The following is a 126,636-nucleotide window of genomic DNA, read 5'->3' on the forward strand; positions in this document are numbered from 1 at the left end:
TCAAATATGCTGAGTTGATCAAAACTGGCCAAGCTGATAAAATGGAAGTATCTACGTCTGAAGAGTCGTAGCTTTTTATCATGCCTTCATATTCCAACAGCCGGCATTGATGTCAGACCATCAGCTTGCATCTACTGGTATTGATAAAGAGTCTTTGATAATATGTTGATTATTTTATTAAATAAAGCTATTTTTTCCCCTCAGAGATGTATGGATTTTGGGTCACCTTGTTGGGTTTGCCCTTCTGTATTCAATAAGTGACCCAGAATCTCTTGCACCTATTTATTTATTTTTGCCATTTTGGCAAGGTTATTGGCTAGATATTTTATCAGGGTCTACTTCCTTTGTGGCTCTGCCTTCTGAAAACGGAGTTAACTCTGTCTGGCATAACCGCCAGCAGCTCTGCAACACTTGTCAGCCCACCGGAGGGGCTGTGGGAAAGGGAAGGTGTGTTTTTTTCTTGGGACAACTTTGACACAGAAAAAAAAATCCAGTGCATTACCTTGCAGGCTACTGTCACCATTTGTCCTCTCTAGTTATGTGCTTTCATCCCCTCACCAGTCCTTTTCCACCTGCCTTTTGAAGCACTGAGGGATATTTTCTTCTACCATTTACTGCAGCTCCTCTCAGGCTGGGCAAGTCTCTCTTTCTACCCAGAGACTGTTTTTCCTTCGTCTGCTTGTCTGGTTTGGTGTGCATGCATCCAGCCAGTGAACAAGGGCGGTTTACTTTACAAAGAAACATGGGTTTATTTATTACAAACCATTTTAAATCCTTTATTTGACTTTTAAATTATTCTTAGCATTGAACTCTCATCTGCTTTGCAGATGGAATGCAGCCCTTACCAAAGAGTCTTTATTGTTTGGGATATCCCCAGCCCACAGTCAAACTGTTTTGATGTTCTTCTGACCACTTTCATTTTACGTTGTCCCTAAGGCTCAGCCAAGCTCCCGGATTTCCCACGCAGGCGGTAATGGCTATTCTGGAGGCCTTCTGAGCTGGCATTATATGGTCCAGTCTTCTGACTGATCTCCCAGGCTTTCTGAATCTGCCTGGGCACAACACATGAGGGTATGCTGTCCTTCTGCAGGGTCTCACCTGCAGGATGCGGTTGGTCCTCCTTACTCTTTGCTGAAACCTTCTAGGGGCTGGTTGGAAGTCGTGTACAATTTGAAAACTGTACCAGTGCTGTTAGTTGAAGTCTAGTGTTGCTACATCACTAGCTCTCATGTTAAAAACCAACTGCTGCCACTAATGAGGTCATCTATGGAGAGACCACATCACGCGCATCATCCCTTCCTTACCAAAGTGGACCCATGGAGAGAAGCCGAGGGGGGAACCTCTCTCTGCCTGTAAAATACTGTGATGTATCAGCATTACAAAGGTCACGTTTTTCTTAATGCCTACACGCAGCACCACAATCCTTCCCCCAAATTGGTCTCTTGATGTTTGTTTTGTGTTTTAAACAAATTTCTGGCAAAATTTCTGGTATGTCTCCGATATGTGTCTTTAAACTGATCCCCCTTCAAGTTCAGTTCTTCATAGGCACTAGCTGAAATGTAAAAATAATTGAAAATTTAACAGTTGGAGTTATTCAGTAATAAATAGGCTTCTTAAGTTAACTTTGGTTCAGACTTTGCAATGAAGACCTTTGCCCTTCTGTTTATAGGCACTGTCAATGCTGTCATCTGGGTTGGAGATCCTTTGTCCCTGTTTGTTCGTTGTTGGATAAACTAGACACACAGAAACAGCGAGACACACCTCCTGGATACACATGCTCAGTTTTCTTAGGATGATAACACGGCCACGATTTTACAAAGTCTATTCAAGTTACTGGTTTGCAGCAAAGCAGCATTTTTTGGCTCAGGACACGTTATATAGCTAAGACAGAAAGTGCTTAATCACACCTGTCCTCAGTTCTTTCAGCGATGCGCAAGTAGAGCCTGCCAGGCCCCAGCCTACTGCAACAAATAGCGTCCTCTTAAAAACAAGCAGTCCTCCTTTTTGGCCCCTTTGCTGTCTTTAAAGAGAGCAGTATCTGAAACTCAGGCTTTTTGGTGTCTTTCCCCCTTTGCACGCCTGTTCTGCGACTGTGAGCAGCTAGCTGGGTTTGCAGTGTGACGCCCCTGTGGCTTAGGGGGCTGCTGGCCAGGACTGGTTTGGTGGCTCTTGCCTCAGGCCTCACGCTGGCCAGAGCGCTGCGGCTGGTGGCAGGCGGCCATGCATCCTTCCCTCAGTGGCTTGCATTGTTTCAGTAAGGAACGGCTCTAGAGGGATGGAGCGCAGCTGTAAAAAGCCATGGGGGACAGCAGAGCGTGGCACAAAGGGCTGGTGCCAGGCAACCTGAAGAAGACTTTAAGGTGTCTCATGTACCTGTGTTGGTAAGCCATTTTCTTTCTGAATCCTTTTGGTTTTAGCATCAATGCTTTGGATGTATCACAGCAGAGAAGTTCCCCATTTTCATCTCTTGTTGTGTACTTTCTTTGGTGGTCTTTTTTTAGGTTTTTTGTTTTGTTTTTGTTTGTGGGTTGTTTTTTTTTTTTTAAATATCCTACCTTTAGTTTGATAGTTCAGAGAAGGTCTCTATATTCTACAGCATGAGACAGGAAGAAGTTCCTGATCAGTCTGTACCAGACATTACTTCATGTAAATTTTGTTTTGTCTCCCTTATTTTTCTCTGAAGATAGTAATCCCAATCTTTTCAATCTTTTATGAATTGCTGTGCCCTTGATCCTACTTGTTGCTCTTCTTCGAATCCTCTGAAGTTCCCAGTCTCTTTGAGATGGCTGGACCACAGCAGTCTGCTTGAGGTTGTACCACAGATCTATGCGAAGTTATTCTATTTCTTTCTTGTTCTTCATCTTATTTTATCTGCACACAGAGAGGATGGAGTTGTTGAGCTTTCTGCTGCACAACAGAAAACAAGCCTGGGTGGCACTTGGGGGCAAAGGCCAGGAAATCTATGTTATTTCCTAAAGCATTCCTTGTATATTTGTCCAAGCTGTTCCTAAAGACCTCTGGTGACTCCAGGCCCTATAGGCCATCCCAGCTGTTAGAAAGAGAGAAAAATACCTAACCTAAAGCTTCCTTGCTGCAATTTACATCTTATATACTGCCCACAGGCAGGGAAAGCAACTTTTTCCCCCTGTCTATGCAATGGCCTCTTACATATTTGAAGACTCTCATCGTGTTGCCCCTTTAGCGTTCCCCTTGGCAACAAGTGCATTCATTTAGGCCTCTTTGGTCATGTTTTCTAGATCTCTTACCATTCTTACTGTCCTTTCCAGCTGGGCCATGTCTTTCCTGAGCTTCATGCCCCAAACCAGACATAATACTTCTAGCTGAAATCTTAAAAACGCTGTGTAGACTGAATGGAAAAGATTCCTTTGTGTCTTACAAGGTATAAGCCAGATCATACATAACAGCATGATGTCACATCAGTTCATGGCCATTTTCTGAAATATTGCTGTCTTGTAGCTGAGTTGTAGATTCAGTGCAGGTCCTTCCCTCCGTCCTTACTGAGCTGAGCTCCATCTTTTCCAGCTTACTCCTAGACTATCAAGAGAAGGCTGAACCTGGACCCCAGCCATTCTTGCAGCCATCTCCAGCTTGGTGCAATTTGAAACTTTAGCAGTCTTCATCCTCTGGTTGAACCACTGAATAGTCTGGTACAAGTCCTGAGCAATTCCATTCAATGCATCCTTGTATTTTGAAAGAGAAATCAGTCACAACTACTTTCAAGAGGGAGTTAGTAATTAGCTCGCATTGGCCTTAGTCAAATTTCACCTAGTTCACTTCTCATTTTATGAGAGGCACGTGAGAAGATTACTTATCAACAGCTTTACCTCCTTGCCTTTCCCTGTCAAGAACCCCCCACCTGAAGTTGTAGCTTAGCCATTTTTCATTTGCATTTCAGTAGTTTGCTTTTCTCCTAAATGCGTAACTTCATGCAGATACAATGAACTTCCTTGGTGGCCATTACGTTGACCATTCATCTAGCAATTTTGAAGTCTCCTTTGGTCCCCTCTGGGGCTCAGTTAACATAATAAATTCATACTTATGTTTTCTGTTTATATCTATCATATTCCAGTTTAGCATTCACCTTTTCCCAATCTGAACTGTAACAAACAACTTGAAATGGATTTAGGATGGAAGGCTGAGGCCTTTGCTGTTAAGCTGATGCCCGGATGAAAAGTGACCACCTCACCCTCCTCCCTGCGTTCTGTCTCCTGCACAAATTCTGACATTGTAAACTGCCAAATATATTTTGGAAGACGAAGTAAACTTATGTTTTTCCTTATTCCTTACCTTACTGATACAACCAATAACTCTAAGAGGCTAGTGAGATCTGGTTTTAATTTACAAAGCCTTACTTGCCATGACATGATCTTTCCAATGTTTTGAAAGACCATTCCGACCAATTTGCAGGTAAAGATGTGTGGTTGTGCAGTTTTGCTGGCAGCCGAGTTTTTTCAGCTTCTGACAGTCATTGATAGCTCTGTATGATTTGGAGAATTGTTAATAGCCTGTCTGTTTCCAACGTTTCCTTATTATTCTGATGCAATTTTTGAGAGTACTACCAGCGGAGATCAGTAAAGGGAGGGCAACTCTATGTTCATTTTTTTAATGAGACTGCAAAACCCTAAACTCTTCCTTTTTTGCTGTGTTGAGCAATTAACTTACAAATTTCCAATTCCATCCTTCTAAGGCTTTTTTACTTCTTCACTTCAAGAATCTCTCCCCATTTGGTCTTCAAGGTCCATTTGTGCCCTTTACATTTTCCCTTTCTTCACTGCCAACTGAAATCTGAGATTTTCCTTCTTACTGGCTTTCACAGATTCAGATTTCTATACTCTGTTGGCTTTCCTATTGCCTCAAATAATGTATGGAAACGTTCCAGTTAGCATAACAGCTTGATCCTTGTCACCCTGGGAATGTACATCTTCTTGGGCTTCATTGGTTTCAGCAGTACCCATGTCATGTCTGAAAGGCTTATTTTTTAAATTTTTTTTAGTTTTCCTGTCTTAACTTTGAACTTCTGGTTAATAAGTATCAATCTCCCGTTGATACCACTGCATCACAGTCTGGTATCCCACCTGCTCTCCGAGTCTTTGAGTCTCGCCTGCCATCAGGTGAATGTTAGACTCACAAAGAGGCGTGAACCTGAATTTAGAATACAGTAGTTGCTTTGCACAAACTCTCAGTGCATGTTGGGTAGTGTGGTGCAGCCTACAACACTTTAATGTAAACTCAGAGTATTGACACAAAGTAGATATGAAGTAGCTGGTTACTCTGCACTGAGCAACCTCCCCACATGGACAAGCCTTTAGCTAATGGTTCAGCTAACGCTATCTTTTGAATTAGATCCCCTGTAATACTTCAAACTAAAGAACTCAGCTGCACTGGGACACTTTGGAAAGATTAAGATGAATTAAGTAAAGGTGTGACATTAAATTGCATTAGTTAAAGCCCACCAAATCCCTGTGTGGATGCTCTCGCTTTTACAGATAAAATATCCCTAACTTCCTTTACATTTAATTCAGAAAGACTTAATCCTAAAAAGTTCATGCTAGGGTTTAAAGCTCTCTTACTTTCCCATTTGCAGTTAATTCAACTTAAAAGTCTTAGGTAGACAGCCAATCTAAGTTAAGAGTAGATGGTTTTCTGCTTTGCTTATAACTTGTGTTTTAATGCAGAGAAATTGGTTCTCTAAATTTTGCCTCATTGTGTCATTTGACAATTTATGTTAGGCAGAGTACTACATTATCATCATTTTTGTTGCTTTTTCTGCCTAATAGGCATCTCAGCATGGGACATTAAACATCCTCTTTTCTTTTAATCTGGAGATTTATAATGCTAATTTTACAGGAATGCCATGTGGGACCAAGTCAAACATATTTCAGGTATCTGAATGTCTTGTGTCTACACAAAACCATCTTGACTGACACTGACTTGCTGTCTTTCTTTTTTTTGAGACAGGTATATCTCTCATCAAACCATTACTTTTAATTTTCTCTGGGATTTTTGTGATGTCTTCAGCTCAAGTCTTAAAGCACTTCAAGCTGCTTTATTATTGTAAAATAAATGAATGAGACAAATCAGGCGTGTTTGTGGCATTAGAAACTAATCTGATATGAAGACTTCTTTGGGACTCAGGTGGAAGCGGAACAGTGTTCTCCTCTAAATATATTTGAGATCAGAATAAGGAAAAGAGCCAGGTGACTTGCATGCACCCTCTCCTCCTGACCAATATTTTCCATAATTAATTATTTTTGTTTACAAGCAGCAGAGGCACAGGTATTTTGAGCCATACCACACCATCACAGGTCAGGACAAGCATACCGTACAACTATGTGACTGATAGCATTATGATTTATTCCTGATCTGCCAGCAATATGGGGCAAAGCAGACTCAATTGAGTCAGGCTTATGGGCGATCATGAATTGAAAGCCTGCTATTAAAAAAAAAACCAACAAAAACAATTAAAACACAAATTCAATCAGGGATGCTGAAATGAATAGGAGCAATTTCCAGTGAGTCGATGTTCAGACAATGGCCTCATTAAATTTTCTGCATCGAATATTTGTGCTAGTTAAAGCCTTGGTGAAATATTTGAATTGAAGAAATGGATGGAAGGAGATTTTCTAGCTTTCAACAGCAATCGCTTCCTGATTGCATCCACTGTCGAAATGTCAGGCATTTCTGAAGCATCATGCATTGTGTCACTGGCACGTACTAGCATTAACCAGGGCTACAGCTACCTTAGTGGTCCAAGGAAGGAGGGGACGGGAGAGAAATTGAAGAAGGCATTTAGTTTTCTTTCTGATTCAGGATCTGATAGCTCCATTTAATTCAACGGGATATTTGCATTTTTCAAGTTAGACTTGTGCTTGGCTCTGCTGCTGAACAGGGAATGAGACCTAAATCTGCGATGAGGACTAAGCAGTGTTCACCTCCACTTCTGTGGCGACAAGCCATTTACAATAAACCAGTTTATATCTATTTCTTGGTCTCCATCCTCGGTTTAGTCCTAATGATGACTGTTGCTTTATGCAGTTACGATTTGGTACTCATTTTTGTCAAAGGGTTTCCAGGCAAAATCACGTTATGCCCTGGTGAGACACACAGACACTAAAGATTAAACAAACTTTCACATTAAAAGAGTAACTCAAGTGGGTGGGGGAGAATGCTTCTGTTATCTCTGAAAGTCAAGCTACTCTCATCCTCCACCCGTTGTCTGATGATTCCACAAGCACAGAAAAGGCTGGTTTAGCATTGCTTGGGAAGATCAGTTGTGTATTTCCACACCCTAACACCCCATGCTTTCTCTTGGATTTATCTCTGGTTTGAACTTTCTTTTTGCAAATACCTTTTTTTGAGAACACAAGATTTTTCAGGTAGTGTTCTCCATATAGAAACTACTGACATGAACTCTTCACTGATAATTTTAAATTTGTTTCTTTTGAGACAGCATGGTTATAAAATACTCAGTAAAAATATTGTTGACATGCAGATTGCTGTTCACATTTCCTTCAGCCTGATCCTGTAACCACGTACTGACATAAAAACAGTTCAACAGTTTTTTTTCACTCGAGAAAAGCCAATTGCCTGTTTGAAGGAATGAGATTATTAACTGTGGGTTGTGACATCCACAGGGGGAAGGTGAGAAGACAGACATGTTGTATCCTTGTTTTACATGAGAAATGACAGAAAAGCAGCAAGGAAACTTCACCCCGGGCAGAGTCAGTAGGACAAGCCACATCACTGGACTTTTTGCATCACCCCAAAGGCACAGATAAAAGGTTATGCAGCTATATGGAATTGGGGGAAAAAAAGGATTAACCTGTCTGTGGGCTAAGTGACTGTGCAGTAGGGTCATGCTAACAATATTTTCAAACAAACAAAAAATACTTTTTGAAAAACTGGAAGGGATTAAAAAAGTTACAAGGATAAAGCAAGACCTAGAAAATAGAATTAAAAATTCTGATACATGATCCTTAAACCCAATAGCTAAAACTACGATCAGAAGCTCAGGCCAGATGAACTCAGGCAAATACGAAGGCATAACTGTAAGAGTTAGGCTAAGTTGCCATCTTGAAAACCTACCTATCTGGTGGACTTCTCTCTCAAACTCCCAAACTGGATCTTTCCGGATCAGCTGCTGGTTCGCTAGGATTCACTGGCTTGATGCATAAATGTCTCAATGAAATCCTCCAGTTTGTCATGCAGGAGGTCAAGTGAGACGGTTCTGCTTGTTCTACACAGTTACTTCTCAAGCCACTTCCTGTTTAAGACCTTTTAAAACACACATATATTCTCCAACGATTCCCAAAAGCCACTCTCTTTAATATACAGCTTACTTGTGCTTCCTATTTTTCTTGGTTTCTAGATTTATACAGAAAAAGGAAGGAAAAAAAAAAGGGGGAGGGAGGGAAAAAGTGCCTTTTACTTTCCATTGTTTAGCCCTCCTAAAAAAAGGAAACTGAAACGTACTGTGCTCCACGCTGCACACACATTGCCTTTTAGAGGGTTTCTCGTGGGTGGGCAACTTCTGGAATTCAGAAGGGAGAGGGAAGACTACATTAAAGACTATTAAATTTTCCCCTAGGGAAAAGCAGTTTGTCTGCTATTTACAGAGTGGCGTAAGAAAAAAAATATAGGTCAAAATGCAAGTGCTCCTTCAAGCTTAAGGTACCGGCTTTATATATTCTTTTTCTATTTTGTTTTGTCAAAACACTAACATTAATTAATAAACTCCACAGTATTAACTGTGTGTCAAACCACTAATAGGAACAACGTCAGTGCTATAGCTGTGTGACTTGGTGCAGAACTACCATCATTTGAAAACACAGGTGGCAAAGGGGCAAAGGTCCGAGGTCTGACGTGTCCTTTGACTACCCCTGCGTCAGTGTGGGGACACCTCCAGATGAACAAAAAGCACTGTCGGATTCTCACTGAACTTGACAATTTGTGGGTGCTCAGTTCCTCTTAAAACAATAGAAAACTCCACCCTAACGCAAACTGACATTTGAAAATTGGAGCATGTCTTGATTAAGGTCATAGAAGAACAGTAGGAGAGCGATGAACAGAACCCAAATATGCTGAGCCTTCTTTCTTTGCATTAAATACAAGACAGTTTTTCTCCTTCACATTACGCTGTTAATTGCCAAACAAAATTTTTTGAAAAGCAGGTTCCAATTGATGGGTCCTTGGAGAAAGACTTGTGCTCACCCTGCAGAAAGCTTTAATTCCTCAGTGTATTTTAAAATAAGGTTTTAGTGCTGAGCTTCCTGACTCAGACTTAATGAAATTCAAAAGATTTTTTTTTTGACAGGTAAAAATGAATAGAGTCACCAAATTAATTGTCTTTGAAGGAAAAAAAAAATCAAAACTGCATGAATGTACATCTTCCCTCGGTTTCTAAAACTCTATTTCTGGAAATTAAAAAGTTTCCCATTTTATTCAGCAAGCAGGTTAATGACACTTCTTATATTTATGTAAAATTGTTGATGACTGCATGAAATGCTGCCACATTTTATTAACTCCTTCCTCTGTTCATACAGATTGAGTACTCCACACAATTATTTTGAAATATATATATTGCATAAAGTCAGGGCAGACCTTCAAACTGGGTCCTAATGTCACGAATAGCTTCTTCCTAACACAATTTATTATACTGTAACTGGATGGCACACTCTATGACCTGCATAAGGCTGCAGAATCTTATTAATGCATCTTGTTAAAGGAACGAGAAACCCTACATAAAGCTGACTCACCAAGCAGATGCATCTTTCTTCTAACAGGACCTGAACAAAGGGCATAAGCCTTGTTGCAGAGACAGGGTGATCCTGTAGGACAACCTGGGAATAGCTAAGCTTGTAGCAAAACGCTCTGGGCTGCTGGTGATCGAATGACTCACAAAGCTAAGCCCAACAAAGCTGGTAAATTTTACCCAATAGAGTTTATGCAGATTTTGGCTTTAATCCAGCAGAGCACTTAAGCACATGCTTAATTATAAGCAAGTGACATCAAACAACTTAGTTAAGCACGTGTTTAAGTGTGTTGCTGGGCTGAAGACTTTATTTAGAGAAATGTGGAAAAGATGGTAACCCCTAAAAGAGATGACATTGAGAGATGCAAGACAGACCAAGACAGAGCCAAAGTTGTAAAGGCACCAGCAGTTTGGGTGGAGCGCTATTCCAAGGAACACGTGTGGCTTTAAGAAGATTTGGCCTCTAGCAATTCTCCAAATTGTTTACTGTATGGGGTCCTGGAGGACATCACGATGATGGAAACCACGGCGCAGAAAACTCATCTCGGGACTTTCTGAAGGACTTGGAGGCGCCGGGAGTCCCAGGGCCACCGCCTCTGCCAGCACACCGGTGGCCTGGGGCCTGCCGCGGCCTCCTGCACGGGGCCCGCACCCATCTGCTTCAGGCGGCCCCGGCCTCACCCGAGACAAACGGGCTGCGTCGGGAGAGGGGAACCGGGCTCAGTGCGGGACGCCGGGGTTTACTTCAGCCTCCTCCCTGGCACCGGCTGCGGCCCTGCCGGCCCCCCTCCTCAGAGAGCCCCGACTGGAAATGAAGCCGCTGGAATGGCACCGGGGAGAGCACCCCCAGCCCCTCCGACAGCGCCATCCCCTCGCCCGAGGCCTGGCCGCCCCGCGGGCCCTCCCCGCCCCACCTTCCCGCAGGGCCGGCGGCACAGGCAGCGCCCGGCGGGGCTTCCCACGGCCGCGCCGGCCTCCTGACCCGCGCATAACCCGGGCCGCCGGCACCGCCCGCCCCAGCCCCGGCCCCGGCTCCGGCCCCGGCCCCGGCCCCGGCCCCGGCGGGAGGCCCGGCCCGGCGCAGCCCGGCTCCCCTCTCCTCCTCCTCCTCCTCTTCTTCGCTTCGCCGCGCCGCCGGCCCGCCGCACCCGGGCGCCCGCCGGTCCTCCGGGCGTTTCCCATGCTGCACCGCGGCGCGGCGGCGCTCTGGCCGGGCTGTCGCTGTCACCGCCAGGAGGAGGCTGAGGGAAGGCGCCGCTCGCCCCGCCGGAGCAGGAAGAAGCCGCCGCCGCCGCCAACTTCCCCTCGGCCTCCCCTCCCCCGCCGCCGCCGCCGCTTCCCCTCCCCCGCGCCCCGCCGCCGCCCCGCCATGCCCGGGGCCGCGGCACGGGCACTCTGAGCCGCCGCCGCGCCCCGGCCCGGCCCGCCTTCTCCTCGCAGCTCTGCGGCCGGTAAGTGCCGGCGGGCAGGAGCGGGAGCTGGACGGGTCCGGCTGGGCCCGCCCGCTCGCCGCCGCGGCGCGAGGTGCGCGGAGTGGAGGGAGGGAGGGAGGAGGAGAGGCAAGGGAAGGGGGGGCCGCGGCTCGGCGCGGCCCGGCTCGGTGCGTCCCGCCCGCATGGGCCGCGCTTGGCCCCGCCGGCGGAGAGGCCGGCGAGCGGGGGATGAGGAGAGAGGCGGCGGGCGCCCTCCTTTCCCGCTCCCCGCCGCGCGGGGGGGCGCCGGGAGCTCCCTTCCGCTGCCCCCGGCCGGCGGCGGGGCTTCCCCGGCGGAGCCGGCCCCCCGCGCGGCGGGCCCGGAGCCGCGGGGCCGCTGCGGGGCCAAGCAGGCCTCGCCGGGGAGGTGGGGATGGGGCCGGCGCTGCCAGCGGGGCCGTCTGACAGACGGACAAAGAGCCGGGGGAGCAGCGGACGGACGGACGGACGGACAGGCGGGCTGGCAGCGTGTCCTCCCTCGGCCCCGTCCTCCCGGGCGGCCGTATCCTCCCGCTGCCCGCGTCTCCATTGTTCCTGGTGTAAGATAGGTGAAGTGTGCCGACTTGTGAAAATTTATTTCGTTTGATTTTATTTTTTGCATAACCTTCTCCGAGTCTCCTCTCAGCTGCTCGGAGGAAGCTTTTGCGAGGGACCTCTCTCCGGCGTTGGGAGCTGCTAACAAGTGCCAGGCTGGAAGCGGCTGGGAGGGCAGGGCGGACCAGTAGGAGTTGAGGAGAAATTAGTTGGGTTTTAAACACTTTCACTGTTCATCGTCTTTCCTCTCCCAGTTCCTGCCAAACCTCAGCTGGGATGGGTGCACCAATGTCTGTATTAAGCGGGCTCATGAAAAGGGAAGACATCTATGTTGCAAGCATAAATCATCTCTCTCTGATCACTTCGTAAACTGTTCAGAGCAGCTATGAGGGCTTTTGCACAATGATAAAAAAAAGAGATACGTGGAATCCAGTGGTCACAGCTTTAGTCTTGCTTTGAAAGTCTGCCTGGAGCATGACCTATCTCTCTGGCTGCATACATGTGACATTCTGGACCAAGAACTTTTAGATGGAAGAGATGTCTTATTTCTGATGAGCAGCATCTTTGCTGTTGGTACAAGACAAATGACAGAGGACTATGTTTTTTCTTTTGAATAGGATGTCAGTTGCTTTGTTTATTTGCTGTACTTACTCACAGATTTCAGTAATACTTAACGAGCTTGCTAGGAATAGATACCTGGGCCTTTTTGGAGTGCCGTTATTAGTTTTCATCCTTGTAAGTGGCACAACTTTTGCAGTTGTTCTCCATGAGTTTGGTGAAGCATGCCTTGTGAAGAAAAGAGGTGGAATAATAGTACTAACCTGCATCAGTTTTTGCAGATATTCTTATGCTGTACTCAAAATCAGACTAGCTGAAACAATGGTCCAATCTAGACTTAAAATCTATTCTGCTACGTAGAAACTTTACATACTTTCAGGCAGTGTTGGCTTTTCAGTGATCCACTTGCAGCGTTTGGGATTCGTGCATGTGCACAGTGACAGCTGTCATCTGCAGAAGCTTTGGCTGTGCTGGGCTGCTCACGAGGCCTGCTTTCCTGTGGATCTCATGGGATCTGCAGACTCCTGGTAAAGGGTACAGGCAGATTCATAGGAGAGGCAAACAAACCCTGCTCTTGTTGCAGTAATTAAGGAAATCTGTACAAAATTAATTTTTTAATTGCACAATATCCTGAAAACCGTTGTCATGGTCTTTCTTGATGAATACTCAGCTACATGTTCGTGTGTATTCAGTTTCCAGAAGTATTTTCTTTGTAGTTCTTTCTGGATGTCTGCATGCCCCTCTTCCCCAAATATGCATGTAGTTAGTTAGCAAGCTTGTGTAACTGAATAAAGCTAGAAGAGAGGAGGCTGACCTCTTGCATTTAGGCTCTGTCATGTGCACATGTGTTTGTTCTGTCTTCACTCCTCAGCTAAGGCCTGAGAGAACAGATGTATATGTAATCTATGTTTCTGTTGTTGTCCTTCTTGTCCATATGTGTTCAGTTTCTACTGTATTGCAAAAATATTTTATTTACGGAAAATCTCACATCAAATCGTAAGTAGGTAAGTAGCTACTCCAAGAACCACAATGGTTAAAAAAAATTGGAAGAAAAATTACTCAGGATGTGAAAAGTTATACAGCAGGCTAAGTCATTCACCTGAATGAACACATACTTGTCTAATATTATTATGTAGCTTCTCAAAATACTGTTTTCCCTCTCAGTTTAGTATATTTGTTTATTTGTATGAGGATTTAAAGCTCTGGGAGCATGCGTGTGTTCTAGAGACAGTTGGTGTTGTAAAACCACCGAGGTTGGAAGTTTTTACTTCCAGCTGAGAACTGGTGTGCACCAGTAATGTCAGAGTTGAACTACGAGAATACCAAGAATGTATTACTCTGGTGAAATATGGTGATGGTGCATCTAAAGGAGTCTAGATGGGCTCTTTGCACCACAGGTTTGATAATGTAAATTTGCAAATAGTGAAGTTCAGAGTATTGGTTGTTAGTGTATGGATTTAGGTAAAACATTTTAAAATTAACTAATGGGGAGGAAGGGTTTGTTGTATTCTAGTATTTTGGGGAAAGGCAGAGAGGGATTGTCTTTTATGTCTGCTGCTGCTAGAGATTTGTGATGTTTTTTGTGACTAGGACCCTTGTAGAGTCTAATCTGGCGAGGACTGCTCTGTGGGCTGTTGTCCCATCGTAAATGTTACAAGTGGAGACCTGTCTGTATGGAGCAGCTTGAGAGAGTGGGCCTTAATCTGTCAAAACCACTTAAAGTGTTTAGCATAATTTGGGATTAAGTTAGATTTAATTTTGGTTAAAAATACATTTTTCTGTGTGAAGTAAAAGTTAAATAAGACATAATAATGTTGGTATAACGTCTTCAATAAATAAACATGCTTCTGTTACCTTAAACATGAAACCGATGTGTCCAACTTTCTTGTCCAAACTTAATCATGTCTTGTATATTAAACTAATGGGACAAGGAATGAAAAGTAAATGCCATTGGAAATATTTTTTACTTTGAAGACACAAGTGGATCTAACAGAGAAATAGGCATGTTTTATTTCAAATAAGTAGTTTTTGTGCCTTTGCCTGACATTTCAGTGTTAGCTGCCTTTCAAACCAGCATCATTTATGATGAAATATATTCAAGCCTTCAGCTTGCAGTCTGATCTGCATAACTGAATGTTTAAAGACAAACAAAGTCCCGCAAAGTCTCCATGGATGTAAGTAGACACGGGTGTCTGCTTCTATCAGGTTGCAGGGCTTATGTGAAGGATCGGTACTGTGATTAACCTGCACTTTAATTTGTTTGCTTTTTTGATAGAAATACTTTTGGGAAAATAGTATTTCTTGGAGTACTGAGATACATCAAATTATTTTTTTTTCTTTTCTTTTTTTTCGCTTCTGTGTGTTGGAATCTATGCAGAAACCCTTGAAGTAGTGTTGAGTTTGTACGTTTAACTTAACTGTTTTTTGACAGCTGAGACATAGCTATTGACAGGCCATGTCAGCAAAACACAGCCGTTGGCTGTAATGTATAGCTATAGACCTAGCACAAACTTCTGACTGACAAAAGAAAATCCATTCAGGTTTTCATGAGATTTATTTTCATTTACGCAAATGCTGTTATTTACTTTATTTCAGTACTTTCCAGTGAAGTTAAAAACACAACTCCATCTGTTTAGCTCATTAGTACTCTACATGCATTTTAAATATACATTTTTTCATCATCTACATAGAACAGAATATTTTATACATCAGCAATAATGCCGTAAACTACACAAGTAACATAGATTTAACCTATTTAACTTACAAATTATCATACAAATTAAAATACAATGACATATGTGAGTATTCCAGTCTCATATGTGATTAAACTGTCTTCCCCTGACTCCATATAGAGATATCTTTCGTATAACGTTCAGCATGCTGGATAAAATATCTGGAAAAATCTGTAATATGTTCTCACAGAACTCGATTATAAGTGTGTCCTAAGGGGAAATTCGGTGTCTTTTAGAAAGACTATGGAAAGCACAACATGCAGAAGGGTTAGAATCTCCTGATAACTTCTTCCATACTGTCAGAATTTTATTTTGGGAGATAATCTGAGACTGATAACGCTTTTGCTCAGAAATAAATTTTAGTGTACTCTTATTATTAGTGTGTTAATGTATTCAGGGCTAGGATATCAAGATGTAACAGTGTGAATACTGCAGTATAGTTAATGTATTACTAATTTCTATTACTTCATGATTTAATTGCACTTTGGAAAACAGCAGGACATAGCACTTTAACGGGGTATGTATATTGGCCTGATCCTGCAGTTGATACACTCTACTGGCATATCAGTGTTACAACATCTGCATCTTGTCACAGCTTGTGAAGAAAACTTTAAGACAGTACTGTCTGATTCTTCCCTTCTGACTAGGATGACATTTTTATAAGCACAGAATTAAACAGTCTGATGATAAAATGAAATCTGTGTGGGAAGAAGTTCCAACCTGCAAACAGCAGTAGGCTATAATTTATGAACAGCCTATCAAATATAAACTGTATAGATCTCTTGCACTGGCAGAAAAAAACCCAAAACCAAACCAAAAATCAAGGTGCCTCTGAAATGTCTGTAAAAAATAATTTATTGATCTAACGCATGATATATGCATAAAACTGTTCTGGTATCTGTGTAAATGAGCTCAGATATGAAGCTGATAAACCTTCTGCTCTAAAATAGTTTCAAATGGCAGCTACATCTATAAGGTAAAAAGATGCCCATTCATAAAAATTTTGACAAGTATCTTAATATTTTCATAATCGTTTCCCATAAAGTCTGTATTAAGTTTTACCACTTACGTACTCCAAAAAGGTTATAAAAGACATCATTAGAAAGGTTTGCAATGCCAGCATCTTCATGACCAGGTCATGTTACCTTAGTGCAAGAGGTGAAGTGAGAAGTACTGATGCTGGGCAGATTTGACATAGCCATGTGTTCACTAGCAGTACTTAAGAAAGGGGAAACAAATGTCTTTTTACACTCTCTGAATTTTAACCGCTACACGATTACCCTGAAAATCTGTCAGATTTTTTTTTCTCTGTTGTTTGGATTAGATTTGAAATAAGAAATGGTGGTATGGTCCTAAAAAGTGTGCATGCGTATGTATACGTAAAACACTTGTAGTGTGTATTTATGGTGATGTCTGGCCTAAAGCTCTAGTCAGCAAGTATGAGAAATGTCCAGCATAAAGTGAAGTTTACTTTGCCAAACAATAAGGAGCATATCTTGTGGGTTCGCTGCCGGGGATGTAGCTGTGATCTGTAGTTTACTGGGAAGGGGCAAAGCAAGTAAGCAACTCCTAAATTCACCGGCTTTCTTAAGGCTTCCTTTGGTAGTGAAAACTATTTAGTCTTGCTCTCAACAAGTGAATCTGTAGTATTGCATTGCAAACATTCTTCAGTTTTGCAAAGGGAGGGGAGAGGGAGCAAAATGAGTATTAAAGCCAAGAAGTGAGTACATTTCGCGGGATCCATGGATGATTTTTTAGTCTGTGAGCATAATAAGTCAGTATTTCCAGATGCAGTGGATGACTTCAGAGTTTCTCAAGTAAGAGTACTCTGAAGCAAATTATCATCTGTGTTGCTGACCTCCTGAAGTATGATTCTACTCTGTTTTTTGACCACATACACAGTGGTTCCTAACATAGGTCACTGTTATATGTGAGTTTCTGTCAGATGAAATATATGTGAGATGGGTGACAATTGTCAGGCTTTTAAGTTGGGTCATTTATAACACTGAGCATTTCTAGATATAACAGTAACTATATAAAGAAATTTAAGAAATCTTCTCATTTTCTGTCCTTGGCATTTCTTTTAACAAAAAAGTTCTCCATGGAAGATGGGTAAACTCGACCAACTCTCTTTTTACTAGGGTAATCTTACTCTTCTTGCCTTGAAGAAAATTTTTTTAGTGACCATAGTAGATCAAGTGCAGAGGGGGGTGGTCAATCCTCAGGGTACCAAGATACAATACAATTATTTTAGACCACAATCACTTGCAGATTTTCTAGACGTGTCCATGGAATATTGGTTTTCAACTTAGTTTTGACCTTATAACCATTATTGGGGTAAAATCTAGTGTGAAGGTGCCCTGAATGAATATTACTTTAACAGTGTCAAACAAAAATGAATCATTCATATGGGAGAGACTGCCGTCATCCCTCAAGGAGGAACGCTTTATTAGGCTGCTGTTCTCAGGAGCTTCCTCTGTCACTGCTGAACCTGACAGTTATACTCTGTGATGAATTTTTGTCCAAGTCAGCAAAATGATGTGAAAGTTATGCGATTGGCTTCTGGGGATTGGGAAAGCTTGTGTTGTTACGGGGTGTAAGGAAGTAAGGGAAAGCTACTTGGCTTTAATGTTACTTTTTCCTGGTAGAGATTATGAAGTTGCCTTTTTAAATGACTAATAGAAAAGAATTTTTATGTATTTAAAATGTATTTTTTAATGTTCACCATTTATTTATACCTGACGTGAAATTAAGGGATTGGGAGGAGGAATAAAATAGAGTTTATAAAAAAGGAGCATCCAGAGGATGATTATCCAGTTGTCACAGTATATTGCTTAAATATGTAGAATTTGTAGACAAAACCAGTGGGCTTGTTGTCTTAATCTGGCAGTTAAAAGTAGATCATGCGAACCAGACATGTTCAGGCTTTTCTGGTGCCTGTTAGGAGTCTATACTCAGTGTTATATACGCTGTATTGGATCAAATATAAAGCAACTTTAAGTGTGAGTTTGCTGTTGCCTTTCTAGGAACGACGATGCAGAAGGACAAACTGACAGAAAACCTCATCTGTCAATTCTGTGCGTGACCTTGCAGTTTGTCTAGTGAGTCTTTGTGTTGTCCCCAGCTCACGTTCCTTATAGGTCACAGGACAGGCGTGGGGCTTTCCACAGTTGTGGTGGCGGTGAGAGTAAGGCTGCATATCCAGAAAGCATGGGATCTGATCTAGTTATGTGTTACGTGCCTAAAATTTGCTGCAACATTGGGCAACTTTTCATTTCCCATCTTTGGTTGGACACAAGTTCAGCAAAGCAGTCTCAGCTCCTGTGCTTGCATCTTGGGCACCTGAAATTGTTGCCCTGTTACCTGTGGGACACCTCTGTGCATTGAGGGAACCTGGGTGAGTGCAGATGCATCAGTGCGTTGAGGGTGAGGACTTGAGGCTCTTAACATGGTTGAATGAGAAAACAGTATCTGGAAAGCAGTCCATAAAGCACGGGACATGCTTTTCTTTTACTAGAACCTTCTAAGAATTTTTTCTTACTTTACAGGCTGGTTTCCTACTCACTTAGTAACATGAGTTGTATTGAATGTATTTCACTAAGACTTGGCTTCATCATTAAGTTATTTGACTCTGGGTTCTTAGAAATTTCTGTTTGGGATGGTAGCTCTTAATTGTTGGCCTGTGAGTTAAAGGCATCAAGAACCTTCAAGATTTTTGTTCCTAATAATTACAGGAGTTTTATAAACATGAATAATATCTTTTGATCAATCTGAATTTCTGTTTTAGTGTATTCTAGCACTTAATTAGTGAGAATTAGCTGCAGGGTACCAAAGTCATTGAGGTAGAATCCAATTTCCACAATCTTTTCATGCAAGAGGACACAATCCTGAGAAGTCAGGGTTTTTTTGTTTTGGGTTATTTTCAATGTTAGTTAATGGGCTAGGCTATCTATGTTATTACTACTCTTATAAAATGGCTTCTAGACGTCTCATGTTTTGGCTTGCCTTGATCTGAAAATGGGCTTAAGTGCTTTAAAATTGTTTGAGAAATGTAAAACTGTAATGAGGAGTAATCACCTTGGGGTATGTGATAGAAGTCATTGGGATTCCTCGTTTATACTGTTCTCAGAGTATCAAGGTGAAGAGTTACCTGGAAGTTCTTATTGAGGTTGTGGATAATCTTTTTAAGAGGATACGCTGGAGAAGCATGCTGGATGTTATAGTTACTTGATTTGACTTTTTTTTTTTTTTCCCTTTGGAGTGAGGATCAGCCAGATTAAAAGAGGCTGACTTACAATTCTGGAATTTTATGTAAGTGGGATAGGAATTGTTCTTAGTTGATTTAATCTGACCGTAAATGTTGGTTATCAGTAGGGAGGTGTTGCAACAACGTGGAAAACAAAATCCTAACTGTACAGAGGTGTACTCTTAAAAAACTCCTTTGTGGTGTTGGCAAATTTACCTGGTCTGTAATGTGCTTCTGTTCCAAGAGGGGCTTTTGAGAAAGTGACCTAGTTGGTCACTTCCATGAATTTAGTTTATATATGAAATCTGCCTGATTTCATACTGTCTTTAAATATTAACATGTCCATTTATGTGCTGGCTCTCCTGCTTCTTCTTGATGAAGGTGCTTGATACTGTTCTGATGCTGTTCTAACAGTGCTGGTTAGGCCACATCCCTGATTCCACTGATGAAAATTGCTCCTTGGTGCTCAGTTCATAACTGCCTGAATACTTTGAAGAACAATGATGTGGGGTTTTTTTGTTCACTGTCGGTCAGTGGTCTCCCTAATAGAGCATCGCAAGGTCCTCTGCTCCTTGTTTTTCATCATGCATTAAAGGAAAGAAAGGGCTACCGCCAGAACGTACTGTCCGAGATGCTGCTTCTAACGATACTTAAATCGTTGTCACTTCACTGTTTTTATATTCTGATACAGCTGCCATCTCTGAAGGGTCCAAACACCTTAAGGAAATGTCCTTTGCATTATGATTAGCAACTGTCACCTGTGATTCTTTTGCTTTCCTCAGGGGATTATTATATGGGTCTGTTTTTTTTCCATCAACTGCGTTATGTGTAAGTTCCCTTCTGTTTATCTTAGCAAAAATGAAGCAGATATTTATGTGCTTGAAGTAGTTTATTTTCTGTGTTTCATGTTTAGTTTTGTAATTTTTAGTTGCTAGGTGTGTTAGCCTTATGGAATAGGTCCCTGAAAGACCTTTATTTTTTTTGTGCCTAGGATAGACCTATGGCATTTGAGGAGTGGAGCAGTCAACAGAGATCTATGCCTTTAAGCTTTAGGAAGGATTCTTTCAGGTCTTCTGGCCCCGGCCACTGGTGGCTCTGAAAGATGGCCACTGACGGTAACACTATGGTGTTTGAAAAACAATATAGAAAGCATAGGATTTGCTTTGTCTGTCTGCAGTGAATCTTTTACTAAAGAGGTATTCATTCTATCCTGTTTTGGTCTAATTGCATTTTCTGAGGTTACTGTTGCATGTGTAGATGAAGGTGTGCTTGAAACACAGCTGAAATGAAATAAATATGCATTAAAAATGAAGTTACACTGGGCCGTGACACTGTCTCCTCAGCAGGTTTGCTGAGGAAATGTTCCTTGCCAGTATCACCATGTAAAAAGGTAGTCTACAGAAAGCCAACAATATTTTGCAGAATTTCTTTCTATATGTTATACAGAAAGTAATCTTACCCTGAATAAGTCTACCATAATGAAGTTAGGGGAAAAAATGTGTATTTAGTGCATGGCAATGTCCTAAAATTGAAATTGCAGCTTAGGAGAATGGTTCCTGTATTCTAAAATGCTTGCATTGCCCTCACAACCTGAGAGCTCGTGTTGAAATACTGCTTTTAAATACTGTAGTAAGATCTAGAAATATTGCCTGTGTTTTGTAATATCTGTTTTGTATTGTTGTTCATGTCTTCCTTACCTATGGTTTAGATTAGTGTTGGTATTTTCCTGAAAGTTTTCTTTATGCTGTCATGTATTTAAATGAGGGATGTCTTCCAGAATATCTGAGACCTCTTTTGCTGGTAACTTCAAGGTTTTTTGATCAAAACCTTCTTGATTATACTTCCATTAGCTTACCATAGAATCATAGAATGGTTTGGGTTGGAAGGGTCCTTAAAGACCATCTAGTTCCAAACCCCCTGCCGTGGGCAGGGACACCTTCCACTAGACCAGGTTGCTCCAAGCCCCATCCAACCTGGCCTTGAGCACTGCCAGGGAGGGGGCAGCCACAGCTTCTCTGGGCAACCTGTGCCAGTGCCTCACCTCCCTCACAGTGAAGAATTTCTTCCTAATATCTAATCTACATCTCCTCTCTTTCAGTTTGAAACCATTACCCCTCATCCTGTCAATACACTCCCTGATCAAGAGTCCCTCCCCACCTTTCCTGTAGGCCCCCTTCAGGTACTGGAAGGCCTGTATAAGGTCTCCCCAGAGCCTGCTCTTCTCCAAGCTGAACAATCCCAACTCCCTCAGCCTGTCCTCACAGGGGAGGTGCTCCAGCCCCCTGAGCATCGGCCTCCTCTGGACCCGCTTGAGCAGGTCCACGTCTGTCTTGTGCTGGGGCTCCCAGAGCTGGATGCAGCACTGCCGATGGGGTCTCACCACAGCAGAGGGGGAGAATCCCCTCCCTCGACCTGCTGGCCACCCGTCTTTTGATGCAGCCCGGGATGCGATTGGGTTTCTGGGCTGTGAGCACACACTGCTGGCTCATACTCAGGTTTTCATCCACCAGCACCCTTGAGTCCTTTGCAGGGCTGCTCTCAATCCACTCATCGCCCAGCCTGTATTTGGGCTTGGGATTGCCCCGACCCAGGTGTGGGACCTTGCACTTGGCCTTGTTGAACTTCATGAGGTTGGCCTGCGCCCACCTCTCAGGCCTGTCCAGGTCCCTCTGGATGGCCGCCCTTCCCTCCAGCGTGTCGACCGCACCACACAGCTTGGTGTCATCAGCAAACTTGCTGGGGGTGCACACAATCCCACTGCCCATGTCGCTGACAAAGATGTTAAACAGCACTAGCCCCAATACTGACCCTTGAGGAACACCAGTTGTCACTGGTCGATCCTCGAACATCGATCTGTTGACCATAACTCTTTGAGTGCGACGATCCAGTCAATTCCTGATCCACTGAGTGGTCCATCCGTCATATCCATGTTGTCCAATGTTATTTAGTCTCCATGGATGTATGAAGTAATTGGCCTGAATTTTTCTGTAATTACTATTTTTCTTTAATGTGTGTAGATGGAATTTTAGAAAACAATGAAGCTGAAGTAAAGATATTACAGGCAAGAAAAGCATGCTTTTAAAAGAACAGTTTTAGGTACAAGTCAAGCACACAAATATTAAAATTGCAGCCTTGGTCTTTACCTGTGCCACCTTAATTTCACCATACAATATCATATTGTAGTCTTTTCATGGTACATGAACACAATAATTCCCCCCCCAGAAGGCCCTACCTTTTTGAATGAACAGGATACCTCCTGCTTATTGAATAAGCAGCTGCTCTGTAATTTTCTTTCTTCTCATTGCGTAATGTGCATTCTCTTACTGTGCTCTGCTTAATCCTGCTCTGAAGGCAGAATGAATGTATTTCTTTGTGAAATTTCTGTAATGGTTATCAGTAGGCTTGTGAGGCCCTCGTAGATGGTTCCTAGTGCTCTCTTCGCACCTAAATCCTGGGTGGGTCATTGGCCCTGTTTTGGAGACAAGGAAGTGGAAATACGGGGCGGGGGATGAGTTGCCAAGATAACAGATTTGCCCAACAGCAGTGGCAGAGCTGAGAAAAGAAGCCAAGTCTCTTACAGCTCTGTTACAACATCATGGTGGTAACCAGTGTTTCTCTCTTCAGTCTTACTGTTGTGCTCACCTTTTCTTGATGACAGTTGTACGTCTGTGTGCCTCCATTCGTCTAGTGATTCTCCACCAAAGTGGCTACTCTGCGTTAGTTGGAAACTAGCAATTGTTGCGCTTTCTGATCAGTGATTCGGTCCCAAGAGAGGCCAGACCCCTCTCACCCACCTTCTCACAGTAGTTACCAAAGAAACTGATGTGGGCTTAACTTTTCCATGTTATGTGTGCCACCTTCTCCCCTCAGAGGCTGCGCTGGCCGCGCAAACAAGAGCGCTATAAACTGATTAGTTCATCCTTGTGACCTATATTGAATGTTGCTTATTATTACAAGTATTTCACTGTGCCTCAGGGAAAGGAAATGGATATTTCTTATAGCTGGAGAATTCATACCTAGGAGTAATATGAAAATTTGTGTTTGGTGTGGATGTCCATTGAGTTCTTTAAGAGCTTTTTTTAAAAAAAAATGAAAAAAATACAGCATTGCATTCATCTTTGTGTTTTCTAAGTATTGCTGTAATTCATTTAATTGCAGCCTTAAGTACTCAGCATTTAGGGTAAATCTGACCCAAATGTCTCAGAGTAAGCACCCAGAAAATGAGGAAAGTATAATTACTGATCACCTATTTTTATAAGAAGTTTGGTAGAAATGGCTTGTGTAGAGTTGTGTAGGATCTTTGGCAGGATCAAGGATAAGATCCTATTTTGCAGCTGCTTAAATGGTCATGATTTTCTTTTCCTACTTTGTGTGTCTCATTTAGACACGTTGGAGCCCTTTCAACAAATGGAGCAAGGGTATTATAAACCATGTTACTAGTTTCACCTATTTCTGTAGAGAAGTTCCATCCAGTGTGCTGAAGGAAATGATGCTTTCTAGAAAAAGTTAGATATACACAGACACGCACATATATATATGATCTTTTTATTTTTTAAAAAAAAAGTCACAGTGCCAATAGTCAGAGAGGTGAATTAAGATGAACCAAGGTACCGTAGTCATGATAGTCCCTGAAACTTCTGTATGTTTGCATGCAACTTCTGGTATTCTCCCAGCAGTTTCACTGTATAATATTTTAAGGATTTTTAACAAGCAATCTGGAAAGAAACACCAGAAATTCTGTTATACATACATATATACAGACCTTTATCGTTTGGGCCAGCGGGGTAACTGATGGCAACAGCAGGTTGTCATCTTCTGTAAAACAACGCTAGCGTAGTGCTAGTGATGAGAAGAGATGCTTCACAGATACTTGAGATAGTAGAGGAGTGGTGAGACCCAAGGAATTTAAGGCCTTGTCAAAAAGAAAAAAAAATTACAGTTTTTAAAAAGCAACATATTTTTCTTTCCCGTTTGTTTTCAAGGTGAAATTATATGAGCTGGACTGAGACAGAGGCTGTGTGTGCTGAACAGGGACGGGCCCACTCCTGCACCCTGTTTTTAGCTGCTTCTACACACTGTCTTTATGGTAAATTCAGTCAGTGAGTTAACCTGGCAGGAAATCAGTAACTGGGGAAAAAAAAAATAGCCAGGCTGATGGAGTGTATAAACCAGCATGTCTTTATATGAGTATCAAAGCAGGAAGAAAAGATAGGGTGGACTCTCACAGTTAGGAGGAGGGAGCAGGATTGCCCCTTTCACTGGCAGTTCGCTGTTAGGTTGGCTCAGCTTTGTCATGTAACTGCACTGTTACCAAAATCAAATGAAAAAACATTTGATACGTGATCTGAAATATTTTTACAAACATTCAGCTTGAGGTATGCATGTGATACATGAAATTTCACAAAATTTGAACCAGTTACACTGAAGTTATAAACTACTAAAAGTACTTAGAAGATGGTGGGTAGCCTTAGTTATGTGTAGTGCTTTCCTTACTGCATATAAATTTCATCAGAAGTCTCCAGAGTGAGCACTTTTCAGTGCCTGAATTTGATGGTGTAAGGGCAGAAATTCTGCATTGTTGTTTTGAAGTTAATTATGCAGCGGTAGAAATTCCCATTTAAATTCTGAAAATTAACTATTTTCTAGTAGTTTATAATTTATTGCCCCAAAATCAGTGGGCTTTTTTCCCAGGTAAAAAGTAACATTGCCTATGTTTTTTGGAATATTTAAAATATGTTTGCTACAGTGGTGACATCTCTGTGGATCTTGACATGTAACTGTGGCTTTGTTAATACAATATTGAAAGCTTTCCAATGTGCACATTTGATATTAGATTATGGTTATGCTGGTGATGATCTAATACTGATTTTAGGATAAGCAAGGTGGCAAAGATTTTCACGCATGGGTAATTTTATGCACGATAAGTAGATTTTCTGTGAGTAATCCTGTTGATTGTAATAGGACTATTCACAGCTCAGTATGAGTGTAAATCTTTGTGGGATCAGGCCCTGTACTGGCATGTGTTCAGCAACATGGAGCATTTAGAAATAACTGTGCAACAAGTCTTAAGAGTGTTTATATCATATGTTACATTTTAGACTGTGTTAATTTTATGATCTGTGAACCTTTTCACAATGATTTATGTTTGTTTACTTTCTTTTTGCAAGTCAACATATTTTAATTCATTCTTACAAACACATGTTAATTTCAGAATCTTTCTTTTAGCTATGTCTTATTTTACTGAGTAGGGAGAAGAGAATTTTATTTAATGTTCTTTATTTAGAACTATTAAGTAGGGTATTTTACTTTTCAGGTTTCTGCAGTATGTTAAAAATTGAACTTTTGATATTGTGAAAGCTAGCTGTGTTCCTTTTATATTGGACTATATCCATATTTTAATAGTGCGAATAAGTATAATTTTGGATGTGAAAATACTCAACACGTTTCATGGTCTGATAGGGTTTTAAGTGGATGTTAGGAACCTGTCAAGTTCTAATTTTTTCTTTCTTTTGGAGAGGATTGTGTTGATGGCAGTTTTATTCATGGTAATGCTTAAACATAAGTAGTTTTAAATATGCTATTAAGCCATGCTGCTGTCTCTTTCTTCATTAGCATTAGGAATTGCAGAATTATTTGTGGCTTTTATACTTCTTTTTAGGAAGAAAGCATTTGAGAATGTAGATACATGCTTTTTCCCTGTTCTAAATTTGGCATAGCTGTTAGGTATGTCTGTGTGGCAGCTGTAACGTGTTCATTTGTGTGTGTACATTGCATTTGTGGAGCAGTTTCACAATACGCTTTAATCTTATCAAACTGCTGACTGCTGCTGAAAGAAGTGGTCCTTTTTCCCTCCTTCCTGCTTCTTCACTTCTCCATCTCCCGTACACCCTGCCTGCATGGTCCCACTGATCCAAAGGAAACCTAATGGCTTTTCTGGTGGGTACATTTTTGTCCAACTCCCTTCTTAGTTGCACAATGCTGGGCTCAACCCAGTGAAGGCAGCAAGATGGTCTAACTGGGGGAGAGGTGCAGGGCGCTACCACTTTGGGCAGGTAGCCCATATAAGAGATTGTTTCTTGCAGCTGTATCATTAAGAGTTGGGTTGACTTTTTCCAAATAAGAAAACACACCAAATGCCTCACTGGTGTGGCCTTTTGGTTGTTTGTTTCCTTATCTGAATTTCATAAAGGATTTATTTTAATCTTCACTTTCTGACAGAAGAACATGAACTTCTCTTGGCACAGTAACAGTCTAGTGGGGTCTCAGTTGTAGTTGCTTTTTATAGGAGTTTGTCTACTTAGAAAGGTTTTATTAGCAGTGCCAGTAAAACTGCTCTGATTATATAATGATTGGCTTTTTAAATTTAGCTTAAACATTTCCAAAGTGAATTAGACTAAATAGGGAGGGAAAAAAAATCAATTCTGTACTAGAATAGGAATGTTCACGTAGGGAGTTTTTTAGATTTGTATATGTTATATTCATTTAAGTTTACAGTTTAGCACAAATCATTGTAGTATGACCATAGAGGTGAGCCCTAAGAAGCAAAAAATGCTTAGGGGTTTCCATAGATTGCTTTTCTTAAGGTTTATTGTATGAGCATTTTGCACTAGTAGCCTTTATACTTATTTGTTCTTTGGGCCCAGCATGCACTCGTTCTTCCAAAGGCTGTTGTGGAACCAAGGATATGGTAGGAATGTGCTCAGGTACATATTCTGTAGCTTCAGGAGTTTGTTCATGAGGAAGTTTGCCTTGTCTTACCTTAGATGAAAACACACTTGACAAAATGTGGAACTAAAATAACGTCATCGGGCAGCTTCCAGTGTAACGTTACCCTGAAACCTCTTAATACCTTGAATGGAGCTCAGTCTCAGCTTTTGTGAGGGGAATCTCAGAGGTAGATGGTTTTGTCAGAACGGTATCAAGCTGCTAAAGGCGTGTTAGAATTGCTGTTGTGCATCCTGGCTCTTGTGTTTGGGTTGTTGAATCTTAGAAAATATGGGCAAAGGGAGTTTATGGCTATGTGTGGAAGTAGTATTTCTATCTCAAGTCTTGTTAGAATCCTTCAGATGGAGCTAAGGTTTAACCTAGAAAAAGAATTACATTTTAACAAACTTTATTTCCTGTCTCCCTTAACCTTCCTTCATTCTATTTTGCCTTGGAAAAACAGGGAGAAGTTAATATAAGCAAGAAGTGGAATGGGATATGGATATAGAAAGTAGTGAATCTTGCTTTTTAATGCTTGAAAAAAAAGTAGAAGTCTTAAATCAACAAAGACTTTTACAGGAAATTGTTTACAAGTAGAAAAAGTCCATCTTACTTTAAAAAACAGAGCAAAACCATTAAATTAGTTTTATTCTACAAATAGATATCAAAATGCAGAATTTCATATTTTGTCTGTCTGTTATTAATCCTGCAGCATATTTTATTTTTTCATCTCCCAGAAATAATCTTTTAAATCCTAACTACAGAAAATCAACCTAGTTCTGCTTGTATGAATTTTAAAGTGAATCCAATCAGTATCTCTGGGTACTTGCTCATTAAATTAAATAATGCTTTACTATTTGCTTAGGAAAAGAAGGGAGAAGACAGACAGACAGACTCTTACCCATCATCAGTTGAGGTGGAGAAAAACAGCTGTACCATGTGTTGTACTCTGGTGGCTGACAAGTTTTGCCACTTTCCTTCAGGATCTCTGTTCAGCTTTGCTTCCTAGCAGCCATCATCTCAGCAGACTTAAAAATCCATTGTTTTCTTTTGGTTATATTTTAATTTTTGATTCTGAATTGGAAAGGTAATCATGCCTTTTTTTTTTTTTTCATATGTTTTTGTTTAAATGGCTGTTTCTTTAATTAGGAATATTGTCTTTACCACTTAGCTCTCTGACTTACCGCACCAGTAATCTTTGGAAAAACTGATGTCAGGGTTACTGAAATGAATAGTTTTGAAGTACTGCCGTAGGGTTTGGCGTCGCAGCAGTTTTTGAAATGAAGCAACATGGTTCACTGGCTGTGGATGTTCTGCAAGTAGCAGTGGAGCATTGTGTGAATAGAGAAGGTGCTGGGATGATCCCATGGGACCTTTTCTGTGCAGTCCCTCCCCCTCCCCTCTCTCCTCCCTCAAAATGTGTGCATACCTGGGAAGCTCTGCCTGTAGATGTCTCTTGTGAAATGCTTTACCTAGAGTAAAGGCTTGGAGAACCTCTGCCAAGCAAAATGAATACTTCAAAGGTTTTGTTGACAGCTCTTTTTCTGTCAGAGAAACGATATATTCAAAGAAAAATCATATGATTATTTGCTGAAGCTTAATAGAAGTTCTGAAATTCCATGGAAAACATCTCTGCAATAAGGATAATAATGTCTTATGCCAAGAAATGTGCTTGCGTGTTGTAGTATATGGTCGGTATTATTGTAGTTTCCCTCAATTTCAAAATCAGTTGACCTTTATTTCACAGATGCATCTTGCACTTAAAAAGTTCATTTAATCTTTGCAGACCTGGTAAAGTGAGCTTGTTTGAATGCTTTTAACTTACATTTTCTTTATCATACTGTCATTCCTCCAAGAACGCTTCTCCTCATCTTCAGTTTAAATGATAGGATTCCTTTTATGTGAGCCAGAAGCTGTCAGCTGACGAATTACATGTGTTTTACTGAATTGATTGCAATTGGGATAATTCTTGTTTGGATTAATAGCTTTGTGGTTCTTCATTTTAAAACAGTATCAGCGTGTCATATAACTTATATTGCATTTCATCACTTAGAATATGCAGCCTAACACTAGGAGTTGTCATTATGTTTGTATGAAAAGCCAGATGTTCGAAAGTTTGATTTAATAAGCGGTACAGTCACAGTACCAGCTTCTGATATGACTCAAGATCATGACTGGAAAACGACTTGAGTGCTTTCAGTTGCATGACTCTGCTAAGGCTACTATGCAGAAAGAAAAAGTTTCCATATCCTTGGCAATTGAGAGAACTAATGAGACCAATAAATACCAGTACACTGCTAGCCTGTCTTCTGGGCAGCTGCTGTATCTTGCCAGCTGTCCTAAGATTCTGCATGTCTTGAGTCTTCCTGCCTCTGTTGGTGAGAGTAGCAGGCTCTTCTGCGCTGTTAAGCAGTCAGTCTCTCTATCTGCATTTGCCTGCCTGCTTTCCTGCCAGGAAATAGCTTTAAATCCAGGATTGCCGCAATTCATACCTAATTTCAGAGTGATATGGCAGTATCCTCCATGTGGGACAACCTTCTGTGCTGTTTTTGTCAGTGGCTTGAGCAGACAGATCAGGGCCACCGTGTTCTCACACTTGATACTGTTTGTTCACCCTTGAATGTGTTTCAGCATCTTGAGTTCTTGTATTCTAGTACCTGTCCACGTCATTCCTCTAAAGAATCTGCAGTGAGCTTATGCTGTCATATTGCTGTAGTGTGGAACAAAAGCATAGTGAATGTCAATCTGTGCGAGATGCACCCTGAGTATGGATTAACTTGGGATAAAGGCTGAAATGAATAAATATATCTGCTTGATTTCCTTGGAGTCTGTCTTTCAAACTAGATATTTAAAATGCCCTACCTAAGAAACTAGTCTCAACCTTAGATCTTTTGCACCATCTCTTATCAAATAATGGCTCCATGGGAGACAGATTCTTATGAACTTCAGTTCCTTCTCACATTTCGTACTTGGCACAGGATATTCCACACCAATAAGAGGATAAATTCATCCTCATTTTCTTCTTTTAGGATATTGTTGCAAGATCTCTTTGGAAGATCTGCATTGGTGGAAAAAATACAGCCTTTGTGCTCTGCCAGGTTGTTTGCTTGTCTGTGTTATTGCTGAGAAACTATCAGTATGGTTTCCCTGTTACCTCCAAAAAATACTTCGTGAATTATATAATGTCTGCAGGTGTGGCATACGGGGCGTGCATTTTCCCTTGAAGACATGTGAAATCTCATTCTCTTAACTTGGGAGTAAACTTGCCACCTAGCACTACCTGAGCTCACTCAAGGGATTAAGGAATTGTTGTCTGTATTTGAAGACACATGCTGTGAAAATCAAGAGTCAGATTTCAAACTTCTTTACGTTGGAATTGCAGAAGAACAAGAAAGGACAAATTGCAAGTATAAGTGTTCTCAACAGAATTTTCCCCCATGTTCTTCTCCTGTCACAGGCTTTTTTGGTGCCTAGAGTGTGCCTTTTACGTAGGAAAGAAGAATATTAAACATTTTTATGGCATTGTCATGTATAAACAGATTTAGCTTGGTGACTCTGTCCTCCTGACTTCCAGCAGAGGAAGGCTTACTAAAAAAAAACCAAAGCCTAATTGACTGAAAAGCTTCTTTCTTTGGCATACCTGTTAAATATTTGAAAATCAGAGAGGCCATCCTGTCTGTCAGCTTCCTATGATATATTCAGAAATTCAGAACCTTCACGATAGAGAATAGGGACAAATATTCTTTCACTTCGGAGTTATAGGACCTGAGTTGCTGCCAGAAGGTGTTAATGGGCTTTTTTTTTTAATTTGTTGGGGTGTGTGGTGGGTTGGTTTGTGTCTTTGTTTAGTTGTTTTTTTATTAAATTGAGTGAATTTTACTTTCAGAAGGTTAAGAACTAATAGTCGTATTTGAAACAAAGTATAATGTAGGAGAACTTAAGAGATCTTTTTCAGTTGTTTCTGCTGGTGGCTTGCATTCCTACCAAGTACTCTAGGATCTCACCTGAAGAAAGACCACTATTTGTTTTGTAAACTCAGTGTTGTTTGGTATAAACAAATCTTCACAGATGTTTAAGATACATCAAGAATTTTTGAAAGATTTTCCTGGTGAAGAAAATTATTTGGAAAAGTGATCAAATGTATCAAACTGAAAACTGAAATTTAAACATTTCATGTACGTTTGTTTGATCCAGTCTTTTTGCGTGTTGGCAGGCTGTTAAACTGGCAGGGGGTTATTGTGGTGCAGTTCTGCAGGGTGGTGGCCTTGCCAATTCTAGGCAGAGAGATTTGGTTTCTTCAGTTATGAGTTGTCATCAAGAGCTGCAGGGAAAGAAGCGTAGCCTCTGACTCAAAACTTGAGTGGAGGTGGAGCCTTTCACCATACTGCACCCTTGGGGGGACAGAATTTGGAGCTGATGACTAGCAATATACCAACTTCACATCTATATCACAGTTCTGAATGCATCAAAATCAAAGGTGCTGATGCTGTTGTACTGCCCAAGATACCCGTCTTGTTGTGCTTTGGTTGGGCCTGCTGTGTGTTGTCCAAGTCTGCTCCCGTCCCTGTGTCTGCTGTAGCCTTCGTATAGCCTTTTCCCTCCTGCTGTGGGCAGATAGAGGGATGGAGGAAGAATGTCTGTCTGTCTGTCTGTCTGTCTATCTGAAGGAGCAGACCAGAGCAGTGTGGAATGGGTAGGAGTTATGGGCCTGGGGAACAGAGTGAAGGGGGCTGACCACTGTGGACATCCAGTATGCCAAGGAGAGTCATCTTAGGACTATCTTGCTTATATAACAATAAGTAGAATAAGAAGATGCTACCACTTCCAGCTTCCCAAAAGCCTGCTGCCCTGTGTTAAAAACCAATAATAGCATGACACTTGTTGGAATATCACGAATTTGTATCTTATCTCCGGACCATAAGTCAATGTAACGGTATTGCTATTCATGACTGGGATTCACATTTCCTGTCTAATGTCCTGCTTAGTGGGTGTGAAAGTGAATGCCTTTTTTATGAACAGATTTGATCTCTCTGTAGTCTTTATTTGACATACACCTTTAGCCAGAAAGTTGCGTTTTCATGGAACCATAGAATGATTTAGATTGGGAGGGACCTTTAAGGATCATCTAGTCCAACCCCCCAGCAGTGAGCAGGGACATCTTTACCTAGGTCAGGCTGCTCAGAGCCCCGTCCAACCTGACCTTGAATGTTTCTAGGCGTGGGGCATCTACCACTTCTCTGGGCAACCTGTGCCAGTGTTTCACCACCCTCGTCGTAAGAAAATTCTTCCTTACATCTAGTCTAAATCTACCCACTTTTTGTTTAAAACTATTACCCTTTGTTTTATCACAACAGGCCCTACTAAAAAGTTTGTCTCCATCTTATAAGTCTTATTTTAATACTTAAAAGGCTACAGTAACGTCTCCCCAGAGCCTTGTCTTCTCCAGGCTGAAGAGAACTCCAGCTCTTTCAGCCTTTTCTCATAGGAGAGGTGTTCCAATCCTCTGATCATTTTTGTGGCCCTCCTTTGGACATGTCCATGTCCTTCCTATGTTGGGGGCCCCAGAGCTGGACACAGTACTTCAAGTGGGGTCTCACCAGAGCAGAATAGAGGGGCAGAATCACCTCTTTCAACCTGCTGGCCACTCTTCTTTTGATGCAGCCCAGTTTTCTCTCACTTGTTGATATTAAGATGTTCCAGCAGCTACAGTATGCCCTGGGGTAGCAGCAGTGAAAGGGCACTTAAAGGACAAGGAAGTAGGGAGAACAGGACCAATATGAAAGAGGCGTTTGTAAAGGACGGTCAAAATGGACAAAGGGAACAGAGTAAAAAGGCCACAGAGGAAAAAACCCAGTTTTCTAAGGAGAAGGAAGAATTAGCTATCATTTAATTACCAGAATTTTGCCAGTAATCACAAGGCACTTTGATTTGAAACTTTTTATTTTAAAGTGTTTAATTGTCTATGCATGCATGTGTGTGGAAGGAGAATCTCTTCATGTTGAACCAAGATATCCAACTTTCCACTTTTATTTGGATATCGATTTTAGGAGTGCATGTGTGTATGTTGAGTACTGAGTTCTTATAAAATGTTTTTAAGTAAAAAATTTTGAGCAAGAGCACCAATTGTAGATGTTTACTATTAAAACTTTCTTTGTAGGTTATTGCACTTAAGAATGAACATTGAAGACAAGCTGGGAGGATTATTTCTTAAATGTGGTGGCATAGACCAAATGCAGTCATCCAGGGCTATGGTAGGGATGGGTGCAGTATCTGACCAGTCTGGAGTATCGGGAGAACGGCAAGAGGCAGTCCTTCAAGATCGGACTATGGCACACCAAGAAATTCTTGCAACAGATGAAGTGTTACAGGAAAGTGAACTTCGACAGCAAGAGATGATTTCACATGATGAACTCATGGTCCATGAGGAGACGGTAAAAAATGATGATGACATGGATACGCAAGATAGACTTCCTCAAGGGCTGCAGTATGCTGTTAATGTCCCTGTAAGCAATTTCTTTGTGAAATATTGGAGAAATTACTAGGAAGCCTGATCTGGTAGTCTAATCCTACTCTGGCAAGAATCTATTAATTGCTTGTTTGGATTTTTATTATCAAAATATTTATGAATGGATGCTATTTATGAAAATGTCATTTGCCTCTGGCTGTGGATAAATTTTGCCAATTAAGTATAATCTTTAAGTATCTGTTTTATAAATATTTTATAAGCAGGCTGTTACCATAGAATTAATGCGTTAAAATGTGCTCTTTTAAGTATACTTAATGTTTAAGGGTAACTACAAACCAGAATAAATAGCGTTATTAAAAGGTGCATACTGTTTATGCTGTTCATAGTACTGTTTAGTTTCTTTGGCTATAGGAAGCATCTTGTATGTTTTCAAAATATGTGGACGCTTAGCAATTGCATTCACACTGCAGGTTGGACTGTGACACTTCATACATGACCATAAATATGCCCCTCCTCGATCTCTAATAGAAGGTGTACCTCCGCTTTCCCAGAGAGAATATAGATGACTTCCTTTTGAAAACAGAACATCTGTCTGTAATGCAGCAGCACATCATCACTGTTACCCTTCAGACATAAAGGATCATTACCAGGACTTTAAAAGTAGATAGCCTTATACACGAAGAATAATCTTCAGAAAGGTAGCATTGTTAAAACACTACTCTGTTAGCTGTAGATCAGGTGGTTCAGGTGTTAGAAAAAATGTGAGAGTATCATGCTCTTTATTAGAGTTTACATCAGATCAAGAAATACTTTTTGGAAAAAAACTCCATTAGTACTGTTCTTTTTTTTTCTTAAAAAATACTTCTGTCTTAAATATTTGATAAACTATTCGTTAAATCTTGCATTGACATCAACATGGACTAAAGTAAGATAGGTATGAAAAACTGAATGGTTTTACAGATGGAAGTGATTTTAATATAAGAACTGATCTCAAAATCACCACAGGTCAGCAGGAAAAAAGACCTTGGGAGATGAATGAAAGGATACATCAAAATGTCACTGTAGAAATTAACTATGCCCTTTTTATTTAAGATACTTATTATTCCTTTCACTTAAATTTCTGAAAGAATGAAGCCAGAAGATAATTCCCTTAGAAGAGGTTTTCTGTTTCAGCAGTTTGTCATCTTCTAAAATTGAAAAATTGCTTTTCTGTAGTGAGAACCTTACCTGAAACTGGCACTTGGTATCTTAACAGATCAGTGTAAAGCAAGAAATTACCTTTACTGATGCATCTGAACAACAGAAACGAGACAAAAAACAAATACGAGAGCCAGTAGATTTGCAGAAAAAGAAGAAAAGAAAACAGCGTTCACCAGCAAAAGTAAGACATTGATTTGGCAAAACCAAGATTAAAAGAACCTGAAGATTTGGTTGACTATGACTAATTTCATTAGCATTTGAAGTAGTTAGGCTGGAAATTGTTTGTTTGCTCAGTAAAGATGCAGTTCTGAAGTTCACCAGAGACCCAAAACAAAACCTGATATAACAGTGTTTTTCTTTGAACTCTTTTTAGCAACATGAACCCTTGACATATTTTAACATCTGTCTCTCCAGGCAGTTCTCTCTCCAAATTTTTTTTTTTTTAAATTATGAGTCAGTAGCTTTGTAGACAATTTATAAATCATTACTCTGTATCTATCTAATAATAGTTGTGCTTTTCTGTGAGCCTGATAATTTTATATGCTTCATGCATAGTAGTGAAAAGTTTTTAAAAAGAAATCTAAAATGGTAGTTTTGAAAATTCTAAAAAGTTTACTAATATATATAAAATAATTTACTGGCAGGGAATATTCCTGTGGTCATAATCATCTTCATATATGTATTTATTTATATCAAAAGATTCTTACCATAGCTGCTGGTTTGTTACTTCAAAATTTGTTTTGTAGATCCATTCATGAAGAGTATGTATCCCTGTATGTCTGAAAACAATTTTCTTCTATTGAGACGCACTTCAGATAAAACCAAAATCATTTCACCTCATGAGGTAGCAGTGTTCTATCTAGTATTAATCTTCAGACTTAAAATAGACCGTATACAGGCTGCTCTGATAGGCAAAAATCAGTTATAAATTATCACACAGCAGCATTAAAATAAGCCTACTCTGAAGTCAACCCAGACTGTGTATACGTTGAAGGAAAGCTCACCCTAACACCAAGAAAAACTCCAGACCCTTCTTTTTGTTGGCCTGGGAGCGGGACCCCTCAGTCCTCCTCAAAGCACTGTCAAATTAGGTTGCACCTGTAGTATTCTTGGAAAGTTGAGCAATTGTTTCAGATTGGGTGTGGAAGCAAGTTCCAAATCCAGTGCATCAAGATACTTCTCCCTTTGATAGCAAAAGGAGAGCTAGGTTGAGTCCACAGATCACTTCCATGGAAACATGGCAAGGTCGAAGAGGCATGTGTCCCTCTTTCTACAGACATGTACTTGCATGCTTCCTTTTTATCTCCCAATCTGTCAGTGTTAGTCTTTCAAGATGACAAAAGATTGAAAAATGATCAGGAGAATTGTTAAACAGGTTCTTTTACGGTCTCTCGTCCCCTTTTTTCAAACTTGTCAGAGTAGAAAGGCAGAAAGAAGCTGAAGGGAAGGACTGGCATAGGTGAGAGCCTACTGCAGTTAAGGTAGTGTTCCCAGAGTAATGGGGTTGATCTTCCATCCAAACAGCAGCTGGGACTTTTACATATGGAAGTCAGTTAAATGAAACATTTTAAATTTTATTTTATGTTAACGTAGTCATCATATAAATAAAAAGCCATTAGCTTTTATGAATCCTGTCTACTTTTCCCTCTTCCATGCACACAAACACATGTGCACACACGTACACACACGCACGCACACACACACACATGCACAAGCTTTTTTGTTGCTTCTATCAGGAAAACTGCACTGACAAAGTTAACTTTCTTCATTTAAGACATGGTACAATGAATAGATGCAATAGAAGAGCCCAAGTTTAGGATAACCATGAAATTCAGCGTATTTTCTGCACAGTTATTTTAAAATTTCAATCTAATATATGAAAAGCATTTCATAACATGTGTTTAAATTTATTTTAAATAACCAGTCAGTGTTTCATTAGCTGTATGTTGTTACAGAACAGAATCTTTATATTTGTCTCTATCTGTGACTCACTGGAGCTGTAACATACCGATCTTAGAAACGTATGAATGTGCTTGTCCTTCAGAGTGAATGCACAAGAATTTGTTAGCTCAAGACTTTCACTCTTGCTGAGTTTTGATGCAGCAGAATTAAAAATTGTTTAAGTAGATCCTACAGTATTTGCTACTATTGCAGAGGTACTATTTCAGTTATTGACTCTCTTTCTCATCACTGTCATTATCATAAAACCTAAAACATCGTAGCTAATCAAATTGCAGATGTGTTTCCCCAGCAGACTTATTTTTTGTTAATAACAAGGGACTAAACTGTTTTATTTAAGGTTACTTAAGCTCTTCTTTATAGTTCTGTTTCCAGTTAAGTAAGACTTTTGGAAATGTAATTTGTTTACTGGTTTTCTTATTCTCTTGCCAGAGATAGTAGAAGTTTGGGGTTTGTTTTGTTTTGTTTTGTTTTTATTTTTAACAAATTAGAGAAAACCTGTGATGAGCTATATTGAATAAGATAGATATGGTGCAATTTTTTTAACTTAAGTTTTTTCGATTTTATGTGAAAATAGCGGCTTTGACGGCAGAGCAATTGAGTGTGGCAAGTTGAATTCATAAAGGAGATGCTTTAATATATCTATATTGAGTGAATGATACTTTATTGAGTGAAAAACCTGAAAGAGGAAAAGAATAAGACTATTTTCTTGGTTGTTTGGCTTTGAGGTTTTGGTTTTTAAAATACAATTTTGCCTCTGAGACTATTGGTGTTATGTAGATGTAGATAATTTGTGTGAGTATCCTGGATAAGTTTTAATGCCTTTTAGCAAACATTTACAGTTGTGATTTGAAAAAAGAATATAACTTTTAATTTTTACTTTAAAATATGATTATCCATGGTTGAGTGCCCAGAGGTGGTTGGGTTACTTTGTGTCCTTTGCAACAGACGGACAAAGCAAACAGTAGCATATAAAGGGACTCAGCTGTGAATAGGGGAGCTCTAAGCTGATTTTCTGTGAGCTGCTTTTGTCTCCGTCCTGTTGAAACATCTCTTAATACACAACGAGGCACAAGGTGGATTGGACTGCAATTGGAAATGTATACTAAAAGCCTAACACGTAGCTTTGTAGAAATTAGCATTGTTGTACCTGAAATATTTACATTTTCTGCATCGAAAAAATTAATGTTTTTTTTTTTTAATTTAGTTAATAAGACATCTTTAGAGGGTAGTGTGAGAACAAATTTTACTCTTTTTAAAATAGATCCTTACAATAAATGAGGATGGATCACTTGGTCTGAAAACCCACAAATCTCATGTTTGTGAGCATTGCAATGCTGCCTTTAGAACCAACTACCATTTACAGAGACATGTCTTCATTCATACAGGTACTGCTTGACTTCAAATTTGTCTTTTCTACTATATAAAGAGTTGTTTACTTATGTTAAAAATGTTTTCAGCTCTATGCGAATTTCAGTTTTAAGAGTGTAGCTAACTTGGCATCTAAGCTTAGAGATTCCATGCACCAAAGTGTCAAAAGAATACCGGGAAAAAAAAGTCAACATATGTTTAATAAACTGAAGACCTAACTGTTTACAAGGTTTCTTTTCTTTCTTTATCAGAAAGTAATGGGTTGACTTGTAGCCTAAGTGCCAAAATTGACCCCTTTGTAAAATGTGCTCCGGCTGCTTATTTGCCTGATGAGGTATCTCTCTGGTTCGGAGAAGTGAAAAAGGTACTTACCATTATAATAGCTTGCCAGTATCCTGAATGCAGTCTTATGCCAGCATCGTGATTGATCTTGTTCGTGAGGAAATTACAGCCATTTCAGATCATCTTCCGTACTAGTCTTAATGTGACTCTTAGGATCATGGAAAGAATTCTGCAGCTCATATACTTAGTAAGGCTAATGTTTTTTGGTATTAGAGTATTTTTGGAATTCGCTCAGATGCTGGTTTTTTAATAGACATTTTAATATTCCTCAAAAGTAGTTATCAGAAACAACAGTGTGTAGTTATTAACTTATGGATGTGGAATTATATTGTTCAAGGTGAAAAACCATTTCAGTGCAGTCAGTGCGACATGCGTTTCATACAGAAGTACCTGCTACAGAGGCATGAGAAGATTCATACTGGTGAGTATAGTGCCTTGAGTATCTTTACTGGCGTGCTTAAAAACTGTTTCCCCACTCAGGCAAGGTTTCCGGTACTAAGTATGCAGCCTAAAACCCTGTTGTAGTTTGTTTTAACTTAACAGATGTTACAAAACTTTTAAAAATAAATTAGTTTTGGGCTTTCAACTTGCTCCACTTTTCTTTGGCTGTAAAGTGAGTACAGACTCTAGTAAGCAAATCTGAAAGTAGTATTCTATAAATAACCCCAGAGCAACAAATCCTGAAGTTTGTGCGTTCATAAAAGTCAAGGGTTGTTAAGCAGTTCTGTCTTTTGTTGTGTCAAGTTAATGCAGACAACGGGGACTTCCAAATTACATTTCAGTAGATTTATTTATTAATTTGTTTGTTTGTTTATTTATTTATTTATCTATTTCGGAATTTGATGGAAAAGTGCCAGGACTAAAATGGCCAAAATGCCTAACCCCAAAGGTATTGGTATCAGCTTTACTTTTCACTTTTTTTTTTTTTTCCTGAAAGGTTTAATTCAGAGCTGTTCTAAAAATAAGAACCTTAGTTTAAAAATACACAATATAGGTCAAATAAGGCCCGAAGTTTTAAGCTAGAGAGTGTTAAAGTTTATTCATGTTTGGTTTTTTATCTTCTTGCACCGCACAAAACCACATTCTTTAACAGGTTTGGCTTCATTGGGTTTTTGGCATTTTGGTGCATGGCCTTTCAATCCCTCTTTAAATATTTTGTAATATGGTCCCTTTGGACTAGATGCCAATTTCTCAGCCTCTTTTTCAGAAAAGCAGAGCTGGTGAATGTGCACAGTGTTTCTTGGCTGTAGCATTTAAATGGATATGAAAGCTACTAACATGCAGTACAGTGTGTGCATGTGTTAGAGTGGAGAGGGAGAAAAAACTCTGCAAAATGAATTTTCAGAGCAGCGTACAGGGAGTTACATGCACAAATGCCCTGTTGTTTATGGGATTTTTGTATCCTAGGTTGCCATGAGTCCAGACTAAGTAGGTTTCCTTCAGCCAGTCAGCCACAGAAGAGTCCTCCATTCTTCTGTCCAGTGTCTTTGTTCTGCTCCTAGTCTTTCCTCTGGCTTTGAATTGGTGAACCATGCTGCCTCCACTTTGTGTAGATACTATTCTTGAAAAGAATGCTCATTCACTCTCTTCCATCTATCTGCCTACACCCCCACACCCCCCCAAAAAAGGCAAAAAATTAAGTTCAGTCTTCACGTTTTTCAGAAGGTTTTTTTTTAGGTTTTGTTTGCTTTTATTTTTTCTTTTTTAATGAGGATTATTCCCTGTACGTGGCTTTGAAAATGAGAGTCTGGGCAATATAGTTAATTAACACTTGACTGCAAAAATTTTATAAATGGATTTAATTATATTTTTAAATTTAGCTTCTAGCTCTACTGAGAATTCTGTCGATTGTAAGCTGTGGAGGGAGGGTGTGGTGGTGGGGTAGCAGGTTTTTTTTGCCAGCCCTTACATATACTAGCCTTTGTTTAGCAGAGAAAAAGGTGCCATTTTACAAAATTAACCATATTGTTATCTGACTTTTTTGGATAACTATGTTTTCCTCCTTTCCTCAGCATCCTGAGGAACTGTCCAACCATAGTTTGGTTGTTTCTCAGAAAATGGAAGATGGTGCTTGTGTTTAAATTGTTGAATTATGGGTGATTTCCTAGGTGACAACTAGTAGATGGTTAGGACAGAACATGTAAAACCCAGCTTCCAGGAGTGGAAAAAGCTTTTTTGAAGTCCATTTAGTTAGCAAGTATTTGACTAGTGCTTAATTTTTGGCTCGGCTCGGTTATAGTATAGCTAATTGGCATTCTACATACCTGTCTGTGCTTTCACTTCTGTCTGACAGTATTCACTACTGGGCCTTAGTTGTTTCTGTAGTGTTACTCTGTTGTTCAGGACTGCATAACTGAACCCATCCACTGCATAACTGAACCCATCCAGTAAAGCTGAATTTTCAGCTTCCTTCTCTCACCAGAAGGTGAGTAGTGGGTCTGTGGTTCACTTTGAAGGAAGTAAAGGAAGGCTCTCTCCGTATTATTCATACTCTTTTTAAGAAATATTCCTTATAAATTCAATACTATATTTTTTCTTTTTATTTTGCATTTTTATCTCTCTGAATGACCACTTTTAGCACCAGCTTTTGTGCAGTGTTCAAAATACTGATGAAGAACAGGATGTTGCTTACTGTTTTTAAAGATGTTTATAAAATTTTCCAGTTTATTTTAAGCCAGTCGAAGACAGTGGTAACACTTAGAAGCCCCATTTTATGCCTGTAACAAGCCCTGAATTTACAGGTGCTCCAGCTAGTTCCGGTGGGATTTAAATTCGGTTCTCTGAACCATTCCTTCAAGTGAAATGTTATGAGGGAGTTAGGAAGGAATCAATGAACAGCCTTATTCTGTGTAAATAATTAAATAGTTGCATCTAAAAGCAGACATTGCATTAATACAAAATTCGCTTACTAGAAATAATTGTGTATAGAGGAGAGCAGTAGTGCTAGAACCCTGCTGCTAAACGTGTCTCTAATGACACAGAAAATCGCCATTTCAGTTGTAAGAGAGGGAAAAGTCATTGGTACACAAATATTTTCATATTTTGGGTTTACTAGGCTCACAAGAGATGCTGAATGTTTGTTTTTCTTTTCAAATGTCTGCTTTCTTTTTGCTTAGAGATGTTTCTATACACCTTGCCCACTCCTGCATTCCTGTGTCCTAATTCTGTAACCCACCCTACTTTCCATTTTAAACACAAAAACTGAGATTACATTTTTAAAAAAATAAAGCAACATTGGGGCTAACAACTCAAGCGCCTCATTATTCAGTCATGCCGCTTTTTTTATTGCCACCTTTGGTATTCTATAATTTGTATTTTGCTTGGTTTTTAAGATGCCTGGGGGTTTATAATTGTTACAGCCTTTATACACATAGTATTTGTACTACACTTTATAAATAGTTCTATTGCTCAGTTTTAATAGATTTCTAATGTAGACACAAAACAGGCTGTTTTCGTAAATAATGCATATAATTATTGTGTTGTATTTTTAAATTCTGACTTTTTTTTTCCTACCTCTGATTCTTTCCCACTCACCAAGACGTTTCAGAAAAATACGTCCTGGATTCTCCCTACATTAGCAAAAGGTTGTTATTAATGATCTTCTGCATTTGCGACAGATCCTGTTTGAAAAGTACAACAAAATTGCAGAAGGCATCTGAAGTTTCAGGCTTCTGCTAGGAAGTAATTATTATAGGAAGCATATCTTCATATTCGTTTTTAATCTTTTTTTAACATTATCTTCCTTATGAAGATTAAAGCAAAAATTAAGTATGGTATCAGTTTCACAAAGTGTATCTTAATCTTACTTCCAGAGTGTCCTGGAATTCTACTGAGAAGTATAATTTTCTGTGTTGTGCTGAGTAATTCAAGGGCAGCGTCCCTAAACTTTTCTTCCTGTTGAGGCATGGCCAGCAGTGCCTTTGTATGTACTCTCAAAGTCTCAAAAATGGCTGCTGGTGGTAATACCTTACAACAAAAAACCTCAGAACCCCTGTTTGGCCCTATTTAAGGCTTGAAATGGGAATAGATAGCTGGGAGGGTCTTCTGCCAACAAGTAGCCAGCTTCAGTAGACAAATGTTGAGGAACTCTGTGACTGTTCTTTTACAGACACGGGTATAAGGCTGAAGGTAAGTGTATTCATGGAGTGTTCGGCATTTCCTAGGCAGCAGGATAGCTCCTTAGAGGGCTGTTCAAAGCTAGAACAAGACTGAGCTGTCTTGCTCCTCTGGCTTGGTTTGGCTTCTGTAAAGCTCAGGATAGTTTTCATCCCAAACAGCTGCTCCTTTCTCTAAAAAAAACTCTAAGGTAGCGTGAAACCAAACTTCCAGACAACATAAGGAGAGTTGTTTGAAGGGGTGATTTAAAGGAAACACAAAGTAGAATAGTGGAGCAAAGGGAAAGAAAACAGTAAGTAACAAGGATTAAGTAGTTGTCTTTGGGAAAAGAGGAGTTCCTGTGTATTAAACAAGAGCAATCAGACCTAAACATCTTGCCTCTTCTTTATAAGTGAAGACAAGGACTGGAATTTGATACAGAAAGTTTCAACAGGCTCGGTGCAAGTAAACCAGCATAGTAGTAAGGGTGCCTAGCGAATAAAGAGAACAGGAAGAATGAAAGTGGAGTTTGAAAGTTAAGAAATAGGCCAGAGAGGAGGATTTGCTTATAGACAGTGTGAGAGAGGATTATATGATAGGCATTACAATTTATAAAGGGTGCTGAAAAAAGCCCAAATTTGATGGTGATTATTAATAAGCAAGAAATGGTAAAAGTTAATCTCTGACTAAATGTGAAAGAAGAGTTAGGATGTTGAGGTTGTGAGCCTGTAGAAAAAGAACTGATAGAAGCTGAGAGATCTTAGGAGAGGAGATGGTTTGATTTAGGAAAGAACAAATTGGAATAATTTCATCCGAGAAAGGGATTGTCTGAGAAACCATATGGAGAGGTAAGAATTGATAATTAGAAATAGAGCATAGGCTTACAAAGAGAGAAGTTTAGAAATTGCTTGGAATTAAGAAGTTTGGAAGTCTGGGTATTAATGATCTAACTGGGAGCAAATGTGTGGGTGATAGAGATATTTTCCATTCTACTTTCTATACATACTGGCATCTTATTTTAAGGTACTGTATTTCCATTTGTAGAAGGATATGGATAAATAACTCTGTTCTAAATAGAAAATATACAGTTTAACAGCATTTTAAATAATAAAATAAAAATTATTAACGCTTTAATAAGTAATTATTAGTAATAATTTAGTAAAACTAGTTCATAAAACAATTTTTAAGAATAAAACTACCTCAGAAAACTAGAAATACACTGCATATTTCTGGAAACAAAATATAGATGGTTTATATCCCCAAAATCAGTGCAATACAGTATCCAGAACAAAGAGGATGTGGACAGATGCTGCCAAGACAATCCCTGATCTCTATGTCAGTTCAAAAGATGTCCTAGTAAATATTAAGAGGAGAGATTACTGTTGCTCAGGGTGAGTTCTATTAAATAATAGTGAACTTTGTAAAAGCAAAACTAACTTTTCAATGTTCTTGGAATTTTTAAGTTTTGCCAGAGGAACCTAGAAAATAAAAATGTCAGAGGGAAGATGTAAGGCAAAAGTTAAAAGAAATAGAAATAGAGTTACTCTGTGTTCAGAAAGAATCATTGCAGGGCTTCTTTGTGAGGGAAAATGAGGGGAGAACTGAAGATCAGTTCAGGGCAATGAATATGGTCTGAACAAATATTTCATGAAAGTAAAAAACAAAACCCAAAACCAAACAAAACAACCAAACAGAAAAACCTGTAAGCATGCAAATGCCAGTTCGGCTTCAGAGGTTTCTTGTTTTCAGCTTAATTTTTTAAATAAAATATTTAAAATTTTTTTTTTAATTGCGTTCCAACCCAAATAGTAGGTTTTTTTTCAGAGCAGTTGTTTCAATTCTGCATACAGATAAGGGGAAAAAAAAAAAGGAAAGTACAGAGCACCCTACAAAAGTGTTGAATCAAAAGCTTGGAAATGCGTAATTCTCTTCTAGAGGGAATAGGTTTGAGTTAATGACTTGGTGAGAGAATTGAGGTATTTTTATACAATCATCTGCCCTAAAAATTACGTAGCAGCAGTTCAGGAAGTCTGTCTTTGCAGTTTATTTGTTGGGTGTAAGACAGGTATCTGCACCTACATTAGAAAGAGAGGGTAAGAATTTAGTTTTAAAGGTGGTTGGGGTTTTTTTAGTGTAAAAGCTTCAAATAGTTTTGAGGCATCAGCTACTGAGTACTGAGAAAATAGTGATGGAGCAAGCCCGATGCTGTTTTTCAATAGCAAGAAACTAAATCCTCTTCTTTATTACTCCTAATAGAGAATGTAGTGTTTGACCTGGTACTTGTATGGAAGAACACTGATTGATTTATTTTTTTTAGATTAACATTGCTATGTGTTTTTTATCAGGTGAAAAGCCATTTCGTTGTGATGAATGTGGTATGAGGTTTATTCAGAAGTATCACATGGAAAGGCACAAAAGAACTCACAGTGGAGAGAAGCCTTACCAGTGTGAATATTGTTTGCAGGTAAGATGACTTAGTGACATCTTTCACAATTGAAAAACGAAACACCAGTCAATTCCCAAGTAGCACAGACAGGACTTTCCGCAGGTGTTGTAGTCACGTGCATACAAATGAGCCTGTAACGAATGTTTTTTCTGTTGGGGTGGGTGGTCTTGGTGCACGGGAGGAGCAGTCACAGCTACCTGTGCTTGATTTTGTTGATTGTATGCTGTTGTTTGACACTTTGTTAGAAATAGGCAGTGGATGAGTTGTCAAGTGAATTTGTTAGAATGGAAGGCTACTTTTCTTTCTGCAGATATATTTATTTTTTAATAATAGCAATAATAACGATAATAATAAATCTTTTGCAGTATTTCTCCAGGACTGATCGTGTGCTGAAACATAAACGCATGTGCCATGAGAACCGCGACAAGAAACCGAACAGAAGTGCCACCAAAGTTGGCTTTTTGCCATCAGAAGACGACTCTGGTTTCTCTGCACCTATGAAAGACAGCTCCTTGCCAAAGAAGAAAAGGCAGAAAACAGAGAAAACAAAATCTGGGGATAAGGAAAGTACAGATAAATCAGAACAGAAGAAGGACAAAAATGACTATTTGCCTTTGTACTCTTCTAGTACTAAAGTAAAAGATGAATACATGGTCGCGGAATACGCTGTTGAGATGCCGCATTCTTCGGTCAGTGGAACGCACTTAGAAGAAGCAAATTCTGGAGAAATACACCCACCTAAGCTCGTTCTCAAGAAAGTGAACAGCAAGAGGAGTCTGAAACAGCCACTTGAGCAAAGTCAAACCATTTCACCTTTATCTACATATGAAGACAGCAAGGTTTCAAAGTATGCCTTTGATCTTGTGGATAAGCAAAGTTTACTGGACTCTGAAGGTAATGCCGACATTGATCAAGTTGACACATTACAGGAAGGGCCCAGTAAACCTGTACACAGCAGCACTAATTATGATGATGCAATGCAGTTTTTAAAGAAAAAGAGGTATCTACAAGCAGCTAGTAATAACAGTAGAGAATATGCCTTGAATGTAAGTACCATAGCATCTCAACCTTCGGTAACGCAGGCAGCTGTGGCGAGCGTCATTGATGAAACCGCTACAGCCTCCATACTAGACACACAGGCACTGAATGTTGAAATTAAAGGTAACCATGACAAGAATGTCATTCCAGATGAGGTACTGCAAACTCTGTTAGATCATTATTCACACAAGGCTAATGGACAACACGAGATATCTTTCAGTGTGGCTGATACCGAGGTGACTTCCAGTATATCAATCAATTCTTCTGAAGTGTCTGAGGTCACCCAGTCTGAGACAGTTGGAACAAGCTCTCAAGCTTCCTCGTCAGATAAAGCTAGTATGTTACAAGAATATTCAAAGTTTTTACAACAAGCTTTGGACAGAACTAGCCAAAATGATGCCTATTTGAACAACCCGAGCCTTAATTTTGTGACTGATAACCAGACTCTTACAACCCAGCCAGCATTTCCTTCCATGGAGAAGGTCTACACGTCTATACCTGTCAATAGCTTTCGATCGGGAATGAACTCTCCATTAAGAACAACTCCAGACAAGTCTCATTTTGGACTAATAGTTGGTGATTCGCAGCACACTTTTCCCTTTTCAGGTGATGAGGCAAATCATTCTTCTTCCTCCTCTACACAGGACTTCTTGGATCAAGTAACTTCTCAGAAGAAAGCGGAGGCACAGCCTGTTCATCAAGCATATCAAATTAGCTCCTTTGAGCAGCCCTTTAGAGCTCAGTACCATGGGGCAAGAGCTGGAATATCATCTCAGTTTAGCACTGCCAATGGACAGGTGAACCTTCGGGGACCAGGGACAAGTGCTGATTTCCCAGAATTTCCCTTGGTGAATGTAAATGATAGCAGAGCTGGGATGACTTCTTCACCTGATGCCACAACGGGCCAGACTTTTGGCTGAGAAATCTTTGTAAATAATACTGGCACTTTAGAACACATTTGTCGAAAGGGGGTTGCTCTGTATAAGATGGGAGTTCTGTACAGCTTTCAAGAGCGCTATGTTAACAAAAGTAAGCTGATATTAGCAAGACCAATAACTGCTTCTCAGTTGGTTTTTTTGTTTGTTTGTTTGTTTTGGGTTTTTTTTGGTTACTCACCAGTCATTGAACTGCGTGATGTTGGTGCCCCTATCAAAGGCAGTTTATTATTCACTTGTTTGAATCCAGAAAATATTTTACCTTCTATGAAATTTAAAATAAACAAAATCCCCGGGTAAGAATTCCCCCCATGATTGTTTCTTTACTGGTTTCCTTGTATGCTTTGGGAGGACAGTTTATTGTCTGATACTATTCATATTGTCATTTCTAAGCTTGTCAGCATAGTCATTGCTCTTCAGCAGGGAATCAACGTGCGCTAAACACACAGAATAAACAGTAAGTTTCAAAGTCAAGCAAATATGGCTTTAAAAGATGGCATTTTCTAGTAAAATAATAATTCTTCCATCTCTCAAAAGTAATTTTAGACCATGTGCCCTTTATTTCTGCTTTGCATTCCCTTCAGTTGTGTTTGGAGGAAAAAATGTATTCTGATAGACTAACTCTACTATTTAAAAGTCTAATTAATTTAAAATACTTTAAACACTTTTTTAAGCAAAATGCCTAACTGCTAAAGCCTTTACTTCATTCCTGAAGTAACGTGTATTTCTTTGTACAGCTGAATCTAGATGTAACTTTTTAATGACTTTTTCATACACAGATATTAAGATTTTGAAGTTTTAGTTAAAATACTCTGTAGATGACATTCCCAATTGCATAATGCTTACACAAACTGTGTATTCCAAGATTTAAAAGCTTAATTGTACCTTACCCTACATACTCATAATGATTAACATAGAGCACTTAGTCAACTCGATAGGTTTTGATTTCTCAAAAAAGAAAACCATTTTTAGAATTTTTGGTTTGATATGGTTGCATCATTTTCACCTCATACAGCTCCAGAAATTCTTTTCAATATAGTTGAGACTGGGTATTCTTAGCCTCTGTAAAAACTGTTTTAATTCTCTGTCTAGAATTTTGACAATTCAGATCATTAAATTTATTGAAGTATCCCTGAAAGGTGAAGAAGTGGGCATTCAAATTCCCTATCTTTTTAGTGTTTGCTTAGTGAAAGTCATTACAATTTTACCAACCAAAACCGCTGAATAATGCTAGCAAACAGGATTTCTTTTTCCAGCATAGGCGAGTGATCAAAGTTTTCGTTGCATTTCACAGTATAAATAAACTACAGTTTATCCCTGTACCATGAATATGTTTTTTTGAATAGTACTTTGTCTTGAAGTATACAGTATGGTACGATAAGTAGTTCTGTGTGCATTTTTAAGGTGGTAAGATTTGAGTAGCATAACTATTGTGTAGTTTAAGTTAACAAGTTACAGATTTTTGAACTGTATGTTCATTCTATTGCACCTTCCCTAAAGGGACACTGTCTGGTAGTTTAAGGCAGTTTAAGCCTAATGTAGGCTGATTAACCAGGGAAAAACACACACACACACACACACACACACACACGTGTATATACATAGGTATGTCTGTATGTGGTGGCGTTTTTTTAAATAGTATTGCATACATCTTTTTGCAGCACTATTACTAGCTGGTGTCTCTCAGATGAAGCCAACAGCTAGGAGAATGCACCTCAAGGGACTAAAACATATCCTGTCTTTTAACATTAGGACTCGGGCAGGACATACAATAGTTCCCACCCCTTCCCAAAGCACTAGCAATATTTTTCTTAATTTTCATTAATAGGAAACTGATTCCACTCTGTCTTTTTTCCCCTATGGAAGCACTATTACAGCACTAACTTCACTCGCTACAGTTGAGGGAGAAAGTGCATTTGTTATCCATAGCTTGCTTCTTATATTGACAAATATAAGAAATACAATTTATGTAGACTTCTTACTTAATACTTTTGTATAAGGAAACAGGTTCTGTTTTAATTCGTTGACCCTGTGTATAATATAGGGAGGTGCTTCAGTGTGCTATGATTTACCAGTAATTTTGTCTGAATATTTGGCCCCGAATTAAGAAGAATGAGCATCAAGGGAGAACAGTAAACTCCTTCTGGATTATTAGTGATACATGTAAAGAAATTTCCCTGAAAGAACGTTTTAAAAATGGTTCGTGTCTTTCTGGTTTAATTCCTTTAAGGTCAGTTTGTTTTTTTGACTTTCCATTCTGTGTTGCACAGACTCAACACATATGGCCCCTGTATCCCAGGAAGCCCCCTCTTGTAATGCATGTTTCATTTTCAGTGTTTCATTTCCATGACATCCTAGATTGTGCTGCCTGAATAATACTGTGTTGGCATCTTTGTTCTGATGTCCTCTTGTTGCGAGTAGATGGCCATTACTAGTACTATTCGTTCAATACAACATGCGGCAAAAGCAAAAATGAATTAAAATAGAAAGGCTGCACTTCTCTGGCCCCATAGGGAGGTAAGAGGAATTAAGCCTCCTTCTCCCAAAGGAGATTGACTCAGCTTTATTTTAAAAAGTTACTGCCTTCATACTCTGCTGTGAGAAAGTGACTGAGGGGTAGGAGGGAGTAGCTCTCGCTCCATGCAGTCTTCACACTTTGGAATTGCCGCTGAGGGAACAAGCTATTGTACGGAGCGAAGGAACTTGCTCTCCCCTGGAGCCAAGTGGGAATCACCTGAGGAACCGTTACTCCTTATGTCACAGCTCACTCCCTAGCCTGCTGCTGAGCCACTACAGCTATACTCTGTGCCTTAGGACAGGTTGTGAAGTCCCTGTCTAGCCCACAGGGACTGTCTCATAGGGTTCTTCCACGTGTACAGCAGTTGATCCACTGATGCTCGAAGCTTTCTGTATTGGAGGAGTTAACCAAAAATACTGCTATGGTTTCCTGAGTACATGGCCTTTTATTCTGGAATGTCTATGTAGTTCTGGGAGGTTTAACGATGTAAAAAGCTATTGCTTGTTTAATAATTACATTATTTAATAACATTTTCCACTGCTCATGTTTTGCTGCTTTTAATCTGCTACAGAGGCACACTCTTCATTTTGATCTGCTCACTCTCCATGTTTGTTAGTTTTCTCTGTGTGTCTGGGGAGAAGTGACTTCGGCTTTCTGTTCTGTTCTTGTACTGATGTTGTTCAGTCAGCCAGTGTGAGGCTGGGGTCAGCATTTCTATTCCACAGAGCTAACAACAGACGTTGTTACTTAAAGGTCATGCAAGCACTGAATGTGTGTGTCTGTGTGTGTGTGTGTAAGGTGGAATTTTTTGGGGATATCTCCTAGTGGTAGAGCAATGATGACTTTAAAAAAAAGGAAATTGATGACATTTATTACCAAACTATATGTATACAGTATGTGTGTGTATATGTATATACACACACATATTAATAGGCCGTATTTTGGTCCTAAATTACTTGACAGTGTCCCTTTTAGCATGAATCCTTTGATATGTTTTACCATTAATATTACAGACAATGAAGGAATCAGCTTGTAATGATATACTAATAGGCACTTACATTTTCTTCATTTGATTTGAGAATGAATTAATCATAAATTACAAGGTTTGGGGAGAAGGATTAACCATGTGTATTACTGTACGGTGGTTTACAAGTAACAACATAAACAATTTAAATTGGATGATAAAAGGACTATGTTTATGATCTTGTGTCTCCTAGTGTTGTCTTTAGGAAAGTTGTGTTTCAGGAAGGAAATAGGACAAGAAAGTATTCATGTGGAATAACACTTGTATTATTTTTATATTGTACTTGTCAATTTTTTGGATGACGGGAGCTTTTCATTGTTAATTGAGAAGTACAGTAAAATCTTGCTAATTCGCTGACCGCTAATCAGAGCATCCGGTAGGTTTATACATCCCTGATGGTCTCTCTCCCACCTCTCTGCAATGGTCTAAAAAGTACTGTAGCGAGGTCTCATTAGTAATGCTGTACTACTTCACCCGAGTATACTGCAGAATCTATATGAGTATACTGGGAGGTACAAGACATATTGAAAACTAAATTACAATTGTCAAAATAAATGAACAAAGTACATTTTGTGATGTGACCTCCTTGCTTTTATTGCCTGCTTCTTCACTATTTTCAAAATTGTCATTTGTAAAGGGTTTCTAAGGCATTGCTGCGAATTATTGGGGTTCTACTGTAACTTTCAGAGTTTATTCTAAAGTATTCATGTTCTCTTATGAAAACTTTCCGCTTGGACAGATACGTTATATTCCATGCTTGTTCAGAATATTTTTATAGTATTTGTATCATATGTAGTAACTATTTGAAATGAACCAGAATATTTGGATGAATCCACTCTGAATTTTGCAGCATTGGATTACTTCATTGTATGTATATTTGCTAACTAAATTTTCTTGGCTTTGAGAGCTTTTGATTTTTATTCTTCTTCCTTTGCTTGTTTTAATACCATTACGAATTGCAGGGAAAATCCTAATACTCCTGGGAATCCATTTGGAAATTTTAACAGGCAGAAATATGCTTATGCAGTCGGTACCAGTACACATGTGAACTTTCAGATTACATGGTTGGTACTGAAGCAAATGAGTAATGTTACAGTTTCCTAGTGGTAAATGTTTTACTAAAATGAAGCCTTGTAACTTTGAAAGTTCATTCAACTTACGGTAATGCATGTTTATGTTAGGCATGTAATGCATTTAGCTGAAACTCACTTTGAAAAGGACGAGTACTAAGAAAGTATTACTGCTAATGAAAAGAGTCGCCTTTAAGTTAAAATTTAAACTTCGGTTCGGTTTCTAAATTGCTTTGTGTCAGGGAAATAAATTTATAGTCGCTTTTGCTCTACTCGGCATATAAAACCTTACGTTTCCTTTTTAAAATTACATCTCTTGGTAGGAAACACAAACTGAGGCAAGCAAACATTTCTAAGAGTTGTTTCTTGCTTTCCTTAATCCAATGGATGGAAAGGTAATATTGTGTAAACAACATTATTTTATTTTTTTATGCAATATCATGCTGTAAATATGATTTATCAAATAAGGATGTACCTATGATTGAATCTTTGATTCTACACAGCTAGAGTTTATATATAAATATAAATGTGTCTTGACAATCAAGGACTTATGTCAGTCTTCCTTTATGATGTTTCTTATTGTTATGCATTCCATTTGTTTGACTTGAGTATTTGTATTGTCTGTAAAGTATGTAATGTTTTTATAGCTTGTTTAAAAAACAAACAGAACAGCCTGTAAATACCTATGAACTGATCACAGTACCGCTCTGTTAGAAGGCATACGATGATGTACTGTTTGTAAGCAATAATACATGACAGTGCTAACTTGACAAGTAGCATAAGGATAAGTTCCAAAAATACCTTTGGGAGTTAATAGCCTTGTTTGAGTTAATGAATATTCTTAACCATTTTTTTTATAAATAAACTCAAATGTCCTCCTGCTGGAGTATATAACATTGTTTACACAGCACAATTTCAGTCACAGAGGGGACAGTCTTTAGACCTATGGCTTCATCCGTAGACACTTTGAGTAAGAAATGAGAACGGCTTGGCTGCACTTCTGCAAGATGAGGAAGACTGCAAAAGTTGAATAGCTGTGTCTCTAAAGGATGAGAGATACTATTCTGCTTCTGTGCTGATTCCTGACAATTTCTCTACTTAAATTTGGAGTCTTTAAGTCCTGATATTGAACTGATGAGACTTGGGCCTCCACTAGAAAGGAGTAGTTCTCTTCTTATTTCATATGCAGATAAACAGTGAACTTGCAAGTCACCTCTTCATTTGAGTTGCGTGTTTTTCAAATTATGAGCTATGAGATGATGAGATGGGTTTATCCGATAAATAAATTAAATGTCAAACTTATAGTTTGAATTGAATAGGTATTAGACTGTACAGAGCAGCATAACCATTTGAACAGTCATCACTGCTTTAGAACCCCCCGCCCCCAATTTATAAATGTATATGACCTACATTTTATAGAAAAAAAAAAAATGTTTTTAAATGCTAGTCATTTATATAATATGTGCTTTGAAGGATTTGCTAGTCCACTTCTGTCACTTTTAGTACACTGGTATCTTTTATATGTAATGTATGCTTTTTATTATTATTATTATTATTATTGTAGTAAAGCATTTCAGTAGGAGGAATTTTGCAACAGTATGAGGGGTTGGAATTTTCATTGTCAGAAATGAATTATACTGGACTTTGTCTGTGTAGTCTTGTCTTTCTTTTAATGCTGTCTGGAAGGGAACTTGGTATTCAATAAAGCAAGTGACCTCCTTTTATTTTGAAGGCATACTATGTAGTGCTGAATTGGTTCTGGAAATATGGTGAATTTGAAGACAGAGAAATTAGTACAAAATCTAGTGTACAGAAGAAATTGTGTTACGAAAAAAACTGGTGAGATATATAGTGGAACACTGTTACAGTGCATTTCTGATATAGTGTTATTTTCCTGAAGTCCATAGGCCTTCTTTGTATTTCAATTAATTAAAAAAAAAATCCATATAGATAAATTTAGGATAATAGGTTTATTTCAATAATTATACAGTATTTCTTTATCCTACAACATCAATTCCGTCCCTTTATTATCAGACAAAAGACCGTAACCTGAATTCCATCAGTAAAAGTATGTATATAGGTGAGAAATGGTTTTGTAGGAACCTGGAAAGTATGAATTTGTATATTCCTTATGTTTCTGACAGAAATCAGTACGTGAGTCTTTCTTTATTCCTGTGAAATGAGGAATTTCCTGATACCAAGAGTGTATGTGTGCGCGCGCGCGTGTGTGTGTGTGTGTGTACGTGAAAGATGTTTGGGTCTCATGGCAAAAATGATACAAGTATCAAAGGATTTCATGTAGTTCAACACGTAACTTACATTTAATATGTAAAAGAAACGTTTAAATTTCATAACTCAAAAAAGACAAAAATAGTTTTGCAGGAAACAAAACTATTTGGATAGCAGGCTTGACCAAATGGATTTTTTTGGTTAAACTTGATATATTTTAAATGATTCTATTTCTGCCTTTATTTCTGCCCTAAAAGCGACTTAAAATATTTTGGGAGTTACTCTTCCTGTTCATTTGACTGTGAGTGTAATTTATATCATGGTTTACAAAATGTGGCATGAAGGATTGGATTGTTTTATCTGTATAATACAATGAAAGATTGCTTTTTTTTTTTTTTTTTACATAATCATGGTAAATGGTATTGTATTCTTAGGATTGATTTATTCATTAAGTGACTTAATGAGTTTCATCACTTTGACATTATTGTTTTCTTATGGTTAACTTAGTCTTTTTGGGTTTATAATACCCTTCTCTGTATTGTGATACTAAGGGAAGTTATGTTTTTGCTTTATTTTTAATTAAACTAATAGTTTGATAATTTATATTTGCAAATGATGCATTTTAAATGTGGTCACTTGCTGTTTGAAAAATAAAAATATAGAATACTGTTTTATGAATAGACTTAGCAGTATTTTTCATGTTAGATAATTTCAGACGAAATCTACTTTCTCAATGAGATAGAAGAAGGCATGTAAAGATACGTATCGTTGTGCAAGAACTGAAGTGGATGCTTTCAACAATTAAATGAAACGTTTAAATATTGATTTGAGACATACAAAACTTATTTGGGTTTTCTTCCCCTTTGGATCACCTTCTTGTCTCCTTTGATGATAGAAGACAGAATATCTGACCTTAATTTTAACCCTGGTTGTCTTGGAAGATTGCACTGGAATCACTTTGGTAGAAACACCTAGAATTAGACCAGCTTTCCGTTTGTGATTTTTTTTTTTTTTTTTTTTTTTTGCACTACTGGGAATTTATTCAGTGCCAGCAGCTCTTCATGTAAATAAGAATCAGGACTTTGTTTTAGTCTCAGTTGTAAGAAAGGTGAACTTGATTACTCAAGTTTTCAAGTCTGTTGGATAACAGCATGCCATGTGTGCGCTACATCGTTTTGTAGCATGTGTAGTATACAGAGTATTTGGTACATAGATCTTTCTATGCTTGAAGCAAATATTTTAAAAATATTGAAGATCATAGCATTTATGCACTTAAAAAACCCAGAAATGTGCCCCGTAGCATTAATTACTGAGAATTGAGTTTTTCTCACCTTTATTTATTCATGTGTTAAAGGCATTGTTTTCCCTGGATCTTTTGGTAGGGTCCTTTCTGATAAAGACTTGATTTTTGTGAAATGCGTGGCTCTGTTGCATTTACTTCATGTAAGAACAAGTTTTGTATGAGACAATGTTAAAAGTTGCACAATATCTTGTAGAGGGAAAAAGTCGCAAAGTTCTGTGTTAAGCCTTGAGCGGTGATGAGAGGAGCGCCGCAGAAGGAGCTGGGTGGCTCTAGGATGTCGGTGGCTCCCCACCTGGTGGGTACAGCCCCGGTCCCGGAGCCCGCAGAGTCACTGCCTGGGCCTTCCCCACCAGCCACCTCGAGGAACCCGCTCTGGGCAGCGGTGCCTGCACCAGAGGAGCTTTTCGTCTGGCCGTAGCCTAAACCCCTTCCCAGGATGTTTAACCCAGTTGAGTGAATTCGCATGGTGGCAGAGAAAGGGCTTTGCTCTGGTGCCTTACCTGGGGACAGCAGCCCTGGCAGGGATGGCCACGCACAGCCGCGAGGCGCCAACGGGTTAAATCGGCACAGCCACCTCTGAAACTGGCCTTGGGAAGGCTGCCCTTGCGCAGCCCCTCTTAGCTGCGCGAGGCCGTAGGCATCGCTGTCTCGTAGTGCCTTTACACACTCCTGAAGTGTGGAGTGATGCAGCAACACCACTTGGTACGACTTTGTCTCGACGGGCATGTTTTGGTGGTGTTTTTTAAAATAGCCTATCAAGAACTTAACGTGGTATGTCAACATCCAGCCAGTATAGAAACTACTTTTAACGGTTTCATGTTTAATAGTTTTAAATTGTGGGTGCACTGTGCAATATGCCTAAGTAGCGGCTGTGTACTCAGTCACCCTGCTTGTCTTTACCTTTGTTATATTCACTTCCATTAGTTATACTGATTTTTATTTGGTTTAATAATGCAGTGGAAATAAGTCAAAACTGCTAAGTTTCTGCTTATTGACTTTCATGATAAAAATTGTCAAATAGTAAAGTGATACTGAAAAGAAGACATTTTTCAATATTTTGATGTTAAAAAGAATTGCCAGGACCTACATTTTGTGTTGAGTGAGAAAAACAATCCATTGAATTAGTTTGCCTTTTTTCTAGAAGGAAAGATTTTCTGTTAAAATTATTAAAAATCATATGTTAATTTGTTTATTTAGATGGCTGAAAAAAAAAAAAAAAATCTCTCCCTGAAATGAATAGTTTTCTTGCACTGCACAGGAGAAACTGTTTTGTAACTCCAGGATAGGCAGTGGTTTATCAAAGCAGAGAGATTTGGAGGTGGGCTGGTTTAGGGAGGCAGTCTGGAGGAGTGTCCAATCTCTTGGTTATCTTCTGTGTTGCACTTGCCAAATCAACAGGAGATAGCTCCCTATAGAATATTGTTTGCTTTTTTGTCTGCTTTAGTTGTCAAGCTACGGAGTTTAAAGAAGCGAGCTTTCCACTGGCGCAGGGGTTAAAACGGAGCCCACGTGTGCTGTCCTTCGGAAGCCAGCAGCCCTGCCCTGGTCACTCAGGTAAGTTGCCTCCTCCGCAGCGTCCTGCCCCTTTCACGTCAGGGCGGGTCTTCAGGTCCGTATCCCGCTGCAGCATCTGCTCTGGCTTTTGAATTGCAAAGGCAGTCGAATGCGTACACGTGTGAGTCACTGGCAGAAATGAAATACGACGATTTGGTGAGGTTCTGTCTTAAAATGGGTGCACACATGTATCTCTTGCAGTCCAGCCAACTACATCCCTTCTGCCAGTGTCTGCCGCCATGCACACCGTGCCCAGTTCCTCCCTCCGTTATTTGTGCAAACTTCTGGGTATTTGCTGGCTGTACAAGTAACTGCTGTTTTTCCCACTGGGAGGCCCTCTCCCTGGGCAGCTCCTCCTGTCTCACGCAGGAGAGCCGAGGGTGTTGCTGCGTGGTGGTTGTGCGCTGCTGCCTGCGGGTAGCAAAGCCGCCTGGCTTTTCTTGGGCCAGCGGCTGCACCTTTCGGGCCTCTCGGCTAGAAATGTGGGTGCCTCGTCCCGAACCGAGCTTTGTGCTGATGATCTTTTGACCTGGGTCAGTGCATTGGCAGTAGCTTGTTACGTAGCTGCCTTCCTCTAGAGGAGGTATTAACCTTCTCAGCTGCACGGCCTGAGCGAGCTGGCCCAGCTATGGGAGTGCAAGCTGTGCCACTGAGCACAGGTTAGTTTTCGCTTTTGTTTCCATAGAAGTTTTTTTCTCAGGATCAGATGTGATCATTAGTGCCATTTCAGAGAGGAAGAAGTAAAAGAGCTTTTGTAACTGCTGTTAGATCAAAAGCACTAGCCTGGCCTAAGTGAAACCAAGAGGATTCTTTTATTTTAGCAGTGTGATTTATAAAAAAAAATATTTCTGTGTTGTAATATGAATAATGATTGTTCAAAATGTCTAATTTTTATACTCTGAAAGCTCTTTAGGAGCAGCACGTCCTTTATCGGTCTTTTTTGTCACAAGATAAACTGAGTCATGAGAGATGATAAAGCAACGACTCCGAGCACTGGGAATATGTTCCGGGGTATTGCAAGGTCATCTTGACCATGCAGTGATGTCTAAGGACAAAGCGGAGGATGTCATCAGAAGCTCAAAGGATGACTTGTTTGTTTTCTCTCAAGTCCTGTGTTTTCTTCCATTTGTCTTGCCAGTTCCTGAAATCATCTTTGTTATAAAGCTAATTATGGACAGATCAGAACAGCCTAAGAGAGTTACAGCTTGGAAAGACCGATAAGCAAGTGCAAGGATACCAATATGCCAAAGTGATCTTTTCCCCCAAAACAGGGCTCAGAAAGGAGGATTTTCTTAAAGATGGCATTTGTTAGTTTAAAGGAAAGTAAGCAGGATGATCAGTCCCCCAGTCAAACGCGTAGCTGGAGTGGTGGGTGTTGCAGCTACTTGAAAATAAGCCGTAGGGACAGCGTGAGTCCGCACGTTGGGTATGGCAACGCGCTTTGGCAGGGTCGGCTCTCACAGAGTCATTCTTCTTGCCTGAAACTCCATTTTAAGGAATTGAAACAAGAACGTTGTTTGTGGTGATGCTCAGGTGCTCTGTCGATAGCTGCTGTTAACACGCACTGAACAAAATTGGGTACAAATGCATTTTAAAGGCAAAGTATTTTACAGTTTACAACTGGGGGGGAACTGGAATCGAAAAAGGCTGCCTCTTCATTTAGTCCAGGAACATACTCTACGTGTAACAGCCCGTTTTACTGTTGGTCTGGGGTTTGTCTGTAGGTCGTTAAGTGATGTGATTAGCTAAATCGTGTGGTTTATTCACAGTTCCTGCTCTGTGTGTGTGCATGGAAATCGGCTTGCACGTTGCTGTGTTAGGAAGGATGGGTGTGTCTGGCAACTGAAGAGGATGGTGATGAAGTATGTGGTAATTAGCATCCACTCTACTAAAAATCAGTCCTTTCTGCATTTCATGGGATGGCTCAGACCTGTGGATGTTTCAAATTCACATCATCTCTTACTGACCAACCTCTGCGCTGCTACTTTCCCTGTTTCTGGGGGCCACGTTTGTATCTTTGACATCTCTGTATTTTTCCCTTACCTGTTTTATCCCACATAACCTTTTGTTACCTCCTTCACTCTCTTAAATCCATCTCCAGACTCCATTCCCTGGAGCAGTTTCCACCAAGTGACACCATACAGACTGTGGAAAATCTTCTCAAATCTTCAGGATGTCTGATACTTGGGTCTGCCAGGCTTCGGATGATCCATCTGACAGAGCTGAGGACCTACGTAACTCGAGGGGAAGGATTCCTCTTGGTCTTTGAAACTCGCAGCATTCATTGCTAGCCCTGAAAGCACCCGAGAATTGGACTTTGATAAAACTATTTTAACTTTTAGTTGCATTTTTTCGCCCCTTTTCCTCCCAGTAGAGCTAAGGTACTCAGCATAAGGAGAGAGATTTTTAATTAGGACTTTTAAAAAACTTTCTCAAATGGTTTGTGATGGTTTTACTGGAAGGGGGTGTAGACCTCGGAGTGATGCAGAGGGAAGGCTCGCATGAACATGCTGGTAGCTGAGCCAGCTGTGAGTCACACAGCCATCCCGAGCGTGCGCTGGGGGAATTTATACCATTCCACATCATCACGTATTTGGTATGAGTAATCTAATTGAGAGCTGCTTCACTTTTATTTGGGTTACCTCCTTATTTTCAAAGCCTGTTCTTTAAAGAAGGCGAACCGCTTTGCACATGGCTGCCTGCGCTGGGTCTGGCTGAGAGGGAGTTAACTTTCCCCATAGCAGCGATCAAGGTGCTGTGCTTTGTACCGGTAGCTGGAAGGGTGTTGAGAACACACCCGTGTTCTGGCTATGGCTGAGCAGTGCTCGCACAGCATCAAGGCTGTCTCTCCAGCGTTTCCCCAGTAGGCTGGAGGTGGGCAAGATCTTGGGAGGGGACAGAGCCAGGACAGCTCTAACCAAAGGGATGTTCTGTACCATACGATGTCTGCTCAGCAATATAAGCAGGTGAAAAGAGGAGGAAGGGGGAACATGCGTTTTTACGTTTGTCTTCCGGAGCATCTGCTACGCGTACTGACGCCCTGCTTCCCGGGAGGTGGCTGGACATCGCCTGCTGATGGGAAGTAGAGAGTAAAATCTTTTGTTTTCCTTTGCTTTTGCACACAACGTTTGCTTTTGCTTTATTAAACTGCCCTTGTCTTGATCCACGTGCCTGGTATATTTTCTCTGCCCTGTCCAGCTGAGGAGGGGAGTGATGGAGCGGCTTTGGTGGGCACCTGGCGTCCAGCCGAGGTCAACCCACCACACTGCCACTTGTCAGTTGCCCTTGGAGAAGTGACAGTGTACGTCAGTCTACGGTTTTGCTCCTGTGCTGAGGAAGGAAGAGCAGCGTGCTCCTCGGGAACGCGTGCAGCCCCGCCAAAGGACTGCTGCCGGCTGGATTCTCTTGCCAAGGAGGAAAATGTTGGAAGTTGCCATGACTTAAATAGGAGCAGACGGAGACCGAGTGCTCCTGAAAGTACTTTTGAACAGCAGTGCTTGGTGGTTGCAGTGTGTCAATGTGGCCCTTGAAAATACCTTTTGCGGGATTTCTGCAGTTGTCATTTCCAGCAGGGAGGCAGGATTTCCTGAAGGAGTGGTCAGCAGCAGGGGGTGGCAGTGGCAACTGCCCCAAGGAACTTGCTTGGCGTGCACATGCGTATGTAGGGGCAGACGTACCCACAGGCAAGCCACAGGAGACTCGGTCCTTAGTGAATTAGTGATTCTTGACCAATTCTGCAACAAATCGAAGATACTTACTTCAGATTTTGCACTGACACTCAAGAGAATCTGGCTGAACCTGTTCCCTGGTAGTTGCAAAGAGCGTCCTCTTTGAAGGGAGCCAGAGGAGAACTTCTGAAATATTCCAGTGAATGGGATATCTTGGGGAGAAATCTGCTGATTTCCTCAGTTAGGCTTCATCCTCCTTTGAGAAGAGTGGTCTGTCTTCTCTGAACTCTCGCTTTCCTTTTCTGCCACTGGCTTGTCCTTGCTGTTTCTGTCAAAGAGTAAAGGCTTGTTTACACTTTGCCTCTGCAAGACCCTCTGGAAAATCAAAGCAGATTCCCTAGATTACATGGATGTCTTGTATGGATACAAGGACAAGAGGAAATGACCTCAAGTTGCACCAGAGGAGGTTTAGATTGGACATTAGGGAAAATTTCTTTTTACTGAAAGAGTGGTCAAGCACTGGAACAGGCTGCCGAGGGAAGTGGTGCAGTCACCATCCTTGGAGGTGTTTAAAAAAACGTGTAGGTGTGTCACTTGGGGACATGGTTTAGTGGGCACGGTGGGGTTGGGTTGATGGTTGGACTTGATGATCTTAGAGGTCTTTTCCAACCTGATGATTCTATGATACTTTATTGAAAATTAAAATGGCCCTAATTCATTTTGGCTTACTTCATTTAGGAAGCAAACGAACTCCGTGAATGCTGTTCAGGCTCTAAGGAAGGGTGTCTGGCTTTAGATTTGATCCTGTGTACACTGAGACTTTCCAAAATTCGTGCCTTTAAGTCAGACGGAGCTTTGCCTAGGCAGGGTCGCAGGGGTTCTTGGCAGCCCTGAACAGGGAAGTTGCGCTGAGGTGAGTTTGTCCTGAAACCCGGTTGCAACCAACCGCTCCCATGCGGAACCGGAGTCCCGTTGCCGCGCGGTTGGCAGCTTTCCCTCCGGCTGGAACCCAGCAGCTGTGAAGTTCACTGTCTTTTTTTAAATTATCATTATTACCTTTTGGTCAGACTCCTGAGAATTTCAGCCTTAGGGCAAGTCAGCACCTCAACCCGACTTGGTTCGGTTTCCGACGTCCCGCGGGGCGCGGGCCGCTGCCGGTCGCTTGGTCACCGCGGCGCCCCGGCCCCCCCCCCCCCTCCCAGGCCCGCGGCGCGGAGCGGGGCCCGCGCAGGTGGGCAGCGCCCGGAGCTCCGGCCCGGCCCGGCCCGGCCCGGCCCGGCGGGGGGGCAGCGCGGCCCGGCAGACGTGGCAGCCGCCCGGGGCCGGCCCCCCGCGGGAGGCGGCGCCGCGGGAGAGCGGCCGGGGGCGGTGGCCGGCGGGAGGGCCCGGGCGGCGGCAGGTGAGTGGGGCCGGGGCGGCGGGGGCACCCGCGGCGCCCCCCCGTGACGGAGCCGGCCGGTGGGGGCCAAGGCTGAGCGGCGGGGGCCGGCCGGGGCGCGGGGGGCACCGCGCTGGGCTTCGCGGCGTGTGCCTGGCGCGCCGCTCCTCCGGTGGGGCGCTGCGGTAGCTCGGGGCGGGGGGGGAAGGTGCAAAATAAAAGCGAGGGAGGAAAACGAGCATTAAAAAAAGGCAAAAGGAAAAAAAGAAAGGCAAATGAAAATGAAAAAGAAACAAAAAAATGCAAAAAAAAAAAAAAAGAAGGGAAAGCAAGAAAAGCAGGGGAAAAAAGAACAAAAAAAAAAGCATTAAAAAAGGCAAAAGAAAGGCAAATAAAAATTAAAGAGAAGCAAAAAAAAATGCAAAAAGAAAAGCGAAAACAGCAGGGGAAAAAAAGAAAAAAAAAAAGGACAGAAGAAAAGCAAAAAAAAAACAAGGCGAAAAAATAGCCAAGAAAAAAAAAAAGGGGAAAGCAAAAAAAAGAGAGGGAAAAAAAAGGCAAAACCAAACAAGACAAAACAAAGGCAAAAAGCCCGGGGGAAAAAAAAAGGATAGGAAAAAAAAGGAAAAAGGGAAAGCAAAAAAAGGAGGGGAGGGGGAAGGAAAGGAAAACCAAACAAGACAAAAGAAAAGCAAACAAAAAAAAAAAAAGGGAAAGCAAAATAAAAAGGAGAAAAGAAAGGCAAAGCAAAACAAGCAAGCTAAAAGAAAAGCAAAAAAAAAAAAACCTTCAAAAGAAAAAAAAAAAAGGAAAAAGGGAAAGCAAAAAATAGGAGGGGGAAAAAAAGGCAAACCAAACAAGCCAAAAGAAAAGGAAAAAAATAAAAGGGAAAAAGGAAAAGTAAAAAAAAAAAAAAAAGAGCGGGGGAAAAAAAAAAGAAAGAAAAGCAAAGCGAGCAATCGGGAAGAAAAGGAAGAAAGAGGAAGGGGAAGAAGAGGGACGCGGGCGCAGGTAGCCGCAGCGCCTCCCGGGCCGGGGGGCGCAGCCCGGTGCAGCCCCAGGCACCGCCCGAGCGCCCCGGGCAGTTGGAGCTGCTGGGACGGGCCTGGGCCGGTTCCCGCCCCTCGTGTTCCCGGCGGTGGTTGTGCCGCAGGGATAACGTGAAACCGAGAGGAGCCGGGTCCTTGTCGGGGCTGTTGAAGTAAATGAGTAACCGGGAATAACCAAGCGCCCCTGTGCGTGCCGTTACCTGCGTTGCACTGATGGCTGCTTTATTTCCCTTTAATTCCTGCCTTCCTCAGGGTCCCCTAAATTAGGTGTTTTTAGGAACTTGACCTGGAGAGGAGTTGAGGGGATTTATTAAAACTAAAGTGGTGTTGGCTGCTGGGTCCCTTGAGGGAGGGAGGCTTGGAAGTACCTCCTCTGGCAGGGACGGAGGCTTCAGAGGTCGTGGGACCACACGCAGTTGTGCTTGGGAAGGCGTTCACCTTTCCTCTTTAAAATGAGCCAGCTGTGGAGTAGCTCGGAGCAGCGACGCTTAGCTCAGAAATGGCTTTAATGTGATGATTAATAAAATATTATTGCTTTGAAAGGATGCGGAGGGCACGGAAATTTCATCTGTAGGAATCTGGTTTTGTAATTAAGTATCAAAGTGTCGCAGGAAAGGGAGACGAGCCTTTGTAATGTTCCTGTGTGGAGGTTTGCTAACGCTCTTCTGCTCTCTCGAGCGCTAAACGGTGTAGAAAGATTAAAACAACCATTCTTCTTTAATTTATCGACTGGTTAGTATCTTTGGCAGAAAGTTTTGGAAAAGTTATATCAATTAACTTTTGAGTTAGAGGCTCGCTTATTTTAGAGGAAGATTGTGCCTGTTTGTTTTTTTTTTGGCAGACTGGTGTGCATAGCAGCAAAAGCTTCCGCTGGGTTGGTGACCTACATAGATTATACTGCCCGAACGCATCTCCGTGCTGTGCAGCAACTTGGAAACCACGCTGTGCTGGTAGCGTGCTGCATGGGCCGAGAGGAAGGCTCCTGCCCCAAGGACTTGCCCCTTTCAGGCCCTAAATTGCAAGAATACATGCACATCGCGTGGATCGGGCTGTGGCCGCGCATGCAGCGGCTGTCCTGGCATGTTTAGCTCTCGCTTCTGTGCCTTGTAGACCCTCCTGTGTTTGCTTCGGCTGCCTCGTGAGGTTGAATGAATCCATACGTTGAGGAGGGGTGTAGACAATTGCAGAACTGAGTAACAAGATACTGGGCGGTTGGAAGTGCCGCCGGGGAGCAATAGTGGAGAGGCGATACCCCGCGGTTGCGGAGGAGAAAGCTCTTACGCCAAGGGGAGCAGGAGCAGGGCTGAGCAGAAAGGGCACGGGAGCACAGGGCAGGAGAGGAGTTTTAACGTTGGGGAAAAAGGAAGGAAATTGTGAGACAAGGGGGTTTAAATGTCTAGGAGGGTAACATTCCCTGCAAGGTGAGCTCCAGGTCTGGAATCTGTGCCTGGAGCCCTTCTCTCTGTATTTTGTGGGTTTCAGATTGGTAATACGGGTTCCTCAAACCCACCTATGCTGTCACACACTGGGCACGCTGAACGAGTGGCTTCATCGCTCTGAGCTGCTGCGAGGGGTCAGGGCCATCTCCTTCTGGGCTCCCTTGGTGGAGTGATTTAGGAGAGCGGGGGGCCGCAGGGCTGCAGTGTTCTTTCTGCATGTAGCTGCGAAAGGCAGGAGTTTGTATGGCCACAGTGAATCCTCTACTGAGTGAAGTCTTTGGCTAGAAAGGGCTGTGTTGGGGAATCTTAGGAGAATATGGCTATTCAATTGTAATCTTGTTTCATGTCGCGTATTTTCTTCCTTTTTGTATTACTATGGCTATTTGCATAAAAACCATGAGCTTTATTTCTTTAGAGTTCATCTGCTCCTGCTGCTTTTGCCCTGCTTGAAGCCCCAATCTCCCTGTAACAGCAGCCATTTGTGATATTGTGGAGGGCTATTTGCTTCAAAAAAAAGGGGAGGGAGCAGCAGGGAATCAATGAATGCTTATGGCTTTGGTGCTGCTTAACCGGCCATGTGGACAGGGAGAAGAAAAACCTCCCATGCTGGCCATTGTACACCAGCTGTCGGAGACCTTCTGCAGCTGAAACACTTTGGTGGAGCAGCGGCAGAATTGGTTATTTATTATTTGGTTTAAAACTAGAATAATAAATGCAGGATGGTGAAAGTGCTGATCTGGGAGCTGGGATGCAGACCCTGAAGCAGAAATCCTGAGTGACTCAAAGTAGTTTCTGTACGTCTCTGTCCCTGTGCAATAGGAAAAGCACACTTCTGTTGGTTGTCTTGACTCCGTAGCTTGCAAGCTTGAGGAGTCAGAGGTTCTTACACTGCGCCCGTGATAAATTTGGTCTCTGGTCTCAGGTGAGGTGTCCAGCCAGTGGTACAAGCCATGTGTGATCATGGTTGGTTCTTGTAAGCATGTGAGCTCAACTGGCCAGGAAACTATCAGCCCCAGGAGAGCCAACGATCCAGACAAACTGCCCTCTCCACATCTGTGGAGCATGTCTTGCTTCCCTCTGGCTGCAGGCCTTTTCTCTTACCTGGGCGTGGTGTAGCTGTGCTGAGGAATGGCCAGAAAGGCTCTGTTTGCAATTGGTGTGGGAGATTGTGAGTTACTGGTTGATGGACATCACAAGGCCATTTGGGGGAAGTTAAGACTTGCAGCCAGCTGGAGGGAGGTGTGTAAATGTACCTCTGCACAATTTGCAGGAGAACTTCATATAAAAACCACCCCAGTGAGGGGAGGAACGAACATGTCAAGGCAGAGAAATGCTTGTGCTAGCTTTCACATTCTGTAAAGATGCATTGAGTTATCCTTGAAATAAAGCCTGATGGTGCTTTCTTGATTGATACATGGTGTTGAGTTAAGCCTGACCCACTTCCAGAGTCTGCCTGTGGCAGGTACAAATCTGAAACTGGGCTACTGCAGACAAGGCAGCTGTACCTCCAAGGTACAAGAAGAAAGGCTCCTGTATATCAGTTCAGGGGATGTGGCTGAGACCATCAGGAATGCAGAGTGTGAGTATGTGGTGGTGGACACCTTCAGCTGCTCCAGTTCCATCTCTGTGTTGTACTGGAAGAGGGGCAGTGCGGGGTAACGAGGTCGCTTGTCAAGGGAGAGGTTCCATCGGCAGGACTCTAGTCCGCAAAAGATACAGCTGAAGGGGATGTGATCAAGGCTGTGAAGTGATTAGTGCTGCTGGGAAGTAAATAGTCCGTCTCTCCTATGTCACCGGAGCGCGGAGGCATGCAATGAAGTTACCAGGCACCAGACTAAAACCAGTGAAAGGAGATGCTTTCCCAGACAGCACTCAGTGAAGCTGTGGCGCTAGTCCTGCAGGATGCTGGGGGGCTCCAGGGATGTGGAGAGATTCAGAAAAGGCCACCAAGGGCTGTTAAACGTGGGGCTGATGATAGCGGCTGTGCCGCGGGCAGGCCCTGGGAGGGTGCTGGGGGAGTATTGCTCTCTGCTTGCTGTGGCGTCACTCTGTGGTTCGGCATCTGCTGTTGAGTTGCTGTCTGCTCCGTCTGGGTAATCGCCTTGTGTTTCTGAAGACTAAGAAAGCAACAGCAGTGTCTTCTGTCTTTACTGCTTTCACAGTAAGTGCAATAAAATCATGAACCTTCTACAACGGAGGATCCAGCACCACAGGAGTTTGACTGAGGAGAATAGCTGACCTTCTGCTTGGATCAGCCTTGCCTGTAGTAGCGTTAGAGCTGTGCGCTGGGCAGGCAGAGGCAACGCGAAGGATATGATGTTCAGCCTGAATGGTGCCAGAAGTGAGGGATATGTCCAAGAGCTGTTCCATGAAGAAGCACAGCAGGTATGTCAGAGAGCCATTTCCCTTCATAGCCCAAGCTTCCATCTCTGTGGTCTCTGCACCTCCTCCTGGTCACCTCTGTGACAGGTGAACAGGACTGAAGTAACAAAACTGACCTTCTTTTCGCTATATAAACATGAGCTGTATTATTTAGAAAGGGAAAGAAGGGACTTGGTTTCCAGAGGGCAGGAGGGAGCAGTTGCAATAGGAAAACTGCAGTTTCCCTGGAGTTTCAGGTCTCAGTTCCAGCAGCTCTGAAATTCACTGGTGCCCTGAGTACCAGAGTCCTGCGTCTCCTCTAGAAACATAGCAACCTGATCAGAGATGACTGTGTGTGAAGGGAAGACCATCTTAACCTCCTCTGTCAGTCCCAGTTGGTCCAGCCTCATTTGTCATCTCGTCTAAGAGGCTTCTCCAGTGCACTGAGGACTCTGCTTGTCTTGGTGGGGTGCTTGGCGGGGACAGAAGGAGAAGCACAATGTATAGCTGCAGGCTCTGTAAAGGACCCCTTGAATGGTGGTTTTGGTTCACGCAGCATCATCAATGAGGTTAATTTGCTGAGGCTGAGTAGGAATCTGGTGCTGCTTATCCTACAAGAATATACATAGGGTATCACAGGGAGCACTCTCTTCCAGAGCCCAGGGATCCCAGCAGCTCTGCTGCCCCTTCATCTTAGAGACAACTTGCAGCACAGTGGTGCCTTAGCAGCTGCTGGTGGCCATCCATCCCACTGTTGGTGGCTGGCTGTTGCACTGCTTCGGCAGCCTGTCTCTAAAACATGAGGGGTAAACCGAAGGCTTTGCTTTCCTTTAGGTATCTCAAACGCAGACCAAGCCCTGGTGGAAGATCCAGCTGTTTGTGTGGGAGCCAGTGCTTTTTGGAACGTGGGATGGCGTCTTCACCTCCTGCATGATCAACATTTTTGGAGTGGTTCTTTTCCTGAGGACGGGATGGCTTGTGGTGAGTGAGCATGGACTTGGTGTGAATAGGCATTTTCCTCCTCACCTCCTTACCTCATATCTCCATCACCACCCAGGTGTTTTGGATTCTGTGCTGCTCATTGTAGGCATTGCTTATGTCCTCTGATATTTTGTAGCATTTCAAAAAATTCCACTAAAATGGAAAGCTGAAGTGGTCTTTATAAGTGGTTTCCTATTCTAGCTTTAGGAAATAAAATGAAAAATACAACAACCAACCTTGACAATGAACAGGGACGCCCTTGTGTGGTATTATTGAGGCAAAATAACTGCTTTTCAGGTAAAGCGTATCGCCATAGTTACAGCTACTTGACCATCTTCCCAACACCACTGAAGCAGGTCTCTTCCAAACATGTCAGTGCTGGAGTCCCTGATGTCCTGAATGGAGAGTCCTCGGTCAGGTGCAATTGGCATCGCTATCAAAGGGACTTCCACTTGTGGATCCAGAATAGTATCTCACTGAGGGTCAGAGCCTAGAAGAGTGTCTCTGCTCCCCTCCTGATGCAAAACGTTGTGTTGTCCCTTAAAATTTCCCCTTAGAAAAAGGAAGGCTCCCCCAGGGATGGGTGGGATTTGAGCTTTGGGCAGAGTTAGTGTCACAGACATGGTGGACATCTTCCAAAAGGAGCAGGAAGACACTTGCCCTCTGTATTGAAAATTGCTTCACTGGTGGCTTTGAGGGGAGCTGCAGTCGTCGTCGTGGAGAAGACAGGATGATTTTCCTAGCTCCCTTTTCCTCCTGATCTTATTTCCTTCGTGTCTCCTTTGAAAGCAAGTTACTGCTGGAGCAAATGCAAATAAAAATAAAGCCAGTAAATAAAAGAAAACCTGAAACAGCTGGAAGCTAGCATGAAAGGGAAGGGAGGAGAAGTCGGGGTTGGCAGAGAGCTCCCCTGGCAGAGAACGGTCATATATCGAGCCACTCGGAGAGTCAGGCTTTTGCTATAAATTTCCAGAGCTGGGGCTGGTAAAGCTTTGCAGTTCCAGGGGACCCTGATCTTGCCGAAATGTTCAACAACTGTTGTAACTTTGGGCTAACTCCTTCCACCGCATATGCATAAATAAGTGTCAGTGTTTAAAGAGGGCTTTTTCTTCCCACTGTCTCTGCTTGCTATTGTTGCTGTGAGTCCAGGCTGCCTCCCTGGTCTTCGTGTTAACCCTTTCTTCTGCGGGAGCCACTGAACGGCCCAATAACTAGCTGCTGCCATAGCCTGGTGCCACCAGCAGATTCTGGAAAAGCCCAAGGCTGCGTGTGTGTTTGCGTATGCGTGCTTTTTTTTTTTCTTTTTTTTAACTGAAGCGTGTCAGGTTTATTAACCCTTTTAACCTGAGGGTAAGCTGTTGAAGAAAAAAGAACAATTGTCCTTTCAAAAAAGGAGTATCGGGTTGTAGTGGACTGTGGTGCTGACCCAGCCAGCAGCTGCGTTTATAGCAGACCTTGGCTTTGTTCCCTACTGACCAGATAAAGCCCCTGTCAAAGGCAGCAGGATGCTGAACCAAAATAGGATTTTATGATGATAGCAACATCCTGGATATGTTTCTGTTGTTTCACAAAAAAGAGAAAAGAAAAAAACCCTGGGATTTCAACCAGCCCCATAGCTGAGAAGCAGCCTTTTAGTGCTGGTGATAAACAAACCCCATCAAGGTTAGCGTGACCTCAGAAATGAGTATTGTTGGAGCAAGGTTGGAAAGGAGGGATGTGGACATGGCCTGTCATATGAGCAAAGGCAGGGGAAGGGAAGCCAGACGTTAATGAAGCGCTGGGCACTGGAGGAGACTCCTGATGGTACAGTTGGAATTGCTGTGCACCGGGCTGAGCGATTTGTCAGCACGGGAAGGTGGGCTGGAGCCCGAGGGAAAATCTTTTGACCCTGTAAAATAAATTACAGCCATGTGCGAGAGGGTTGGAAGGTCCCAAGCTCCGAAGAGGTGCTTGAATGCTTTTGGAGGTACTAAGCGCCTTCTCTTTCTGAAAATCTGACCTAAATGGCAAACTGAACCCTCCAAAATAGGGGTTTTGTTGGCCCTTAAAGCTGCCGACAGGGACCTGCAGCTGGGTTTGTTCAGAGGCTTTTGCTCCTCACCCCCAGCGAGACCATGGCTAGTGCAGCAGCTCCTCCCGGGGCCCTCCCTCCGCCCCAAGCAGGGCATTTTTTTTTTTCAATAGGGCTGAATCCTCTGCACAAAACTCCCCCGGTACAGGGCGAGCGAGAGCCGCCTGCCACTCGGCCTACGTCCTGCAGATAAGGGCCAGCGTGCGCTGGCATATGAGAGTGTTATTTATCTTCCACGCTGCGTTGCCTTTGGGGTTTTGTTCTTTGGTATCTCATTGTTTGGGGGGATCAGAGCTTTTAAAGGTAAATGTTCTGAAAAATTAAAATGCAAGCTTGATGCTGTTAATAAATCAGCTGTCACAAATCCCAGAGGTTTAATTTTGAAACTACTTTTTGTTATGAAAGCGCTTTTTTTTTTTTAAGCACGTAATTCTAAAACATGCAAATAGGCAGTGATCCCCTGCCCAGATCGTTGTTTGACCTTGTTCTTTTTAAACCAGAGAACAAAATCAGTGATTCGTGCAGGAGCCCGGTGACGGAGCAGAACTTGCTCATGCAAAAGTCTGCCCAGCCCCAGGACAAGGCAGGTCTTCTTCAAAGAGGAGCTAATAGGAACTGTAAATTTGGCAATCAATTATGTTAATTAGATAAGTAGGGGTGTGTGTGTGTTTTTCTTTTAATCTTTAATGACTCCAGATTCATTGATCACTAGTGACTAGAGGCAGATAGGTCCTTTTTCTGTCTCAGCAGGGTTGGTGTGAGTTGATCTTTATTTGATGGTTTTTTTTTTCATTCCAGGGAAACACTGGCATTGTAATGGGGATGTTTCTGGTGTCCTTTGTCATCCTGGTTGCCCTGGTGACAGTCTTATCTGGAATTGGGGTGTGTGAGAAGTGCAGCATTGGAAGTGGAGGAGTCTACTCCATGATTTCTACTGTCCTTGGAGGTCAAGTAGGGGGGACCGTTGGCCTCCTTTATATTTTTGGCCAGGTAATTTTTTTTAAAAAAGAAGTTATTTAAAGAAAATTTAGAAACTTTGCAGTGCAGAGATTAATCTTGTGCTTTCCTGCTGCAGGAAGCAATGCTCCAGGTAAAGTCCAAGTAGAGCTCCAGGATACTGGACAGCATGGGAGAGCACCACAGGGAGCATTCAGCCCCGCTCTGCTCCCCAGGAGCAAGCTTGTGCATGGTGATATGCTGCCTGGCATGGGTCATAACAGTGGAGGAACTGGGTGTCTGAACAAGCAAACCGTGCAGGACCTGCCCTGCCATCCCAAATTAGCCCCATTGCCAGGACATGCCCTTGCTGGTGAGATACTTGACTTAAACCGAAGTGGGAGAGGCCAGGGTGGCCACCTAAAGCACAGTGAGCAGCTGTGGGCTGACAGGTTGGGCTTGGCGTGCTCCCCATGCCCTTAGGGACTGGGCAAGCCTTGGCTGCTTCTCTGCAGGAGCCAGCAGAAGTGGAGCTGGTGTGGGAGGAGAGCTGGGCAGTGGTAAGGGCCACAGCTGATTGAGTTCTTGAGATCCAACAGTCACAGTTCTGGGTTTTCTGAAAGACCCCAAGGAGCCGTCATGGTGGTGAAGCACCGAAATACACAAGTAGTAAACATAAAGAGGGGAAAGTAATCTCTTAAACCTGTAGTAACTTAACCCCCTCCCCCTGTAAAGATGTTATGAACAGTATAAAATGTGGTGAGAAGAGAATAATTTTTATTGAGGTTTGTTTTTAACTGACTGGCTTGCAGCAATCTGAAAACCCTTAAAAAACCCCAAACCAAAAATAATCCCCTCTTCTCCTTTCACTCCAGATTAAAAGCAAGTGTCTATAAAATACAAACTGAACACAGTTACAAGCCAAGATATGGAAATGGGCCACACATGAGAATCCTTCCTGTCATATTTTCCACTCTCGCTCTCTGAGCGGACCCTGTCTGGGAAAGCAATCAGGTTGCAGCCTGTCCTGAGGGCTGTAAAAGCTGGGCTGCAGCAACCCCAGCCCCTGCCTAGGCATCCTGTGTGCATGGGGGGCTGCGGGGTGGGAGGTGGCAGCTCGCTTAGGAACACTTTGCCTGCCTCCGAAAGCTGATGCCTTTCCCTTCTCCTTTGGCCGTGCTTTCTGCCCAATGTGCTTTGCACCCGCTGCAGGCAGCTCCCCCACGACAAGATGTTCACGGAGTGCTGTAACCTCCATCATGAGGCGAGTCTGGCCAGAAATGGAGGTATTCCCCATTCCCTGGTCTGAGTGGGGCAAGTGGGGAGTGACTGGCCGCATGCTGCTGATGCCTTGGGAGGTGAGAAGGTGGCTCAGTGCCCTGGGGCTGCTGCCCAGATGAGCTCCTGCTGCATCAGCCAAGGTGAGCTGGGACCCGTTTGGATTTTGCTGTCCTCCTGGGATGCTCCAGAGCAGAGGCTTGATCAGATTGCCCTAAACGATGCAGCATGTGTCTACTAGGCCCTATGGAGACTGACGCATGTTTGATCACCACAGCTATAACCACGGGGCCAGGGTTTGGTGTTTCTCTGCAGTCTCCTTTCCCGGAGTGATTTGCAGTAAGACCTGTCTGTGCAAGCAGAGGTTTTCCAGGGTCCAGCCCTAAAATCCCAAAAGCAAAGGTAGTGGCAGTGCTTATCCGGGTGTTGAAAATCAATTGTGTTCCTCACCCAGCCAAGTGTGTACAAGGGCTCATAAGGAACAGATTTCTGCAAATTTCAGCCTAGAACTCGGTTCTGATTTCAAGACAGGTAGTTCATGAGAAACCAGGCCATGTCACAGTGTCATTGGGGCCCTCGCCATTGCTGTGTGCAGAGCATCAGGGTGTTTGTGGGCACCCAGCTTCTTGTTCTGCTGGTGATGCTCATGGTTCATCAGAGGAAAGGCTTCAAGGAGGCTTGTGGTGCTGAGACTGTGAGAGGCTTGCTCTGCTCTGCTCCCTTCAGAGTGTCCTTGAACATTGCTGTCCTTGGTGTGAAAGGAAAGAAAACTTACTTAGTTGAGTTCTTCAAAAACTGATGTTGGTCAGGTACAGGGAGTCAGGCTGAGGCAATACTGCTTTCTGACTACAGGGCTTTTCCTCATGTGAAAGGCAAGAATTGCACCTGGTTCTAATGTGTTTATCCAGATGAGATTCTGGTTGGGGTTTTTTTGGCATCAGTTCTTTCTCAAGTGCAGTTTTTGTGGTTGTCCCAAGTGGAGCTGTGCTAGCGCAGGGTGTTGTCCTCTGCTAGCTTAGGAGGGACCTGTTTTCTGGAGAGCACCTGTGGAGGACATGCATGGTCCATTCGGTGGTGACGTAGGCCATGCTAAACACAAATAAACAAGAATGCATCCACTTCTCTGGGGACTACCTTGCAGAGTCTAAGACTTCTCTGGTGGAGAAATTCACAGTGGGGCTACCAGTGAGGAGAAAGACTTTCAGGATGTAGTTTGCCCAGTCTGTGCAGTCTGTCTGCCTATGATGGAGGTGAATCCTTCTCCAGGTTCTCCATGTTGTAGGTGTCTGAGTCTGAACAGATGAATCCCACACATCTTGCTTGCCAAAAACTGCATGCTCCTGCGTATGGGCCAGGTTGTCCTGAACACCCTCAGTGGAGCGGTGCTGGGTTGGTCCAAGGGGGATCTGCAGCAAAGGTGATGTCTGCTCTGACTCTTGCTGGCTTGGGTGGGGGTTTTCGCCCTTCCAGTTGTGTGGGAACTGTTCTACCTATCCCAAGGTCCCACCACCCATGCTATTGTGCGACTGTGTGCCCTGACCCGGTTTGCTGGAGATTCCATGCCACTGGAAAGGGTTGTTGCTGAAATGTCAGCCAGTGGGAACCTCTGGAGGGAAATGTCCTGCTATTTAGGATTGCTGCCTGCAGTGGGGTTTGAGGCCTGAACCTGTGCTGCAGATGTCCTGTCCTGCAGACTCTCAGCCACCCACGGCAGAGCGTGGGTCCTGCCCTGCAGCAAGACAAACAAGCAGCTTTCCCGGGAGCGCAGGGGGCATGGCTTGCACAATGCACTGTCCTCAAAAGTGCAGGCTCTGTTCCAGCAACGAGATGGGGAGTCAGTGAAACATCAGACTTTACATCCAAACTAAACACCGAGTTAAAATAACCCCTGGGAGGCAACGAAGGGGGAAACAAACTGCCGTTCTTCAGGGAGGCGTTGAACTGGGACCCTTACCTTCAGAGAAATGGAAGAAGGGAAGAAACTTAGAGGTTGACTCATCCCTTTCTTTCTTGGAGAAGCCAGTGTGGTTTGTTCTGGAGCATTAATGGAGGTAAATTTTGAAGCTAGTGGAAAGTTGCCAGGCTGTTGGCCCTGGTGTCTACCCTTCTCTTTACCAGGGCAGTAGGTATGCTGCCCTGGCAGTGTGCTGTCTTACAGCAACAAGGTTCAGTCCCTGTAGGCCAGAGTAGCATTAAAGATTGTATTGTGACAGCAAACGTCTGTCTGTCTGAACAGAGACCCCCCAGCCTAGCATGGGAGCTGTGGATGGGGATCCCTTGTTCTCCTGCGGGGCACTCGCAGAGCTCGGTCTTTCAGTGTGTTGCAGGTGCCATGTACATCACTGGCTTTGCAGAGTCCATCGCAGATGTCCTGAGCCTCAGCAACATCTGGGCAGTGCGCGGGATCTCCCTGGCTATCCTGCTGGGCCTGCTGGGGATCAATCTGGCCGGGGTGAAGTGGATCATCAGGCTTCAGCTTCTGCTGCTCTTCCTACTGGCCGTCTCGACGCTGGACTTTGTCATCGGGTCCTTTACACACCTTGATCCAGGTAAAACGGGGGGTTCATCACATTGGGGTCAGGAGGCATTAATCCCACAGGGTTTTCTCCTGAGGTGCCTTTGTGAAGTTACACATCTGGGCAGAGGTAGAGTTCAGCGCTTCCGGATGTGTCCCCTGTCCTTGGGTACCGATCTTTTAGAGGTATAATTTTGCAAGGAGTATGTACTTCCCCATAATTTTGCAAGGAGTATGTATTTGCAGAGCATGGCTGAAGATGCCTTATCAATTTCTCAGGAATCAAGCTCTCCCTGTGTGTGGGAACCTCCATTCGGAGGTTCTCTAACAACAGACAGCAGCTGCATTTGCAGTTGCTCTTTGTATCCTTCTGGTGTCTAACTCTGCGCTAAGCATTGTGCCCCCAAAAACGGAGGGTTGTGACTTTGTGTTAGGGAGATCTTCTCCCCAGAGACCCCTGAGGTCACTGAGACCCTGGTTGTGAACTGTGCCACCAGTGCTGGCCCCGGGCTGCGCACTGCTGGATTTGCTGCTCAGGGCCATGCTGGGGAGCCAAGGAGGGAGCTGGGAGGGCTGGGGCAGGTGACTGCTGGGGTTTTAAGGAGACGTGGGTGCATGTCTCCCCTGCTAATCTTCCCCAGTCTGACTTCAGCCTACAGCAGCAGCTCCAGCTTGGGCGAGGGGGAGGTTTGGGGCTTCACCTGCAGCCCTGCTTGCACCCTGAGTCCCCTTCCCCTCCCTCCATCCTCATCCCTGAGAGGTGTTTGCAGGGAAACACATCTCAAGACGCAGGGAGTTGTGGTGGAAGGGGTCTATGAGTGTCGCAGCGGCCACTCCAGCAATAACGAAGTGTAATTAGCTGAGTAAACAGAAGGTGTCACCTTTTTCTTGGCTTCCCCTGTGTCCAGCAGCACCTCAGGGGGTTGCAAGAGACCTGCTAAAGTTGGTTTAAAGGAAAGATCTCCATTTTGATTTACAGCGGGGATTCAGCCACCAAGCTGGGCATCAGGACGTGAGTCACAGAGGTGTTCATAGCGCCAATGGCACGGCTGGATTTCGTGCTGCTGTGCTATTTTGTGGTGCCTGTATGGTGTGCAAGGACGGTGGGGGGGGTGGGGACAGAAGCTGCTACCCTCTCGGAGAGAGCCTTGTGGAAAGGCGTTTGCATTTTATATTTAGCATGTAAGAAATGCCCCAAATGAAAGCCAGTAAAAGTCTTAGCAGACACTTGCAAATGAGGACGAAGTGAGGGCAGTTGTGCTCGATGTGGTGTGTTTTGCAGAGAAGGCAACTGACCTGCTCCAAACAGCTGCGTTTTGTAGGAAGTTGTTTTCTAAAGGAAACGGGGAGGGGGGTTGCATTTTGGTTGTGCTCGGTGAAGACCTTTAATGTAGACCTAGAGACCTTTCTAATAATAGAGAGAAGACGAATACTTAGGGTGAGACCTGGTGGTAGGAAAGTGAACATGGGACCAGGAGAAGAGAATTAGAGGAATACAAATGTCAGCAGAAATCATGCCCAAGCTGAGGTCAATGTAGTTGTCTTTGATTTCCTCCACTGCCAAGCACTATGTCATTTTCTTCTGACAGAAAACAGAGAAAGGAAGAGAAATGAGGTGGCTGAGCATTGCAGATGCTGCAGTTTAGCCGTGGCTGGCTAAAGAAAGGAGGGTTTACAGTCCGTGAAAGAACATTGGGCTGATGGTGGCCAGATCCAAGCCGCAAACACCAATCCCCCAGAGAAGCACTGCCCGTATGGTGGGACCTGCAGCCATAAGACTGGTTGGGGAGAGCTGTGGGTTTCTCTGCTTTTACAGACCGCTTCTGTGTGAGAACTGTTTCGAGCCAGGCTGAACGGTTGGTTCATCCCAAGTCCTGCATTTCCCCAGAAGGCCTCTGAGTGGTGTGTCAGCACCAACCGTGAGCACAGGGCTTCAAGAAGCCTCCTCGCTCTCTTGCTTGCTTTCTGCAGGACATGGATGGATGCTTGTCTCTTGAGTGCGATTGCACCCGTCAGCAAAGCATCCATCCTCCGAGGAGGCTGAGGGTGGGATGTGCAGGTGTCAGTGAAGCTCCATCCTTGAGAGTTGGCTCATAGCAATGGTGGGGTGTGGTGTATCTGAGCCCAGCACTTGGGGAAGCATTTGAGACCCTTTTGGGGTGGGAATTCAACTGATGAGCTCTCCGCAGCCTTCAGGTGCATGCAGTTGTTTTGTGTTTCGTTCTTTGGCTTCAGCGGACACTGAGATGCAAAGCACAGCGTGCAGGGAGAGGTGATTTTTGAGGATGGACCTGTGAGCTGGAAGGATTTCAGCTGACATCTTGTCTGGGTTGCTTCCTTGTTTTATGACAGGTTTATGGGGTTTCAGTTCACAGCCTCAGGTCTCGGTCTCCGAACCTGTAAAATGGGCCTCATGCAGTCATCCTGCCTTTCCTGCTCCTGCCATGGCAGCCTTTTCCCTCACTGAACATTTCCAAGCGCTGCACACATACCAAAGGACCGCACATCTGCCAAGCAGCAGTTATTTGGATTTGAATAATCTCAGGAATGCCTGTCCATCTTGAAGGTCTTAAACGGCTGCCTTTGTGTGGTTGCGCTGGGTGGAGTCCCCTGCTCTTCTCCCCATTCCCTCAGCTCACACCCAGGCACACACCAAATCGGATATTGTCCAAGCACTCACTCCCTTCCTGTGGTTTGCCTTTATTTTTAGTCTGAGGACGGAGTGTGTTTACACAAAAGGGGGCTTCTCAGCAGGGCTTCCCGCTGCTTTTTCTCCTATTTTTTTTCCTCTCTCTATTGCCGTGGCTCACTCCCACTCCAAAAGCCGGCCAGGCTCCTGCAGCCCAGAGCTGGGGTTGGCAGAGCTGAGCAGCTCCAGGAGACAGAGGTTGCTCTGGGTCACTTGTCCAGGTGCTCCCGACCCCGCTGAGACTGCAGGCAGACCTCCCTGCCTGCCTGCTCCCTGCCCGGCTGCGGCGTCCCTCTGCCTGGCCCAGAGGGCTTTTGTGCCTTTCCACAGGGTGGGGTGGGACTGGCTGATTTTTTGGAGTTAATCCTAAATCCTCCCCTTGGCTCTGGCTGGCGCTTCCCCTGGGGACGGGTCATGGCCCCAGGCTGGGATCTTGGCCAGGGTTGGGTAGCGAGGAGAGGGGCTCCCTGTGCTGTCTGAAAACCAGGCTCGTGGAGCTGTCTCTGGCCACTCACTTTAAAATTCAGTCCCACCTCCAGAAACGGAGACCCCCGTGCTCCTTCCTCAGGATAGAAAACATCCATATTCTCTTTCTCCCTCGGCACAGCTTACTGCTTTTACCAAACCTAACGCAGGTGAATTGAAGTCAGGCAGCGCTTGACTTCTCAACCATAACCAAGACCCAGCGCTTGCTATGCGATTGCAGAGTAGCAATGCAGGGCTCTCTTGGCTTGTGTACATTTGCATTTTAATTCTGGAGCTCCATACCTCAAAATCAGCCTGAGTTCTTTTAGAGGGAGCAGTGAGCATAAAGGAGAGGATGCTCCTCTCCGTGACCAGCTCCTCAGAACAGTATGTGAAAGTTTTTGGCTTCTTCATGTCCCAAACATTAAAGTTACGGAAAAAGAAGATAAGCCTGCTGTTAATGCCCACTCTTTTATTTTCCTAGCATATCTCTGCTAATTTTTGTGTAGGGTGACTCCCAAATACTCCCTTTCAGTTAGGCGCCTGCTTTCCTGTTTTGGCAGTGGCTCTCAGGTGCCCTGTTGAAGCAGAGTGGGGCTGGGGCTGGGAGCGCATGGGGGCTGGTTACTGCGGGGAGAGCTGGTGTTAATTTGGTTGTGCTTTGTTGGGGAGATGAAAGGAATCACAACATGAGCAAAAGGGGCCTGATATCAGCCTCTTAAATGACGGGGGGGGGGGGGGGGGGGGGAATAGATGGTGTTGTTGGGAATTCAATAATTGATTCCCTTTGGGCTGGGACCATCCTCACCCCCATCCTGCAGCAGGAGGTAGCATGTGGCTGGGGTGAGCATGGAGCCTGGCTGCGTGGGGCTGAGCCCCTTTCCTCCCAGCTGGGAAACCTGGGTGTTTCATTTCTCAGGGATGCAGGGAGGCTTGAAAGGCGTGTTGCTGTCAGGGTGCTTCTGTTTGGGATTATTTTCCACGCAAACCACATCCTTCATGTCACCTGCTTGGGTTTTAGCTTCGCAAACTTGCTCACACAGAGCCCAGAAAACTCATGTGTCATCCTCACTTCTTCCTTCGAGGGTGAGTCCTTTGGAGGATCCATCCCCTTCAGGCATTCTGCATCTGAGCATGGGTAGATTATGCTCTCCCGTGGGTGAAGAGCTGTGGGAGATGAGCTTCACCTGGGGCTGCTCCAGCAGACAGGGAACCTACAATTGTTAAAGTGATTTATGTATGTAAACATTCTGGTGTTGTAAAGATCCCTCAAGCGGTGCCTCTGGGGCTTTGATGGATTGAATTAATTAAATACGTTCCCACATATTTAATATGAAAGTGATGAAAGCATCCTAATCAGGGGCTTTTGCTTGGCTCTGGGTTGTTTTATTTTAGTTTTGGGCATGAGGGGTGTGCCCCAATTTCATAAGAGAGGGTGCAGGAAGGATGTGTGTGTCAGAAGATGATCTGCAGCTAATCCCAGAGGCTTTATCCAGGCTGATTGCTGACTTCCTGGCCTGAGACACATCTGGAAACTGGCATCAGATTCCAAGTAGAAATCACTGAGCGAGCGGCAGTAGGAAAAAAAATCACACTTTGCTACCGAACAAGGTAGACACCGTGGTGAATAGAAGTAGGAGGCTGCTAATATGCTCTTTATTTATTAAAAAACACGGCATTGGTTTCCCCAGGTTTTTCCAATTATAGCGCATTGAATGGCCCTGACATCACTCTTGAGCTGGGGCCAGCCTATTCAACAGTCTGGCGAAGACATTTATTAACTGGTTACCTGCCAATTGTCTGGGCTAGGAGCTGCGGGACAGATGTGTTTTGAAAAGTGATAACATTGTTAGGGGCCTTATTTAGATAGTGAGAGGCGAGCTACAGAGCTACACCGCTCTGTGCAGGCTCTCTGAAGTAGGTATTTAAAGCAGTTTATTTAAAAAAAAGAATAAATTAGGTTGAGATGTAACTTTGCTGCGTGGTTCCACTCTGCCGCCCTGTTTGTGGGTAGGTTTTCACGGTGTTTCCTCGCTGGAGGACACCCGGCAGTAGGACTTTCTTGCGGAGGAGCGATCTCACCTGCCGGCCGATGCTCGGGGTGTCAGTACAGCTGCTGCTTGCCGGGGGCTGGGGCTGGCATCCCTGTGCCCCCTCTCTGCTGAGGTCAGGCGGGATTTCTGAGCCCGTGGCCCTGAAGCATCTCCCAGGAGGTGGGTAAGGAGGAGGGGAGGAGAGCCCATGGCCTGTGGGTCCCTGCCCTCCTGCACCCACTGGGCTGCGCTGGGGATGCCGTGTGCGTCTAACCTGCTCTTAAAAATTTCCAGTGATGGACCCTCGCTGTATCCTTGGGGACCCTGCTCTAGTCACAGCTACCTCAGGCTAACTGCCCCCCTGCTTGCTGCAGCCAAAACCCACTCCACTGGGTCTCTCGAGGACTTGGGGACCAGCTGATGTCCTTCCTTTCTGCAGTAAACCACCTTGCTTGGAAGACCTCTTGTACTCCTCTTCAGTCTTCTCCAGACTGCGCTGTGGGAGCGAGCTGCCCTCTGCTGCATGCTACCAAGGAGGAGGAAGGTCCTGGCCCTGTTTGACACCCTAAAATGTGCCACTGCATGGTGCTGTCACAGCCGGGCTGGCCTGAGTCCATCCCTGGAGCAGGAGAGGGTTTTTTGAGATTGTTACATGTTTAAACTTGCTTAATAGGTAATACTGCTCCTGATTTGTACAGAAGATTTTGTACATCGTTGATTTAACCTGTAATTTCTTTGCTGTTTCCCTGCGAGGCAATGCTAAGCTCATCTTCCTAGAGCTTGTAAATAAATTCTGGAATACCTCAGCTGGCTTTGTCCGCTGCTAGACCCAGCCTTCTCGTGGGCTTTCCCCACCCGCTCCCCCAGTAAAACCTCCTGTGCATGGTCACTGTTCAGCAGCAACTTGTTTAATGCTAGAGGCCAAATAAAACCGACTGGCTCAAGGAAGATATATATCATCTCATAATCTCTCCATCTCTTCCATCTTGCTGTGTTTAAACAGGACAGCTTTATTTAATTGCATTGATTCCCCCCCCGCTCTTTTTTGGTGCCACTACATAATTGTTTTGAAATGATGAAGACATTTTACCTCCTCTTTTTTCATTCCCCCAGTGTTTAGTTCCAGTCACAGTTCAGCTGTGCCCTGAATCAGCTTTCCTTATTTAGGGATTTAATTTATGATGATAATTTCTAGATATTAGATTCCTTCTCCAGCCGCTTCACTCCTAGTTCACATCCCTCTCCTAGACTAAAGAGAAAACTTTGTGTGGGACATGGGTCCTTATCTACTGCTCATCATCTTCTCTGCTGGCTTTTGTTAACAATTTCTATCCTTTTTTGTCTGTAGATAAGAGATTTTAGCCTGCTTGTACCTTCACTGGTCTGGGTGATGGCCCTGTGGTTCTTGCTGGTTTTCTTTTCTACTCAAAGCGGAAATGCATTAATTGAAAAATGTGATTTTTGGTAGGTAAAATGTATTCTCTGCTTTAAACTGAATTCAATTAATAGTTTCAGACAAACAAAAAAAATCCTTTTAGGTGACAACATCTTGCTCAACCTTTCCAAAATCAAACACTGTTTGATTTCCAGTTTGATTTCCAGTCTGAAACTAGACTTGAAGCTGTAGCTGTGTGTGTTGTATAGAGGATAATGAAAACCTCCCCAAAATAAAAACTTCTCATTTTGGACACAGGATCAAAAAATCAACAAACGGACTAGATTTCTTTTGAAATACCGTTGTCATCTGGATAATGTACTGATAACTTGGAAGTATGGGATGCTCTAGGCATGAGTATGGCAGAAGACTCTGTAGACCATGGCAGGGTCCAGTGAAGTATGTTACATTTTGGTTAACTGCTTTCTTTTGAAATATGGGGATTTGATCGACATGGGTTGGGCTTTGTCCCAAGCAATACACAGAGTAGCTCCAAGTTAGAAAGGAGGTTGCTCCAATGAGTCCGAAGGATGTGTGTCATTGCTGCTGCCACCCAACTGCTGTTCATTTTCCTCCAATTGTTGTGCCTTGACTCAGCCTAAATTCTGATTTCTCAAGACTGGGGTTTTTCATCAGAGAAGTTCTGCAGAGCTCCCCATGACTGAGGATTCTGGGCATGACTTCCAAGAAATACAGCTGTATAATTAATAATAATATCTCATTGATGCAAACTATTTTTGTAGATAAAGGATGAAGCAATGGACATTTTACTTCTAGTCCTCTCTGTAATGAATAAACCCGTTTCCGCTGGCTGATTTGAATGCCACTGAACAAGCCAGGTAGTGGATACCGCATTAAAAAAAAAAAAATCGTAATGGAAGGATTTTTTATATTACCACAAGTCTGGTGCTTAGCATTAAATAATATAAAACATAAGTGGACTTTATAAAGTTGAAATACCCATGTTAAAATCTCTTCTTTTTTTTCTCCTGACCAAAATGTCAGATTTTCCACCTGCAGAAAACACCTATTTTTGGGCTCTTTTTCAAAAAATAGTTAAAACCCACCAACCTGTAGAGACAGAATAAGTGCCAAACAGCCCTACTAGCAACTTCCACAGGCACATTCCTGAGTTTTCCTTTATTTAAGCAATGCCAAGGTGCTGGGCTTTCGTGATGAGGAGCTGCCGGTGTGGGCGTCTTCGGGCTCTGTGTGTGCTCTTGTGTACACTGATGGTTTTCTACTTCTTCATCCTCCTGAGAAGCCAAGGTGGAGATAAAGCAGGCACGTGGGGAGTTGGGCAGAAATTAATGTTTCCTCCCACCCAGCCTGGTCCCACAGGAGATGTGATGTGGCTGGAGAGAGCTCGTGGGGAGCGTAGGCTGCTTCACGATCTGAGAGAGGCGACAGCATCCCACAAGTGGAAGATTGCCCTGTTAGCAAAATATGAATGTCAGAGGCAGATTTAAGCAGCTCCCTTTGTTTATTCTGCCTTTTGTGCTAATTTTAGCTGTTGGCCAGCACCCGTTATTGCAGATCCGTTGGCTTTAGGGAGAGGGGGATGCTCGTGACCTGATGGCTCTCGTGGCTGGGATGCTCCACGAGTGTGAGTGCATTTACCAGGAGTGCATTTACCAGAGATGGAGGATCCGAATGCTTGGGTTTGTCATGTATGCAAAGGGCTGATGGTCCCTGAGCGGGTTTTTTGCAGGATTCCTCAAACTGATCACCCCCCGCAGCGCTTCTGCTGTAGGCTTTCTTGCTCGTTTGACAGTTTTCAGTGTGCAAGTCCCGTGCTCCTCAGGGTCTCCCGTAACACGGCAGACCATTGCACCGGCTGGTGTTAAACCTCTTTCTGAGAGCATCCTGTGGCAGTCCAGGCTGCAGGGCATGCTGCCGAAACCCCGAGCAACTTGAGAAGAGGTCACCTGCTGTGTCCGGAGACTTCAGAGAAGAGCAAGACAAGTGAGTGCTTCCCCTCGACAGCACTGTCAGCCTCCGTGCTTGCTAATTTGTCTGAGAAATATTTATGCATGGGGTGATTCATTGCCCTGCTGCAAGGTTGCTGGCAGCCATTGGCATGGTGCCTGTCTCTGTGCCGGTGCTTGAAGCGTGACCAAAATACCCCATTTTCATCCCCACTGGCAGTGGCCGGAACAGGCAGGTGCGGTGGAGGGTTGTTTTTGGGAGAGGGTTAATGGTGGGATCCCTCAGAGCCCATGGTGGCAGGAAGCCGTATTGTGTGTTGACTTTAAACAGGAGGTTTGGGAGATCAGCTCTGGAGCAGAAAACAGGGGCTCGGGAGGAACAAACACTCGCTGCTTCAGAAGGGCGGTGATTTCCTTTTGGGTAAACACGTCATTAATCTCAGGGAGCACATTCTTTTCCATCGAAAGATAAGGGATTTGAGTTGCCTTTCTCAGGGCTTGGCCTTTTTAGATTGTTTTAACTGTGGCTTTCGCTCTTCAATTACAGACTTTACATAATCTCTCATTTTGGGTTTGCAGGGCTTATTATGGGTGCAGAGAAAGTCTTGGGCCAGGGAACTCCTTTCCTTCTCTCTTTAAAATTGCTCTGATCCTTCTCCCTCCAGCCCCCTCTTGCCAACTTTTTTTTCACTAGAACCTGTCTATTTTTTTCTACTTGCAGCTCTGACGAATTTGAAACGTAAGTGTGCTGTTCTGTCCTAACTTATGAAACCATCTCCCTAGTGCTAATGATAAAATAGGGCTTATTTGTTCACCACAAGTGGAAAAATAGCAATGGGTTCCTCTCCCCACCCCGGGCTGCCTCTTGCTGCTCTGCTTTGGTTTGGCATTCTTGAGGATGCTACTTGCTGTGGCCAGGGAGGCGTGGGGGGTTGCTGGCTAAGGCACCCAGCGCTTAATTTTCAGCTGGCACCCTCCTGCCACGTGGGGAGACCGCAGAGGCAGAGCTGCTGCTTTCGCTCCCACTGCCTGTGGCTTGGGGTCTGTGATTGCTCTGAGCTCTTTTAGTAGTAAATGTGTTTAATGGGGATTTAGGGATGAAATTACAGAGGGAATTTAGTCCCTTCCCGTTCATGCCTCCTTTCCTTGCCAGTACTTTGTGCTTAGGGCTGCCAGCAGCATCATGGGTTGGGGTGGGGTAGAGCAGGAGCCCAGAGTGCTCCCACATCCCCCATCTCAGTGCCCTGGCAGCTCAAGCAGATGCTCTGCAGTCTTTCTGCACTGCTCTGTCAGTGTGGCCATGTGCCAGTGTGTTAATTGCGTAAGAGCTGTGTTTTTATCACTTCATAATCACTGACCTGCATGTATTCAACACAAAAATTCCTCTCTATTTTTTCCCTTGCCTAGTTTAAGACTCTCAAAGCAGAAATACTGAGGCTGTGAGAGCTGTCAGCAGGTAGGACATGGCCCTGACTACTGAGATGAACCCAAGGCATGACATCATTTATGACACGTGGAAGGTGAATCTGCAGGGAGAGGCATCAGAAATCTTGTGTTTGCTCTCCTCTGGCTGGACTGGGCTGCACGTGCCCCATCTGCAGCTACAGAGCTGTGCTGCTGCCTGCAAGTCCAGCATGGAGCAGACATGCTCCTGGCTCATAGGAAATATGCACTGAGCCACGCTAACTCACGTGGGACATGTGTTGCAGTGGGGCCTGCAGAAAAGGGCAACCCGGGTTTGATGAATTTAGTCCCCTGGGTGGATGAATCCAGCGGTAGCGGTCAGGAGAGAGGGGCATCGATCTCTTCAGTCCATCCCATCTTCCTCCAGTTCTGCTCCCCTGCAGCTCTTCTCTTTTCCTTCCATTCTTTCCCAGCTTTCCAGCCAAAGCTTGTCTATCCAAAGGTGAAGAAGGCGCGGTCCTGGAAGATGCTAAAACATTTTTGTATCCCCATGCAAGTTCAGCAAAGGTCATGTTTACTCTCTGTACCCGCCAGCGCAGCTCTGTCTCTTAACGCGCTTTGCTTTCATGACTCACCAGTTCCCAGTCTCTTAGAGAACTGGGACTTTCTGGTGAAAATCTGTTCAAGCATTTCACAGGCTGAATGTCAGCCCACAGCAAGTTTAGCAGTGGACTGGTAGCACAGAGAAACCACCATATTGTCCTCTGTCCACCTCCAGCGCTGCTTCCCTCTCACTGTTTTCCTTCCCAAGCTTTCCACATTTTTCCCATACATCTCTGCCTCCACCTGCCCTGTACCAGGCTGACAGTAGTAGGGCAGTGCCTGGGAGTAGCGATGGTAGTGTTGGAGTTGCCTGGGAAAAATTACTGGGATGACCTCAGGAGCTGGAGCTGGGTGGTTGCAAAGGCATGGCTGCAGAAGTGGCCTGGCCTTGGCAGCTTGTTGGAAATGTGATTGTTAATGTCGGTGTTAAACAAGCCCAAACACAGGAAGCCAAGCGTGTGCACGGAGGGATGCGGAGGGATGGGGCTTACGACTGCACCGCTTTGATTGATTGATTTTTTTATTCTGTTGGGAAGGGTGATTCAAGTGTTATTCATGACCCCGGTGCCCTGTTCATGCCTCTTTGATGGTGCCAGTCTGCTGGAGAGGTGCGCCGTTTTCAGTGACCTTCCTTGGGTGTGCTGTGTGGTGTTGCTGGACTGTGGTTGTAGTCAGCGGGACCCACGTCTTTCTCTGGCACGTGCGAGTACCCCCTTCGCTGGGGAAACCCAGAGCCATCTGGGGCGTGGCTGTGGTGTTCAGAGCATCGTTCAGAGCTGTTGCGTCAGAGGATCCGGTGCTGCTTGTTGTCTCAAATCAAATTTCAGCATTTGTATAACGTGGGGGGGGGAACACAGAGATAAAAAGACTGTGGGGATTGGACTACATTCATGGCTTTGCATCCATCTCTTCACATCCATAGTTTCTATGTGGATGGTTAATCCTGTGTATCTGCAATTGCACACTGAGATGCAAAAAAACCTATTGCTGCTGGTGGTTTGGCATCGAAATGTTGCTCCATTAAAGCCAGGCATCCCTAACTTTCCCTTGGTGAGTGAAGATGCTGTTCTTCTGTGATAGGCTATGAGTAGTAAGTACATTTTGGTGAGTTTGGTGACCACCAGACCATCCATGGATGAACTCTAGGCAGGGGAAGAATTAGTATTGCAAGGGCAAAAGTTTCATTCCTTCCCTGCTGTAGAGCACTTCAGCCTATGTAGAAATTAATTTGGTATAGGCCACCCAACAGTCATCTGATAGACCACAACTTCTGAGAGTTACCAGTCTGACAGGGCTTGACCTGCCCACTGGGGAGTTAACAGCTCAGAAGTCCTGGGCTTGTACCTTGCCCTCAGCTCGAAATTTGGAGGAGGAAAATGCAAATGTGTGTCTGGTGAGGAGTGAAACTTTATCTTCCTGCAGAGGTGTGTGTCCAAGTGAGGGCGGCAGCTATGGGACCAGGCTGTGAGGGCCATTCCTGTTTTCTTCGCACTGGTGTGCCCAAGTATCTCTAGCACCTGCACCAGGACCTCACTCTGGGTGTGCACTTGGATTGGTGTCCAAGGGGAATGACTGGATTTCAGAGCTTATGCCAGAAGGGTTTAGAGAGGGAAGAAGAAATGGGAAAGAGAGAAGAGATAATTATGCCAAGGATGTATAATTACTCTTTGGCTCTCCATGTCTTACATCACACAGGATCCTGAAAACGCTGGGGTCAGACCTGGTAAATGTGCTGCAAGACAAACACTTCCAGCTGTTCCTCTGAAAGCAAATCTCAGCAAGTACCTTCCAGGCGGGAATGTGTGGGCTTACTTATTTAGGAAAAGAAAAAAATCTCACCATTTCAAGCCTTCAGCATTCACCTTTGTAATTAAAATCTCTAATCACAAGCAGAGCGCAATACGTGACCGTCTTCTGGGAGCTGTTTCTTAAGGTGGTTTTCCATTTTTGCGTTATTTAGCCTCTGCCTCGGTGCCAGGGTTTACTTAACCTTAAGCTTGTGAACAGGCTTATTGAATTTGGCCAAGACTTGACTAATCTGTAATGAGCTCCAGGTTGCCTGGAACTTGGCAGCGCCGTCGTCCTCTGTGCCGTTGCATAATGGCCTGACCCCGTGTAACCACAGCTTTGCCTCTCCCTCCTTCTCCAACCTCCTTGAGTCCTGCTCCAAAACCCTGGCCTTCACAGAGGGACTGCCCTGCTAAGGGGTGTCCTGATTGCCAAAAACCTCCTTGGCTGCTTTCATCCTCTTTCATGGGGCAAGAGGTGGGAGAAAGTGCAAGAAAAGTTCAAAGGTGAAAACCAGCTGGGGCAGGGGGGCATGCAGAGGTGGCAACCAGGCGAAGGCTGGTACCTCCTTCCAAGCATCTGTGGTGGCTGGGGGACACATGAGAATCCTAGCTATCTTCCTCCCCCTCCTTCTCCACCTGCATTGGGCTGATGCGCAGCCCCTGTGATCCCCCTGCACTGAATGGAGGATGCTTATCCTGCAAGCTCTTCCATTTGAAACTTGCTAGGTGGTTTTTATTGTTTATTACGTACTTTTAATAAGGGCAACTTGAAGGACTGTATTTGTCAAAAATCACAGGAATAATTCAAATGTTGCTCTAAGTCAATTTTTTCCCTGTTGGTTATTTACTTCAGCTCAACCACTTGAGAAACCCATTATTTGCCTACTCCTTATTGAGTATCTAATGATGAAAATAAATTGTTACAGCTCTTTATTGTGCATTTTCCATAAGGCTGACATGGCACAGAGAAGGAACTGGATTCTTTTCCTTCTAGCACGACACTGGGAAGATTGTTTATAGCACTTCAGCTCCAGCCCTCTGCAAGCCAACTGAGAGCAGGATCATTAAAGGCAGGATTTAGGAGGCTGTGGGGTTGCATAAATTAAATGGGAGCAAAGTTTGTCAGACAAACATTTTGTAATGAGTGAGGAGGGAAGAATCTGGCTTGGTTCTCATGTACCCAGCAGTAAGCTGGAGGAAAAGATCCTCTCACCAGAAAAAAAAAAAAAAAAAAGTCTTGCCTTGTTTGGAGATCAGAGCGCCAAATATAGACCCTATCGCATTTCCTTCCCTCCTCCTTCCGAAGCTCATCCTTTTGAAGTGCACTTTCAATGGGATGTGGATAATTGACTCCATGAACAACCGACCGAGTGCTCTGTTGGTTTAACCGATTGGTCTCAGTTGCTGATTCCTGTTTTGTTTTGGATGATTTTCAGCCCAATTGCCCCGTCAGCTACAATTAGTCCCATTAATATGACAGCTGAAAGGTCACAGATGACTCGCTCCGGTCGCAGGCATGAGGGCAGCCAGGAGATGCTCACAGCGTGTTGTTCTCAGCTCTACGGTCGTGTGCCTGTAGCTTGCTTAAATTGATGGCGATTGCAATTCCTGGTGTAAAACTGATCAAAAGAGACGTGAGATTTGCTTTACGGGAGGGTGATTGACTGAGAAATGAGGTTGCAATAACAGGTAATGTCTGGATGAACTTTTCTTTAATTCAACAAGAAAGCTCCTGGTTCTGTATAAAGGGGAAATGTGGAATGGCTGGGCTTCCTCTCGCCTGCCAGAGCCACGAGCAAAGGAAGCAGAAGTGAGATAGAGTCATAGGCGCATCCTTTGGCTCTTTCAACAAATCCATGGCTGTCGTTTTCTGTGGTTCGAGTGACATCTGCCATGGTTTCAGGCTTTGTGTCTTCCACCCAGGGTTTACTCAGAGGAAAGTAGGAAAGGGAACAGCAGACGAATTGATGGAGCACAAGGGATCATTTAGCTTCTTAAGATTAGTAAGTGTAGAGGCAGACAGGTGCAAGTCAGGTATCGGACTCATGGAACTCATGGTCTCTCTTTGGCCATGTGTGACAAAAAGGTATCACAGAAAATGTAGTCTAGTTGTATATTTGGCCATTTGTATGAGAGAGGAGACATAGGGCACCCAAAGTGCCTGGATCAGCCCATCATTGAGTTACGTAGCCCCAAAACCTGGTTGAAAGATCCCTGTTGGAGGTGGTTCATTTGCAGAGCAGGACACTGTGCCTGGTGAGATTCTGCAAGGGTCTGGTTTTGGTTTGGCATTATTTGATATTTTCCTTAACTGCTTGGATGGAAAAGAGAATGTGCAGATTCAATTTGCAGATGACCCCCAGCTGGGAAGGGCTCACAGCAGCCTTGTTGAGAGGGTCAGACTTCCAGATGACCTCACCCAGGCTGGGGAAGTGGTGTGAAAAGGACGATTTGTGGTTTGATGAAGACAAATATAAAGTTTTATGGCCTGGCAGAAACCGTTGACTGTGCCAGTGAAGGATGGGGACTGTTTCCAGTAGGTGAAAGGATGCTATTAAAAATGCAAATAGCATTTATGGATCAGGCAAGAAATAGCATGAACTTCAAACAGGGTGATTTTGGTTAGACAGTAGGGGAAACCTAAATGATAAAGGAAGGAAAATATGAGAGTAAACCATCAAGAGAGGGTAGAGTCCACTTCACAGGAGATTTTTAAGAACTGGTGGGGCAAACTTCTGTCAAGAGTGACATAGATATGTTTGATGCTGCTGCTGCGAAGCACAGGTTGGGGAAGGCCTGCAGATCTCCTTGTGGTGAGATGAATATTTTGCCCACTCCTTTTGTTTTATTAATGAAACATTAACATTTCTATGAGGAGCACATACTTTGTGAAAAATCCCTTGGCCAGGGCCCAAAATTTTCCTCCAGCAGTTCGGTGGGAGCTTTGCAGCCAGCCCACATGTCCTGCCAGAGAAGGTGTTCAGGTCTGGTCTTGTGAGAACGTACAGCCTACACAAATCCCCCCTTTATTTCTCCAGAAGCTGCACTTTCTGCAGACATCTGTGAGGTCCAGAGGTCAGTGTGTTGTGCTGAGCTTATTCCCTTTAAATTATGTCTGGGACTTATTCCTAGTGAAGATAGCTGGTGCTTTAAAAAAGCCTAGCAGCAGGAGACCTCTTCTATCAGTATGTTTCCATCCATGTTTGGGCAACACAATGAATGCAGATGTAGTAGGAAACTTTTGATTATCTATAGGATTTTTCTGTGGCAACTTCAAAGCTCTGTGGTTAGTTATATTCTGAGACTTTAAATGGAGATGTCTTGTGTTCAGAGCTCTGATTTAATTTTCCGGTTTAATCTATTGTCCAAACATCATTAATGTTGTCTTTGAGGCATGGGACAGCTTTGATGGAGTCTTTTTTTAATTTCTGGCCATCACCCTTTATAGCCATAAACAACATCCTGCCTGCTAATGAGAAAATTTAAGTTATTGCAGTCACATGTCTTGTGGAAATAGATTGTAGTGGCAGGAGAAAAAAACGAGCCGACTTTGCTCACCTCCCAGCCCCAGCTGGCACGAGCATTTGGATTACTGACAGGGAGGAGAAGTTTCCACGGAATAAGATAGTCCGTGAAAAAGCAGTGTTACCTCTTGAAAATGGGATTATTAATTTCATAGACGTAACGTTAATTCCTTAACCTGCTTTCATGAGTTATCTTTTCTACCTATAAGCATCTAAAACCTTTCCTAATTAGTGCCCTGCTGGCATGTCAGCTGTCAGGCTCGACTATTCCTAACAAACTCAGATTTGTGAAAGAATTTGACCTGTCCTTCCAGTGTGCAGTGAGGGAGCAGGATCCTCCATTACATACCCACTAAACCAGTTGCATGACGTTGATATCCTGCCCATTGCTTTCCACTCTCTCCCATCATCTGTAAAAATTTTTGTTTGGAAAGTAGAATTTGTGTGTGTATGACCTTGGGAAGACTTAGCAGAAGTTGGTGTGGGGGAGTGGGGCACAGCCCAAGGTCTCAGCATTTGCTTCTTGCTGCACCGTGATAAACATCTGCAGATTTGGGAGGGGAGTGGCTGGTCATGATGCACAGCCCCATGATTAGCCCTGGTTTGGAGGTGATAACGCAGCAACGAGAGAGCAATGGCATCAGGAGGGTAAGTGCACAACAGGGCACTGGGCAGTGTTAGAGCACCTTATTCCTTCTCCAGTGGGAAACCCATCTTGTAGGGGAAAGCCCACCCTGCATCAAACTGGCTTTATGGGCTCTGGGCTCATTGGCAACCAGTGTATAAACTGGGTGTGTTGCTAGCAGCTTTCACAGCGTGGGCACATCTCAGGTCTTGTCTGTGCAGGAGCTTGACTGGCAGAAGCACAGAATTGGGATACGGTGTGAGGGCTTGCTCAGGGATGCAGTTGTCTTACGGCAGCATAATTTTGGTCTGTTTGGAAAGAGGATTAAACTGTCATGGATAAATAAGTATAAATATTAGCTGATCACTGCAGCCAGTTTTCCTGTGTGCGTAGGTTTTACAGGAAGATGTCCTGCTTGCTCGCAGACAGGACTTGATACGATCCATGTTCTGGCTTGGTGAGAGCTGCCCAGCCTGGTGGTGCTTCTCGGCATGCTGGCCTGCACTGCTGCACCTTTCCCTGGCATTTGCACCCGTGTAACCACACTGACCTCTTGTCTGCCTTCTCCCCCCACCAAATAAGTTGACATTCATCCTTTCAAACTATCCCTGGAAACAGCTGCTGCTGCTGTCACATGTGTTTAGAAGACGCGTGTGGAGTTTAGAGCCGAGAGCAGGCTGGAGGGTCTTCTGCAGTCCCTGTGGTTTCTGAGGTTCTCACACCCTCCATGTCTTCACAGAGAACGGCTTCGTCGGCTACTCCGAAGAGCTTATGTTTAACAACACGCTGCCGGACTACAGCCAGGGGGAGTCCTTCTTCACTGTTTTTGGAGTGTTTTTCCCAGCTGCCACAGGTAAAGTTAAGTTTTATTCTTCCTCTCTTTCCCTCCACAGTCACATCTCGGCAATGAGCAGAAGCAAGGGGAGTTCCTCTGGGCTGCGAGGCGAGGCAAGGCAAGTGGAGCTGTACTTGGTCATAGCAGACTCATGCGGTCGACTCAAAATGTTCAGGCTTTCCTCCAGCATCTCAAATTTTGCACACTCCTGTCCTGTTCACTTGGATGTGCTCTTCTTCTCTCTGTGGTCAGAAACTGCTGGTCAGCTCTGTGGGTTGACGTGGTGGTGTAAATCATCCCTCCCTGCCAAGGCTTAGGCACTGACCTTGGCCAATGCTGTCAGGCCACGAGGTATCAAGCCTTTTTAAAAGTGCCAATCGTGATTTATCTTGTTAGATAAGCCTTATGACTTGATTGCACTGGGAGGATGGGAAGAGCACAGCAGGGCTTTCCCTCCACCCTTGCTGCAGGTGGGTGGCTGAGCTGGGCTGATGCCATCACTCTTGAAGCTGACCCTCCACTCTGCACGGTGTCATGGATGCATCTTTGCATGTCAGCAGAGCTCACGTTTATAAGCTTAGTTGGATGCATTCATATTATTCATTCCCCTAAAATACCAAGAAGATCCATGCCCCTTTCCAAAGCTACTTCATCCCCATTCCAGTGGGAACGAAATAACTATCAATTGGAGTTAGAATACCTTTTGTCAATGCTGAGTTTTTTAAGCTATAAAAAGTACCGATTATAAGCAGTTTCCATAGCGATGAATCCTTGGATTACAGAATGAATTTTCAGAGGATTAACTCTAAGCAACTCGCTGAAAGTTGTTTGCAGAATTGCTGTGGTACAGGGAGACAAACTAAAGGGTTTCATGAAACAGATGGGACTGGAGGAATGATCTGGTAGCAGAAGTCACTTTGTCAGGTGCACCTAGTGCAGGACTTTAAATTTCCCTTTGAAATCCTCTCTGCCAGCTTATCAGGCTGGCTATTGACTCTGTATAGACTTCCTCCTGGAAAACACGTACCTGAACTATTGGCACATGGAGATGATGGCTTCTGCCCTCTTTTTTTGTCATTCTGCCTGGCCCAAGCGAATCCCTCGGCCAAAGAAAGAGACCTGCCCCACAAGCCCTGCCTCTGATGCAGTAAAGCAGTTTTTTCCAGCTCCCTGCTTATAGAAGAAGGAATAGTAATGACAAAGCTGTGCAGAAAATTACTGTGATTAGCCATATTAAATGGTTCTTCATCACTGCTAATGCCTGGCTTCTAGGAAGAAGGCCAAAGCTAATGGGTGTAATTTATTTAAAGCCCTAGCAGCCTGTTGCTTTGTTAGTTAGCAGTAGTAATACCAGTAGTAATGTTAAAACATTCTCTGAAAATATGGTTTGGGCTGATGTATAATTACTTTGGTTGCTGCACAGCTCTTTCCTGCATTCTTTTTAATTGCTTGGTTATTTACAGGATTTAAATTATTCCTTCAGAGTAGCAGTGCCAGAGGTACCATACAACATCGCTATTGCTCCCGTTACTGCTGTTCGTAGCACTGCAGAGTTCAGGAGCCTCATAAAACATAGGGTTGTGTTCGGTGCTCTGCATAGAGGATCTTGTGATCTGATTAAGAAATATTTAGGGTGGGAGTCAAGACTTCTCTGCTGCAGATGACAGATGGGGAGCCCAGTGCAACTTCAGAAGTGCTGGGAATAAAGCTCACATCTCCTAGGGCTGGGGCAATGAGTGAGGGCTGGTTCCCCCAAGTCCCACCTGACCCACGCTGGCTTAGCTCGCCTTCTCCCCCACGATGGGGGTGCAATGCCAGAGCTGCAGAGAGGACCCTGGATTTCTCGGGGTCCCACGTTGCCAGAGCAGAGCTGCTTCCCACCACATTGCGGGCACTGCCTGGACGCAGCCCAAGTCCACCAGCAGGACAGGCGGTCCGCGAGACTGGAGATGACATTTCAAGGTTGGCTTTGGCAGCGGCGTTAATAGCAGGCTGGAGGGATGCGATAGGATTGCCCGTGCCTCTGACGCAGGGCAGGCAGCGCGATGCAGACTGCGAGTGAGCCGCAGTGTCAGTCCCCAGCACCTCCACATGAAAAGGAGTGGCAGGGACACGTGAACATCGCTGCCAGGCTGTCACCTCCAGCCTGTGCTCCTGCTCCTGCCCAGCACCATCCCCAAGTGGTACCTGCCTCTGCTGTGGACCACCGCAGTGACCTGGCTGAAGCACTGGAGGCAAAATTCTTTGCGTTAAGATGCAGCAGAAATTTGGGGAGAGTTTCAGTGAAACAGTATGTTGTTTTAGTTTTGAGGGGTTACTTTGAGGCAGTATGAAACATTTCTTTGACCCGAAGCAATGTTCTGTTTATCTTTAATTATTAAATGTTGTGTTTACTTTTTTTAATTTTTAGCGTATGCTAGTTTACAATCTAAGATGCTGTTTTGATAATAAGGTTTTTAAAAATAATTGTTTAGGAAATTGTGAAACAAGATGTTTGGGCCTTTCTGAGATGAAATGTTCCTCTTTGAAGTGAAACTGTTTTGATCTCTTCAGGATAAGCTCTTTCCTCTCTCTCTGAAATGGTTGACTGAATTCAACTGGTTTAAGTTTGATCTCTGGGATGTACTGAAAAGTGGTTTTCAGTTGCCCATTTCCACTGGAAAGAGCAGTGAAATGGAAACTTCAGAAATACAGGCTGTAAAAGCAAAGAGGGGCAGCCACTTCAGGAAAGGGGAGCAGGACATGAGGGCAGACCCTTGCTGTGACCAAATAGGCAGGCGGATCAGCTGGGTGCATGCTTTGGCTGGAGGGGATGGGATGGCTGTCCCAGCCTTTTGTAGACTGATAGTGACATGCTGCCTCCTACGAGCATTTTCCTTGGATCGTTTTGCTCCAGGTCAGGTTGTATTCTCTGTTTCTCCAGCAACGCAAGTGAAGTTATCCCAGTTTTACAGTTGGGTGGTGGTAAGCAGAGGCTTGTCCGTTTCCTTCCTGGGTAATAGGTGCTTAAACCATTTCAGCTGGATGTGCAGTGCAGCTGGCTTTATTCCCCCAAGTTTGTCATTTAATAATGGAGAAGTAGCTGAGCAATCCGAAATTTACGTCTAGAGCTGGCCTAAATGGGAGTGCATGGGCATAGAAGACTCAGATTTGCCAGCGTCAATCAAAAAGACTAACATACTCACTACAGAAGATGTGAACATACCCCTGTAGAGATTCTGTGCACTAACCAGGTATTTTTCTGCGTGTTTGTAAATACCTTCTTAATGCACATGTTTTGCTGCTGCGCTGTGATATGCAAACACGCAGCTACCCATTTAACCAGGGCGTTGCACAGGGAAGGAGTCTCTGGAGCTGCCTGCCCACGTTCAGCTCCTAGCAGCAGCCATACAACTGTCAATGCTTTTTTAAAATGAATTTAAACGCCGTTTCTGTTGTGCAGAGAATGTTTTTCTAATAAATCCCCGAGGTTTTCTGTCTAATGAAAGAAGTGTGTTGTCATGTGATAGAAGAAAGTAAGACGGCGTTTGAAGCGGCATTAATGGAAAATATCATCGTACTGAAAACAGTTCTGAAATAAACCATATTTGGCAGTTGCAAAATGACAGCAAATAGATTTAGAAGTTTTGGGTTAAGTTATCAGATGATGTAAACTGGCACAACTCCATTGAAGTCTATGGAGAGGTGCCAGCTTACATCAGTGGAGAATTTGGCCCTTTTGAAAAATTAGCTACAATTCTTATCTAAGATTTTCCATTCTTCATCTCTTGGGTGAAGGAAAGAAAAACCCTTTTATATTTTATAGTAAATTCACTGGAAAATGCAATGGGTGTTTGCAAGCAGTCATATCTACAGTTATAAACCATAGCTGGTGGAGTTAAAAGAGCTGGTGGAGCTGATGATGGTTGTGTCTAAAGTACAATGTAGGTGGTCCCCTTGTGCACGTATCCACTGCCTGGATGATGCCCAGGACAGGATTACGCTCGGAATAGCAGCAATGTACAGACTGTCTCAGCCATAATTTCCTGGCTGCATTGACCGTGTTTTCATGCTTCCTTGTCCAGAAGCTTTGTCATTATCTGCTGGTCCCCGAGATAATAGCCAGTGTGGAAAATCCAGCCTGCTATCTCGTTGGAACAGGGAGGTGGATAATTTTCTCCGTGGGCAATCTGCAGATACGGTTGCTTGAGTTCAGAAGGGATTGGCCACGTCCCTAGGGACAGGTCTATGCCTGGAGGAAGGAACATCCCAACTTCTCTGTGTCGTTGAATTTTATAGGCAAGTGTAAGGTTTTTTTTCTGTTGTGTAGCTAGAGCCTCTGGAAAGGCAGTTTGTGGCTACTTGCAAGTCAGACCAGTTCTCTGTCAGGGAGTGACCAAGGCTATGTGTGATGGAGATTGTTTAGGGTTGGGTTTTTTTTAAAAATTAGTCAGGTTGCCCTTTCATTGAAAAGTGGGGTGGTTAGTCTGCTGCTCGCAAAAGACCTTCTCGGTACTGCTCTTTGGCCGCTGTCATCCTGTCTGGACAACTACTTTTTGGGTGGTGGTGGAGAATTGGCTTTGGCATTGTCTGTACGTCTGTACTACCAGATTGCCTATACTTTTGTACTAGTCAGGTCAGAGGCGTAGTTCAGCATGGAGGAGATGGCTTTGGCATTAGTGGCCGAGAATATCTGTGTCGGTTCCCTCTTTGATGGGCTTGGCCTTTGGCAGTGGAAGCCAGGAGACTCTGGTGACCTCCTGGGGGTCCTGACAGAAGCTAATGGTGTGCACTGGCCTGGGTCTGACCCCTAATCGCTGCCGGGCAGGAGGTCAATCATCAGCCTCAAGACACCATTTATGTGGGCTCTGGCAGGTCATCTCCTGGCTGTTCCTGAACGTGCGTGGGTCTGTGGGAGGGAGGCAATGAGGTGGTCCAGGCTCTGCAGTCATTGCTGTGCCGATGACTCACATGTCTTCAACTTTTTTTCATACTCAGTCCAGAAAACACCATTTTGGTGTTTCCCCAGTGCTTTGCTGAGGCAGGAGTTTGGATGAGGAAGAGGTGAGTCAAGCTCAAGCTGGAAGATTTAGAGGTGGTGCCAGATGTTTGGGAAACTTGGCCAAGAGGCACGTGAGATTAACAGCTGTCCTTCTACAATAGTTTGTTCCCTTTGGAAGAAAAATTCAGAGTATTCTCAGCTTTCTGCTTTGCCCCTGAATTGCAAAGTAGCGTGTCACCGAAGAGTGCTTCATAGAGACTTCATTTAGTGTGATGTTTGTGACCATTTCCATGGACTTCTAACTTCCTAACTTTTCTCACCTCCAGCTAAGCCTATTGTGTAGCTGTTTAAAAGGAGCAGTGCTTGAACAGCACTTGGAAGCTTTACCTGGGGAAAAGCATACCAGTTGATGGGCTTTTAGCAGTGGTGTTCAGAAGTACATCCACAGAATAGTCTTCCAGGAGAAAATTAAGAACTCATTTTGATTTGTAATGGTTTCGGTATGGTGTCATGGATTCAAATCTGGTCTGAGGCTAGAAGACAGCTCTTCAGGAGCTGAGGAATGCCAGGAGCCCATAGGGACTGTTGGGGCTCTGGCTCCGTGGTGGAGAGGAGGACAGAAAAAGATGGCTGCTGAGTGGAATGATTAAGGGGGGAAAAAAAAAGATGAACAAGGATAAAAATATGAATAATAATACATAAATAAAGCCCTGGGTGCTTACCCGATGTGTTTGGCAATATGTGGGTGCCTTGTGCTCATTAACGTGCTATCCTCATGGCAGCACAGCGAGGAGAGGAAGTGTTACGATTCCCATCGAGCAGACAGGGAGATGGAGCTATGAAGATGCACAGCAAAGGCTGGGACAGAGCAGGGAGATGAGCCCCTGTTCCTTCATTATTCCACTGTTGGCAGTCCCTTAGTGGCCACGCAAGGTCTGTAGGGAAGGCATCCATCTGGCTGAGCTGGGTTTGTCCACTTTACCCTGGGATTTGTCCCACAGCTCTTGCCTACCCTTTGTCTTGGGAGAAAACCATTCCAAGCAGCAATCAATATTTGAGCTTTAAAATACAATGGGTTGCCACTGATTTGGAACTGTAGTCCGATTTGCAGGCTCAGAGACTGACTTCATCATTCATGTGCCCTCAGAAAATGAGGAATGACTGCTGGACTTGGCAGCTGAGTGGCAGACTGACGTGCAGCTGGTCCCCTGCTGCCGGGGCTGGCAGATGCTGCGAACGCCGTGGCGTTGGCATCCTCCTTCTTATTGTTGTTCTGTGGTGATCTCACCCCGGCTCCCAGGGACCATCCCATGAGCACTGCTGGCTGGCAGCTGGCCCACATGTCCTTATGAAGCAGTTAGTCTGACATCTGAGGGCTGGGACAGTGATGAGCAGAAGTTAGTTTCTTAAAGAGGCTCTTCTGTCCTGCCTTCAAATTGTCCAAATTCTTACCAGGATTCTGAATTGCAGATTTTTATTTATTTATTTATTTTTATTTACAGCAGCAATCTGAAGTCTTCTAGGAAAAGTTTGGGGATATTGTGGCAAGAGAAGTTGTGTTTTCTTGCCAAGTCTGGTATGACTGCTCCTTCAGCTATGAGCAAAGCCTCTTAACCAATTTGTACCTTGGGTTCCTAGCCTCAATGTGGAGGCTGTAATCCTTTGCTCCATCCTATTTCCCTTTCTTGTGTCTTTAGATGGTAATTTTTTAGGCTAAGGACTGTCCCTGATTATACAATACTCTGTACTCTGGCCTAAAATAACAGTTCAGTACTTTTTTCTTAGTCCTACCACATGTTTTCTACGTGATGCTGGGACAATCACTTGCCCTCTCAGCGCTTCTGTTTTCCTATCTGCAAAGTAGAGATAATGCCTACTTCCAGAGCAGACCCATTGGCTGGGAGGTGCCACCTACGTTCTGAGCGCTGTTATTCCCTCTGCTAAATGCGCATGTGATCGTCATTAAACTGGGACAGGACAGGCCGTTTTGTAGTGATGGTTGTTCCCCATGAATGCAGGGATCTGTAATGGATCTGGTCTGGGGGAGGTGGTACCACTTTCTGAATGTGCTGCTGTGATGAACGATAGCATTTTTCTTTTCGACAGTTAGACAGTACTGTCTTCTGTGAGGTTTGCATTATGATAAGATGGGTTTTGTTCAGATTTCTGCTTTTTTTTTTTGCTTTTTTTTTTTTCCTTCTCCCCAGCATTGTTCAAACTGGACAAATAGTTCTTTGTAGACGTGTTAGTGGTGGCTTGCTTCTGTTAAAGACGTGAACAGTTTCTTACCAAGCAGTTGATGAGAGCCAGTATTTGTGTGTGTGGAAGTGCAATAGTTAATGATTCTGAAGCAATCAAATAACTGATTGATTAAGTTATATTACATTTTATAATAAATATTTTATATGCTATAACTTAGATTAACTCTAAATTGCATTTATGTCTACAAAATACAGGTGTGATGGCTGGGTTCAACATGAGCGGAGATCTCCAGAAGCCGGCTACCAACATCCCCCTGGGGTCTCTGGCCGCTATTGGCACCTCGTAAGTCATTGACTGGGGAAAATTTACTCTTTGGAGACTGCCCTGGATGTGACCAATCCATTTCATATTCCCATCAACCTTTTATTACTCAGCCATCTGGAAAATTAAAGTCTGGCTCTCATTCAAATGATCATCCATTACCACCACCTACTCTGGGTGGGTTAGACAAGAGGTTCACTAATGCGGATGTAATCAGTCCTTCCTCTGCCGAGTGGGATGTGTCTTGGTGCTAGAGTGGTTGTGCTGCTGCAGCCCGGCTGTCCCAGAGTGGGATGCAAAGTTCTTGAAGGCTTGGGGTGCATGATTTTGTCACTTATTGCTGTTGATTTCAAAGTGCTTTCTTTTTCTATATAAATAGAAAAATTCAAAAATATAAAATATAAAAAATTATCATTTTTATTGTTGGGAAAATGGGGCCAAGACAGGTGAGATGACCCACCCACCTGCAAAGCCAGGGGAACACAGGAGCCCTCCATCCCTGAACAGTGCTCTCTCCCAGTAAATGAAGATTTCCAGGAGTAAAATACTGTTACATATTAAAAAAAACCCCAAACTTCAGTAGGTTTTCCAGCTTGATTTCATTGCCACCTAAATTGCTATTGAAATTATTACTTTTAATTGCATACCAAGGTTCAGACAGAAAGGAAGGATCTTCAGAATTTAGAGGGATTCCTGCTGAAATTGGTGCTTGTTTTGTGTGAGAGGATTCCACGGGATGCAGAAGTATCACAGATGGGTGGACTGTGGTCATTCACATCTCTGCTGTCTGGGCTTTTGCACAGACTAGCTTATCCCTCCACCTGAGTACTGGTAAGGCCAGAGACACCAGAGGAGGATCATGATGGAGGTTGTGGAGCAGGCTGGCTGCAGTGTTTAACGTTACTGCCAGATGAGGGGACCTGTGTACCTCTAGAATCATAGACTCATAGAACGGTTTGGGCTGGAAGGGACCTTTAAAGGCCCTCTTGTCCAAACCCCTGCAGTAAGTGGGGACATCTTTAGCTGGGTCAGGTTGCTCAGAGCCCCATCCAACCTGACCTTGAATGTTTCCAGGGATGGGGCTTCTGCCACCTCTCTGGGCAGCCTGTTCCAGTGTTTCACCACTCTCATTGTAAAAAATCTCTTCCCTATATCTAGTCTGAATCTACTCTCCTTTGGTTTAAAACCATTACCCCTTGTCCTGTGGCTACAGGCTGTATTAAAAAGCCTGTTCCCAGGAATGGGTTATTCCTCCCTTGCACACATCAAGAGTACAGGTAGATTCCCCTCAGAGGTACCAAGGTACGGTCATGCTGCAGCTGTCCCTGGTGCATTGTAGTGGGTAAGTAATGTGGCCCAGTGCTAAATTTAGCCTTGAGGCTAAGTCGTGCAGGAATACAGCCCGTGCAGAGTGATTGAAGACCCACCTTGGGCGTACTTGACCTTCTCCTGGCTCTGCTAATGGGCAGAATTCTCAATGGTCTTCTCTTGCTGGAAAAAATAAGTTTATTTTTATTGTTTGCAGATGGTTTCTGTACATGGTCTTTGTTTTTTTGCTGGGAGCCATATGTACCCGTCAGTCACTCCGCTATGACTTCATGATAGCAGAGAAGGTAACTTGTATGAATATTTCGGTGTGGTTTTATATAATAGTTCTTTTGCGTTGCCATCTGCCATACTGAGTGCTTGAACTTTTCCAAAAGGCTAAGGAATTTGGGTACCCATCCCTCATTGAAATTCAGGGGGATTTCCCCATTGCAAATCCCAGGGCATAATTCATTTGAATAGCTTTGCATTCACCAGCACATCCAGTAATGCTGAATCTTGGCATAATCACCCGGCAATAGCTTTAAGAGCTAAAATATGCTAATGTGGTCTAATGATAAATGCTGTCTTTTATTCAATGTATCCTTTCTCATTGGTGAAAGCTTAGACCAAATTGAAATCTCTAAAGAACCCCACTGCTTATCTTTACTAAGTCAAGCAAAGCTTACATTTCCATATCTAGCGGGCTGTAATTGCAGGGCGAGCAATAGGATTATTAAACTCGAGACATTCCAGATGGGTGTATATCCATGAGGGAGGTTTGTAGTGTTACAGGCAATGAACCTTAACATTGCAGGCCTTTAAAAAAAGAGATTTTGGTGTGTGCCATTGTCTTACTTTAAATGGGATATGGAAGGGGTAATTTTCCGGTTTTCAGCATTATCCAAAATCATGGGTTCACCATATTTTACACTTTTTTCTTGTTATTAATTTAAAATTTAGATCTTTGCCATTTATTTGATTTGTAACATGGTTTTAATCTAAAATATCGATTTGAAACTCTGGCTTTGTTTTCTTCCTAAGTAATCATAGCTCTAGACTTTCTCCAGCCCCCAAAATAAACTCCAAATTATTGGTGGGGCTCCTGCCACTTCTTGCTAAGGTAAAAAAAAATCATCTCTGTTTCAGGGTAAAAAAGAATAAGCCTACCTTCTTTAGGGCAGCGTCTTTTATGTCAGTGACTTAGTGGGCGAAATATACAGTAACTAAAAGAATCAGCTTTAAATTAATCAGCTGAAGGGAAAGAGATCATTAAAGCTGTGTTTTAACTTCAAAACCCTCGGGTGGGGGGGAACTGAAAAATCTCCCAGTGAAGAATGTGAAGATATTTAATGATGCTAAATATAAAAAAAACCAAACAAGCAAAACTCCAAAAAAGCAAATTCAGGTTTCTTTTCCCTAGTATGGAACAAAACAATGGTGCAATCCCAATATTTATGTTGCTTCTTTGAGTTATTACAAGCTGCTGTAGATTTTAATGACTGTTTGGAGAGACAGAGGGGAGAGAGATAATTACAGAACCAAACTCTCCCTTTCTGTCATTCACAGGTGAGTGAGTGCTTGGCTGCTTTTCTCCCTTACAGTACTTGTTTGGCTTTTTAAATATAAAAATGAGATTCAGTAATTTCACTTCTAATGAGCTCGAAGTGCCAATTTCTTACAAAGTATTCACACTCTCTGTGCTCAAAACCCCCAGCAAACCCTTTCATCAGCCTCAGTGAAAAGGACTCTTCCCCTCTAACGCTGATTTGAATGTCAAGTAGTACATTTAAATGCAGGCATTTTTGGCAGCTAAAATAATATATGATATCTGGCACAACTGATTGTTTCTTCCAAGTATTTCTCAGAGCAGGGCAGGATTAGAGGAGAGGGAAGGGAAGATTCCCCATCAAGTGTCTGTCTGTTGGTCTAATGGAAACTGGTATCTGCTCATCTTTGCCTCCAGTTTCTTCTGTCCCACAAGATAAAATTCGCAATGCCAAGTGCATTTACATGGGGAAAAGAAATGTTGTGGTAGGAATTTTGTACAGTGCTGGACCATGACATTAATTTTACATGCCTTCTCCAAACATCAAGCATTTTATGGCTTTTTACCCAATCTCCTTTTTGCGGCGTGCAGATTTCATAGATGAGGAAAAGGCAGATGGAGCTTGAATCATCTTTAGCCATGTAAATTTTTGTAATTCCTTCTAATAGAGTTTGTGCCACCTGACTTCAACAGTGGCAGAAGCTGGGGGGACCTGTGTTCATTTGGACCTTATTTTCCACAGGAGGAGGGGTGGGAGCAAAGGACATGTGGGATACAGGGGACCTGCATCCAGTGACATCCTCTGCCATGGATGTCTCTCTGCACCTCTAGCACGTTGCTTCAGTGGAGTATGGGCAAGATGGATCTGGACCAAAATTTGGGGGTTTTCTCCCTGCCTGCCCTTTGTGCTGGTGTTATCTCCCATGCCTTGCCTTTCTCTGGGGCTGGCTGCTGGCTGTCAGACTTGTGTGGTCTTGCAAGACTTGGGGATGGCTCAGGTGACCCTAGAGCATAGTTTCCTTGGCTGTATCAGCCCACGTCCTTACACCATGGTATGAGGAGCACTCCCATTTCAAAGCCTTCTTGCACAGTGTTCATATGGTGGGGTTTTGTGTATTTGGGTGGGGGTTTTTAAGATATGCTGCCTGTGCAGTGGCAACCTGTGCAGGGGGACCCCAGTCCTCGCTTCTGTGTGCTGGACCATGAGCTGCCCTCCTTTCCCTCCATGCCTGCAGGAGATACTCCCTGTTTCAAAGGGTGCTCATTAGGAACCGGTAATAAACCCAGCCTTGTTAGCACTGTGGCTTTAAAGACTTTTTTTTAAGTTTCATGTTGGCCAAAGGAAATTCTTTTCTCATTGAAGACAGGAAAATAAGGTCATTGTATTATATCCTTTGGAGTGTATTTTTTGAGATGCCATTTGTTTAAGTGGCAATTTTGATTTGGTTTTACTCTGGATTTTCTTTCAGGATTGGTTTTCCCCTCTGAGACACAGGGGTTTGTCTTCCTGTTTTGGATGGTTGGAAGCCTGGGCAGCTTTTCCTGTATGATGTGCTCTGTATATAAGCGATCTCTCCTGAAATAAACTCACTTCCAGTTACTTAAGGGGAATCTAATAGCTGCTCCTTTGCTGCAATTGCTCCAAGTGACAAAGAATTTCTTGGATATGAGCTTGTCAAATGGCTCTGTCGGTACAGGATGTTCAGTATTAAATTACTTTTATGGGATAATTTTCCTGTATTAATTGCTTGTACTTTATACCACAGACCACTTAAACTGCTGCTTTCTCATGGCTCGCTCTGCTCATTTAGCAGTGTTACAAAATATATGTGTTCTTTTAAAATACATATATTTAAGGCTTCTCGGTGGTCTTTAAAGAACAATGTAATCAATTTTGCATTCTCTCCACTTCCTCCAGGTATCCTTGGTTGGTTTCTTGTTTTTGCTAGGGCTGTACATCTCGTCCCTGGCCTCCTGCATGGGAGGGCTGTACGGAGCACCCAGGATCCTGCAGTGCATCGCCCAGGAGAACGTGATCCCCATGCTCGCCTTCCTTGGACGTGGGGTTAGTCATCCTTTCTCTGAGATTGCTGTCAAACCTTCACCTGAAGAAAAAAGGGTGATTTAAGAAGCCAGGATTTCTGAGTGTCTGTAGGGTGAGATGGGGGATGTATGAAACCGAAGCAGAGGGGAAGGCTTGGGACCTGGTACCCTGTGCATAGGCAGAAAAGCCAGGAAATGGGTGGTTTCATTAAAAAAACCAGGAGCCCAGCTGCCTGCAGTCCTTTCCCTGCCTGTCCCCTGCGCTGCACTGCCGCTGCCCTGAGCCCTCCCGCCGGGCTCAGCCCCGTGCAGGAGCAGCCCTGCTTCACCCCAGGATCTCACTCACCCACCTCTGCGCCCTGGCCCCGGGGCTGTCTGTCCTGCCCCCGCGCACAGCCAGCCCTTGCTGGGCTGCTCTCAGTCCTCTCCCTCCCTCAGACCTGCTTCTTCCAGATGTCCCCAGTAAAACAGCTGCTTGTGATGTAACTTTGCCTGTGGGTAAATGCCTTATCTACACTGGTACTGATCCTAACTGTGACCAAGGGAGGTACCTAGCTCTTCTCTGCCCTCCTGTCCAGGGCAGAGGCCTGAAGCTTTTGTCCAAGCACTTGTTGAAAAGGATGGTAACTGCCTCTTTATCTTTTTTTTTTTCTTTCTTTGTTCCTTCTTCTTTCCTGCACGTTTTCTTTGAGCTATTCCTGTCCTCTTTGGTAACCTCATAGCTGAGTAGGTGACTAGTCGTGGTGCTGTGGATTCAGTCTGTGTGCACTGGAGAAGAGGACATTTCTTTGTAAGATAAGAAGCCTTTTGGATACTACAAAATAAAAACAAAGAATAGATTTGAAAGATGAAGTTAGGGGGCTGCTAAGCTTTAAATATGATTTGAAACAAAGCCTTGCTTTGAATGTGACAAGAGGCTTTTTCCTTGTCCTCACAAATAATCCTTATTCATGTGAGTTGTTCTGCTGAGATCAGTCAAAGCACAGTCACTAAGGACTCTGTAGTCGTGGGCTATACATTCAGAGCAAACTGTATTTTATGGTTTTCCCTTCTTCTAAACAGGGAGAAAATAATTCTGTCACTCTCTATAACCTCCGGTACCTAACTGTCTGTACCGAGTGGCTGGAAAAACCTTACGATGTTTCGCTCCTCCAGAGCAGCTTGTAAATACAGAAAAATATTTTACAATATTGGTATTTATGAATGTTTTAAAATATTTAAATGTTTTGTAAGTATAAAAATTTTCTATCGTTTTTATGTTTCTCAAAGTAATTTTCTAAAATTAAAGTCATAATAATAGCAATAATAATAAATAGTAATAATTATAGGGAAAGCAGGAACAATAAAGACAGCAAAAACTTCCAGCTCCTGAAAGCAGTTGTCAGGTGATCCCAGAACAGGCTCTTCTCCACTTGGAAACCCTTGTGAAATTCTCTGTGATTTAGCAAAATTGACTGCAAAGTTGATTCCATCTCTCTGATAGGTTTCTGTCTTTCTGTCAAGTTTTCTGCTCTGAACTCTGTCCAACCAGAGTGCTGTGACGGAAAGGGCTCAAAAAGAGGTGAGAAATCAAAGGCAGATCACTTCCCCCCCTTCCTTCTCTCTGCCGCCTTGAAAATTGTCTAGATTTGGTTTATGGAGAGTTAATAAATTTAGTTTGCCCTCACCAATCTGTTCCACATCAGTTCTTTCCTGTGGTTGAAGAAAGTGTTAGTGTCACCATAACCCCAGCTGATGGGAAGGACACAAGTATTTCCTGTAGAGTTAAACTCAAGCCAGAGGCATCCTGAGATGATTACATCTGTTCCCCATCTCAGTATGTCTTTCTGCTACCAAAGATGCTTTCTGAGAACTGGTTTCCTTTGACCCCGAGATGTATTTCTGTTTCATTGTGAAAAGGCATAAGGTCCAGGACTGATCCTCTCTTCTACATGGAGGAAATAGAAATAGTTTCCATTTCAGCTGTGTGTTCATTAAAGCAGCACATGCAGTAAGTGAAAACTTAAGATATTTTGTATGATATCCTGTGAGATATTTTCCAGCGAGCTCTTTACACAGCCTGCACAGGCTTCTTGGGTACTGAAATGGCAAGGCAGTGCCTGGTCCAGGGAAGGGCATGTCAGACCTGGGATTAAAGTTCATGTACTCCAGTCTTTCCACTCCCGATGCCCTTTGCTTTGTCTCTCCTTTTCTTCTCTTCTTTCTGCCTTCACCCCACCCCAAAGGAGAAGAGCAAGCAGTGTTTCTCCTGGCTGCCTGCCTGCCTGATGCACACTCGGCATCCCTGGGGGCTGACTCCCGCCCTCTGGCATCCTCGGCTGCCTAACCTCTCTGCTGCTGTCCTCCTGCTGCTGGGCAGATGCGGCTTGGGTGGGTGAGAGGAGGGAAACGCCAAGTGCAGAGGCTCAGCAAGCCATGGATTTAGCTCAGCCTCGTGTTAGGGCAGGGCCAGAAGCTGCTGATGTGAAGGTGGCACTGCTTCATGCAGGCAGAGTTTCCTTGGCTGTGTCTGGCAGTTGAAGCCTTTCCAATGGCAGTGTGTGGGAGCCTTTTGGGTAGGCAGCGATGCGCAGTCCTGTAGAGAAAGTAGAGACAAACAGTTAACTCTAATTAACTTGTTTTATTGCCAGACTTCCCATAAGCCCCACAAATCTCTCTGAAGGTTTATTGCTGCTTTAATGACTTTGTTGTACCGCAGAGGTATGGAGTGAGAGTGGACGAATTTTCCAAAGACAAAGCTTGAGTAAGGCTCAGAGGTGAGATGGGAGCTCAGCAGCTTTCAGCTTCCAGCCTGTCCTTTAGTTTATTAAGCTGGTGAGCCTCTGATTGCACATGCATGCATGTATTTCATGATGAAGGGAGTACTGCAGACCACCCAGGTAACCACCCATGGTAGCTGAGCAAGTGGGGAATCCTTACGGTGAGGCTCATGGTTATTAATTTAAATGTAGGTTTGTTTTATTTATGTATTAGAAAGGACCCAACAAGACTCCAGTGGCTGCAATTTGCCTGACAAGTCTCATCACCATGGCTTTCGTCTTCATTGGGCAAGTGAATGTTCTTGCTCCCATAGTCACCATCAACTTCATGTTGACGTATATTGCTGTAGACTATTCCTATTTCTCAGTGTCCTTGAGCTACAACGTTCAGCAGAAACCTGACAAGACCCAGATGGAAAACACTAGACCTGCTCACTCTTCCCAGCCTCTAATTTTCAACAAGCCTTCCAGCCGTGCAGCAGATGGAGTAATTCAAAGCAGATCAAACGGCACCTTGCTGGAATTCACAAAAGACATGGACCAGCTTTTTAAACCATTTCGTAGCGAGCCAGGTACTTACAAAAAAGGAGGAGCAGAGAATTTAACCCAAAACGTCAAACAAAAGGCAAAGAAGCCAGCCAAGCGGACGTTACAAGACAGCTTTCTCCTGGATCTCCAACATGATGCTCCCTCAGCTCAGTATGGCTGGGATGAGACCGCGGAGCCCCACAATGAGAACCAGGAGGACCTGGCTGAGCAGGGCTGTCGGTATGATGTGGGTCCATGCTCATCACCCGCCGCGGATGCCCAGTGGACACCTGGGCTGCTGGAGCGGGGGGAGCAGCTCTGCAGTGAGGTGCCGGCGCTCCCCAGCCAGAGGGGAGAAGGTAAGAGCTGGAGGAGATGGACATCTCTGTGCTCACGGGGAAGCCGGTCCTCCTGGTGCTTTCCTGAAGGCAGGCGTGAAACTAGTTTTATACAGGGCTGTCGTTCAAGTGATCCATAGCAATAATATCCTTTATTCCAGGTGAGGGTAGAGTTCATCACAGTGCATCACAGGAGAAGTTCCAGTGCAATATGCTGTGGAAGATTAATCACAGGAAAACAGGCAGGACTATATTTAATGTAGGGTTGCTTACGGTGTGCTCATTATTCTACACATACACTGCATATTAAAAAATTTTGAGTGTATCTTGGTGTTTACGTCATCCTGGTGCAGGGTAGGAGGGATGGAGCTGTGTGAGTCTAAAGCTCAGGCTGTCAAAATGCAGTGGTCTTGGTGCCTCAGGTGGAGTCTGTAATTGAACATCCACAGCTAAGAGCCTGAACTTGTTTTGTTGGCGATACGGGTGTTTGATACCGTGTGCTTGCTTAGAGTTTGTCATCTCAGTGCTGTAGTGTTTTGTCAGGGCTAGTCAATTAAGTTTCATAAACCCTTCCAGTGGAGAAAAGCTTTCTTTCTCTTCTTCTGCAAATAGGTAAACTGAGGCAGAGATCAACAGATGTGGTCTTCAAATGGACTCAGCACACCAGAGTTGGCAACTCGTATTTTTAATTGCACTTCTTTTTTGTTTTCACTGTAGAGGTTTTGGTTTAACTCTCCCATACCCTGCTGTCAGATAGAATTTCTGCTTTGGTTTTCTGGGATCTGGTAACGTGAAGTAGGACAAAAAAATACCACTTTAGCTCCTTTTCTTCTTTTTTTTTCTTCCTTTTCTTTTCTTTTCTGTAGAATCATCTATAAAGCAACAAAATCCAGAGCTGGGAATTCAGCAAATACCAGAATCCTTCTACTCCAAATTCTGCAACCACTGGGTTTCCTTTGCTGGTGTAAGTAATTATCTTTTATATTAAGCACTGGTTTGTGATTGTAGAAATCCAAAGGAAATTCCTCACTTACTTACTGCAGTGCAAATGCACTCAGTACTTTAAAATTGCTTTTGTTTCTAGTATTCCAGGCCACTTGAATGAAGTACTCGGGGTACTGTGCATCCAGCCATTCAAATTCAGAGAAAGCCAGATGACATATTAATTAAAACAACAACAAAAAACCCAAACCCCAACCCAAACCAAAAAGATACAAAATCAGTCTGGCATCTTAGGACTTTAGAGATGCATGGTTGGCTGGGAAAAAAATCAGTGTCCCTCTTTTCACTATGTGCCAGCCTGCTTTTTCTGGCCTTGGGATGGAGTGAGACATGAGCTTCAAAGCTGTGTTGCTTTTATTTATGAGGCAATTTCTGCAGGCTCGGGGTGGGGTTTCGTTAGTGCTGACCTCCTGATACCAACAGCCCGTCTGTGAAATTCCGTCTTTTGAGGGAGGAAAGTAGATCATTCTTCCAGCACGTTACCTTAAAGAATAAATAATGTTTAAATAGCTTCTGTCTCAAGCTGCTGAGAAGTTTACGACATTTAAATTCATCTTGGGAAGATGGATTATTGGGCAGATGACAGGGAAAGGGTCAGATATGCATAATGAATGACCCATCTGGCTTTGCTGCATGGATGGGGATTTCATAGCTGTGCGTCAAATGTTGCAAACCCACTCGAACAACACACCGAACCCTTTCAGTTTAAGCCTCAGGTGGAGTTTGACACCTACTTTTCAAATTCACTGCTGCTGCTGCCAGCAGCTGGCTCCTGGCGAGGGGTCCCACCGGACCTCAGCGCCCGGGCTGGGATAGATGGGGAGGCTCCTCTCTAGCGATGGCGTCTTTAGCAGGTTGCGTGCTGATGCGGACTCTGGGCTCGGTAACTAACGTGGCTCCCAAGGGTGTGTCATCGCGGAGCGGTCAGCACTCTGCCTTCGCGGGGGAATTTGCTTACGGAGATGACTGACATGTTCATTAAAGCAGATTTGGTTTCCTGTCAATAATCAGACTTTGGAGGAGGTTGCAGCAGAGTGGAGAAGGGATTGCTGATGCAAAATAAAATCACAGAAGCAAAAATCAGATACATTTATTCATCCTGGCTCCTTTCCCCTCTGCCCTCCCTCTTTGAGCTTCACAGATCGTGTCAGTCTGGACTTGTTTAGCTCTTCCTTTGCATGCTGCCCCTTGCTGTTCCTAACCTTACCCATGAAGATGCTACCCCTGCCCCTGTTCATATGCCCCTTGAGCCAAATCTACCTCCTGAAGCTGGTGAGCCTCTGGATACTCCTCTTGGAGTATCCCAAGCAGAGACCTGAGGTCCACGCTGCCTCTAGGACAGAGTGGCTCACTGAAAGCTACCTCCATGCTGCTGAAGATGATCCTGTAAACCTGTGCTGCCCCACCTCTTAACAGTGAGACCAAATGCGGCTCCCTTATAATACGGGAACCTCATTACCAAGAAACTCCAGCCATGGCACACCAAGACTTTTCAGATAACGCTGGGTGGAAATGCTCTATGTGGGGCCAAAAGCCATGCACTGTGGAGTGTTTTGCAGGCAGGAGATGACGTGGTTCCCCAGGGGTCCTGCTCTACCACCGTCCTCAGCCACCAATGCCCAGGAGCATCCGTCGACCCACATGGTTGCAGCTGGCATCATTCCTCCCACGGGCAGGACCTGGGCTGTGCAGCAGGTCACTTGCAAGGGGACCCTCTGTTGTGTCCCCATCCCAGGACGTCACTAGGAGGGAGACACCTAAAAGGAAACACTCACCAGGATAATTCTGAGTTGCTGCGTCCTGGGTCCTGACTGCCCATGTCTGTTACACAACACCCCCAAGAAGACCCTGAGAAAGACAGAGGTGCAGAGATGCCATCAAAGCACTGGTTTTGCATGCATTTAAAACCAACATGCAGCATTTCTGGGGATAAAAAAAAAAAAAAAAAGATAATTTACTGATGCTGTCATAAGAATTTGAAAGCCGCAGCACTGCCTCAGTTATTAAAGAGTTTCTGTTAGAGTTGCGATGCGTGCTCGTCTTGCCAGGTTGAGGAGCAAACTGCTGACCCGGTGTCAGGCTGTGTCTGAAGGTGAGCAGTCCTCCCCGGGCACTGCGCTGCCAGCTCTCCCACAGGGCCAGGGCAGGAGGTCAATGCTGGGCTTTGCAGAAAAAGGACTGTCAGGTTGTCATCATCATATTATCTTACGGATTCTGGGGTAACCCCAAACCGTGTGTTTCCAACAGGCGATCGTGTCCCTCATCATAATGTTTGTCATTCAGTGGATCTACACCCTTGTCAGCCTGGGTGCAGCGGTTATTCTGTATTTCTACATTGGCCAAGTGAGCCCAGGACTCCCCCTCGGTGAGTATTTTTTTTCTGTATTATTAAATCTGCTTAAAAATTCATTAAGATTTAATTTAACTTAATTAGGAATTGAGACTGTTGTGCTCAATATGCAGATGACAGTGAAGGATGAGGGGTTTTTTCATTGCTGGTTTTAATACATTTTCTCTCTGACTCTTTAATTTTATATTGGAGTCTAGCTGTAACTAGCATTGGTTTGATAGTTTGAACATTGTGCTTATTGCTTTGTGTTATTGTACTTTAAATGGCAAAACCAGATACTAATACTAGGACTTAACAGGGATGGCAGATTGTAAATGTATCACAGCAATGAGAAAAATCTGCCGTAAATGTTTTTAATAAACTTAATTAATCAATCTAAACCCACCTGAGAAAACTTTAATGAAAACGGGAATTATGATGAGCATCTCATTAAATCTCAGCATTCATAACTGAGGAACAAGAGAGCCTTTTGATTCCAGAACTAAACGGGTTGAATATGTTCAGAACGTAATCTGGGAAAATACTTTTAGGTAGAGGGCATTAGAAAGGTCTGTGCATGTGATCGGATTAAAACATTCAGAAAGCAGCTCATGAGAGCCTGCAGCTCCTTGGCACGGCCGCAGGAAGGGTTTGCATCGGTCTGTGTCTCTGAAGGGAGAGGGTGACATGCACGCGGTGTGTGCATACTCACGTACTTAGGCATCCATATAGCTGTAGGTGCACACATACATACGTAGGTGCATGTATGCATAAGTACCTGCACGTGTGGATGTGCAATTTTTTGTCCAAGGTGAGAAGAGTCAAAAGAGCCCGAGTTCACATGTCTCTTGGGCCATGCAGAAATAGCTACCTGGTTTTGTTTAGGTGAAAGATTTTTAGACACTAGGTAAGTAGGTACTAGATCTCAGAAACCCAGACAATCAGAAACCAAAAATTAGTTGTCACTCAGTAACCATTGAAACATTGCTCAACAATTGCTCTCTTTCTACTCTTAAGTGACTTCTTTTCTATATATCTGTATGGGATAGTAGAAAAGAGCTGAGATTGTGGATAGTACTTGCTAATTTGTATCTTTGGAAGTAGATCTAAGTTTTAACAAAGTTTTTTACTGCCCCCATATATTAAACAAAACACAAATAATGTTTTTAGGCTTTGGAGTTTTCTTGACTTTGTATATTCACTATATTTTATCTCTGTTACGTGCCTTTGAAATATTTACCAAAATTGACTTTAAAAAGGATTTCTTAGTCATTGTGTAGAGGATTTTGGAAGGTGATCTGAGAAATAGCGGCATGATTAGACATTTTTTTCTTGGTTTCTTTTGCACATGCATTCCCATGCATACAGTAAAACAATGCATGGCAAATAAAAAGTTCCAAATAAACACTCAAATTTCAGCCTGATTTTTGTTTGGCTGTTAGTGAACTTTGTGGTCACATGGCATCCAGTGATCTGTGAGTTTGTTCTTCAAAGGACTGAACAACTCTCATGTCTAGAAAGGTTGGGAGACACTGGCTTGAGAGATGCTCTGGATTAAGAATCATAGGCTGGTTTGGGTTGGAAGGGACCTTAAAGACCATCTAGTTCCAACCCCCCACCATGGGCAGGGACACCTCCCACCAGACCAGGTTGCTCCAAGCCCCATCCAACCTGGCCTTGAACGCTGCCAGGGAGGGGGCAGCCACAGCTTCTCTGGGCAACCTGTGCCAGTGCCTCACCACCCTCAGAGTAAAGGATTAGATGAAGACCTCGGGAGCAGAAATGCTCTGGGATTTCAACACATTCCTTCTCCTCTCTTTTCCTCCCTAACAGCCTAAGCCAAATCCAGCAGGTGCTGCTAGGTCTCTGTTCTCCTCCCTGTCCCTCACCACAAACTTTTCCTGCTGGCTTTGCTGTCGGCTCCAGCACTTCCCTGCAATCAGCCAGTGCAGGAAACTAACTGTACAGAGAAATCAGAAAAAAATTAGCATTGCTGTAATAAGCTAAACCAGCTCCATGGGGTCAGACAAGAGGGAATGCATGGTGAGACCACAGCCACCCTGGCTGAGGTCGGCTGAATTACTCCTCCCATCTCTCCATCCCTGCGGTGGGAATGATCTTTGCAGTCCAGCAAGAAGAAGGTACTGCAGCGGGTGTCTGTGCTTTGCTCACAGCTTTACTGGGATTGGGAAAGGATAGCTGTTCTCCATGGGAAATTTGGGTTAAGTTTCTTGACAATCGTTTAAAAGCCGCAGTGTGTGGGGAGACTGCAGGAGTGTTCTCACCATTGCAAAATCTTTGTGTACTGAAGGTCAATAACAAGCATGTTGGTTTGAGATTTATGCAAAAATTCAATGGCATAATGCTATTATGAGAGAATTAGCAGCACACTGACTTCTTGTGCCTTTTCTCTGTAGGAGCAGCAGCGAATTTCAGTTTCTTCAGCTGGATTAAGTCGGTCTTGATCACCTCGTGCAGGTTGGTACCGGTCACTTGGCAGTGACCAAGGCAGTGCTTGCTGCTCCCATGACCCACTAACGTGCACAGAGAGGGGTGGCAGAGCTGACTTGCTTATTACCTTAAGCGGTCCTTTCTTCCATACTTGAAGTTATTCTTAGTGGTAAAAATAACTGTTTGCTCCAGTTAGCCTGGTGTATGGCTGACCATGTAAATGGGAGAGCTGGAGTCTCCTCTGCCTTGTGCGTGGACACATCAGCTGATAACCATATATTGGTGCCAGAAGCTGTATCTTAGCTTAAAGGTCTGTGCTCAACCTTTATGGCTCAGGTTGAACTGGAAAATCTGGTTGGAAGTGAGAAATGGGAGACTCCATCTCTTCCACCCAACATCCATTGAAAGTGAGTTACTGTGGTAGTGGTGGGTCAGGGACATGTGGCAGCTGTGCTCGAATTTCAGGGAGGAAATTTGGGGGGAAGCCACAGTAGCTACAGGGCATATACAATAAACAAGTTCTTCAGTGAAGGAACCATTCAGTATTGAGTTTGCTTGGGACTGCAGTAGTGTGTCTCGGGGTTTTCCTTCCCAGAAGACCTTAAGGGTTTTGTTTGGTTTGTAATTAACAGCTTTTGTTAATCTATTTTGATCCTATTAATTATTCCATCACATCTGGGTTTCCCACAGAGGGTAGTGACCATCTCTGCCACTGTGGGGTTTTGAGGGTCTCAATCTGTTGGGTTGCATTTTTGTTGCGGTGGGTAAACACTGTAGAAAGGACTGCACAACACGATCTGCCATGCATTATATGTGCAAAATTGGCGACTCCTTTAAAATAAATGAAAGTCCTGGCATTTAAGCACATTGGCACGTGCCCATGCCTGTCTTGCCAGCTCCTGCCTCTGCCCATGGTCCCTATAACATGGCCACATGCCTTTGGTAGCAAAGGTGGCTTGGCAGAGAAGCTGGGGGTGGCAGGACCTCTCTTAGGTCCCCATGGCAGGTCTGTGGCATGGCCAAGAACAGACAAGGAGGTTCTCCCACGTCACATCCATCCCTCTCCCTACCAGACCAGTGGATCTCTCCGAGTATGGGACTAGATCCCTGAAGACCCACCTGTCCTGCACACCTCTTGCCATGAATAGCTTTGTTCACGCAGCTACAGCTGCCTCTCACGGCAGTTGTGCAAAGCTGCACGCTTGCCTCAGCGTTAGGGGATGAGAGCCTGGGTTAGACAGGCTACCCAGAAGAGGAGGAGTGAGGGGATGCAGAGGGTGTGCAGCATGTTTTCTGCGTATCTCATGTGGAGTAAGGGGTAGTTCCCCGCCCCTTTCCACAAAGTCTGCTGGACTGGTGACATGAGCCCAAGCCACGGGTGAGGAGGTGAGGATGGGAACACGGCGTGTGGGGCTGTGCTGAAGTGCTGCCAGAATTACTCATAGCACAGTGAGTCAGACCCCACTGCTTCATATCCTGGACACTTATCTGTCCCAGTCCCACCTCAGCGTCCGGGTGGATTTGTGGCAGGTCACTTTAGCTCAGTGCAGCTATGATGATAGAGCAGGATTTTTCTCCCAGTTGTCCCTCGGTGTGTCTCAGCCCTGTCTCCTGCCCATTGTCAGAGGTTCCCCACGGGAGGCTGGTTGAGGTGCAAGGCTTCATGGAAAGTTACCATGTGTGGAAAGGAGAAACTGTCCCTCCCGGAGAGGCAGCCCTGCTTCTCATGGGTAGAGGTGCTGTTGTTGCAGTGGCATTTTATCCAGCAGGTTACCAGACCAGCACAGTCCTTAGTGTTTCGATCAGTGCAATCGATGAGCAAGGACTCTGCTGAGGAGGGCTGAGTGGGGAGCTGGCAAGTGCCCAAGGCGCAAACTGATCCTATTTCTCTCTCCTCAAAGAGAGAATCTCTGGGTCAGCCAGACAGCTTGGTCACCTTATCCTAATGCCAAGGCTCCTGCTCAGGCTGGCACAAAGACAATTTTGGCACTGCTTGGGGGTCAGGTGGGTTATTTTGAAGCTCACCTTTGCTACACTGCAAGAAGTTGCACTGAAGTAATGTGCAGGTTTTTTGTAAGCTCTGTTTTCTTGAAATCCAGGCAAGATATTTTAATGAATTGGAGGTAAAGAAGAAAACCCATTAGACTGCAAGAGAGTTGGAGGCAACCGAGAATTCTTGACACCTCTAAGGCTCTTAGGTGCTCAATGAGGCCTGGGTTGGTGCTATAAGCTGTTACACTTTTGATTTGCAGATGTGCAGTAAGGTTTTCTTAAAATCAGCCTTTGCGATAAAGAAAAATCTCCTCTTTCATTTAAAAGAGTTACAAAAATAATTGTACACTAAAGCTTAGGAAACTGTAAGAAAGTTTTTCATTAGAAATGGTTCACGCTACTTCTTCTACTGCACAGTGTGGAAAGTGTTTGGCATAGCCAACATCCAAAGGGGAAACTTATTGGTTAAGAAAACGTATATTTTCCAGTGTTTGCTGGCAGAAGGGAGTGTATTTTTTGTGCACCTTCTAAGAAAAATGTTTTCAGATTAGCTCTAATGCCTCCCAAGGGTGCTGAGAAGGATTTAGTCTCTTCTCAAAGCGCCCTGCCTTGTTAGCACAGCCAAGAGCATGGCTGCTAATGGATGGCAAACAAGGGGTGATGCAGGTGCCTCTGTTTCTCTGTTTGCAGGAGAAGGCCACCTCCCAAAGAGCAGATCGTGGTGACACCGTCCTTTGCAACAGTTGGCATGGAGACCACGCAGCTCACCGAGGAGAATGCAGACTTTGCCTCACGGGACCGCTATCACCAGTCCTCACTTATCAGCAGAGAGGAGTTCGGGAATCAATTCCAGTAAAGGATAAAAAAAAAAAAATAATCAAGCCATCACCTCAAAAAGCATTTAGAAATGCTAATGGCTGCCCCAGTGCTTTGTGAAATACTTGAATGTATACAAAAAGGATGTGAATAGTTATTTATATATTCGAGGCTTGTTTGTTTATGCAAACTACAACATCGTTGGGTTTCAAATCTTATCCAAAATGAGAGAAAAAATGCAAATGAAAGGGCCAGTCCAGGGAAGTGGTGAGTTACTGAGGACAAGATAATCCTTTTAAAGAATTCAATTATAAGTGCTATTGAACTCTAAAGACTGTCACTGCTATAAAAGCTTACCACAAACACCCTATTTCAAATGCCCTCTGGGTGACTAGGGACACTTTGTGCCTGGGAGCGATGACCCTGGCAGCAAGAGCCAGCACCCTGCACCCAGCTGTGCCACGGATGGATGTGACCTTCCAGGTCAATTCACTTCTCCTCTCGGCATGAATTTGTCTGCTTGTAATACAGTAATTTTCTACCTCAGTATTTCAATTACCAAGGTCTTAGAAAGTACTTTAAGGCAATAGACAATAGGCCAGAATCAGTGGCAAGTGCAAGAAGATTATGAAATATATTCACAACTAGAATCAAACCCGCACATTTAAATGCAGTAATGCAGAATAATGACCTCTACTGTGAAACTGTGAAATGATGTCTTAGAAGCTGTTCATGGTGATTTCCCACAGCCTTTCTGATGTCACACCTGGGACCTGACAACATAGCTGGGTCCAAATAGAGGGACAGATGGTTCGGAATTGCCTTAACAAAATACGTTTAGCCTCATCTTTGCTAATTTTGCTTAAGGCCCATCCCACAGTGAGCTCCCACAAGGAGCTGTTTCTCCTGCTGCCATGATTTGGGATGTGGGAGGTTCAGCTGGGGATGCTGCAGGATTTCCTGCACAGACCTTAGGGTTAATGGGCAGTGGCTGTGGGGTGGGGTGAGGTCTTGTGGGGACGTCCCTGTCACCATCACTTTGGCTCCCCAGGGAAAAACCCCTCTGCTGAGCTGTCCTGCCTGCAGGCAGCGGTCCTGGCAGGGACCCAGGGAGGTGCGAGGGAGGGCTCTGCATTGAGGCAAGCCCCAGCAGCACAAATCGGTTCTGATGCTAAAAGGAGGGGGAAATCACTGTCTTTCATTTCCTTTTGTCTCTGATCATTTCAGCCAGTAGATTATTTATTTCTCCTTCTGTGCAATAAAAGCTTGAGATACCAGGAACTCTTCTCTGTGCTTGTTGTGGGCGCACTCAATGCCTTTGAGCATCGTTCTGCTTGCTGGCACCCCAGTGTTACCAGCCATGGGGGACCCCTGTCCCATCTCATGATGTGACTGGCTGCAGCTTTGGCTCTTCCAGTTTTCTTACAGAGGGAAGCAAAGGAGGCTTTCTACTGAGATGAAGAAGAGAGCCATCTTGGCGCACTGCAGAAGGCGTATTTATTTTGCAAGGTCTTTTACTAAGTGTTTTTAACCTTAATTATTATCTCCATAGAGGCAAGAGGGAAGTTATGCTTGTGTGGCCAGCTCTGAGCCACCTCAGGTCAGTCGTTCTGTGTTGGAAATGTGCCTTCCAGAGTTCCTTCCTTCCATTGCCTTTTGCCTTTGGTTTCCAAATAATCTGGGTCTGTTGTGGGGATCTGAAGCTTCCTCTGTGTTCCCTGGGACAAGTGGCTCCAGAAAGCCTTCCCTGTGCTTGTAGCACCCTTGACCTTGGCAGCTACTGCTGTTGTGCAAACTTCAAACACTCCTTGGTGCTGATCTGCCACTGGCAAGTCCCATGGTGGTGTGTTATCCCCTGCTACAGTTTGACAGACAACCATAATGCCATTACTGGAAAATCTTGTATTTTATAAAGTCCTGTCGCATCAAAATGTTGTGGGGTGCCTTCCCTCCCAAGATGGGGATTGCTCAGCCCCGTGTTTCTCTGTAGCTTGAACAAAAGAAAACCCCAGAGCACAGCATGAAGTGATTAACGGGCAGAAATTCCTGGGTTAACTTCATTGTTAGCTCCTAAACAATTCAGTTCCCTTCTTAAAATAAGGCAGCAATCAGGAGATCCAGAGAGGGAGGATAGGGAAGGTCCCTTGGCTGTGTACCTCACCGAGGAGCTGCACTGGTTGAAGCCAGGTGACTTGGTGGTGGGCAGCGTTTGCTCATCCCCAAAACTAGGATGTGGTGGGCCAGCAGCTTCTCCTCTCGGCATGAATTTGTCTGCTTGTAATACAGTAATTTTCTACCTCAGTATTTCAATTACCAAGGTCTTAGAAAGTACTTTAAGGCAATAGACAATAGGCCAGAATCAGTGGCAAGTGCAAGAAGATTATGAAATATATTCACAACTAGATAGCTTTGCTTTCAGCTAAGTCTGCAGCAGCTGTCCCCTTTCCCTGCCACCACTGGTCCTGCCCCTTAAGCTCCAGCAGCCCTTTGCATCCAAATGTCCTCTGGAACAATTTCGGCCGTTTGCCTGCTGGTGAAGCCTCTGCTGGCTGCCGGAGGAAGGCACCGTGCTGTGCAAGGGCTCGGCGAGAGGCTCTGGGGTGCAGGGATGGGTTGTGCCTCAGGTTTTTTTGGAAAAGGCAGGGGCAGGGCTGGCATGAGCACCGGATCATGATGGCTGCTACCGAGACCTGGCAGTGGAGGAGATGCTCTGCAGAGCATGTTGTGCTGGGGGATTCTGGTCTTTGGGCTCCACATTCCGTTGCTGGAGAAACTCTGCCACCTTCTCCACTGGCACCATCAGCACAGCAGGAACCAGGTCCCTCCACCAGCAAGTAAGTATGGGAACATGGTCCTTCCTTCCCCTCGTATCTGCAAGGGAGGAATGCATTGCGTAGGGCTGGTTTCCTTGCTGCTGTTACCCATTATGAGTAGAGCAACTTTCCTGTTTAATGCTTGAAAAGGAACGTGCTGATCTTTCCCAGAGTGTTAGCGTTGGTGTAGTTAATGGTAAGAGTGGAGGGCAGCCTTGTTTTTAACACTGATAACCCCGCAGAATCAGTAGCACGGGCGACTCAATAAGTTCAGGCCACGTGGGTATGCGGGGCTTTGCACATCAGGAAGCTTGTCCGTCAAGGAAGAGCGAGCAGTTGCATTGCCAAAGATTGGGGTGTCATGTGAAAAATGTCTGTAGCTTCTGTAGCACTCTAATAAAATGGGTGAAATTAGGGGTAGGAATTTATTGCTTTTGGTGTTTGAAGGGAAGAAATGTGGGTGGGGATTGCCACTGTGAGTGGGAATGTGCTGCTTTCACAGCCCCCTGGGAGCCATGCTTTGACTCCAGATAATGAGGCTTTCATGGAGCTTCACATTCCCTGAAGGTGGTTTGGGACCCAACTCTGAGCATCCTATGTCCTGTATAGGTTGCAGCTTGGTTAACGTTGTTGTTACAGAAATTAAATTTCCGACAAAATGAGTCTTTCTCTAGGTTTGCCTTTATTATCAATTCAGAGTTGGGCCACCACCTCAGTGAATGGCAACTTGCTTCAGCCCCCAGCCCTCCTTATGTAGGTATTCTAAAGCGTTACATAGTGTAAAGTCCACCTTAGTTTCCCATGATGTTTTCAGCTCTCTATTCTTCTGGTGAACAAAGTGTCCATAAGTTTTCCCACCAGTCAGCTAGTCCTTATTGTTCTTGTCCTGGTCTGTTCTTGATGACGTCTATTGGTCCATTTCGAGGTCATCGTGTCATCCATCTCTAAGCAGTCTCCTTCTCATCTGCTCTCGGCAGACCTTTTCTAGGTGTTCCATTTAACAGTTTCTAAATTCTAAAAAGCCAACCTTACGACCTTTAAAGATTAGACACCTTAGTTATCACCTGTCTCTTATCTTATGTCTATATCAATTTAAAGTGCTATAATAGGCTTAAAACTTAACTTAAAAGTTCCAACTCATCTATCTTCATCTATATCTACTAATTAACTAGGCTGGGGTTTTGGCCAACCATGGTAAGGGCTGTACATGAGGCAAACGAGCAACACCATATAGTTCCATGACCAGGATTATTTGAACACCTGCGTTGTCACAGAGGTACAATAGTCTAATTCCTTACTACTTCTATCCTTCTGTTATGTACAAAATCACAATAACCATTGATTCTTATTTCTATAACATTATTTATCTATAAGTAATTATTAAAAGGGATCCTTCTATTCCTGAACAGTCGTTATGAAAAGGCCCTCCTATATTCTAAGCCATGTAAGCTTTGTTATAATCCGTAATTATTTTCCTTTCAGTTGGAAATTTGATTTTTCTTTTTTAATTTTTATGTAAGAAATTAAAATGTTTTGCTGTGGGTCAGGGTGTGAAAACGTTTGTTTTTGAGAGAGATGTGGATGTAACAGCTCAGTTTTGTTCATTTTCAAGACTCCAATTGTAAATTGGTGGCCCTAGTTTTGATGGCTTCCTTTGCAGAGCATACAAGCACAGAAGGCAGTGGAGGAGAAATATTTTATTACTTGCCTTGCAGTATTGCCTGGAAGTTTATGCTGAATTGTGATCCCACAGCACTAAATGCGTCTGGAAATCATAATCTTCTGCCTCAAAAAAACTTCCAGCACAAATTTTCAAAACTAAGAATGGGCAGGAGAAAAGTGAAGTTTTATTGTGATATTGGCATTAAGAGACAGCTCCTCAGTTGCTGTAGATTGTCATAATTCCCCTGGATTTGCCTGTGTGTTCCGTTAGGTGTCTACATGGAGAGAACCAAACTCCTTAAATCCATAGCTTAGCTCAAACCTGTCTCTTTTTTTCTCTCCTCTTGGCTTTTTCTTGATCAGCTTTGCGTTTCCTTGGATGGTCTTTGTTGTGTACAGTGGCCAAAAAAATCACACACCTGCCATGGTCACTTACTCATAGCAGATAGTTGTGAGCACAGTGCTGAAGTAGCAAAGAATGATGACAAAATATGAAATGATGCTTCTGTGCGTGGCTGAATTTAGGCACAGGGGGCTCTTGGTGCCCTGTGAGCTGGTATGCTCTTGCCCATGCACCTCTGGGTCAGACAGGTGGAGTTTCTCAAACGGCACCATACTTACACCTGCAAGGTTACAACAGATTGGCTGAATCACAGGCACCAACCTAGGATTAACATTTAGGTTAGTGGGAAAACAAGGTTATTTGAATTATTGCCCTTGCCTGGTGAATTTTAGATAAGGCAATTACTGGGATAAAAGAGAGAAAATTTTGTAGACAAGCTATGAATTTGGTAACTCCATATAAAAGAGGTATATAATGGACTTGTTTATATTCCACAGTGGTGTGTTGCTAAGACCCAGATTTGGCGCAGCATCACTTAAACCTGAGATGAGGTGAGACCTCAGCATTAACAGCCTTAAAAGCTATGGACAAGAGGCTCTAGCAGCAAACTGCAGGCTAGAAATAAATCACTTTAAAGCTCATACAGCACAAGAGAGGCTCCTTCCGTTTCCACCTTCTGCTCCTTGTGGCTTTTTTCACATGATTTTTCATGCACATACCCCCCAATACCTGAGATTTCCCTGCCTCGTGTGAGAGCGAATGGAAGCATGGGTGCACTCCCAGAAACACAGCCATTAAGGAATGCACCTGTAACTTTATTGGATCCAAATGTGCTCGTAAAGTTTGGCAGGGGTTTCTTTCTGGATTTTAAGGGTGCTGCTGTGCAGGGTTTTGCTCAGCTCCTAGTGGCTGGGTTTTTCTTGATGCTCTCCAAATCAAAACTGGCTGAAAAGGGTCCTAAAAGAAATAAATCGGAAATTTATAATTGCTTCTTCCCAGCTCGATTTAAACGGATGATACATATATTCCACCACCAGCACCCCTCCCGCCCCCCGAAAATACAGGATTTACTTCCAGTGACAGGATTCAAAATGCAACGCCATTCTCATTTGTTGTGCTTTTTTTCTGTGAGGGATGAGAAGAGATCACAAGACCTGTATCCATCCTCCATATGTCAAGTATCTGGAACAAGCTGCTTCCAACGGAGGTACAAGGCAAGCAGTTCTTGTAAAAATAAATCAATAAAATACCACCACCCCCAAATTTCAAGAAAAATGGTCAGGTACTAAGTGCCTTTTGGATGATTGGGGTCCATTAATGGATGGCTTATGGCATCAAGAGGAGATGGGGAATGTAATTAATTACTCAGTCAGGAACTATCTGTCCGCTTTGGAAACTCGGGACTTTTAATAACAAATTCCAGGAGTAGAAAACATTCACTTTGTACCTTAATTCATCATCAGCTTAAAACTCGCCTGAGGTTTATGAGCCTGGTCCAAGATTTGGACAGATCTGGGCTGAGTTTCAAGGGAGCTGCAGGAGTTTCATGACATTGGCTGGGGCTGCGGAAGGCTCCTATAGAACTGGAGAGAAGGCTCCGGTCAATGTAATCCTGACGAAGTGCTACAGAGATGCCTCTTCTGTAGAGACTCCTGTGGGTTTTGGTGATTTCAGACTGAAACAATGAAGAACCCGGCAAAATCAGTCACATGTCTCCAGCCCCTCAATCCAGAGAGTGGAAATCAAGGTGAAATAAAAACACACTATGTTTTTTTCCCCCCAAACAAGGTGATGGGTGGGATTCAGTTAGTCAGCACGTAGTATCAATCCTGTTTTATATAGTTATGTTAGAGGCTTCCTGTGTTGATGGGGTTTTTGTTTGTTTTGAACTCCTTTGTGTGTTGAATGTGCTGGTTGCTTTCAGATGGAAGTGTTAAATGGATTTTTATACATAATTCAGGGAGATGTTTGAGGTCACAGTATCTTTCAAGAGGATGCTGTGGCATTATTTTACATCAGGGTTTTCCTGGCCCATCTGACTCCTCAGGCATGATTTCATGCATTTAAATCTCCTATTAGTTTTGTGCTCTGAAGGAGGGAGGGGAGCAGCCCTCAGCCCAGAGCTGCCCTGTAACGATTATTAGTGGGAAGCAGCAGTGGAGCGTGCAGTCTTGCCATGGGGATAAACAAATCTGGGACCACGTGAGGAAAAGCCAAGCGCCGCTGGCCTTCGCTGAGCTCTCACGCTTCACGCAGCCACCTTCATCCTGCTGCAGCGCATCCTCCTCCCACCACCAATGCTTCTTTCCTGGCCTCCCAGGAGGGTGTCTAACACGGCACGTGGGTGGCGGGGCTGGTATCCCCACCACACTACCCTCTGCAATCCCAATGGGTTAAAATATCTATTTGGGGAAAAAAAAAAAAAAAAAAAAAAGTTTAGAATTTTTTTTTTCTCCATGTTTTCATGTGGCTGTTGGAACTGGAGCTCAAGAATATCCATCATAAATTGACTTCTTCAGTGCAGGGGTATTCCTTCGAGGCAGCGAAGGTAGGAATAAAATAACATGGCAGGCAAACACAGTAGCCTAAAATTTACAGCCACTAAACCTTGGCAAATTAGGCACCTGTGGGGGGAAGGAATGGCATCTGGGAAGTCTGAAACTGTCTGAATATCGGTGTTTCCTTTCCAGGTGCTTGTGAATAATGTGCTGCTCGTGTCTGGAACTGTGACGGAGGGAGGAGAGAGATTATTTTCTGATGGTAAATACTGGTTTAAACGCACGGGTTCACACTGCGGGGCTTTTGCCGCAGCTGGGGCTGGTGAAGGCAGCAGCCTCACGGGTGCTGTGTGCGTCGGAGGCTGCAACGGGCCAGCCCCAGCCCCACCGGCCAGCCCAGTGGGTTTTCCCACCTATATTAAGCTCTGCCAGGACGTGGCTGGTTTAAGGGCAGCACAGGGCCCTTTGGACGGCGTTTCCTGGTGCTGGTCGTGTATATGGGCGTAAGGTCCTCGTGGTCACCCCCTTTGATGGTCACAAATGCCCCATTTGGTCCAGAAATGCAGCATTATGGCAGCTCGGGCAGACTTAATGGCAATTTGGGAGAGGGTGTTAGCTGCTCCCGCCCAGAGGGGGTTAATCTGGGTCTTCATTGCTCACAGCTCCACAGATCGTGCTATGGACATGCCTCAGGGGCACAGGGAGATGGAGCCGTTTGTTATGGACACTGCTTATTCTTTCAGCAATTTTTTGTCTTGCATTTACCTGCTTCTGCTATTGCTCTCAATGCGCCTGTTGAGTAAAACAGTAGGAAGAATTTATTGAGACTTTTTTTTTGGAAGAGCATTTGATACCATGCTTCCTCCTGGTTGGATTTACAGCTTGGGAGGATGCAGTAAGAGCAGGGAGCTGCTACACGGCCTAGGCGCTGGGGAAGTCTCTTGGGAAAGGTGGGAGGAAAGGGATGAGAGCTCTAGGCTCCGTGTTGGCCCTCAGGCTTGAGAGTGAGTGGACACAAGAGCATCCATTTCCTGTCAGGGCTGGGTTTGGCTTTGGTTTGTCCCACGCAGCCCTGACGGCATATCGCTGACTTTGGAGAGGTTTCTCTGCCCCTGCGGCTTCACCTGTATCTCATGAAGGATGCAGGAAAGTGTCAGATTTGTTGGCAAGGCTTTTGTTCCAGGGACTAACAAAACTTTCTGAGGAATCATAATTGCTGATATTACTTACTATCTTAGGAATTGGTAACATGGAGTCCTGCATTTCATCTATAAAGATATCCCCAGGTATTTGAGCTGCTGAGATATGCTCCCTGCACCATCTCCCAAAGTATCAAAACATGTCACAGCTCTTCACCTGAGCTTAAACTCAATCCCATGATGGCACATTACTTAGTTGTGTATTGGTCTCTCCATCTTATCAACGAGGAAGCTTTTCTTTACATAGCGTATTCCATAGGGAATGGATAAGCACATTGACATGGCTGAAGCAGCCTACAGATATCCTGTGTGGATCATGCATTTTGGTGGTACCTCCTGCGGCTTCTGGGTCACTCAGATGTCCCCCCTTGCCAGGACTGGGATGTTTACTTGTATAACTAAAGTGTTGTCGTGATTTGCTTGTGCCTTATTTGCTAACGTGCAGTACTTCCCAGACTGACACTAGCTTGACTTGTTCCTTGAGTTTAAGCAAATTTGAAGCAAGAAGATGCCAAAAGTTGTAGGGAATAGAACAGACAATGGGTTGATGGAGGGGTGCCTCAAAGGGCTGCCTTTTCCAGTGGTTTCATCTATGATTATGTAAGCATCAGAGCAGAGATTTCCACGTGTGCTTCATTGCAAAGCTGCGTGAGAAGGTGCAGACAGCACCTGCAGGTTGAGAGAAAAGCACAGGAGCAGGGGAGACAAGAGTCCTGTGTCTGGGTGAAGCCAAGGTCATTAACATGCTGCTGTGGGCTCGTCAGTGCCACCTTTCGGGTGGAAAGAGGCTTTCAGGAGAGTTTGTGTTTATCACCTATTGACTTCTGCTGGTGGTGAAGGGGGAGTGGGGGGCTGTGGACCAGATCCGGGTTATGTCCGAGGCTGCAGCTGTCTGGATGTGGTGCATTGCCGCTTGTCACCCCGCTTTGAAAGGTCGGATTATGTTCGGCTTGTGGAAATTAAGCCTGATTCGGAAACAGCTCGAGGCAAAAGCAAAGGGCCCCAGAGCACCTCAGAGGGGAGAGGCTGCCCAGGGTGGGTTTCTGTTCCCTGGGGAGGGAGAGCTCGGCTCGGGGTGCCAGCGAAGCCCGACCTGCCGCTCTGTGGTGCGCTCTCTCGCAGAACCAGGAGCGTGAAATTGTGAAAGGGAATTTCAGAACAATGAAGGGAAATCCTTTGCCTCCTGTACGGCCCAGCCTGGGAAATTCACCACGGCAAGAAGCCGCAGCCTCAAACGCTGCTGCTGGCATTTAAAAGAGAGCGGGTTAGCTTTATGACCGATAAAAGGTTTGAAGTTATGTGGCAGGGACTTGATCTCGATGGGAATTAAGTTTGGGGCTACCTAACGCTCACCACGCTCGTCTGGAAAGAAACTTTCCAGTCTTGCAGAGCAGCACGCAACCGGCCAGGTTTTCACCCGCTTCAGAAGCTGTATTGGTCGCAGCCAGAGGCGTGATGCTGGACTCGATCGGTCGATCGCTGGCTTGGTTTCCCCGTAGCTCAAAACCGAGCGCGGGAGCGTAACGGGGCCGATTTCCCCGTGTGCGGGACGCCCTTATTGCCGCCGGGTGGTTCCGGCCTGCTCCCCCCGACCGCCGCCGCGCCTGGGGCCTGCAAGAGAGGGCAGGGCAGCGCTGCCCCGCAGGGCCGAACGCCTTCGGCCCGGCCGGGAGCAGGGGGTGGCCGGGAACAGGGGAAAGCGGGAGCGGGGGGGTGGCCGTGCCGGAGCGAGGGGGCGACCGGGAGCGGGAGGGGGGGAGTGGGTGGCCGGGAGCTGGGGGCAGCGGGAGCGGGGGGTGGCCGTGCCGGAGCGGATGGGGGTGGCTGGGAGCGGGGGCAGCGGGAGCTGGGGGTTGGCCGTGCCGGAGCGAGGGGGCGGCCGGGAGCTGGGGGTTGCCGGGAGCTGGGGGCAGCGGGAGCCGGGGGTTGG

General features: G+C 43.9%; 2 protein-coding genes across 5 annotated transcripts; both read left to right on the forward strand.

Annotated features, from left to right (window-relative positions):
* The first annotated feature begins 11,197 nt into the window (after positions 1 to 11,197).
* Positions 11,198 to 56,484, forward strand: ZNF148 (zinc finger protein 148). 3 transcript variants are annotated; one of them, XM_086465295.1, is made up of 7 exons: positions 11,198 to 11,223; positions 33,176 to 33,521; positions 34,740 to 34,865; positions 37,908 to 38,031; positions 38,694 to 38,777; positions 44,797 to 44,915; positions 45,263 to 47,173. In XM_086465295.1, exons 2-7 carry the CDS (start codon positions 33,192 to 33,194, stop codon positions 46,853 to 46,855), a joined length of 2,376 nt encoding a protein of 791 aa, XP_086321421.1. In that variant the 5' UTR covers positions 11,198 to 11,223; positions 33,176 to 33,191; the 3' UTR covers positions 46,856 to 47,173. The 3 variants fall into 3 exon arrangements, 2 of the variants coding, with proteins under 2 accessions (XP_086321421.1, XP_086321420.1); XR_015183497.1 differs by lacking the exon at positions 11,198 to 11,223 and adding an exon at positions 56,459 to 56,484 and having other exon boundaries at positions 33,192 to 33,521; positions 45,263 to 46,964; XM_086465294.1 differs by lacking the exons at positions 11,198 to 11,223; positions 34,740 to 34,865 and having other exon boundaries at positions 33,192 to 33,521.
* Positions 56,485 to 66,418: 9,934 nt separating this feature from the next.
* SLC12A8 (solute carrier family 12 member 8) lies at positions 66,419 to 116,231 on the forward strand. Of its 2 annotated transcripts, none has more exons than XM_009946964.2 (13): positions 66,419 to 66,487; positions 67,298 to 67,444; positions 70,314 to 70,505; positions 74,047 to 74,278; positions 91,480 to 91,593; positions 99,013 to 99,100; positions 100,605 to 100,692; positions 103,852 to 103,998; positions 106,950 to 107,622; positions 108,468 to 108,565; positions 110,851 to 110,968; positions 113,350 to 113,410; positions 116,066 to 116,231. In XM_009946964.2, the coding sequence occupies exons 1-13, from the start codon at positions 66,419 to 66,421 to the stop codon at positions 116,229 to 116,231; spliced, it is 2,193 nt and encodes a 730-aa protein (XP_009945266.2). The 2 variants fall into 2 exon arrangements, with proteins under 2 accessions (XP_009945266.2, XP_086321849.1); XM_086465723.1 differs by having other exon boundaries at positions 106,950 to 107,514.
* The last annotated feature ends 10,405 nt before the right edge of the window (positions 116,232 to 126,636 follow it).

This window comes from Leptosomus discolor, chromosome 5 (assembly GCF_034619465.1).
Source record: "Leptosomus discolor isolate bLepDis1 chromosome 5, bLepDis1.hap2, whole genome shotgun sequence".
Lineage (NCBI taxonomy): Eukaryota > Metazoa > Chordata > Aves > Leptosomiformes > Leptosomidae > Leptosomus > Leptosomus discolor.

Excerpts from the sequence above, each read along its gene's own strand:
- ZNF148 (XM_086465295.1), top strand. The coding sequence starts at position 33,192 with ATGAACATTGAAGACAAGCTGGGAGGATTATTTCTTAAATGTGGTGGC. Across the intron at positions 38,032-38,693 it reads ACATGTCTTCATTCATACAG|GTGAAAAACCATTTCAGTGC; the intron begins GTACTGCTTGAC and ends ATATTGTTCAAG. Across the intron at positions 38,778-44,796 it reads GCATGAGAAGATTCATACTG|GTGAAAAGCCATTTCGTTGT; the intron begins GTGAGTATAGTG and ends GTTTTTTATCAG.
- SLC12A8 (XM_009946964.2), top strand. The coding sequence starts at position 66,419 with ATGTTCAGCCTGAATGGTGCCAGAAGTGAGGGATATGTCCAAGAGCTG. Across the intron at positions 66,488-67,297 it reads TCCATGAAGAAGCACAGCAG|GTATCTCAAACGCAGACCAA; the intron begins GTATGTCAGAGA and ends GCTTTCCTTTAG. Across the intron at positions 103,999-106,949 it reads TCGCCTTCCTTGGACGTGGG|AAAGGACCCAACAAGACTCC; the intron begins GTTAGTCATCCT and ends TTTATGTATTAG.